This window comes from Grampus griseus (genome assembly GCF_964374135.1).
Source record: "Grampus griseus genome assembly, chromosome: 1".
Lineage (NCBI taxonomy): Eukaryota > Metazoa > Chordata > Mammalia > Artiodactyla > Delphinidae > Grampus > Grampus griseus.
In genome coordinates, this window is record NC_139017.1 from 157,330,610 (window position 1) to 157,435,290 (window position 104,681).

General features: G+C 47.3%; 2 protein-coding genes across 7 annotated transcripts; one reads left to right on the plus strand and one right to left on the minus strand.

Annotated features, from left to right (window-relative positions):
- Window positions 1-1,487: 1,487 nt before the first annotated feature.
- On the minus strand, window positions 1,488-34,728 carry AZIN2 (antizyme inhibitor 2; the record flags this gene model as incomplete). Of its 4 annotated transcripts, none has more annotated exons than XM_082661276.1 (9): window positions 1,488-1,792; window positions 4,899-5,113; window positions 18,777-18,889; window positions 20,049-20,211; window positions 21,434-21,599; window positions 22,393-22,527; window positions 23,521-23,693; window positions 32,941-33,114; window positions 34,594-34,728. In XM_082661276.1, 9 exons carry the CDS (start codon window positions 34,696-34,698, stop codon window positions 1,654-1,656), a joined length of 1,383 nt encoding a protein of 460 aa, XP_082517402.1. In that variant the 3' UTR covers window positions 1,488-1,653. The 4 variants fall into 4 exon arrangements, with proteins under 4 accessions (XP_082517402.1, XP_082517403.1, XP_082517404.1 ...); XM_082661277.1 differs by having other exon boundaries at window positions 18,777-18,942; window positions 20,045-20,211; window positions 34,594-34,704; XM_082661278.1 differs by having other exon boundaries at window positions 32,941-33,108; window positions 34,594-34,698.
- A 29,803-nt stretch (window positions 34,729-64,531) lies between these two features.
- On the plus strand, window positions 64,532-85,742 carry AK2 (adenylate kinase 2). 3 transcript variants are annotated; one of them, XM_082657107.1, is made up of 7 exons: window positions 64,532-64,678; window positions 73,947-74,072; window positions 75,867-75,977; window positions 76,106-76,200; window positions 81,318-81,390; window positions 82,576-82,771; window positions 84,856-85,742. In XM_082657107.1, exons 1-7 carry the CDS (start codon window positions 64,580-64,582, stop codon window positions 84,858-84,860), a joined length of 705 nt encoding a protein of 234 aa, XP_082513233.1. In that variant the 5' UTR covers window positions 64,532-64,579; the 3' UTR covers window positions 84,861-85,742. The 3 variants fall into 3 exon arrangements, with proteins under 3 accessions (XP_082513233.1, XP_082513232.1, XP_082513234.1); XM_082657106.1 differs by lacking the exon at window positions 84,856-85,742 and having other exon boundaries at window positions 82,576-82,931; XM_082657108.1 differs by lacking the exons at window positions 76,106-76,200; window positions 84,856-85,742 and having other exon boundaries at window positions 82,576-82,713.
- Window positions 85,743-104,681: the final 18,939 nt, after the last annotated feature.

Consider the following 104,681-nt stretch of genomic DNA (forward strand, 5'->3'; position numbering starts at 1 on the left):
ATGCTACCACCAGCCCACTAGGTCTTCCTCGGCCCCTTTAGAATACACTTTCAATTATCCTCTCAAAGGCCCTGTCATGCTTCTGTTCCAGAAGCATTTAGGGCTGCCTGCTGCCTGCAGAATTAAGTTCAGACTCGTGCTCTGTTGTTCGATTTGTAGGACTGAGCCCTTAACCTGTGGGATCTGATTCTATCTCTTAGGTAGGTAGTGTCAGAATTGAGTGGAGTTGTAGGACGCCCGGCTGGTGTCTGAGAATTGCTTGGTGGTGTGGGAAAAAAAAACACACATTATACTAGGCTTACCCAGTGAGAAGCTCAAGTGAAAATATAAAAACAATCGCAATGAAATGTCTAGACCAGGCAAGTCCACAGAGATGGAAAATAGATTCGTGGGTGCCAGGGCTGGGGGAGGGGAGAATGGGGAGTGACTGCTAGTGGATATGGGGTTTCTTACTGAGGTAATTAACATGTTCTAGAATTAGGTAGTGGTGATGGTTGCAGAAACTCTGTGAATATACTAAAAACCACCGAATTCTACACTTTGAAAGGGTGAATTTTAAGGCATGTGAATTATATCTCAATTTTTTTTTAATTGCAGAAGAAAAATCTTTAGGGTCACCAGTAGCAGCTGGGGGAACTCTAAAATCTGAACTCCTTTGCTAAGCGGCTCACACACCCCAGTTGCATAGCTTGAGACCCTAGCAATGTGAGGTCCTGAAGAGAACTGCCAGTGTCTGAGGAGACGTGAGCATCAGAGCCGTTGGCACTGGATGTGGCAGTAGTCTGTGGCCAACCATGTTCTAACAATTACTGCCTGAATAAGCAAAACCAACCAGCACATATTTGCATTACTCTGATTGCCTTGCTGACCTGCAAGGAGAGGAAGGGTACGGGGTCTCCTCAGAACCTCCCAGGGACCCACCTCTTTGCTCTTTATCTTTGGTATGAATTTCCAAAAGCGGTGTCAAATATTCAGTTTTCCCCACTTTGGGCCGGGACTTAAGCTGGCTGTTGGGTTCACACAGAAGCCCCTCACCAGCCATGAGCTGCAGCCCTGGTGCCACACAGAGACAACCGTGACCCCGACCCCAGACCCTGACAGCTCCCCCTTCCCCACGAAGCCAGGCATGGAAGCTTGTGAAGACGAGAGAGATGAGTTAGAGAAGCTGGGTGCCAGTGGGAGGTGCCCACACTGCAGCGGGTCGGGACCGAAGCAGAGGGCATGGGGTTATCATAGTAGGGTGGGGAAGTCTCGGCCCTGGCCTCACCCAGGCTGCTTCGTGGACGAACCGCCGGGTCCCACTGGCGTATTAAACAACCTAAATATTTATTCGCTTCACATTTACAAAGGTGGGAAGCAGGCCAAGGGAGACCCCAAGAACCCCCCCATGCCTGGCTGACCAGGCCCCTGGCGCTGCAGAGGAGGCAGACACAACTGGGAGGCACAGGATTTATGTTGCATACTTGAACTACAGGGAGCGCAAGACTGGTCCTATTTACAGGGCAGAAACACTGCAGGGGGAGCGTGGGGCCGGCAGAGCGAGCGCCGGAGTCCTGGCCAGAGGGTGCTCCTGATCGCCACCTTCCCCTCCGCTCCCAGAGGCGTGTCTGCGGCCCCGCTGGGGTTCTCCGGGGGCGGGGGGACGGGCCCCGCTCACATGATGCTCGCCGGGGTGAAGACAGGGCCCATGCACAAGGTGTCTGTGATCTCCCAGCCACAAGACAGAGGCCTGCACGTGCCCTCGGCGTCCTCGTCCTGTTCTGCAGGCAGCAGCTGCCCTCGCAGGGCTTCCCTGCAAGTGAGAGGGGGTCCCTGGAGGCAGCCAGCACGGGGCCCGCAGGCCAGGCACTGCTAGCCGATGCACTGGAAGACCTGGCGCCACTGGGGCCGCAGAACCCAGGGGCAGGGGCAGGGGAAGGCCTGCTGCCCCTTCTTCCTCTGCTGCTCCCTTCTCCCCCATAGTCTACCCCCACAAGGGAGAGGAACCCACGTTCATTGATGTGCCCACTATTGGGCCAGGCACTTCGCTTACAGTATCTAGTATCCTCCCAAAACCCTATAAGGGTGACATTATCGACCCCATTTTACTCTGAGGAAATTGAGACTCAGAAGTTACCTGCCCAAGGTCACATCTTCTACCCTAGAAGGTGGTAGAACTAGGACTCAACCCAATGCTCACTTCAGTGCCCACATTCTTCATATCCCAAGCTTAGTACTTTAAAAGAATCATCTGCCTCCCCTCAAAAACTCTACAAGCTGTTTCTCCTACATCCCCACGTTAATAAACGGCTCGTGCTCTTGCCACACGTTGTCTTCTTCCCACACCCAGTAGATCCCTGCTGAGCCTAGTTCCTGAGCATCCTCAAAGGTACCTGCTTCTCTCCATTCCCGCTGAGACCACCATCTCTAGCCGGGAAAGTGCAGTCTCCCTGATCTGCTCTTGCCCCCTCTGGACAATTCTGACCCAGGTTCATCTTCCCAAAACGCAAACCCCTGCTCTTGAGTCGCCAGCAGTTTCCTTCCACTCTCAGGCCCCACAAGATCTGGCCCCTGCCAGCCTCTCCCATCACACACAACAGTGCTGCCTGGTTGCCAGCCACAGCAGCCATCTTTTGGGCTCACGTCTCATCCTAGGCCTGTGCACATCCGGCCTCTGCCTGCATCATCAACCGTTCGCTGAGTCCCACAGCCCAGTGTACTCCTTCATAGCAACAAGGGTTCAATGCCTGCTTCCCTGACATTCCTCCAACTATAGCAGGGCAGGGGATATGTCTGAGTTACTCACTGCCTAGTGGTCCCAACAGCAGGCTGGTACATGGTAAACACTTGGTGAGGAGGGGTGGACGCTAGGTAGGAGGACAGGGAAAGAGCACTGGGTTCAGTGTCAAGAGGCCTGGGGGTAGGGGCAGCAGGACAGCCTGTCCTTTACTTCTGCCAAGTTCTGCTTCCCCACAAAACCCTCCCTCTTCCACCTACATCTTCCCTTCCCTCCCTTCATACTTCCAGGCTATTCTAGTCCCCCACCTGCAGGAAGGCCTCCCTCTTTGCCGATATGTGCAATTCAGCAGCAAATCAGTAGTCAGTATCTTTGCGGAGTCCAGTCAGGCTGTTCCCTTCCAGGTGGGAGGTCCTCTGGGCCAAGCACCCCCTATCTGAGCCTCTGTCTCCTTATCTTTCAAAATGGGTTTTGAAAGATAAGTTTCTTAGAACCCCTCACTGGCTCCCTACTGCCTTCAAGATCAAGTCCAACCTGGGCCTCCAAGCTTCTTCTTGATCTATTCTTCCCCACAGTCCACTCCAGCCAGCCAGAGCTACTAAAAATTCTTTGGATGGACTAGACTCTGAAGCCCCTACCCCTCCTGGCCCAGACTACCCTCCTGTCAGCTTGCCTGGCCCTCCTTACCCATCAGGCCTCCTGAGAAGCAGCCCTGACCACCCTCCCCAGCCTGCTGGCCCTCCCTCCCTAGTGACCTTGGCACTCTCTATGCCAGGGTCTATGTATGCAGGTCTGCGCCTTGGCTCACCACGTTCTCAGATGCTCTTTACCCCCCAGGACCCAGCACAGAGCCAGACTCTAAAGTAGGACATTTTGATGAGGCCCCTTTAATATGGGGAATTTTTTGACATGGCCATTTTAATACATCAAAATTTTGTGTTCCTAAGTAATGAGTGCATCTGACTCCCTGCAGCCTCATCCAACTGTGCTTGCTGGTGACGGTGCCAGGATGGGATAAGGAAGTCTGTGTGATTATTGTTTTTTTACTTTTGTTTTTTAGGCCTTGTCAAAACAGACCCCTGATGTCAAAACGGTGGCATCAGCCTATCCTGTGCCCCTGCAGGGAGTAGAAACAACAGGTTTGTTGACTGGATAAATGACATGCAACTTTGATACTGAGCCCCGTCAGGCCTGGCATTTGGTAGCACTGTTCCGGTGGGGGTGGGCGGGGGTGGGGGGTCCAGGGAAGAGGCTCAGGAACCCAGCATGTCCCTGGGGACGCAGGCTGCACTCATTCCTGAGGGCCTATTATAAAAGCCCCTCCCAACTACCCCAGCCCCCAAAGAGGGGGCCTCTTCATCACTGACCAGCTGTGTGACCTCAAGCAAGTGACCTCTGTTTGTGTGGGTAAAAGGAAATCGTCAAAAGGTGCCTGATGTAGGGCCTGACAGAAAGTTTCAACGGGTTAGGGTTAGGGTTAGGGTTAGGGTTAGGGTTAGGGTTAGAGTTAGTTTTCTTTCCATCTGGCCTCACTGGATCCCACTGCTGGCCTGCCGTGGGCGAGCTCAGTGAGCAGGCGAGTCTTTGACTTTCCCGGGTCACAAAGCAGCCACCCAAGTGATCAGCCCTATCTACATCTGCCCTCATCTTCTCTTAATCCACCCAGTAGTCAGAGCGGTCTTTCAGGCTTCAAACCAGCTCTCAACTTCCTTCAAGTCCCTTCCCAGATCCAACCCTGCTCCTTCTCCAGCCCCGACCAACCTCGTGTAGTTTCCTGAAGTTATGCTCGCTCCCTGTTCCTTCTGCCTGGAACCCGCTTCCCACCCCTCCTGCCACCTAACTCCCACTCGTCCACCAGGCTTTGGCTTCATCCTTCCTTCCTCAGGGAGGGAGATCTGGGCCTTGGGTTGGGAGCTGGGCTCTAAGCCTCCCTCCAGCACTGCATTATCAGGAGTGTCTGTCTGCTTCTGTGTCTCTCACGGGACTCTGAGCTCCTCAAGGGAAGCTCAGTCTCATTCATGGCCACAGCCAAGCACAGGCCTCACTTGGAATCAGCAGCCAACAGCTACTTGTCACATTGGGTTACCCAGGAGCAGGGACCCAGACCTGGGGTTCCTCTTATTGCTTCTGCCCAGGCTGCTCCCTTCTCCCCCCACTCCATTTCCCAGCAGGGCCCCCTTACCAGGCCACCCGGGACATGGCATAGGTGATGCGGCAGGTCTGGGTGCCCCCGAGGAGGGAACCCATGCCCACGGTGTAGGCGCCCATGTTCTCAAAGACCAGCCAGTCCCCTACATGTAGTTGCGGCAGCCACAGGCCCTCAGCTATGCAGTCACAGCCATCGATCACTGGGCCCCATAGGCTGCTGCTGTACAGGGGCTGCTCCGTGGATGGTTTCTGCAGGAGAGAAGGATGACAACGGTCAGCTTTCCCGGGCATACGTGCACAGCCTGAGCACCCCCTCCCTCCGAAGCCTGCATGGCTCCCACAGCCAATAGAATAAAGACTTGATGGGCCTCTAAGCCTGCAGTTAAGGCCCTCCCACTTCTCTGCATTCATTGCTTCCTACACTCTGAAGCCATAGTGCCTGGTCTTACATCCAGACTCCAATACTTGCTAGTTGTGTGACCTTGGGCAAGATACTTTATCCCTCTGTGCCTCAGTTTGCTCATTTGTAAAATGGGAATAATAACAGTACCTACCTCACAGGGCTACTGAAAGGATAAATGAGTACAGGTAGAGCATGTAGAACAGTGTCTGGCACATGGCAAGGGCCCAGTAAGTTAGCACTATCTTTATTATTGTTGGTGTTGCTGTCAGCTCCTGGCTTGGGCCTTCACTGTTGTGTCTGCCACTTTCCAGACCTTGGGTGGGTCCCCCCCTCTGCAGCCCTACCCCCTCCCTCAAATCAGAGATTGTCCTCTGGACCCAGCCCTGGGGCTCCTTCTTCTATGCAGGCCTCCACGATCCCCTCCTTCCATGCTAGGCCTGGTAACAGGAGCTAGAAGCACACCAGTGAGTTAGACCCTCCCTCCCTCCTTCCCTCGGGCTCTCAGTCTGGTGAGGAAGACGGGCCTCCCACAGACAGTCACAGGGTGACCTGCCAGAGGTCACAGAGGACCTCACAGGGTAGATAGAATTACTCCCATTTCAGGGAAACTAAGGTTCTGAGAGGTTAAGTGACTTACCCAAAGACACAACTAACAATGACATAAAATTTTTATTTTTTTTTAAGTGACTTCCAAATCCAGGAAAGAAATCTGTAACATAGGCCATTTGTGGACAACCAAGATATCACTGCAGTTTGTCACAGTGTAGGGATCCTGCCAGGCAGGTCCTAGAGGAGGAGTCACGACTGAAAGAGGGACAGAAGCGAATCCTGGCTGAATCATGCCCTTGAAAGCCCCTCGTTCCAGTTAGTCCAGCTGCTCTGGGCTCCCCAGGTAAACCCTGCTTCCCTTCCCCCAGCCCCAGCCATCCCCATGCTACTCCCTGAGGCTCCAAACCTACCAATTCCTAATTTTCCTTTAGATCTCAGCTTCCCCATGGAAACTTTGCTAAGGCTCCCCAAGCTTTGTCATCATAGCACGTACTATGATTTATGATTAGATATTTATGAAATGTATCACCCAGGCCTGTCTTCCCTGTCAGACTATAAATTCCATGAGTCCAGAGATCATGACAGTCTTGTTCACCCCCATCTCCTCCAAGCCTAGCAGTCTGGCATACTGTAGGTGCTTTTGTCAATAATATTTCTTAAGTGAATGAATGAATAAATGAATAGGGAATACATGAGTGATGAGAAAGAGGAAGAGCCAAAAAGAAAGAAAAAGAAGGTACGAATGGAAGCCATCAAAGAGTCTAGAAGGAGGCAGCGGAGGAAACGAATGCAGGATGAAGGAAAGGTGTTTCAGTACCTCAGCCAGGAGCAGGAATGAGTCAGACTGAGAAGAGTCATGGGTGCCATAAGCAGAAATAATACTCATAGTTGACAAAAGGGTAATGCATAAGCCACTGTCTCATTAATAAAGAAAAACATGCACATTATTAAAATCAAACATGAGAACCATCCTATACTCATTAATTCATTCAGTAGGTACTTATTAAGCACCTACTATATGCCAGGCTCTGATCTAGGAGCTGCAGACGCATCAGTGAACACACACACAAAAAAACAAAGTTCCTGTGCTCATGAAGCTCACATTCTAGGAAAGCGAGATAAACCAATACATCCTTGTTCATATAACTTAACAAGCTTGTTCACAAGCTTCTTGTTAATGAGTAAAATTCATCTTAGTTGCTCTGAATTATTTCCCTTAGCTCTAGTTCTTAAAAAACGATAAGCTAGGGACTTCCCTGGTGGTGCAGTGGTTAAGAATCCACCTGCCAATGCAGGGGACACGGGTTTGAGCCGTGGTCCGGGAAGATCCCACATGCCGCAGAGCAACTAAGCCCGCGAGCCACAACTACTGAGCCCGCATGCCACAGCTACTGAAGCCCGCGCGCCTAGAGCCTGTGCTCCGCAACAAGAGAAGCCACCGCAATGAGAAGCCCACGCACCACAACAAAGAGTAGCCCCTGCTCGCCCACACGCAGCAACGAAGACCAAACGCAGCCAAATAAATAAATAATTTTAAAAAAACTTAAAAAAAACAAAAAAAACAATAAGCTAAACTTTAAAGAATTGTGAGAGGAAATGCTATATAATTGTATCCATGAGGATCCTTAAGGAAATAGGTTCCAAAGATTCTTCCACAATAAGATAAAAAGGAACCCTTGAGTTATAATCAGAGTTCTCTCACTTTTTAGTAGTGGTATAAATTAAAAATGGGTGGAAAAGAAAGATTTTAAAACTTCACAGGAAATAATGCAATTATCATTTAAAACCTTTAAAAAAAAAAAGGAAACAAAAAAGGAATATGCAAAATAAATGTTCCAAAAGCATGTGGGGACAGGCTTGTAAGTCTCAGCTCTGTTTATGAGTCGGAAAACTGAATGGAAATGGACAGGCACCTGTAAAAATGTAAGATGCCCAGTCTGCTACTAGGGTCCCCTCTGAGAGAGAGGGCAGGGGGTTCCTACTTTACCAAGCATGCCCACCACTACTTCACACCTCATCTGGGAGGCAGTTGCAATTCCCATGTTACAGATGAGAAAACTCAGAAGAAATGACCTGCTTCAGGTTCTGGAGGGGGTTAGCAGCAGAACTCCAGGTGGTCCCAGACAAGGTGCCTCCTAGCTGCACCTGAATGGCTGCTTTCCTCAAAGAGACCCAGTAGGTGAGCAGACCCACAGATGAAACAAGGTGAAACATTTAGAATGGCCATGGCTTTGATGGAATCCCTAAATAGTTCCCCAACTTTTAAACAATAAATCAATTAACTCCTATACTGCATAAAGTATACAGAAATATTTTCAAAGGGAAAAAAATGGCATGAGCAAGGGCTGCACACAAAAAGGAAAAAGAGGAAACAGAATAAAAGCCTATGATCAAAATCTCACTCGTGAACATATAGGCAAAAATCCAAAATGAATCCCTAGCTAATCAAATCCACACTCATATTCAAAGAATCACTTTCAATGATCAGATAATTTGTCTCTAAATGGAAGGCAGGGATGATATGAGCAAGGCAATCACTGGCTTCATCATAATATGGAAAATATAGATCTACAATTCAAATTAAATTTTCCCAATACATGTCAACATGGCATTCAATAGCCTATAGCATCTCTTCTTGATTAAAACTACAGACAAAACTAAACCCCACAACGAAGAGAAACTATTTAAAATAAGGAGCCAACTCTAACTTAATGGAGATACACTAGAATGGCTTCATTTCAGAACTAGAAGCAACCTTAGTAATTAAAGTTAAGCCCCCTCATTTTCCAGATGAAGAAACGAGAGAAACAGGGCCCAGAGAGGTTAAGTAATTTGCCTAATGTTACTCAGCTACTATATGGCAGAGCCAGGACTCAGACCCACATCTTCTGACTCCAAGTCTGAAGCTTTCTGTCATGAGAAATGCTGGCAATAGCTAGCAGGGAAAAAATAAACAATATAGAGAAAGTGAAGAAATAAAATATCACGTTGCAGATAACACTTGCCCACCTGGCAAACAAAGGGGAGAGAGGTAGTTACTAGAAGAGCTCAGTGAGTTTCAGCATGCAAGCCAGTGTCTCAGCTCAAACACACAGTCTTCACTCACAACAGTAATGAAAGCATTACTAAACTCAGGGATGTACTTGGGCCACAATAATACTTATTCAAAGAAAATAATAAAACCTTAAAAGGAGAGATAAAATACAAGAGCTCTACCCTCTCCTAGCTAGAAAAGCTGAGTAAAGCAAAAAAGAATTCTCTCCAGTTTAATAGATTAAATATGCTACGACTAATTAAAACTCCCAGGATATCTTTCTAAACATTAGAAACAATATGATAAAAAATAAACATGAGCCTATCACAGAATATTAATAAGTAGCAGTGACAGACTCAATTTTTTGTTAAATGTTTAATTCATACAAAAGGACATTTGTATCATGTGTAAAATAAAAAGAATAATGATAAAATTAATATCTGTGTACCCACTGCCCAGCTAAAGAAATAGAACATTTCCTCTATCTTTGAAATCCCCATCCCAATGACATGTCCCTTCCCAAACTCCTCCAGAGGTAACCATTATCCAGAATTTTGTTTTCATTATTCTTTTGCTTTACTTTTTTCCATGAGTATACCTAACCCTAAACAATTTAGAATTTGATTTTGCACTTTTTAAAATGTATATGATTGGAAATATAGGGTATGTAATCTCTGCAACTTGCTTTTTTGTTTATTTGAAACTTACATTCCCAAGATTCATCCAACTGATGCATGTAGATATAATTCACAATAAGCTGCATAGAATTCATTGTATGGAATACACTGTAATTTATTTGATTATTGCCCAGCATCAAGACAACATTAAGGTTGTTTCCAACGTTTTGTATTATAGAAATTGCTCCTGTGAACATTCTGACATCTCTTCAAATACACATACCCAGAGTTTCTATGCAATATATACCTAGGAACTTGCTGGGAGAGTGTACACATGTCTAACTTTACCTAAATAATGCCAACTTGTTTCCCAAAGTAGAAATACCAACTCCACCTAGCAGTATCTAAGAGATCCAACTCTCTATATGCCACCAACACTTGATATTGTCATGCTTTACATTTTTTTCTAACCTAGTTGGTAGAAGATGTATCTTGTTTTCCTTTTACTTTGCATTTTCTTGATTACCAATGAGGTTGAGCACCTTTGCATTTTCTATTTGGCTTTTCCTCTTCTGTGAACTGCCTGTTAAAGTCTTTTGCCCCTATTTCTATTGCTTTCTGCTTCACTTTTTTCCCCTTATTTTCATAAGATTCTTATTTGTCTCTGTTTCCTTTTTAAGAATCCTTCATATATTCTCTCTACTAATCCCTTATCAATTATATGTGTTTCAGTATTTTTCTCCCACTTTATGATTGCCTCCTTCCTTTCACTAACAGATGAGCAGAAGCTCTCCATTTTAATGTAGACAAACATCAGTCTTCCTTTTTGGTTTTAAAGATATTCTTCACTGTTTTTTCCTATTTCAAGGCCAAACAGATACTCTCCTGTATTGGTCTCTGGAATTTATATATATGTATGGTGTAAGATAGGGATCCAGTTTCATTTTTTGCATATGGACAATCAGGTGGTCTAGCATCATATATTAAACAATTCCTAACGATATGCTTTGCAAGTGCTGTCAAATCAAGTTTCCAGATATATGTGGATCTTTTTTGTGCTGTCAACTATGTTTTGCTGGTCTATGTTTTTATGCCACTCTCCAAACCAAACTATTTTAATAAACTTCTATTATTTTAGTGGTTACTGTAGACATTTACATTTTAACATGCATACCTAACATAAAATCTAAAATTAATCGATATCTTTACCTTCTGCTCAAACAATTCAAAATCTTAGAAGACCAGCTTGGTCACTCTACCTCCCAACTTACATTCTATTGCTATCCAGTGTTTTAGTCTATCTTGTTTGTGACAGAGACTGCTAGTTGCCTACCCCCAGCAATTCCAATCTTCAATGTTTGCTGGGCACATGTCCACCCAGAATAAAGACTATATTTCTCAACTTCCCTTGCAGGTAGTTATGGCCATAAGATAAAAGCATAAGTACTTTCAGGAAATTTCCTTGAAAGACAACTGGCAGAGAGACTTCTCTTATTTCCTATAATGGCTGGAGCTTCAAAATGCACCTACCAAGATGGGGGCAACACCTAGAAACAGGTACAGCTGAAAGCCATATGGTTCCATGTGAATATGAAACCACTATACCAGCTCTGAATTGCCTGCATCCAGACAGTTGCATAAGAGTAAAATAAACTTCAGGGTCTTGTTCTAGTCACATAATTGTTGTTGGTGGTGATGCTGGTGCCAGTCAGTGATCCTTTAAATATACCCGCATATTTACCTACCTTTGCTCATCATTCCTTCCTGCAACTCAGACCATCCATCTGGATAATTTTCCTTATGTCTGAAATATATCCTTTAGAATTTCCTTTAGTGAAGATCTATCTCTCAGTATTTGCTTGTCGGAAAATGCCTTTGTTTCATACTCATTCTTGAAAAACAATTTTGCTGGATATAAAATTCTAGGTTGATAGATTAAGCTGCTATTCCACTATCTTCTGCCTTCCATTGTTACAGGAGAAAAATAAGCTGTAAGTCTAATTAACATTCTTCTACAGGTATTCTTCTATCTGTCTCATTTCTCTCACTAGTTTTATGATCTTCTCCTTGTCTTTGGCATTGTTTCACTAATATGTTGTCTAGGTATGGATTTATTTTTAGGTAACATACTTGGAATTTGTTGGATTTCCCAAATCTAAGAATAAGTGTTCCTCTCTTACATTTTATTAACTCTCTGCCAGCTATTAATTTTTTAAATTTTAATTTATTTATTTTGCCTCTCAGCTCCAAATCCACCCTTCTTTGCCCTGGTTTGTGATGCTGGAGTAAGACATTTCTTCTTTACTATCCACCTCTATGTTAGGCTTTGTCAATAGAAGTTGCTGGAAAGACACTGCAAGAACAGATCAGGAAGAAAGGACTTTCCTCCTTTTAGCCTGATGTTTTCTGTGTGGCCACCTCTGGTTCAGGGTATGAGGGTCTGGTTGCATTCACTTCAGTGGCCCCCACAGTTCAACTTTGGCCTGCACAGTCCAACAAGCTTCCCTCCACTCCGCAGCAGGCTGCTTCTGTGATGCAGTTGTGTTGGGAACCCTCTGAAAGTTTCTTTGCCACTGGTAGGCTGCACATCCTTGTAACAGCCACAGTCTCTCTTTAAAGGTTTCAATCTCAGCCTTGGAGGGAGAAGCCCTCCTCTAAGTTTCTTCCTTTTTCACTCTCCCTTACCAGGGGTAGTAACTGCTTTTATCCTTTTTAGTAATTAACCATCTTTAAAGTTAGCAATTCTTTATATTAAAATTCCCCTGTTCAAATTACTTGTCTCATTTCTGTATCCTGATACAACCTCTTCCTGAAACTATGATTAGACATTATGCCTTCTCATTCTATCTACCACTTCCTTTGCCTTTCTTATTTTCTTTCCTATCTCTGTCTCTTTGTGCTACATTTGCACAGTTTCTTCAGCTCTATCTTCCCATTCCCTAATTCTCTCTTCAACTGTCTCTAATATCTTTCTTACCCTGTGCATAAGTTCAATTTTCATATATTTCATTTCTAGAAGTTCTATTTAGTTCTTTTAAAAATCTGCTAGTTCATGTTTTTATATTTGCTTACTTTTGGGTCATATTTTCAATTTTTATTTCTTTAAATATTGTAAATATTTTTATTTTTAGCATCAGATAATTCCAGTACATGTAGTAATTGCAGGTTTGAATCTGCTGTCTATTGCTTCTGCTGGTTCCCCCTCATGGTGACTTGTTTCTTTGTGTTTTGTGATTTTTTATTGTGATCTCATGTACCTTGGAAATTTATCTGTGAGAATTTTTAAAAGCCTAGGTTGAGAACTCCTCCTCCAGAGAGAATTTGTGTTTGCTTCTGCAAGATAAAATGAATTCTAGGCTTGATGTTTTTCAGACCACACAGTTAATATGAATTTGGGCAACAAACCCAAGAAAAGGCCGGCTTGTGGTTTCAAATTCTCATTTTTTTGCTCTCTTCCAACTACTAATAAGATCAAAACAGACAAGTTTTCTTGCTGTCCTCCTCTGTGGGAGTTTTTCCTAATATTCTCTTACACTAATGATTATGTACTTTTTCAGGGTTCCCAGCTTTATGTGAGGGATCCTATCATATTCTCTATCTTGACTAGTCCCTAGGAACACACACAACTATGAAAACTGAAGATCAGTGCTAAAAGGATTCAGTATACACCTCCCAGAGAGAAAGTCAGTTTCAGAGTTAGGTTTTCTCTCTGGATTAATTAATTCACTTAACGCATATTTGAACAGTCACTGTTGTATGTGCTTGGGACACACTAGTGAACAAAATAGACAAAGATCCTTGTCCTCATGGAGTTTATAGTCTAGCAGGAGGGAGGAAAACAAAATAAAGAAGTTATATACTGTGTTACAAAGTAATTAAAAAACAAAAGACCAGGTGGGGGGTACAGGTGTAATATTAAATAAGGTGTAAGGTGTCAGGGTAGGCCTCCTATAGGGCAAGGACCTAAAGGAGGTGAGGAGTGAACCAGTGTGGTACCTAGAAAAGTGATCCAGGCAGAGGGGAAAGCTGGTGCAAAGATGCTGAGGCAGGAACATGCTGGGTGAGTTCAAGGAACTGCAAGGAGGCTGATATGATTAGAGTGGGGTGAGCAAGGCGAAGAGGGTGGGGGAGGTGGTCAGAGAGGAAACAGGGTCAGATCACAAAGGGCTGCGGGAGCTACTGTAAGGGCTCTGGCTTTAATATGGAGTGAGACAGGAGCCAAAGAAGGGTTTTAGGTAGAAAAGAGACATGATTTGACTTACATTTAAAAAGGATCCCTCAGGCTGGTGAGTTGACTGGCATTTACTCTAAGTGAAATGGAGATTCCTACTTTCACTTATTTTTTGACCTCTGAAGATTCCCTGCTATCTCTTAAGTCAGGACACAGTTTTCTTTGTTGTCAGTGGGGAGGCTGTTTGGGGTATCTAGTCTACCACATTGCTGGAGATAGAAGGCACCCTACCAGTTTTCTAAACATAGCACAAAGCTGTTGTCAAAAGAATGGGATAAAAACTAGAGATCATTGAAAAAAAATGAAATTAATGTACAGTATGGCAAAGCAGAAATAAAAAAGGGTTAGAAATCATTACTTAAGAATTGTTAAGGCAAGAACTAACCAGATTCAGACCTGACAAATACTACTGCAATATATTCCATACGGATTCACACTTTTTAAACCATAAATAATTAGAATAAAATACAATGACAAGTAAGAAAGCCCAATCTTTTCAAGGGAGGGGGTGTCTCTGTACAGAGTGGGGCAACTAGAGCTTGTACCCTGAATTTTGCTTCCCAAGATTCTCGTAAAGCTCCCATGGTACTTGCCCCCTCTGGGTACCTCCCTACACCTAACTATACCTTGCATTTATGAAGTGCTAATACCCATTTATTGAATTGCATCTTTATACCCTAAATATATGTCGTTTTAGACCACTCAGTGAACATTTAAAATGTTTATAAATAAAGAGTCCATCTAACATATCAGTAAAGAAAACCATATCTCATAGTATATAATTTTTTTTAAGTTAAAAACAATGTGCACTATGACACTTAAAAAAACAGGAATGAAAGTAAATTTTAACAATAGTTGTCTCTGAATGGTGGGATTAGTGGGTTATTTTATTTTACTGTTTGTGCTAAATTTTTCTCCAATAAATGTTCTATTTGTTATATATATATACACCATATATATGGTAATCTATAAACCGCAGAGCAGTTAGAGACAAATTTCCTTACTATTAATTGCAGCACACTTAGTTAAGATATATGATAGTGTGTTGAAACTTCTATGAAAGAATAACAAAGAATCACAAAACTAAAATAATAAACCATCAGATTAAGAAAAAATATATGTATCAAATATTATATTAAATACATACACACATGCATATGCAGGCTCATCTTCATTTGCAAGAAAAAAAAAATTTAAGACCTCCCAAATTAGGCGAACAGAGAATATAAAAATATATTGATGGGACTTCCCTGGTGGTGCAGTGGTTAAGAATCCGCCTTCCAATGCAGGGGACATAGGTTCAATCCCTGGTCTGGGAAGCTCCCACATGCCGCGGAGCAACTAAGTCCGTGTGCCACAACTACTGAGCCTGCGTTCTAGAGCCTGCAAGCCACAACTACTGAGCCCGTGTGCCACAACTACTGAAGCCTGCGTGCCTAAAGCCCACGCTCTGCAACAAAAGAAGCCACCACAATGAGAAGCTCACACGCCGCAACCAAGAGTACTCCCCGCTCGCCGCAACTAGAGAAAGCCCACGCAGCAAGGAAGACCCAACACAGCCAAAAGTAAATAGATAAACTTATTTATTTTTTAAAAAAAGGATCACTTAAAAAAAAAAAGACATTGACATCAAAGGAAATAAAATAAACCAAAAAAAAAAAGTTTTATCCTTGTCAAAGAAACAAGAATGAAAGAAATATTGAGGTATACCATTTCAGATAAATTAGCCAACAAGAAAAAGGTCATGGACTTCCCTGGTGGCGCAGTGCTTAAGAATCCGCCTGCCAATGCAGGGGACTCGGGTTCGATCCCTGGTCCAGGAAGATCTCACATGCCATGAAGCAACCAAGTCCGTGCACAACAACTACTGAGCCTGCGCTCTAGAGCCCACAAGCCACAGCTACCGAGCCCACGCGCCACAACTACTGAAGCCCGCGTGCCCTAGAGCCCACGCGCTGCAACTACTGAGCCCAAGTGCTGCAACTACTGAAGCCTGCGTGCCTAGAGCCCGTGCTCCACAACAAGAGAAGCCACTGCAATGAGAAGCCTGGGCACCGCAACGAAGAGCAGCCCCCGCTCGCTGCAACTAGAGAAAGCCCGCACGGCAACAAAGACCCAACACAGCCAAAAACTTTTTTAATTTTTTAAATAAAAAGAAAATGGTCACAGCACATAATGCTGGTGAGCTTATTGTGAAATGGTACAAATGGTAACAATAAATATTGGTCCAAGCTTTGAGGAAAACAATCTGACAATATGTATCAAGAGGCATAAAAATGCTCAAATCATTTTACCCGGTAGTCCTATTCCAGAGACGGGGGTGGGGGAGGGGGAAGCTGGGGCAAAGTGAGAGAAGCATAGACATATATACACTACCAAGTGTTAAATGGATGGCTTGTGGGAAGCAGCCGCATAGCACAGGAAGATCAGCTCAGTGCTTTGCAACGACCTAGAGGGGTGGGATAGGGAGAGTGGGAGGGAAGCTCAAGGGGGAGGGGATATGGGGATATATGTATGCATATGGCTGATTCACTTTATTGTACAACAGAAACTAACACAGCATTGTGAAGCAATTATACTCCAATAAAGATGTATAAAAAAAGAAAAGAAAATAGTTTTTAAAAGGGAATATACTTTAAGCATGTGCATTGAGCCAGCATACAAAGAGACTAACAAAGAGCATTCTAGGCAGAGGGAGTACTCATAGAAACATGAATAAGAATAAACAAAAATTAGCAATGCCCAAATGCCCAACAGTGGCGAGATTTTACAAGGAGGCGGTGATTTTATAGAGAGGCCATCATTTTATAGGAAAGTATCAATAGTCAAGAGCTTGTTCTTTGGCAGCAGACAGGTAATCAAAGATGAATAAGACAGGAACTCTGCCCCCAACGGTCTACCGTTTATTCCTTTATCAACTGTGTGAGTTTTGAGTCAGTTGCTTCACCACCCTATGCCTCAGTTTTCTCACCTGTAAAATCAACTATATAAACCATTTATGAGGGGAGATCTGAACACTAACTAGACGACAGGGGATACTATGGAACTGCTCATTTGTTAGTTTGGTGATGTTACTGTGTTCTTTTTTTAAGTCCTTATCTTTTAGTGACAACTACTAAAATATTTTTGAAAAAAGTTCAATAACATTTGTTCTGTAGTTTTTGTACTTTTCTCATGACACTGTTGTAGTTTGTGTACTACTCTCTCTCTCCCTCTCTCTCTCTCTCTCTCTCCCTCTCTCTCTCTCTCTCTCTCTCTCTCTCTCACACACACACACACACACACGTGTTTCTGCCCAGCAGGATTGTATTTCAAAGACACAGGCAATTATTCCTCACCTGCTGTCTTCTGCAGACCTCGGCACAATGCCTTGCATGTGGAGGGTACTCAAATATTTGTTGAATTTTTAAAAAAGAAAAGAAAAGAAACAAAAAGGAGCCATGCATATTCCAATGATGAGAAGAAAACCCTGAACCAAGGATTATGTTTAATATGAGTTTTTCTCCCTGAGGTCCAAAAACAAAGTGCCTGGGCATGAAGAGCAGGGTACAAAGCTGCCATCCTGGCTAGTGAGGGGCACCGTCCTTGGGGAAGAAAGTGCAGATACCCCTGGCCAGGCTGGGTCCCTCTGACACACTCCCAGCACAACTGTAGCTAACTGACTATGTGTGCTGTCACCTACACGGTGTCTGTCTCCACGGCCACACCGCGGGCAACACCGCGGGCCCCACCCTGGGTATGGTCACGTGGCAGGACTCCTAAGCGGTTGACAGCCTGAAGAAGAAACCTCAGCACCCACCAGAGGAGGAGCAGCACAGACCACCGAGAGGGTCAGTACCATCCTGGTGCCCAAGTCAGGAACACCAACTAGAGACTGGTCAGCCAGAGCTCCTGGAGCAGGTATGGGGCTGGGCTGGGACTACAGCCCTGCCTGCTCGTCTGAGGAGCTGATGAAGGGAATGGGGAGTGGGCCAGGGACCGCCTGCAACAGAAAGAAGGGAGCGAACCGGGACTGGGAGGGCGACTGGAAGGGAGAGTAACTGGGAAGCAGCTGCTGCCTGCTGTGTAGCCTGGGGCTTGGCTGGCCTAGGCCTGGTGCTTCCTCTGTGTGGTAGGATGTGGGAGACCACAGGAATGCAGGGAATGCTAGTGCATCACCGTAGAAAACTGAATTCCTGAGCACGTCGTCGTCGGGAAGGCTTACTCAGACAAGGCAGCTATGGAATGAATATCCATCAAGTCGTGGGTGAGGTAGGGGCGCCTGGAGGAGAGAGGGGCTCCCTCTGCCAGCCGTAGAGGAGGGGCAGGAAGAGCTACAAAGAGGAGCTAACATCTGATTGCCTCTGGAAAAACTAGTCAGCATGGAAACGAAAAGAAAAACAAAAGCACATTGAAAGCTCACGATGGTCTAGGTACTAGTTAGGCACTTAAGTTTCCTTCCCAAAGCAAGACCACACAAAGGCCTGGAGATGCGAAAATCTTACAAGTGCGTCTGATTTCCTTTCCCCTCTTAACAAGGCCCGCTAAAGCTGCCAGAGGCCCTGGGCTGGATTCTGCAGAGGCTAGAAGGAATGTTCTGTCTATTCCTATTCCCTTGTTAACATGGAAAACTCATTAAAGATGAATTTTTACTTCTAGGAATTTATCCCAGAGCAGTGATCAGAGATGGATGTCAAGATAGACCCACAAAGCTCAAAATCAGGAAACCAAATGGACAATCACTAGAGTTAGATTGGCTAAAATATTATGTAGTCATCAAGAGGCGTGTTGTCAAAGATTGGTTAATGGCATGCAAAGAGCTACACCCCATATTAAGTGGGAAAAAAATCAGGTTACAAATTGATATGATCCCAACTTTATGGGAAAAAAGTATAATACATTTTTTAAAAGATTGAAAAGAAATCTAATGTTCAAAGAGTCTCTGTGGTGGAATTATGGATGATAACGTTCTTTATTCCTATTGTCTGTTTTCCACAATGAATGTTTTAGTGTTTTTAAATTAGATAACAATACACACACACAAATGTTATTTAAATGCACCCACCCAATTGAAAACAGGCCCAGTGGGGTAGGCTCACCTTCTGCAGGATGGGGGTAGGGCAGGTGTTGTCAAACAGGACTGAGTTGAAGATTCCATACTCGCCCTCACTGAGTTGGTACAGGATGGTCTTGGGGGCGGAACCGTTTTCCTCTGCAGGGAGGGGAGGGGGCGGGGCAGCACAAGCAGCACATGAGGGGTTGGAACTGTGGCAGGCTCAGCAAGGGGACAAGCTACTGAAGCAAGAGGGCTGCCCCTTCCTCAGCTATGAGGTGGCCAGCCTCCTCCTGTGAGAGGAGGTTCACTACTGTGTTGGAAACACCTTGCAGCTGAGCAACCCTGCCCAGGACACACTCCCCGACTGCATCTGAGCCCCTCAATGCCCCAGCAAAGGCAGAAGAGCAGCCCACCCAAACTCAAGACCCCAAGAGGTTAAGCCACCTGCTCAGAGGCACACGATGGGGCAGCGCATGAGCTGGAATGAGAAGCCAGGTCTCCCGGCTGGACTAGAAAGTATAATCCCCCAGATGTGTAAAGGAGGCCAGAATTCCATCCCTACACACACACACACAGAAGACCTTCCACCTGGAGCCCACCACCCCTCTCCGAGGAAGAGCACACTGACCTCAGGCTCTCGTGCCTGGGGGTCCCAGAGCAGAGAAAAAAGCCCCAAGATCAGAGTCAGACCTCTCACTCAAGAGGCTGCTGGGACGACTGATCTATCTGGAAGGTCAGGGAAGAGCGCTGATGTTGGCAGTGTGGACAGAGGAGCCTTGAGTCAGCCCAGCCTGTACTTGAATCCTGGCACTGCCCCTTATCAGCTGTGTGACCTTGGGCTAGTGACTCAACCTCTCCATGCCTACATTCTGTTGTCTACAAAGTGGGCTTAGACAAATATAAGTTGTCATTAATTACTTTCAATATGTTGTGAGAAGCAGTAGGGTGAGTAAGAGCCTGTACTTTGGAGAGAAGACAAACAAGGGGTGAAATGCAGGCTTTACCACTTACTAGCAATTAAGCAATTCACTTGTATTCTCTCTGGTTCTCAATTTCTTCATTTGTACAATAGGGTTAATAAAGCATCTATTCTCCCTAAGGTTGCTTTGATCTCATTCTTCATAAAATATAAACATGCATAGGAAAAAAAAGATGCTAAAGAGTGTCTTGGGGTGAGAATACTTGATTGTAAACTTCCCTAAAGCAAGGACCCATTTTCCAGCTTCCCCCACCCCTTAAAAACAGACCCGGCTCAGCCAGCCACTGTCCCTGGCTTTAGGGAAGAATGGGGCTCCGCTGCCCACCTGGCACCTACCCTCCCTGCCAGGCTGTTCCAGAAGAACCTCCTTCTTGGCGATGATGCTGACTGCCAAGGTGAAGGCCGAGGTCACATAGTAGCGCCCCAGCTTGGCAAGGATGTCCACACCACAGCCCTCCGGGAAGTACAGGTCCAAGGCTGAGTTGACCACAGAAGAAATCTGAGAGGATGGGGGACAATTACATGTTTGAAATGTGGGGTTTATGCTGAAGACTTGCTGCAGCTCCAAGTCTATTTCTTGAAAGCTTCTTTGATTTCAGGTTACCCCAGCTGGTAACCACGGACAGCTGGACAAGAAGGTAGGCAGAGACAGAGTTGGGTCAAGACCCTCACACTTGTGTAAATCACCCTTCAATGACCCTACAATGGGAAAAGACACTCTTAATCTAAGACTTGGTACTCAGATTCCAGAAGCCCTGACGTGGATTTTTCTTTCCTAAATAACCAATATGCTAAGTAACACATTTTTTTAATAGAAACTACAGAGAAGGAAAAAGAAGGTCAAAGTCACCCCTAATTCTATTACCCAGATTAACCTAATCAGTGTTAACTTTTTGGAGTAGCTCCTTTAATTCCTTTTTATACAAACCTAAAAACCTGATTTTTTTATTATAAACACAATAGGGCTATAAGTATATATGTTTTTATAAACTGTTTCACTCAATAAGCTGAATGACCTCCCCATGTGTGTAAATGTTTTCACCATAAGAATATACCATAATTTAACCAATCCATGAGTGCTATAGGGACCAAGGAAGTCCACTGGACTTCTGTTATGAAGAATGCTGCAATGCTCATCTTTGAAGCTAATTCTTAGTGTCCATCACGTATTATTTTCTTAAATTCAGTTCCAAGATGTGAATATTCCAGGACCAGGCACTTACTAAGAAAAAGCGACGCCTAGTGGTTCAAGTTGGGATTGCAATGACACGTTTTTCCTGATTTCACCTTCCAGATGGGAAGGAGACAGACGGACTAGGAGTGGACAGAAGGTTGGCTTTTCCTTCCCCTGCCCACTTGACTTCTCATCAGTCCGCCGGAGGGTGAACAGGGCACACCCAGACCCTCAGAAAGCCTTATGACTTATGCAAATATGGCCTGGTTAAGCCTCAAATAGGTGCATGGACGGAGTCAGGCGGAGCTGGGTGCGCAGCCAGCTCTTCCATGGACTCAGGAAGTGAAGTTAACGTCTGCGAGCCTCAGTTTGCTCAGCTGTAACACAGGGTTAATAATAAAATAATCCAGGTAAAGCACTAAGCACAGCACGTAGCACATGGGACCCACTCACAGTGAGCTTCCTGGGATCATTATAACCCTCCCTGCCCCCATCCCCACCCCCACCCCCACCAAGCCCAGTGTGACACTTGCGATCCCAGGGTTACCTCTTCGAATCTCACTTTGGCCCCCTCCACTCCAGGGAAGCCGCCGCCAAGGTCCAGGATGTGCATCCTGTGGCCCAGCTCAGCACCCATTTCAAACACCAGCCGGGCGTCTGCGATGGACCGAGCGTAGGCCTGAGGGTCAGGACAGCCACTGCCAATGTGAAAACTGGGAAGGGAGGAAGAGCCTCGGCTTACACACAGGCGCCCAAGTACCACCACCTCAGTCCCAGCCAGGAGCAACCTTGGCCGAGCACACTGGATGCTGTGCCCATTTTCCAGATGTAGTGACTGTGGGCATAACAGGTTAAATGGGCTGCCAAGGGCCATGTGGCAAGTGAGGAGTGGACAGGAGACTGGATCCAAGGTCCCTTGGCACTTGGCGCCCCCCCCATCCCTCCATGCTGCCCCTGGGGCTGAGCCTTCTGGGGTGAGGGCTAGGGCCCCAGATTCAGCCAGATCTGATGTACATCTCACTCAGCAGTCTGACAAGCTGTGCTTCAGTTTCCCCATCTATAAAGTGGGGATAAGATCCCACAGTTATGGGATAGTGTCCATGAAGCATTTAGCAGAGTGCCTGGCCATCCTAAGTCCAAAACAAAGGAAAGCTATATTGTTAGGTCATAGTTCTTGCTTCTTCCATATCCCCTACCAGAAAAGAGGCACAGCCAAGGTGTGCCAGGATGACCTCTGGCCTCAGGCTGGGAAAACTCCTGCAAAGCCAGGTCCCTCCTGGAACCTCCTGGGACAGGACCTTCTGCAGACTGTGGGGTTGGGGCAGTGGGACACTCCAAAACTTCTTTCCAAAGGGAGGAAGCTCTCAAATGGCAGAATTCTAGGCCCAGGGACAGGCCCTCCTTGGAGACCCTGAGGGAGGTCTCACACAGAGTTGATTAAGTCCTGGGAAAACAGGCAGTGGGCAGTGGGCGTGGGTGGTGATGGCAGGGCTTCTGGGCACTCACCTCACACCCACCACCTCTACGTGGTTCCTCTTGGCATCTTCAAGCAGTTGTCTGCAGGATTTCAGCGACACTCCGAACTTGAGGCTCAGGCGGCTCCGGGAGTGGGAGTCATCGGTGGCAATGCACAGAACCATCCTGAGGAGACACGCGGCACCTCTGCAGGGGGCGCCACGCCTCACCCCCCACCCCGCCCCCGACCGAGCCTTCTCTAAGTCAAGAGGCGTGAACCCTCATGGCTCAGAGCTACCCAACCCCACAAGCCCCTGGACCCCTTCCTCTCCCTGCACAGCCAGTCAGCCTCTGAGTCCTGTCCAATCCATTCCCTCAATGTCCCTGGGCCCTTCCCTGGGGCCCCTGCCCTGGTCCCAACCTCACCAGTTCTCCTCTGGGCAGCCCCACTTCTCCGAATCAGCCTTAACACCAGCCAGGCTTTTCCAACTTCTCTTGTATCGGGGGGGACCATTTTTTAAACACAGTCTTATTGAGAACCCCGATATCCCCAATATGTAAAACAGACAAAATGGAAGCTGCTTTGGGTGAACCAGAGTGGCCCGCCACCTGGTTCCCCAGGGTGTCCAGTGACCAGGTGAGAGGCACAGCCTGAGCAAGATGTCCAGCCCTGACCCCTCCCAAAGCCCACGTGCATTGGGGTCCCTGCCCTGTGACAAGCATCATTCACTTCTCCTTCCCCCCTTGCACATGGTATGTTCCAGCCACATCAAATTTCTGCTTATCCCTCAAATGCCCCATGCTGCTTCTGGCCTCCATGCGTTTGCTCACGCAGTTCACTCTGACACCCTGTTTATGCCCTCCCCAGTTGCTGGTCACCCCTCAAGGCCCTCCTTAAATGCCACCTCCTCTGTGAAACCACCACCCCCTCTTACTTCCTCTGCCGTGACTTTGACCTCCGTAGTACCGTGGGCTTTGCTCTGCCTGGCCTCTAATCCATCATTTCTACCTCTGTCCTACTCAGGCTCTGCATCCTGGGTCCAGTCCAGGAGTGCCTGCCCCAACCTCCTGTGACTCTGGCCGGGTCCAAGGCAGGGTCCTCAGCCCCGGCCCCATTCCTCCCACTCCCTCTGCCCTCACACGCAGCCCAGCCTCCCCCATGAGTGCTTCTCAGCTTACTTGGCACTGGGGTGGCTTTTTGCCACCTTTGCCAGCTCCATCTCGTTGTCAAAGCTCAGCAGTCGGACGCCATGCTTGGCAGCATACTTGATGTGTGCGATTTGCTTACAGGGGTTGGCGTAGATGATCTTACTGGCGGGGACACCAATATGCTGGACCAACTCCATCTCTGCCTGTGGGATCCCAAAGGTGGTGGTGAGGAAGCACCAGAGCCTGCTGGGCCCACGGAGGCCAAGGAAGCACAGATGAGGGGCAAAGTCATAGCTGTGCCTGGGGAGGTCCATAAAAAGTGGGCCTCACTTTTAGACAACAGGTATACAAAAATCAGTACGCACGCTGGTTCACCACTGACAGGCAGGGCTGCCATGTACAGCTGTGTGGGTGGTTTACTGCACAATCCTAGGGAGGGAGGGGTCCCGTTCAGAGAATACATGGTAGATTTGTGTGTTTATTATGACTTCCTAACAGTAAAGCATCTTGCCCTAACAAAATCAGTATATTTATTTACAACAATTAAGTGTCTTAAGGAAGGGATACATTTTCTAATTCACACAAAGGCACTCTACAGATTCATGGTAGCCCTGAAAACAGGTTTCTGACACATTTTCCTGGCAGATTTAAATGTTTAGAAACTATCACTTGATGTATTAGAAAGTTCACCAGACCAATAGTGTTTTTGACACAGGACATCCAACATCCAGACACCTGCTCTGTGCATGGCATGGTGCTGGGTGGCTCCAGCAAGGCCCTCTGCCCACAGGGCCTCCTCTTCCTCACCTTTCCAGAACGGTGCTCCACCTGACTGCTGCATTAATGATCCAGACGATGATGATGATGATGGCGAAAGCAACCGTGCTCACAGAGCACCTACCACAAGCAGGCACTGAATGAGAGGCTTTACATCAGGTGTTGGCAAACTTTTTCCATGAAGGGCCAGAGAGTAAATATTTTAGGCTTTGTGGGCCGTATAGTTTCTGTACAACTACTCAAATGTCTTTGTAGCACCAAAGCAGCCACAGGTAATGCATAAGTGAATGAGCATGGCTGTGGTCCAATAAAACTCTACAAGTCCCACCATCCATTGTTTGCCAACCCTTGCTTTACTTATTTATGTGTGTATGTATGTATTTTTATTTATTTGGCCTCGCCGCGCACCTTGCTGGATCTTAGCTCCCCGACCAGGGATCAAACCTGTGCCCCCTGCAGTGGAAGCACAGGGTCCTAGCCACTGGACCGCCAGGGAAGTCTCCAACCCTTGCTTTAGACTCACTCTTTTATTTACTCCTTACAATACGCCACCAGATGGTATTAGCTCCATTCTATAGAGAAGGAAACACGCTCAGAGAGGCTATGGAGCAAGTAGGAGGCAGAACCAACTTTCAAATTCAAGCCTGACCCTCCATGATTAAGAAGGTGGCAGTTTGGAAGCACGGTAGGAGACACAGGGCCATCTTCAGCCATCCCAAGTTTGTAACAAGACTGTAATTTTAATGTAGCAACTTTTCAGCACGAGGTATTTATGTGCATTATCGCATGCAATGCCTATAACTATCCTATGAAATATTTATCGGCCACATTTTACAGAGGACAAATTGAGTTCAAAGAAACCCACTTGCCTTGGTGACACAGCCAGTGAGTAGCAGAGGGAGACACAAAGGTCCACCTCCAGAGCTGGAACTGCTGTCATCACAGCTTGCTTCCAAAGACCCCACGTCTGAGCAGTTATGAAAATGTGGTTTCGCTCCCTGCTTCACCCAAGAGGTGAGAGGAAGCAGCAATGGTAACACTTTGGGGACCTGTGGTTTAGCTTTGATTAAAATTATTTAAATAATAACCATTGTCATTCATTAAAGGATTACTGTATGCCAGCCATTGCATTAAATATTTTATAGACATTCTCATTTCATCGCCATATTAATCTTATGAGGCAGGAAACAGAGGCTCAGAGGGGCCTTAAGTGACTTGTCCAAAGTCACACGGCTTACAAGTGGCACTGCTATAATTCTAACCCAGGACCGTCCGACTTTAGCACACCAGCTCTTAACCACAGCACTTCAGTGGAGAAGACACCTTGATGTTGAATTGGCAAGTGTATCTCGAGCATCTACTGAGTTGCCAGGCTTTGAGACAGGTGCTAATGAAAACAAGTGGTGAGTAAAGCAGACAGGGTCTCTGACCCTGTGGAGGTTTCAGGCAGATGGGAAAGAAGGGGAGGAATGAATGAACACTGAATAATAATAGGATTACAAATGGATAAGAGCCATGGAGAAAAAGTACGGGATACTAGAGAATGTGGGATGGGGAAACCTGGATGTGAGGGGGTGACAGACAGTTTTCTGAAGGTCAGAAATTTAAGCTGAGGAGGAGGTGTGGAGAAAACGGAACCCTCCTACACTGCTGGTGGGAATGTAAATTGGTGCAGCCACTATGGAAAACAGTATGGAGGTTCCTTAACAAACTGGAAATAGAGTCACCATATGATCTAGCAATCTCACTCCTGGGCATATATCTGGAAAGGACAAAAGCTCTAATTTGAAAAGATACATGTACCCCAATGTTCATAGCAGCACCATTACAATAGCCAAGACATGGAAGCAACCTAAGTGTCTATCAACAGATGAATGGATAAAGAAGATGTGGTGTATATATATATACACAAACACAAACACACAATGGAATATTACTCAGCCATAAAAAAATGAAATTCTTTCATTTGCAGCAACGTGGATGGACCTAGAGATTATCATACTAAGTGAAATAAGTCAGAGAAAGACAAATACCATATGATATCACTTATATGTATAATCTAAAATATGATACAAATGAGTTTATTTACAAAACAGAAACAGACTCACAGAAATAGAAAACAAACTTATGGCTTCCAAAGGGGAAGGAAGGGAGGGAGGAATAAACTGGGAGGATGGGATTGACAGATGCATACTTCTGCATATAAAACAGGTAAACAACAAGGATTTACTGTATAGCACAGGGAACTATATTCAGTATCTTATAATAAACTATAATAGAAAAGAATTGAAAAAAGAATATAATATATACATATATAACTGAACCACTTTGCTGTACACCTGAAACTAACACAGTACTGTAAATCAACTATACTTCAACTTAAAAAAAAAAAAAAGAAATTTAAGCTGAGCCCCATAGGAGGCCTGGGCCAGGCTGAAAGGGAAGGAAAGAATGTTTCTGGTAGGAGAAGTGGCCTGTGCAGAGGTTCTGAGGCAAGAATGTACTCAGCCTGAGGGAGGAACAGAGAACGCTGGGGTGGCCTGGGCAGGGTGCCCACGGTGGGGGACGATGAGCTTGGAGGGATGCAGGCAGAGCCAACAGGGAGACCAAGAAGGCTGATGTGATTTATATCTGACCCTGCCAGTGATGGGAAACAGTTTGAGGGGTCTCAAGAGGGAAAAGGACATGATCAGATGGGCATTTTGAATGCAAGGTCTAAATGCATGTCACTCTGGCTACCGTGTGAAAATGGACCAAGGAAGGGCCTAGGAGAATTCTGGGAGACAGTCACAACCTCCCTGGGAAACAGGACAGGCTGCAGAGAAAGGGGGGTGGTGACATCTGTAGGCATGGCTGGCAAGCTTGGTGAGGGACTGCACCTGGGGATGTGGGGTTAGATGTCTGGGGGGGGACTCCTCGCCCAGCAGACCCAGGGGCCCCTCTCGAGGGGAAGATCACGAGTGCATTTGAACACACTGGGTTCCAGGCATCCTGTGGCAACAAGTCAGCACCTGGATACACAGGGTCTGGGCTGGAGATCAAAACAGGGGAGGTGGTGGCATATTAGGGGTATTTGAAGCCATGGGAGGAGATGAAATCCCCTACGAAGACAGAGAGTTTATAAGAGAAGGGAGCCTGAGCCAGAATCCAGAGGAACTCTCCCAGCTAGAGAGCAGGAAGAGCCGGTACAGGACCGAGGGGAGGAGAGGGCGTCCCCAGAAGAGAGAACAACGCAGAGGTTCTTATGCCATTCCTGTCAAAGCAAACCCTGTCTTGCAATTCACATCTGTGCAGAAGGAGACCTCTCCACTGTCAGAGGCACCCCAGGAGGGTGGAGCAGGCTCCCAGCAGCGTCCACTTTCACTGGATATGTTTCTAAAGTCTTTAAAACCAAGAGCACGTGTTGTTGCGTACAAGCATACCTCATTTTATTTCGCCTCACTCTCTTGTGCTTTGCAGATATTGCGATGTTTACAAATTGAAGGTTTGTGGCAACCCTGCATCAAGCAAGTCTATTGGCACCATTTTTCCAGCAGTGTTTGCTCACTTCATGTCTCTGTGTCACATTTTGGTAATTCTTGTGATATTTCAGATGTTTTCAGTGTTACTGTATTTGTTTTGGTGATCTGTGATGAGTGATCTTTGATGTTACTATTGTCGTTGTTTTGGGGTGCCACGAACCACGCCCATATGCCCATACCGTGAACTTAATGGATAAATGTCTGTTCTGACTGCTCCACCCCTCAGCCATTCCCCATCTCCCTCCCGCTCTTTGGGCCTCCCTATTCCCTGACATACAACAACCCAACCATATCGAAATTAGGCCAGTTAATAACCCTACAATGACCTCTAGGTATTCAAGTGAAAGAAGAGTCTTCTCTTAAGAAACTGCCACCCCACACTTCAGCAACCACCGCCCTGAGCAGTCGGCAGCCATCAACATGGAGGCAAGACCCTCCACCAGCAAAATGATTACGACTCGCTGATGGCTCAGATGATGGTCAGCTTTTTTTAGCAAGAAAATATTTTTTACTTAAGGTATGTACATTTTACTTCAAGTATTTTTTTAGACATAATGCTATTGCACACTTAATAGACTACAGTATAGTGTAAGCATAACTTTTATATGTGCCGGGAAACCAAAAAAATTGTGTGACTCACTTTATTGTGATCTTCACTTTACTGTAGTGGTCTGGAACCCAACCCACAATATCCTAGGCTAGGCCTGTGTTTTTAAAAAGAATGTGTTTCAGGGCTTCCCTGGTGGTGCAGTGGTTGAGAGTCCGCCTGCCGATGCACGGGACATGGGTTCGTGCCCCGGTCCGGGAAGATCCCACATGCCACGGAGCAGCTGGGCCCGTGAGACACAGCCACTGAGCCTGCACGTCCAGAGCCTGTGCTCTGCAACGGGAGAGGCCACAACAGTGAGAGGCCCGCGTACCGAAAAAAAAAAAAAAAAAAAAAGAATGTGTTTCAACGGATGCAACTAGAGATTATCATACCAAGTGAAGTAAGTCAGAAAGAGAACGACAAATGCCATATGATAATCACTTACATGTGGAATCTAAAATATGACACAAATGAACCTATCTATGAAACAGAAATAGAATCAGGGACATAGAGAATAGACTGGTGGTTGCCAAGGGGGAGGGGGGTGGGAGAGGGATGGATTGGGAGTTTGGGATTAGCAGATGGAAACTGGTATATATAGAATGGATAAACAAGATCCTGCTGTATAGCACAGGAACTCTATTCAGTATCTTGTGATAAAACATAATGGAAAAGAATATGAAAAAGAATATATATTATGTATAACTGAGTCACTTTGCTGTTCAACAGTAATTAACACAAAATTGTAATTCAACTATACTTCAATAAAAAATAAATTTAAAAACTAAATTTAGGGCTTCCCTGGTGGCGCAGTGGTTAAGAATCCGCCTGCCAATGCAGGGGACACGGGTTCAAGCCCTGGTCTGGGAAGATCCCACATGCTGCAGAGCAACTAAGCCCGTGCACCACAACTACTGAGCCTGAGTGCCTAGAGCCCGTGCTCCACAACAAGAGAAGCCACCACAATGAGAAGCCCGCACACCGCAACGAAGAGTAGCCCCCGCTCTCTGCAACTGGAGAAAGCCCGTACACAGCAACAAAGATCCAACACAGCCAAAAATAAAATAAATAAAAATTTTTTAAAAATTTAAAAAATACTAAAAAAAAAAGAATGTTTCAAATGGGGAGTCACTACTCAATGGGTATAAAGTGTCAGTTCTGCAAGAGGAATCAGTTCTAGAGATGTGCTGTACAACATGTTGCCTATACTTAACAATTCCTTATTAAACACTTAAAAATTTGTGAGGGTAGATCTCACTTTAAGTGTTCCCACCACACACACACACACACACACACACACACACACACACACACACACATACTTTTTCATGGTGAGATCAAAAGCTAGGAGGACCAAGGAGTGTCCCCTACAAGGTCTAAAAGCATCAACATGGACACATCTCCAAAATCTGCTGAGCTTAAAGCTACTGTAAGGGACTTCCCTGGTGGCGCAGTGGTTAAGAATCCACCTGCCAATACAAGGGACACGGGTTCGAGCCCTGGTCTGGGAAGATCCCACATGCCGTGGAGCAACTAAGCCCATGCAGTGCATCACAACTACTGAGCGTGCGCTCTACAGCCCACGCAACACAACTACTGAAGCCTGTGCTCCTAGAGCTCGTGCTCCGCAACAAGAGAAGCCACCCCAAGGAGAAGCCCGCGCACCGCAACAAAGAGTAGCCCCACTCGCCACAACTAGAGAAAGCCCACGCGCAGCAATGAATACCAAACGCAGCCAATAAATAAATAAATAAATAAATAAATTTATTTTAAAAAATAAAAATAAAGCTATGTGGCACAACACCTACCACATGAACATCTTATATTTTGTTACAAAATCACAAGATATTTTGTAGGTTTCCTATGGATCATATTTGTAAGTATTTTTCAAATACCATGTGGCCACCAAACTCAGAATGTTGATTATCTCTGGAGACATAAAGCTGACATTCTACTTTTTTTTTTGCAGATGAATCAACATATTATTCGAATAATTCAAAATGAATGTCTAGAATAAAGTGCTCACTGGATCCTGGAGATTGCTGGGGACGTTGGCAAGAGGAGATTCCTTGGAATGATGAGTGGAGGTCGGGAAGCAGTGGCTTAAGGACTGGGTGCTAAGGGAAAGAGACAAGTGACTGCAGACAGGCAAGTGTAGACAACTCAGTTTGGCCACGAAGAGGGAGCGAGGGATTGGGCTGGGGGACGATGTGGTGTCCAGAGAAGGCATTTTAAGATGGGAGGATGCTGAGGGAGACAGCCAGAGAGGGCAAGGGATGGGGTAAGAGAGATGACATAAGGTCGTTGGGAAGGTGGGTGGGTGGACCAGAGCCCCGTGTAAGGCGTGGCTGGTGCTCTTGACCCTGGAGCCTGTCTGATGCATATCTGTACACCGAGCCCCAGCTCATGCCTGACCCTAGGTCAGTGGCCGCCAAAGCATGGTGCTGTACAGCGTGGCCACCAGCTCCAACCAACCAGAAGAGGGCAGCCTTGGCCTTCCAAGAAAAGCTGTGCCACCTCTCAGGAAATGCACCCAAGGGCCACATGATCCCACCTACCGGGTGGGGTCTCAGCTCTGCCATCCCCTCCCCAGGGATCTTGGCAAAGACAGCAGTGATAAAGTCAGAGACCCCTTGCCATACTCAAGCGGCCCCTTCCCAGGGCATCCCTCAAACCTCTGTGCCTCCTTGCCTCATACACTAACTGCTTCCTCATGGGGATGTCGTCAAAATCACGGTGATAATAATTACCTCACAGGGTTGTTTCAAGAGTCAAATGAGATCATGTACAGAATACGCTTGGCGAAGCACATGACACAACAGGAGCCCTCAGCAAACGTCCGCCCCCCCGACTTCAAGCCCTACACCCCACAACTCTGCCCTTTGGAGGCCAGTCCTGAGGCTTGAGGGCCAGCACAGGGCCCCACCTCTGGGTTTCCGGAAGCAGAGGACTCTAGTCAGTGAGGTTGGGTCCTGTTCTTCACCCCTAGACCAAGGGTTATGGAAAAGGGTCCCCTTCCTCCTCGGTCAGAGCAGAGACCCGGCATGCTGCAGGGGGCAATCTTGGCTCTGCTACCAGCAAGCTGTGTGAAGCTGACCCCCAGTTCCTCAACTGCAAAATGGCAATCTCTTCTCCTAGGCACTCCATGGGGCTTTATGTGGGGCATGCATGAAACCAGGTGTGCAAAACAAGAGCTGATGCAAAGGGGCTTCACGGGTGACATCAGGGAGACTCACCTACCAATAAGGACACTAACATGCGTCTCTGATAAAGGTGAACCTGCTCGTTCCAACCGTCCACCATGGTGTGCACCTCTCTCCCACCTGGAATCCCTCCAGCCTCCTACCCAGATGAGCTCTCCTCCTGTCTCCTCCAGATCCCTTTCTAGAATCCTCCGCACAACACCCAGCTATATTGCTGACCAGGGTTTAAAAGGGATTCCCCCTCAAAACAATCATTACTAAACATTTTTAAATAACTGTAATAACAATATCACAAACCAATGCCCACAGGCTTGCTCCCACCTCAGGACCTTTGCACTTGCTGGTCCCTCTTCCTGGAATGCTCTTCCCCTGGTTATCCACCTGGCTTGGATCTTTTGCTTCCTTCAGATCTGTGTTCAAATTTCAGTGACGCTTTCCCTGGCCAAACCATCTAAAAGTACAATCCTCTTTCCGACATCCATGTCTCTTCCCTACTTCCCTTTCCCTCTTTAATTTTCTCCACAGCATTTACCATCTAAAATACCATAGACTTTCACTGTTTCACTTGTTTGTTCTTTAGAAAGCAAGCTCCACGAAGGGACTTTTTTTGTTTTGTTCACTTGCTAAATCCCCACCTAGAAAAGTACTTGACCCCCCAGTAGGTGCTCAATAAATGTTGCTGAATGAATAACTATGTCCAAAGCTGTACTCTGAGGAACCTTTATAGCTAAAAGACTTATCAAGTAAGAACAGAATGGAAATAGATAAGCCGTGCATTCAACTCAAGGACAACAGAGTCTGTTTTACTCAACACTGTATTGCCAGCCCTACCTAGAACAGTGTCTAGCACACTGTCTAGTGTCTGCAAGAGTTCAATGAATAGAGAATGACAGTAATAAACAAATCTAAAGAGAGCAGGAGGGAATTAAGACAACAGCATTAATCAAATCAGAAAGGTAGCAGAACTGGGAACAACAAAATTCTATAAGGATTAGTTAAGAAAATGTACAGTCACACGTTATTAATATTATAAAAGAAAAAAATAAAACCAATGATAAAATGGTGTTTTTGTTTTGTTTTAATTAAAAGAATATCACATATAGCTCTATGCCAAGAAGTTTGAAAATCTCCATTAAAAAGGTGACCCACCTACCCAGGGTCACACGTGGTTCCAATGTGGAACTTCAAGGCTGGCAAATTCCACCCTCATCCCTTACACCCCTTGCATGTGGTGGCCCTTCCCAGAGGGCAGGGGCCAATTACAGGTCACTCCTGCTTCCCCAGGTCCACCCACAGCAGCTGCAGCCGGGCCATGTGGGTGTTCAGTAGGTCAGTGTGCAGGTGGGGGGCAGGGGCTCACCTTGTTGGCACAGCTGAAGCCCAGTCCTAGCTCGGCCAGGACCTTCAGCACACCCGGGCTGTTGTTGCACTTGACAGCGTAAAAGGGTCGGACTCGCGGCAGGCACTTCAGAAAGCAGAAGTGCTTTCGCACTACAGCTCCCAGGTCGGCCACAAAGAAGGCAGCGACCTCTTCCTGCACAACAAGAAGGGTGAATATGAGACCCCACCCAGCTTCCTCCTAGTGCGTGCCATTCACGGTCCTCCCAAGTACCCTGCTCTAATATTCTCTGGGGATCCCCAAGCCTACAGGACATTCGAGGCTCTGTGATCCAGCTCCAGTCCCTTCCCTCACTTCAGCTCAAACTCCAGCTCTATCCTAGATCATTTTCCACCTCCCAGCCTTTATTCCCACCATGTCCTCCATACAGAATATCCTTCCCCCACATGTATCTGGCAAGTTCCTAATCCACCTTCAAGTTCCAGCTGAAATGCCACCTTCCCCCAAACCAATAAGGCAACTCCGCCTTTAATGCTCCCACTGCGTTTTGCACATGCTTCCAAAGTATCAGAACTCTGTGTATATAGACAACTGTTTTCTCCAGAAAAAAAGATAAATTCCTTGAAGACCCACAGCCTACAGCCACTGCCTTTCGCATTTAGGTGTTCAAAGAAGACTTGAAGTAGTCCCACTGCTACTGCAACCCATGCCTGAGGACAGCTGTTTACTGAGGGTTGAACACATATGAGGCCATTGGTGAGACCACATTAATTAAACCTTTTCTGGGACTCAGTTTCCCTTTTATGCAACACTTTTTTACTGATGCCCCCCCTGGTGTCTGACCAAGCATACCTATGCAAGTATGCTAAGTATGCTTGGGCCTGCAAAAGAACCCCTTAAGCAATTACAAGCCCATTCAATCAATGCTAAGCAGGAGTTTCTACAAAATGCAGAGGCGGCCATGGAGAAGGAAAGTATAAAACCTGCCTGGGGCAATCAGGAAAAGGTGACACGGATGAGTAATAAGTAATGAGCAGAAATAGGTAAGAGGCAAGAGAGGCTGGGAGAAGGGAAGAGGGAACAGCCTGGGCAAAGGAGTGATAATGGAGCCCATGGAATCCTCGGGAAATACGAGCAGAGTAGCTCAGCTCTGATGGAGCATAATACACACCGTGGGAAAAGCCAGGAAGGGGGCTGTGAAGGCAGAGGGGCCTGGACCCTGTAGGGAGTGGGAAACTGCCCAAGAATTCTGATTTTGAGCAGGGCTGTGATAGAGTTGGAAGGGGTGGGATGAGGCAGGGAAAAGGTTAGGGAGTTTTAGAGAGATGAGGCCTAAACTACACGGTGAGGTCCCAGAAGAACGTACTGAAGGGTAATTCAAGGAGGCTGCATTCACAGAGTTTGGGGGTGCCCAGGTGTGGGAGGGGCAGTGAGGACTCCCAGGTTTCTGACCTAGAGGCCTGCGTAGATGATGGTAGTGTTGTTCATGAAGGCAGGGAACACAGGAGGGGCAGGTATGGGGGCAAGGACCAGGAATTTGGAGAAAAAATGAGACGTCTCTCACAAACAGAAAGGAATGAATACCAAATAAGTGAAAGAATCAGATGTGGGCCCTAGGAGGCAGCTGAGCCTGCTGGGAGAACAGAAGACCCATCCCCACTCCCAGGCCCTCACCGTGGTGGCCTGTGAGGCCCCCAGAGTGAGCTGCTCCAGCAGGTCTCGGGTGCTGAAGCCCTCCTCCACCATCACGAAGTCCGCTTCACTCAGGCAGCCAGCCATGCCGAGGAGGAGCCGATGGGCTGGATGGAGCTGCCGCTGCCTCCGGCGCCTTAGAAAGTATGCAACACACTGCTGGAGGAGAGTGAGGGGGCCACTGGGGGGCTGGCGTCAGCTGCACCCCTCACCTCCCCAGCCCAGGGCGCCCACTCCTGTCACACCCTGCCCCCAGCACAAGCCTGGGGAGCTTAGGTTCACTGGGAGGAGTGAAGGAGAAGGACGATCAGGAATCCTGGACTGGGACAAGGCATTATCTGCCTAGATGTCACTGCCTCTCCGAGCCTCAGTTTCCCCATCTGTAAAATGGATGCATTGTTTTGGAGATCCTTTCCAGTTCTGAAATTAGGGTTTGGGTTTAAAGGGAAAGAATGAGAGAGAAAGAGCAGGAAAGCCGAGTGGGGAAGTTTCCAGGTGACCGCCCCCATCCTGACCACGCCCACCTAAAGTGGCTGCAGGTGGTCCCACCAAGGAGTCTCAGCCTGAGAGCTGAGGTTCGAGTCCGCTCTCTGCTGCGTGACCCTGGGTACGCCCCGTCCCCTCTCGGAGCCTCAGTTTAACCGTTTGTAAAGAGGGGCCGGGCTGGTCCTGACGTGCTAGGACGGTAAGCGTGCGTGGGGGCTCCACGTGGTGGGTGATGGCCGAGGGCTCCCGGGCAAGAACTGAAGGCTGAGGTTCTGTCCGGGTGAGCCCTCCTGAGTGCAGGGCCGAGGTCCCGCCCCCCCCCAAACCCCCTTACCAAGCCCCGTGCTCCTTCGCGGGGCCAGAGTCAGGCACGCTGCTAGGGGGGGTCGCCGGTGACCTCGAAACTTGTGCAGCACCCCGCGGAGGAGTGGCAGCCGCGGAGCTGAGGCCCCTGCTGAGAGGAGACAAGAGGGGCCAGGGAGCAGGTCAGCACTGGAGCCAAGAACGCCCGCTCCCGAGGCTCCCCAAGCCTCTCCCCCGCACTCGCCTTAAAACGCATTTACACGGCTTCGACCCATAGGTCCCCCCAGCGAGTGAAACGGCACCTCCGCGCCTCCGCTCGCTAGCTTCCTCCGGCTTGGGCGCCGCGGCCTGCCGCCCTCCCGCCCAGCAGCCACCGACGCCACGCCCCGCCTTTCGCCCGGCGCTCACTTATATAGGCCCCCCAGACCCCGCCCCTGGCGCTCAGGCCCCTCCTCCGCTCGGCCCCCCCTCCGTAGCCCTGGCAACTGGGTGCCACCATCCCATTGGTCGATTCCGACATAAAGCATTCAACCCTGCTAGCCGGCTCCGCAAACGTGATCCTCAGTCCTACAGAGACCCCTCTGCCGCTACCCTACGCTGGGAAATCTCAACTGCAGGCCTGCTAGCTCAGAACCCCAAGCGTCTACGCGGTGGGACGCTTAGCTCCTGGATATTAGATCTTGGAGAGTGGGCAGGAAGCCAGGAGGTTTTTTATTTGCTCTGGGAAGCCTTTTCTGTGACTACCTCAGCTCGACGGTGCCTCTCCTCTCTGATCTGGTGAATTGCCCACTCATCCCGGGAAGCCCAGGTCAAATGTCATCTCCTTGTTTTACTTTTCTAATAAAATCATTTTTATTTAATTGCCTCTTCCAGCATCCTCCAACTCAAAACCCAGATGAAATGTCTTCAAAGATCCTTCTTGTGGCTTTCCCAGCTCAGGGCAATCCCTCCCTTCATCCCATCTTCTGGATCTGGCAAACTCTTACCTCTCAAATAAAATGTCTCCCTCTCCAAGAAGCGTTCTCTGACTTCCTCAACTCAAAGCGTTTCTTCTCTTTTATACCTATTGAACTCCTGCTCCTGCACATTCATCAAAGTCCAGTATGTCATCTCCCCTGTTGAGCTTCCCATGACTTCCCTAGCCAGAGGAACAATGGAACTCACAGCACTTACATTTGTGTGGACTCCTCACTCTTTTGGCTTTTGTTACCCGTAGCTTGAGATTCCTGTTGTTGCTTTACACGTCTTGTTTGGTTACACTTCCCAGCTAGTCTGTGAGCTCCCAAGGGCAGCAACTGAGTGCCTGGCTCCTCAGAACACCCAGGGCCTGGCATAAACAAGAGTGCTGGGACTTCTCTGGTGGCGCAGTGGTTAAGAATCCACCTGCCAATGCAGGGGACATGGGTTCGAGCCCTGGTCCCGGAAGATCCCATACCGCTGAGCAAGTATGCCCGCATGCCACAACTACTCAGTCCGCATGCCACAACTACTGAAGGCCACGTGCCTAGAGCCCATGCTCTGCAACAAGAGAAGCCACCCAATGAGAAGCCTGTGTACCACAACGAAGAGTAGCCCCTGCTCGCCGCAACTAGAGAAACACCTCACGCAGCAACGAAGACCCAACGCAGCCAAAAATAAATAAATAAATTTTTTTTTTTTTAAAAAGAGTGCTGAGGAAGATTCAATATCTATGCTACTCAAAAGCTAATACAAAAGTTCATCTGAAACAGTAATTGTACAAGAACAGCCAAGACATTCTTGAAAAAGAAGAGGACGTCTTCTACAATACATCAAGATATTTTATAAAGCTATGGTCTTTAAAGCATCATGGTGCTGGTGCAGGAAAAGACAGTGCTAGAACAGAACAGAGTTTAGAACAGTCTTGTGCATATTGGAGAATTTGGTCACAATGAAGGCAGCATTTCAAATCAGTGGGACCAAAGAGCTTTTGGCCTTACATATGTGCTCATATCCCCTGTCAGGCTGTAGGCTTCTTGAAAGCCAGAGGCACTTCTTGTTCTGCATCAGTATCTCCCTAGGGCACCCTGCACAACCTAATCAAAGCATCTTCAGCACACAGATGGTATAGAGCAGTGACCATGGAGTCTGCAAGAGCCATTTTCTGCTCCCCACCCAGCCTGGCCACATAACTGCTGGAAGTCCTTTGTTGGATCATCCTGCGGAGACCAGGGTCACATCTGCCTGGCCTGATTTCCACCTGTGAACTGAGAGGGCTCAGACTGAATGATTTCTCTGGGCTCTTCTGCCTTGAACACTCTTGCTTTCTATGCTAGGAACAGACTTTCAGTAGGCAGTCACCTTCACAGGAGGCATCATTTGAGATCCATTCTTTGAGAGATCTGTAGTCATTTGCACCATAGTGTGAATTAATGACTGAAGTCCTCCTAAGAATAAGCATCTGCTGAATGGGAGGGGGTAGATAAGGATGGCCATGGCAGAAACCTCAAAGGGAGCCCTCAAGAAAAGATGATAGTAAGAGGATGGGAGAGGCACCCAAACAAACTGGCTATACTTTTCTTTAAGTCATTCTTTGAGCTGCCTTTATTTGGATGCCATGGTCTAAGTCTGCCTCACTAGCTCTTTTCATTACCTGGTACATAGTAGGCACATTCAGTATGCTAACTGAATGAATCGCTAAAGGTAAAAAGAAACAAACCATAATCCAATCTGTCCATTTGTAATTTGTCAAGGGTTGGTAGTCAGAGCAGAAAAATCTGTCTCCTGGACTGGATACAAATAAGCTGTTGATTTATCTTTTTCCCTACTGGGTATGTGATGTCACTGAAACTCCATGACAACCCTATGTCATAGGGCTATAATTATCCCCATTTTACAGATAAGGAATCTGAGATTCAGAGAAGTTCAGTACCTTATCCAGAGTCACACAGCAAGTAAGGGTGGAGCTCAGATTTAAACCCATCTGGCCTGACCCTTAACCTTCATGCTTAACTGCCAACCAGTAGCTGAGCATTCAGGCCCCAGCTCAAAAAAAGTCATCCTGTTGGCATCCAGCCCAAAGTCTGGTGGCCCCTCTCCTGCTGGTCTCTCATGCCACTGTTATCGATGGATGCCATGCAGAGCCCTCAAAAACATGTTGCTGAAGCAGGACAAAGAGTCTTTGATCTTTGACCAGGATCATATCTGTCAATTTCAACCTATTCTTTTTTTTTTTTTTGCGTTACGCGGGCCTCTCACTGTTGTGGCCTCTCCCGTTGCGGAGCACAGGCTCCGGACGCACAGACTCAGTGGCCATGGCTCACGGGCCCAGCCGCTCCGCGGCATGTGGGATCTTCCCGGACCGGGGCACGAACCGTGTCCCCTGCATAAGCAGGCAGACTCTCAACCACTGTGCCACCAGGGAAGCCCCAATCTATTCTTAAATTAATCATAAGTCTAGTCACAAACACTGCAATAACAAAAATGCCTTACGTGTGCATAGAACTGGAGAGTTTGTAAAATACTTTCCTGTTCATCATTTATTTGGGCTTCACAGTACTTTGTAAGATTGGATATCTGTTAAATTTAGGTTTGGCTGAGGAAAACAGAAAAGTCAAAAGTAATAGAGCCATAAACAAACAGGTTTACTCTGCTATGTATGTAGTATAACACTGGAGGGAGGCTGTCCAAATCTGGTATGGCAGCTCCACAAGGTCATCAGGAACCAAGGTGCCTCCTCTCTTTCAACTCTGCCATCCTCACTGACTGGCTTCTAGCCTCATGGTCCAAAATGGCTGCAAGAGCTCCAGCCACATTCTTAGGGCTAATATTTAACCAGTACACACAAGTGTGACCAGAAAAATTGTTCACGGCCAGTGTCCTTTCTGATTGATCAGTGCCCATCTTCATACTGATTCCTAAATATTTTAAACACCAACCCTGCACGTTCCAGGGAGGAGAAAGCAGTCACCCCCAGATTCCACACGTGTTAATTTCCCAGGGTTGCCATAACAAAGTACCAAACACTGGGTGGCTTAAAATAATATATTGTCTCACAGTGCTGGAGGCTAGAATTCCAAAATCAAGGTGTTGGCGGTGCCATGCTCTCTCTGATAATTCTAGGGGAGAATCCTTCCTTGCCCCTTCTAGCTTCTGGTGTCCACTGGCAATCCTTGACATTCCTTAGCTTGTATCATTCCGGTCACAGGGCCATCTTCTTCTCCCTGTGTCTTCACATCATCTTCTATGTATACATGTCAGTCTCTGTGACCAAATTACCCCTTTTAATAAGGACTTCAGTCGTATTGGATTAGGGCCCACCCGAATGACCTCATTTTAACTAGATTACTGGCATAAAGACATTATTTCCAAATAGAGTCATATTGTGTGATACTGGGGGTTAGAACTCAACTCATCTTTTGGGGGGACACAATTCACACCATACCAGCACCCAATACTTCCTTTCATATCATTGGCCAAAACATAGATACATGGCGCCACCTAGCTGCAAAGGAGACAGGAAGATGTCTTTAGTCTGGTACATTGTTGCTTCCTCCCACCCCCAATAAAGCCAAAATAGTAAAGAAGAAAGTAAAGAAACCAGTTCAGAAGGATTATGGGATTTACTCCATAGGGAGAGGTGACAGAGAAGTAAACAAACATTTTTTGACCACCCACTGTATGACAGGCATCATGCTGAATGCATGATTGCAATTAATCTTTAGACAACCCTGCAAGATAGGCATCATTAGTCCCATTTTACAGATGAGAAAATTGTGATTAAATCCTTTGTCTAGTGAGTAACAGAGCTGGGACTTAACTTAACGTCTGACTGACATTATGCTTGTGAGATGGGTCCCAGGAAGAGGGCATGACTCCAGAACAAAGAATGCTGAGATTGATCTCAGAGAGGCAGCAGTGAGTGGTGGCATGAAGCAAGATCTTAATTCCCTGCCCAGGAATTGAACCTGGGTAGCCTGGAGGGAAACCAGGAATCCTAGCTACCACACCTCATGGCTCTTGCACCCAGTGAAAAATGCATTTCTCACGGAGGCAAAAACTGTAAAAACAGGTACAAAGTTTATCATTAGACACATAGCGCAACAACAAGTGGGAGAGCACAGTTTGTTTAGTTACGACAGAAGCAAGGCAGAGATGCACACCCGGAGAGCAAGGGTGTGGGCGTCCTCCCTAATGAGGAGGAGTGCAGTAAGGAGGCAGTGAAGTCTTTTATATAGGGCAGATCTTCCGGGTCTTTGTTTACCTTTGGCCAATTATCTGGTTTCGTTTTCCACACCTGACCTGCCTTAGGACCCTCTCTAACATGTGTGCGCAGCTTTTTTCCAAGATGGATTACAGCCCAGAGGCCTATGGGATGGCCTTAGCGTCACATGTTATGGGGTGGTGGCCCCTCCTTTTTGACCCCCAAGGAGCCTTTCTGCGCATGTGCAATGTTTCCCTTGGCCCAAGGGTGGGAAATGTATGACCTATTGATCTTTTAACAGGGTTTAGTCCCACTCTGTCCCTGCCATAAAAATGTCCCGTCTGGTTATTTACCCTATTTCTGTGGCTGGTTTTATATCGAGGTGCAGATCTTGAAATATGGACACGAGTCTGGTCATAAATACGTAGTCCTGGAGCCCGTTTGTCTCTTGCTTCAGGAACTGTAAACAGGGGGCTGGTAATGAATGTCTAGCCTGGAGCCCATCTTCTTCTCATCCCAGGTAGTGTGAACAGGAGGCCAGTTGTAAATGTCTAGCCTGGAGCCCATCTACCTCCTACCTCAAGATCAAGCCAAGTGCAAACAGCAGGAAGACCTGAGAGAGGCTGGAATTCAGAGTCAGACACAAGATGGATTGGCAGAAAAGGCACCAACCCCAAGTCAGCACTGCAAACTCCCTGAAGGCATCAGTGAGATGGAGACCCTGAAGTAACCAGAAACCAGAAGCTGAAAGCAGCATTAGGCACTGTTAGGTCAGACCTGTCTTCACATTAAGATGGAAACTAAGCACTAACAGCAGCCACCATTTACTAAGCATCTACTGTGCTCCGGGCACTGTATTGTGTGCTTAATAATAACAAGAGCAGCTAACATTGCCAGAGTATTTACTATTCTGCAGCCTTGATTTATATAACCTTTAACCTCACAACAACCCTATGAAGTTCGTGCTATTGGTATTACAGAGCAGGAAGCAAGGTAGAGAGACTAACACACCTGCTCAAGGTTACACAGCTAGTGAGTGGCACCATTACGCTACATACATTTCCTCCATCCTCACAGCAAGCCTGCAAGGTGAGAATTATTACTCTCGTCTCACAGTGGAAGAACCTGAGGCCCAGGGAGGCTGAGTGATTTGCCCAAGGTCACACAGCTGGTAGGTGGTAGAGCCTAGACCCAAACTCAGGGCTGTGCGCTGGTGAGGAACTTGAAATGCTGCAGTCCAGAGTCGTGTTGGAGCAGACCCTGAACCACAGCCCTTGGAACCCCCCAATTCTAGTTATTAGTGAGGTGTCTGTGTCCCCTGACACAGAAGCAGGCAGGACAGATGCCCAGTCTGTGCCTCAGGGCCCAGCCCGGGACCGGGCACCAAGAAGGCAAAGCTTGAGTGTGTCGACTGAGTGTGGAATTACAGTTGCAACCCTTCCCTAGACAGACAGGATGCTAAGGTCCTGCATTTGGTACTTGGGATTTCTTTATGTTTATTTTCACTCTCTTTTAGGCTGAACACATATGTGAAAAAACAATAATAAGGTGCGACAATTAAGGAATTCACACACTATCTCTCGCCAACCCTGAGTCATCTCTGACAAATGTGTTGAGAAAACAACAACAACAACAATCGAATAAAAAAATAAAAAATACTCGAATGAAAATTCTCACCTTGGCCAGCTGCTGTCGCCAGAGCCACCTGGGCGTAGAATGGAAAAGCGTGTTGATCTTCTGCATTCTCCAATGATTCTCAAATGAGTGTGCATCAGGAGCACCTGGAAGGCTTGCTAAATGACAGATTTCTGGACCCCACCCTAGAGTTTCTGATTCAGTAAGTCTGGGTGGGCCTGAGAATATGCATTCTGACAAGTTCCCAGGTGATGCTGATGCTCTGGCCCAGGAACCCCACTTTGAGAACCCTTGCCCTAAACGAACTTGAAGCACAGCAGGTAAAGAGGTCAAAGCTGTGTACCCTTGAAAAAGGGCGTCAGGCTCTTACCCCCATCCCCTCTCTGGCAGGGAAGTAGGGCGGGGCAAAAACCAACCTGGGCTAGCCGAATGGCTGTACAGTTTCTAGATAACAAGAGAACAAATTTCATGGGTATATAAGCTTTACTCCATCTTCTGGGGCCACACTCACCGGCTGTGTGACCTTGGCAAAGTTACTTATCTTGTGTGAGCCTCACTTTATTCATCTGTAAAATGGACATAATAAGAGTACCTACTTCCTAGAATTGGTGTAAGGAATTCATGGGCATGTAGAAGCTCTTGCCTAGTGCCTGGCACATAACATTAGTAAATGCATTCTAAGTAGTAGCTGCTAGTATTATGACCCTGAGCTGGGGGTGCAGGGGCCCAGAGGAGAAAATTCAGAAATGTGTCAGAGTGATACTGCTGGGACAGGATGGGAGAAGCAGCCCCACAGGGAGGTTCTGGGACCTGAGCTGAGGAACACCCAGCAGGAGGCAGAGGCTCAGGAAGAGAGTCCATGCAGTATGAGGGGATGGGTGGTGGAATTCCATTCCAACCCCATGGGATTTCACGGGGGCAGAGCCAGTGTGCTGAGCACTGAGTCATGGAAGCCTGCCCCAAGCTGGGCCTCTTTCTAAACTGCTGTAGTGTCATGTTCTCCCTTTGAAAACTGCTCACTCACCCTAGGGTGGAGTAGAGACAGGCAGCCATGTCTGTACCTCAGGGATCCTGCTCCCCTGCCCCACTGCCAATAGAACCACACAGCGTCCATATGCCTCCAGTTAACTGACCAGAGACACAGAGACTGTGGTCAGGTGACAGGTCAGAGCCAGGGTCAGCAGAATCTTCTCCAGAGGGAGGCAGAGAGTGTTTGCCTCTGTCTCTGAGGGTTCCTGCCCTGCCTGGTGTCCGTGAGAGGCCCTGTGTCCTTTGGCTAAACCCCTTCACAGAGACCACATAGCAGAGTCCTCTATAGCATGGACACCAGACCTCCTGCCTTTGAAAGGCACAGTGTCACTTCCTCTGCATTCTACTGGTCAAAGTGGGTCACAGAGCTGTCCCAGATTCAATGTGGGATGAGACTACACAAGGCATGACTATTGGGAGGCACGGTTCATTGGGGGCATCTTTGGGGCCTAGCACTACAAAATCCAACCAATCTCTGTATAGCCATAGCCCCACTCTAAATTGTCATCATCTCTAGCCTGGAGGTCTGCAATAATTTTCTAAGGGATCCCCCTTCATTACTTTTACCTCCTGCCAATCTAGTCCCACACTGCCACCAGTGTTCTTATTAAAATGCAAACAATGTCAAACGCAAGTTAAGTCAATCCCCATTTTAAACTCTGCAATGGCTTCCCATGGCTCTTGGGAGAACATCCCAGATCCTTAACAAAACCTGTGAGACCCTCCATCAGGGACCAAGTTCCAGGTTCCTCACTCTACCTGCCACCACCATCTGGACCTTTCTGCAGCTCCTCAAACCTTCACTGCCCTTTCCTTTCCTGGGGTCTTTGCATTTGCCGGTCCCTCTTCCTGGAATGCTTTCCCTGCCTCTTCATCCGACCAACGGCTGCTCATCCTTCAGGTCTCTGCCTAAATGTCCATTCCTCAGAGAGGCTGACCCTAACACTTGGGATCAGTCAACACGTTTTTTGTTGCGAGTAAGAGAAAATCCAACTTAAACTGGCTCAAGCAAAAAGGGAATTTGTTGCCTCATGTAACTAAGCCACCAAGGGATAAAAGTTCAGACTCTGACTTTGCTTCAGGTCTCAGCTGGGCCTTCCATGGAGTTGGCTTCCTCCTCAGGCGGGCTCTCACCGCATCCGCCAGCCCTGGACCCCGGGACTCTGTCTCCTTGGCCCTGTTGCTTGATGTGCACTTCTCTGATCGGCGGGACCTGCATCTCCAGCCAAGCTGGGAGATGGGATGAGTACGGAAGGAGAGTGGGGAAGGGGAAGTTCCTCAAAGGAAAAGTGGGTGTTGTTACCTGAAGAATGAGGAGGCATTCTAGGCAAGTAATAAACACCGATGCATTCCCTTTACAGCTCTTCCTCAACTTAGGATGTGTTACATTCCAATAAACCCATCATAAGTTGAAAATATCATAAGCTGAAAATGCATTTAATACACCCAACCCACCAAACATCATAGTTTAGCCCAGCCTACTTTAACATGCTCAGAACACTGACATTAGCCTACAGTTGGGCAAAACCATCTAACACAAGTGTTGAATACCTCATGCAATTTATTGAACACTGTACTGACAGTGAAAAACAGAATGATTGTGTGGGTACAGAATGGCTGTAAGTGTATGTATGGTTTACCCTGGGGACCGCGTGGCTGACCTGGAGCTGCAGCTGCCACTGCCCAGCATCACAAGAGAGTATTGTACCGCACATTGAGAGCCTGGGAAAAGATCAAAATTCAAAGTACCGTTGCTACTGAATGTGTATCGCTTTCACACCACCGTAAAGTTGAAAAACTGTAAGTCGAACCATCATAAGCTGGGTTCCATCTGTATCTCCTTTGCCAGTGCCCTGAGTGTCTCCTTCACAAACCGGGCACCCTCTCATCTAAGGGTCTTGTTTGTTTGTTTGTTTGTTTGTTTGTTTTCTTGCTGTACACGGGCCTCTCACTGTTGTGGCCTCTCCCGTTGCGCAGCACAGGCTCCGGACGCGCAGGCTCAGCAGCCATGGCCCACGGGCCCAGCCGCTCCGCGGCATGTGGGATCTTCCTGGACCGGGGCACGAACCCACGTCCCCTGCATCGGCAGGCGGACTCTCAACCACTGCGCCACCAGGGAAGCCCTCATCTAAGGATCTTTGCACAAGCTGCTCCCTCTGCCTGGAATGCTTTTTTTTTCCTCTTTAAATAATATAAATCTTTTTAAAAAAATATTTTATTTTGGAATTTCATACAGAAAATTTCTAAAAATTGTATATCCTCTTCACCCAGATTCCCCAAATGTTAACATTTTAACACTGCTTTATCATTCTTTTTCTCTAAATACAACTATATTTACATATGTAAATACACACATACATATTATATATCTATTTCTATCTATCCATATAATTTATTTTCTTGGAACTGTCTTAAGTTGCAGACATGATTCCCCTTCACTCCAAATACATCAGGGTGTATTCCGCCTGGAACACGTTTCCTCCCAATATCCAAATGGTCCACTCTGGGTGTGGCACACCCTCACCCCCTTCACGTTTTTGAAAGTTCAGATGAAGCCTTCTCAAGGAGGCCTCCCTGATCACCCTTTTAAAGATTTCACCCCACCCCCTCCACACACACTGTTGTCACTCTTGGTCCTCTTACCCCCCTTACTTTTTCTTCTTTTACACACCTTTCACTTTCTAGAATATACTTTAGAATTTATATATTAAATCTGTGTACTTCAAGCTTCATAAGGGCAAGGATCTCGTGTTCACTGAAATATCCCAAGCTCCTAAAACAGAACTTAGCCCAAAGCAGATAGTCGATAAATATTTATTGAATGAGTGAATGAGGCGACTCAGGGTCACAGCAAATGATGTCGCAGTGCTTTTCATCAGGTGCTGCCACGGGCCAGGCCCTGTTCTTGGAGCTTTTCTGTGATGTCCTCAGGGGCTGCCTAGGCTTTCAATGAGTCCATCTGTGATGCTGGTTAATGTAGACCCTAGCCACGGTGGGGATGACCCAAGACAAAATTATGACATCTCCATTTTGTTGTTGTTACCTTGGCTTCTCTTTTTCTCTCCTTCCCCCACCCCAAAGCTACCCTTTACCCCAATGTGCTTCCCCCATGTGGCAACCATTCCCCTCCTGTGTGGCAGGGACAGGGCAGTTTGGTGCAAAGAGCACTGGGCAGCGGGTTTCCCTGGTGGTGCAGTGGTTAAGAATCTGCCTGCCAATGCAGGGGACACGGGTTCAAGCCCTGGTCCGGGAAGATCCCACATGCCGCAGAGCGACTAAGCCTGTGCACCACAACTACTGAGCCTGTGCTCTAGGGCCTGTGTGCCACAACTACTGAGCCCACGTGCTACAACTACTGAAGCCCACGCGCCTAGAGCCCGTGCTCCACAACAAGAGAAGCCACCTCAGTGAGAAGCCCGGGCACCGCAACGAAGACTAGCTCCCACTCGCCACAACTAGAGAAAGCCTGAGGGCAGCAACGAAGACCCATCGCAGCCAAAATAAATAAATAAAATAAATTTATTTTTTTAAAAAAAAGAGCACTGGGCAGGAGCCCTTGGAAAAGTCACTTTCCTCTCTGGGTCTCCATTCCCTCCTCTGTGACTCCCATGACCTCTGAGACTCTTGGTGACTCAGATATCCTCCGCAGTCTCTTGACATCATTGCCCTGGGGAATCTGGGTTGAGATTGTGCCCTTTTGTCTGATGGAAGAATGTGCGGCTTGTTCTTACAGGCAATAGATGAGAAAAGTATTTTCAGGTCGGGGGCTGCTGCTTTCCCGCCTCCCAGTTTGGGAACTAGACAGATCTGGAGTTAAATCTAAAGCTGCCACACCCTAGTAGCTCTATGACCCTGACAATATGACGTTTTCTCCACTGTAAAATAGGTTTAGTAATATCTTCTTCAGATGGTTGTTGGGAAGAGTAAGTTAAAAGATGCACACAAAATGCTTTGCACATCACCTGACACATAGGAAGTGTTCTAAAAATTGTAGCTGTTATTAGCTTCTGAGCCCCGAGTGGATTCCTGCAGGTAGGTGCACATCGGCGGGGTGGGGGGAGCATTTCTGGAGTCCTCTCTGCTCTGCATGTGTGGGCCTGGGCGCTGTGTGCAGCTGGCTCCTGCTGTGGGCATGGGTGGAGGCTGTGGCTATTTCGGAGACGCCAGTTCCTGACGTCTAGACAGAGCTCAGCCCTCTCATTTCCCCATCGTGGAGATGGAGCCCAGAAGTCTGAGTCACAGCAAGCACTTGAAGGTCTCTGGGAAAGCCATCTGGGTCAGGCGCCCTTAGAAGATGTTTTCCCCACGCTTAGTGTATCAAAATATCGTATTTGTCATTTACAGCTGCAAAACAAAAAACTCCCAAAACATAATGGTTTCAAACAACAAGCATTTATTATTTCACACAGTTTCTGAGGGTCAGGAATCAGGAGGCAGCCTAGCTAGGTGGCCTGGCTCAGGGTCTTTCATGAGTTTGTGGTCAGCCAAGGCTGCGGATATCTGAAGGCTTTAACCAAGGCTGAAAGATCCACTCACAGAGCCAGGAAGCTCTGGTTCCTTGCCTTGTGCATTTCTCCACAGGGAAGCTCAACACTTGGCAGATGAAGTGATTATAGGGACAGAGCCCCAAACAGAATCTTAGCATACTTTGTAATCTAATCTCAAAAGTGGCACACCATCATTTCTGCCATATTCTATTCGCCACACAGACCAACCTGCTACAATGTGGCAGGTTGTGTGCATACCCAAGGTGGGGGTCACTGGGAGCTATTTTGAAGGCTGCTCCTCACAGGTATAATTTCCATATAATGAAACTCACAGGTCTTAGGTTTGATCAGTTTTAACAATCGAATATTCTCATGAAACTCACACTCCTATCAAGGTGTAAAACATTTCCATCACCGCACATTGCCCCTCACCCTCATTCCTCGTCCTCAGAACATTCCTCAGAACAGCCATCGCCCCATGCCTCTTCCCAGTCGATCCCCCCTCCTCGCAAGCAACTGCTGATCTTATTTCTATCAACACATAATCCACAGTTGTGTCTGGTCTAGAACTTCATGACATGGAATCGGGCAGTCTGTACTCTGTGTCTGGCTTCTTGTGTTCCACATGATTGTGCGACGCATCCCTGTTGTGTGTATCAATATTTCGTTCCTTTTTATTGCTGAGTGAAGCACTCTCACCTCGGTATGAGTCTTACCCTTTTTCAGTGTGCCCTGCAAACTGTGTGGACAAAGAATGTCACCTGCCATTCCAATAAACAAAGGATGTTGTGGCCATCAAGCCATCGGCCACTACAACTGCCCCAACCACGTACCCTGAGGGGATTCAGGATGGAGAAAAACAGGATCCTGGCCCTAGATAGCTAAGAGGCATATCACGAGGATGATGCCAATAAGCCCAGACTCTTGCCTCTTCTCATGCAGAGAAAAGTGTTAAATTCATTAACTTGAGATGTCTGGTTTTTCTTTAATTAACAGTAATCTTGGGACTTCCCTGGTGGTCCAGGGGCTAAGACTCCATGCTCCCAATGCAGCGTGCCGGGGTTCGATCCCCGGTCAGGTAACTAGATCCCGCATGCTGCAACTAAGACCCGGCACAGCCAAATAAATAAATAGATATTAAAAAAAAAAAAAAAAGAATAGTAATCTTTTGACATTCTGACTACCTGGGTTTTTTTTTTTTTCAAAACTCCTATATATCTTGTCTCCTCCCCTACCTCTTCAAAACAGTCCCTCAGGGCTGTCTGAGAGGCTGTCTCCTGGGCTTTAGTCCTCAGTATGTCCACTGAATAAAACATAATTCTCAATTTTTAGGGTGTGCTTTGTTTTTCAGTTGACACCTGACATCTGCCAGTTAACTCTGCATGTTTCTCCTTCTACTGGACTCTGACCTGCCCAAGGACAGAAGCTGTATCTCATTTATCTTTGGGTCCCCAACATGAGCTCAGTGCCTGGCAGGCAGTAAGTGCGGGGAACTGTCACATCCGGGGACTTGGAAGTGGGGCATAATGGGAAGTAGGGGTCGGCAGGGAGCAAAGTGGCGGGGTAGGGCAGGCTGGACACTGGCGGGAGACCTGTTCACCGAGGCCAGAAATCACTCCAAGACCCAGAATCCACAGGCCCCATGAGCTTAGAAGGATCTCCACCCAGAGGTTCCAGGACAGAGAGGGGCTTCTTGTCCAACAAACACAGAGGGGTCTTAGGCCAGGGCTGTCACCTCTGGCCACTAAAAAGCTCACTGTCTGAGGACAGGCCCAAGAAGAAAGTAAAAGCCGATTCTCCTTCTCTCTTTTCCTCCCTTTTCATCCAAACAGTGCACCTGACAACTAGCCCCCACCCTCAGGCAGGGGTTTGAAGCCAAGTCTCTCTGAACACCTCCCGGCAACCCTTCCGTCTCACACTGCGCACACCTGCCTCATCCTTGGCAGGGCCCTGAGGAGACCAGGGCTAAGGCTCCAACACCCAGTAAGCTTTTTGGAATCCCAGGGTCCCTAGAGCAGGGACTTAGGGGTCAGGGTACTGAGTCCCTGCTCTACCACCCTCCAGCTACATGACCTTGGCCAGATGAATCCCTCCTCTGTAAAATGCGGTCATAGCTAGTAGGATGAGTGTGGGGTAGACTGAGGCAAAATGCTAAGTGCAGGGACTTCCCTGGTGGTCCAGGGACTAAGACTCCATGCTCCCAATGCAGCGGGCCGGGGTTCGATCCCTGGTCAAGGAACTAGATCCCACATGACTCAAGTAAAAAAAAAAAAAAAAAAGATCCTGCATGCCGCAACTAAGACCCTGTGCAGCCAAATAAACAAATAAATGAATATTTTTTTAAAAAATGCTAATTGCAGTGGCTGGCAAAGAAAGGGTAGTGCAACTTGGTGGGACAAGGTGCCGGGTGGGACCTTCTCTGTTTATCCAGAAAGATAGAATTAACACCAGAATCCAGAGATGAGAACAAAAGGCTGGAAGTACTCCACCTTCCAAGCTCAGAGGATTGCTGGCTCCCCTCAGGGCTCGGTAGGAAGCGCCTTTTAAGCAGAGCCAGCACTATTCACAGGACACAGGCTGTGTCTCTCTCTCCCTGAGGGGCAGAGCAGGGATCGATGGATTGTTTCCTCTCAGGCTGCTATGTCCAACTATGGCCACCATAGTATCCGTTGTCCCACTTGGTCTTCTGCAGTGTAATCTGATCACTCCTCCATCAGGAGGGCCAGCCACATCCCCTCCCCTTGAATGTGGGCTGGTCTTGGTGACTCACTTGTAACAACAGAATGCAGCAGAAGGTGACACATGTGACTTCTGAGACGAGGCCAAAAAGAACCTTGCAACTTCTTCCATAGTCTCTTGGAAAGCTCACTCTGTACACTCTCCATCCTGAGACATTCCCTCTCGGAGCCCAGCTACTTTGTTGTGAGAAGCCAAGCCATTTGGACAGACCACAGGTCGGCCCTCCAGGTGACAATGCCAGCTGAGCCTTCAAGTCATCCCAGCTCAGGCACCAGCCCGTGAATGAAGCAGCCTTCACGTGATTCCAGCCCACAGCTATTTGAGTCTTCCCAGCTAAGGGCCCAGACATCATGGAGCAATGTATTAGTTATCTATCACTGTATAACAAATTACCCCCAAAGTGTAACAGCTTAAAACAACAAACATTTATCATCTCACACAGTTTCTGACAGTTAGGAATCCGAGAGCAGCCCCTCTGGCCGGCTCTGACTCAGGGTCTCTCATGAAGTTGCAGTCAAGCGGTCTGCCTAGGACTGCAGTCATCTAAGTCTTCCTCTGGGGCTAGCCGGGGGCCTCAGTTCCTCTCCAGATGGGCCTCTCCATATATGAGTGTCGTTATAACGTGGCAGCTGGCTTCCCCCAGAGTGAGTGATCCAAAAGAGAGGCCGAGCCTCAGAGTGTTTTCAACACTATTACCAGGTTTCCCCAGGGAGAAAAGTGTGCCAAGTTCAAAGTAATTTCTGTTGGCCTTATTGGGATGTGCTGGGAAATGCTCTGTATTATAATTCATTGGGGGAAATAGTATGATTTTTACTTGAGATTTTTAAATCTGGGAAAAGGTCAATCAAAATTTTTTAAAAAGAGAGAGAAAGGGAGGGAGGGAGGGGAGGAGGGAGGGGAGGAGGGAGGGAGAGAGAGGGGGGAGGGAGAGAGGGAGAGAGGGAGAGAGGGAGAGAGGGAGAGAGGGAGAGAGGGAGAGAGGGAGAGAGGGAGAGAGGGAGAGAGGGAGAGAGGGAGAGAGGGAGAGAGGGAGAGAGGGAGAGAGGGAGAGACTTCCCTGGCGGTGGCGCAGTGGTTAAGAATCTGCCTGCCAATGCGGGGGACACGGGTTCGAGCCCTGGTCCGGGAAGATTCCACATGCCGCGGAGCAACTAAGCCCATGTGGCACAACTATTGATCCTGAGCTCTAGAGCCGGCAAGCCACAGCTACTGAAGCCTGTGCACCTGGAGCCTGTGCTCCGCAACAAGAGAAGCCACCACAATGAGAAGTCCGCGCACCGCAACGAAGAGTAGCCCCCGCTCGACGCAACTAGAGAAAGCCGGCGCACAGCAACGAAGACCCAACGCGGCTAAAAATAAAAAATAAATTTAATTAATTAATTTAAAAGAGAGAGAGGCAGAAACCACAGTATCTTTTATAACCTAGATTCCAAAGTGACATATATCACTTCTGCCATATGCTATTGGGCACACAGACCAACCTGATGCAAAGTGGGAGGGGACTACACAAGGGTCTGCGGACCCAGAGGCAGGGGTCATTGGGAATCATCTTAGAGGCTGCCTATAGCAAGCAGAGCCCAAGCATTTCCCCCCGCACCCCAGGTGCCCTGTTAAATTCCTGACCCACAGAATCCATGAGCATGATCAAGGGCTGATTGCTTATGCCGTGAAGTTTGGGGTGCTTTATTACACAGTGGTAGATAATGAGAACAGAGCCAAGGGAATTATTCATCCGTTTCGGAGTGCCACCAGAGGGCGTCTCACCGCTCATTCCCCGTAGTTGTCAGCTCAGCCCCGCACCTGCCGACCCGCCCTGGTGCTACCGAGATAAGGGAAAGGGCACTGGAGAGACAAGGCCAAGGAGGTGACCGGGTGGCAACTGGGCAAGAAGAGGAAGAAAGACTGATTCTGCGCATGTCCACGGGCCCCGGGATTGGGGCTTCAGAGGGTAGAAGCTCCGCGGGCAGCAGGCCGGCGGGGGCTACGAGGTGAGCCGTGAGGCGGGAGCCCGAGGCTGCCGGCAGAGAAAGCTGTTTGACACAGAGCCCTTTAGCAGCATGGCTTGGCTATAAGCAGTCACGGAGGGGTCAGCCAGGGCCAGCTGGGGGCACCAAAGGAAACAAGTCTTTTTTTCCTTCTTGTTCCTCCACCGGAGGGCAGGGAGGAAGAGAGAACACAGCACGCCCATCTCCTCTCCCGCCACCAGTCCTGCCTGCTGCGACTTTGAATCCAACAGAGATTGACCTTTGAAAAAGGAAAAACCAAGTTAATGCCCCCAAACAAGAGACTGCACTAAAAACTAGGAAATTCCCTGGCGCTCCAGTGGTTAGGACTGCACGCTTCCACTGCAGGGGGCGCGGGTTCGATCCCTGGTTGGAGGACTGGGATCCCGCATGCCATGAGGGGCGGCCAAAAAAAAGAGGGAAAAAAGAGAGAGAGAGAGAAACTGCACTAAAAACTAAAAATGACTGAAAGTTTTGGAGCCAGCTGGAGACATCACGGTGGGGGGGCGGAGTGCCCATCAGGAAAGGGGGAGTGACAGATTACAACTGGTATGTTATTTTTTAAACTGTTTGATATTTACCTTTAAGTATTGATATTCCTCAAACTAGTTCCTGAAGCCATTATTATTACTGTTGTTCTTGACTCCTCCTATTTCACCTCATTCATTCACTCACTCATTCACTCCCCTTTCACCTCATATATTCATTCACTCATAAGCACTTACTGTGTGCCAGGCACTGTGCTAGGCACAGTACTATCTTAAGTACAGTAAATTAAAAGTATAGTCAACTGGTCACCAGATCCTGTCCATTCAACTTCCAAATATCCCCTAGGCCTTTTTTGTCCACCTCCCACACCCCAGATGTCTGCCTTGGTTCAAGCCTCAGTAGCTACCATTTGGATTATACACTTGCCTCTGACCTCTTACCATCTAGTCCATTCTCCACCCATGAGACACCTTTCCAAATGGCAAATAGGATTAACACTCCCTGTTGAAGACAGCTAGTTTTTCCCCAGCATCCATCCTTCCTTTAGTAACAGAGCCTCTACATTTTAGATAAGCACATGTCTGTCCAGAATAAAAACTATGTTTCCCAGCACCCTGGCTGCCAGTGGTGGCCATGTGACTACATTCTGGATGGAGCAATGTGAATGACAGTGATGTGTGAAAGTTCTAGGTTATGCCTTTCAAGGGAAGGGGTGTGTCTTCCACAGCCCCTTTACTCTTCCCTGCTGGCTGAAATGCAGATGTGATGGTAGGAGCTGGAGCCGCCCTCTTGGACCACTAGAAGGAAGCTGTACATTAAAGGATGCCCGGGCAATGGGCGGGAAGGAGCCAGGGTCCATGAGGATTGTGGAGCCACCATGCCCACTCTGGCTTACCTACCCGGGTTTTTACATAAGTGACAAGCAAACTTCTATCTTGTTTAAGCCATTGTTATTTTGGAGTCTTTGTTATAGTAGCTGAGCCTGTTTCCTAACTAATAAACACTCCAACTCAAAACTCTTCCAGTATCTCCTACTATCTTCAGGCTAAGTCCAAGCAAGTGAACCCAGAACTCAGGACCCTTTGAGATTAAATAGTGCCTGTCAGACTAGCTTCTCACCTTATCTCTTGCCCCTCTTTAGTTTAAACTCTGTGTTTTAGTCATACCAAACTACTTGCACTTACCAAATGCACTAAGCTGATTCATGCTTCGAGGCCTTTGCTTAAACAGTTCCCTCTGCCTGGAACACCCTTCCTGCTTCTTCTTTGCTGCCTCCTTCCTGCTCATCCTTCAGGACTCAGTTCTGGAGTCATGTCCTTTGTAAAGTTATCCCAGAACCCCCATCCCCATCCCAGATTAGTTTATTCACCTCTACTAAATGCTTCCTTAGTACATTTTGTATATCTCTCATGTCTGGTAGACTATAAACTTCAGCAGGGCAGTGAGAATCCCTGCCTGGTCTACACTAAATGCCCAGTCCTTAGCATATCAGGAGAGCGCAATAAGTACGCATCAGATGAATGAATGACTAAATTAGCCAAGCCACCTCATTTATCACACTGTACTACCATCCTGTGCTCGCTCTCTTGTCTGTGTCCACCATCACCTGAGGCCCCTGACACAGGGACCACAGAGTTCTGACCGCCAGAAATAATAGGTGCTCAATAATTGTTGTTCTAGGAGTACTTCTCACCCAGTGCCCTCTGCTCTGTGTCATCATTTTCCAATAGAACTTCTGGCTAATTCCACAAGGGTTTCCTCACAGGCAGTGTCCAATGTGCAGCATTCCCCCCAAAGCATGTATTTGTTGCTGTTAACAACATAAGCCTTTTCTTGGGAGGCTTGCAGCATTTATGGAAATTAGCATTTGGCCACAGTGACCTCAAAACACTGTGAGCTGAAAGGCTTTGCTTGTTTAGGTCTCTTGGGCTTAGCCAGTTCTTTAGACAACCACATCTCAGCATTGTGGTTTGGGTGGCAAAGGGACAGCAAGCATGCTGCAGAGATTGGGAAGTGGTGCCAGGTCAGGAGAGGTTATGGAGACCCAGAAGGGCACAGAAGAAGGGGTGCAGTCTGGCAGGTGGGAGATGTGTGTTTTGTACCAGTTGCTTATACCAGGTAGGCACATAACCAGCTCCTGCCTGAGCAGTCAGGAGGAGCCAGGAGGGAACCAGACTCCTGAGAATGGGAGATGGGAGCTTCTCACACCTAGAAGAACCCTCTTTCTGTGCAGCAACTGCAGCTTACATCTTAATGTGGAACTTTGGGAGTCCTGAGCTACCTGTACCTCTATCTGGGAACATGCAAGTCGTCTCCTGCTTAGTGGACTCCAAACAGATATTTCCAGGGACTTCCCTGGCAGTCCAGTGGTTAAGACTTCACCTTCCAATGCAGGGGGTTCGGGTTCAATCCCTGGTCGGGGAGCTGGAATCCCACATGCCTCTCCGCCAAAAAAACCAAAAACAAAAAACGGAGGCAATATTGTAACAAATTCAGTAAAGACTTAAAACAAAAAACAGATGTTTCCATACCCAGGGCCATTAAAGAAAAGTTGACATTCTTTAGTTCTGCTGGTATTTTTCATTAATCATTTCACTCTCCTGATGGAACACCCCAGCCAGGCCAAAAGTTTGCATTCTAGAGCAGCTCCTCTGAGGGCAATATGGGAGAGAAACTGGAGGTTGTAGGAGGTCAGCCAGGGGGGTAGCTGCAATAATCCTGGTGAGAGGGGAAGGTGGCCTGAGCCAGGAGGTAGAAGGAGAGATGAAAGGAAGGAGACAGACACAAGAGGTGTTAAGGAGATAGGACAGATGCAACTTGCCGACCACTTGGATCTGGGGGAGGGGGAGGAGGGAAAGGAAGGAGTCAGGCCGACTTCCAGGACTGCTCTAGGAAAGACTTTGAAAATTTGGCACCAAAAGTAACTTGACAGCAAAATCTGACCTGAAAGACAGTCTGGTTTGAAGGATATGAGACTCTGTAATCTTTAGGCATCCCATACATTTTACTGAAGAAATATTAACGTATTTCATTACATGGGGCTGCCCCGGACCACACTAACAGTGTTACATCACGCACTGCTGTGCCCCGTGTCACCTTTGTCTAAAGTCCCAAAGAACTCCAAGTTCTGAATCACATCTGGTTTTAGATAAGGGACTGTGAGCCTGTTAAAATAGCAGTGGCGGCAGCTCACCACCACACTAGGCTCCTCCTAAGAGGGCATGCAGGGCTGTCCTTGTCCCCATTTGCTTTCCAGTCATCAGTCCACAGAGGTCCCTACTGCGAGCTCCTTGTAACCCCCTCAAGGCCTCTTCTAGTCCACTGGTCACCCATGCCCACCGCTCCCCAACCCACAATGGGCAACTACACATTCTGATGCCCTGCAGCACACTGGGTCAGGAGGGGGCCCATGAGGGTGTCTCAGGTCCCTGGTCTTGCCCTGAATTGGGGGCAGGGGTGGGACTCTGAGATCCTATGCTTTCTTTGCCCTCCTCTCACCCCACAATCCTGCCCCCAGAAAAGTGATAGATCCTCATCTGCTCTAGGATTTCCCGTACCTGTCTGGGAATCCTATCATTGCCACTCCCCACACCACCTACCCCCAGGGTCCCCCATATTTATGAAAATGCTTGGTCCTGGCAGTGGGGAACGGATTCTGTTTCTTCTGTTTTTCTTTTTCCTTAGGCCAGGACCTCAACTTTTAGCATCCTCAAATGACACTCTTTCTTTCATTCTTTGCCTTACCTAGTGTCATCCCCGGCATGAAGCATAAAGGTAGAAAAACCATAGTTGCAGAAAGAGATTGGTTGATACTAAAAATGACAGGCTGATAAAGAGCCTGCCCCTTTCTAGAAGACACCTTGCCTTCCACTTGGCTACTCCTCAGGTTATCAGCTCCCCACTGCCTCTGTCCTTTCCCTGCCCAGCCTCAAGGATGTGGAATCTCGACTCACACCTCCCCCACCTCAATCTACCCTCCACCCCAAACTCTAACTGAAACTGCTCCCTTGTTAAAGGCAATGGACAAACTCTCTGAGGCCAGTTCCAGGGAGCTTTTCTCAGTCCTCATTCTGACTCCTTCACGAGGCAGGTTATATTATTGTTCATGAATAGTCACTGCTCCTTCTACTGGGGTCCTCCCAGTGGGAGAAGTATATTCCTGTCCTCATTGCCTGCAGTATGGCCATGAGACTTGCTTTGGCAAGTAGAATGTGAGTGCATGTGACCTGTGCCATTTCTGGGCAGAAGCTTTAAGACCCAACATCATTGTCCTTTTTTAGTGCTGGGCTGGTAAATGTTTAACAACAGGCTCTCTAAGGGGAAAAAATATTTGCCAATTTCTATAGTATAAATGCTCCCACTATGACTGATTTCAAGCTAGTGATGTGACATCACTGAGCATGGACTTGGGAAGATATTCACGCTATCAGCTGTCACTAGTACAAGCCATCTCTAACACAGCTGTATACCTTTTGTCCCTCCCCTGAGAACAGCATTGTTCTCGATAGGGACTGCTCAGCCACCATCCCCGACGTATAACAAAACCACAGCTGACCTGCAACTGACATGTACCCTTTTCTGTAAGTTAATATTTTGGGGTTACTTGTCACTGCAGCATGACTGAGCTGAAGCTGACTAATGCACTCCCTGAAACTCTTTCTTTGGCTTTGGTAACACTCCTTCTTATCATTTCAATCAACAAACATTTATCAGTGCCCATGGCATATGGGAGACAATGTGGCATACGGTTAACAGTACAGGCTAGGGAGCCAGGCCACCTGAGTTTGTCGTCCAGCTCAGCTCTGCCATAGACTAGCCATGACTTGGGTAAATTACTTAACCTCTTAGTCCTTCCATTTCTTCATCTGAAGAATGGGACTAATATTAGCACCTACCTTATAAAGTTGTCATGAGGATTAAATTATTAAATATTTGCAAAGCACTTAGCACAGTGCCTGGCACAGGGTAATCAATCATTAAATGTTAGCTTGTATTATTACCCCTGGCCACGAGGCCCCACACTAGGAGCAAAATTTCCAGTCAGGGCACCCCTGCTCTCAGGGAGTTTATTTGCAGTCTGAGGCAGGAATCACAATAAAAGCAGAAAATTACAATAAATCATGACAAGTGCAAGAAAAGGAGGATGTGCTCTGGGAGCCAGAGCATCAGGACAACTAACTCAGAGTGTGAGGCTGTGGGTCAGGTGCCCAGGAAGACTTCACAGAGAAGGGGATAAGTAAACTGGGCTTTAAAGGAAAAGTAGGAGTTTTCCAGATGAAAAAACTTATGGTGGGTAGAATGAAATTTCAAGTTTTCCTCTTAACTCTCTAATCATTCCCCGATTCTTTTGCTGGCTACCTCTTTCCCCTTAAGTTCTGGGTCCCCTTATTTAGGCTTCATTCCCCTTCTCCTCTCTCTACCCTCTCCCGAGACAAATGCATCTGCTCCATGGTTTTGATGCAGGTAGTAATAGTTAAGGCACTGCGCTAAATACTTTATATCCATCAGCTAATTCAATACTCACCATGATCCTATGCGGCAGGTATGATCATCCTCACTCTGCAAAGAGAAACTGAGGCCCAGAGAGGTTAGGTAACTTGCCCAAGTCCCATATGGTGCCTTCAGCAGCAGGTACCAGAGTACCCAAATGAATGTGGTTTGAACACGAGGGATTTATCTCCCATCACAAGAAACTTAGAGGAAGGTGGTGCTACTAGATTGTTTAATTGAGCAGCTAGTAATGTCAGACTCTGGGTCAGCTTCTCTGAGTCTCTTGGTTCCTCCCTCATGGTCCCAGGATGGCTGTTAAACTAAGCATTGCATCCTCCCTCCACATCCAAAAGCAAGCAGGAAGGGATATGTTCCTCCTGGGCATCTCTCTTTTTACTGGAGAAGAAAACCTTCCATAGAAGCCCCTAGGAAAATTCCTGTGAGTCCCTTCCTCCCCACCCTCTTCTTTCTTCTCTTACCCTCTCAAGTTGTAGCTTCAGTCAGGCTGACCCTCTCTCAGCTCTGTACCAATCAGGGTTTTGGTGCCTAACCCAAACAGTGAAGGAATTGATTGAATAACATGGGGTGTTTATGAATTCTAAACGTGGATAGGAACCAAAAGCAGTTAGGCTAAGAACACAGGCAAAGACATGGCACAGGAAAAGCCTGGTTGGACGGCCACTACTGGCCATTGACCACCAGCTGCTGTGGGACTCTCCCCTCCCACCAAGAACAGGCTCTGCCACTTCCTCTCTCTCTCTCAAAGGCCAAAGTCCTGGGCAGGAACATCCCACTGCTCAGGCCTGGTCATGTGCTCATTCCCCAGTTGCCAGGGAGGCAAGCAAGGTTCCACACTTTCAGTTTCTGTAGGTGAGCCGTGGCTCTTTTCTCCCCAAGCCCTTTGCGGCATAGAATTTCCATGGCGTAAGAGAGGCGTTCTTCTGCTGAGTACCACAGTTCCCTCAAATTGCCATAGTCTCTCTTGCCTCCAGACTTTTGCACACACTGTTCCCTTTGTCTCCTCCCTCCTCTCTAGGCAGATCCTCCTCATTCTTGAGATTTCATCTCTCTTAGATGTCACGTCCCCTCAAATCCGGGCTAGGTGCCACTCCATTGTGCTCCTGCTGCAGCCCGTTCTTTCCCCAGCATAGCCTCCGTCACTGTACTGAAATTCACCATCTTGTCTTTTTTCCCCACTTGACTGCAAGTTCTATGAGGGTAGATATCCTACCCTTCTCGTCCACCACTGGATCCCTAGCACGAAGCACAATACTGGGCACATAATATATGCTCACTAAGTGTATATTGAATCAACCAACTGAAGAATGAATGAGATGAATATTAATGGCACCAGCATCCCCCTATTCACCTGGCCCAAGACTGGGACATTCTCATCCCCATCTGGTCTGGTGTCAAGTTGCATTAATTCTACCCCCATAGAATAGTCCAGCTCCTCATTACCTCTCTCCTGGACCTTTGCAATAGCTACCTGTGACTTGACAGCTGTCATGTCCAACAGTTCTTCCTTCTTTATTTTGGAAACTGTCATCATCTGCTTTGGGGGAATTACTTCTCCCTTCTTGAAGTCTTGAGGGGACCGTCAGTCAAGGTACTCTCCACCTTTGCCAAGGGGCGAACATGAGACCCAAGCCAAGCCAGGACTTTCACTGTTGAATGGAATGGCACAGATGCAGAAAACAGTTGAGCTGAGTCATTCCAGTCATAGCATCCATGAGAAATTGTTTGTTTGGGGGTAGCCTCACCCAAGTTTAGAACCAAAAGAGAGATAGCTACAGAAGTAGGGCAGAGGGAGATCAGAATATCAGCTTTATTACTGACAAAGTTGTTGGGGATGTCCCTTTCAGTCCGATTGACAAGCGGGTTTACTAATACTGAACCCCCAAATTAATCTTCTCCACCCAGTCTTAGGCAGTGCTGGAAAATTGTGGTCTTTCCTGTGAAGGCCAGACCCTGGTAAGCTTAGAACATTGAGGAAGAGAGCAAAAAACATGGTTCTTGTGGGAGGTGGATCTGAAAGAGAAAGAAGGAGGAAGAGCTGAGTTGAGCTCCATTCCTTCTCCCTAAACTTACCAATCAGATAAGTCACTCTTCCTCCTCCTCCTCTGGGGAGGATAGATGGATGAGGGGGTGCAGCAGGAAGCAAGAGTATTACTCTAAAAGGGGTCCCTCCACATGGAAAAAAGCTGGAGGAAGAAATAAACATTCCCCTCAGTATTGTGCCCTTGTTCCTGAAATCTATTGTAGATTACCCAAAGCAGCTCTGGCTCCTCTCATTCCTGGGGCTGGGAGTTGTACAGCTGTATCCTCCCAATTAACTTCTTTCTTGCTTAATGTAGCCAGAGTCTGTTTCTGTTGCTTGCACCGCAGGAACATGCATTCATTCCTATTGCTGCTGTTAACAAATTTGGTGGCTTAGAACAACACAAATGTATTATTTTCCGATTATGGAGGTCAGAAGTCCAAAATGGGTCTTATGGGGCTAAAATCAAGGTGTCGGCAGAAACTGTGCTCCTTCTGGAGGCTCTAGGGGAGACTGTTTCCTGCCTTTCCAGCTTCAGAGGCTGCCATAATTCCTTGACTTGTGGTCCCCAGCCAGCAATCACACCACTCTGACCTCTGCTTGTGTCATCACATCTTCTCTGGCTCTCTTGCCTCCCTTTTATCCTTATGAGGACCTTTGTGATTATATTGGGCCCATCCAGATAATCCAGGATAATCTTTCCATCTCAAAATCCTTAACTTAATCACATCTGCAAAGTCCGTTTTGCTGAGTATGGTAAAATGATCATAAATTCCAGGATTAGGATGTGAACGTCTTTGGGGAGCATTATTATTATTTTTTTGTGTGTGTGGTTCACGGGCCTCTCACTGCCGCAGCCTCTCCCGTTGCGGAGCATAGGCTGCGGACGCCCAGACTCAGCGGACATGGCTCACGGGCCCAGGCGCTCCGCAGCATGTGGGATCTTCCCGGACCGGGGCACGAACCCGTGTCCCCTGCATCGGCAGGAGGACTCTCAACCACTGCGCCACCAGGGAAGCCCTGGGGGGCATTATTTTGTCTACCACAAAACACTAACAGAAAGATTTCTTAGCTTGTCTTGCGTTCATTTCTTTCCTCTGCAGTCTGTCCTGCAAGTGATCTTTATAAAATGTGAATCTAGTCATGACGATCCTACCTAAGAAACTTCCTGATTCCCCAAAGCCCATTGAATAAACCCCATAACACACCCGACTCTTGCTCCAAACTTCCTCTCAGCCTGAAATGCTCCCCCACCCCAAAGCCAAATCCTCTGTAACCTTCAAGGTCCCTCTCACAGAAACCTCCATGATCCCTCTGGCTGGAAAGCAACTGCACCATGAGTCCCACATCTGCAGAAACTGTCTTGTCACCTGGCAGTACTGGGTACCAGCCAGTCAGACAGACCTAACTTTCTGTGCCTTTGTTTCCTCTATTTAAAAAATGTAGGGACTTCCCTCATGGTCCAGTGGTAAAGAATCCGCCTTACAATGCAGGGAATGCAGGTTTGATCCCTGGTCAGGGTACTAAGATCTCACATGCTGCGGGGCAACTAAGGCCGCATGCCACAACTACTGAGCTCACGCATCTCAACTAGAGAAGAGAAAACCCACACGCCACAATTAGAGACAAGCCCGCACGCCGCAACGAAAATGTCCTGCATGCCACAGCTAAGACCCAACACAGCCAAAAATAAGTAAAATAAATAAATAATAATAAAGAACTCTTTTAAATTTTTTTAATTAAAAAATGCAGATAATAAAGTAGTTACCTCATTTATATTTTGTTGTGAGAATTAAATGAAACAATGCATATAAAGTGCTGAGCACAGTGCTGGCACACAGTACCCAATAACAAGTAGATGATAGCAGTTATTATTAAAATTTAATAGTTGGGGGACTTCCCTGCTGGTCCAGTGGATAAGACTCTGTGCTCCCAATGCAGGGGGCCCAGGTTGGATCCCTGGTCAGGGAACTAGATCCCACATGCATGCCGCAACTAAAGATCCCGCACACCACAACAAAGATCCCGCGTGCTGCAACTAAGACCTGGCGCAGCCAAGTAAATACATAAATAAGTAAATAAAATATATATTTTTTAAATTTAATAGTTGAGTGAATAAATGAATGGAGTACTCTCTCCTTTCCCTGGGCTATCAATATTCCCTTTATGATCCTTAGTATGGCCCCAAACTAGGACATTTAAAAAACTTGAATGAAGGGCTTTCCTGGTGGCGCAGTGGTTGAGAGTCCGCCTGCCGATGCAGGGGACACGGGTTCGTGCCCCGGTCTGGGAAGATCCCACATGCCGCGGAGCGGCTGGGCCCGTGAGCCATGGCCGCTGAGCCTGCGCATCCGGAGCCTCTGCTCCGCAATGGGAGAGGCCACAACAGTGAGAGGCCCGTGAACCCAAAAAAAAAAATTGAATGAATAAACCTGATGTTTTTTGTATTTCTGTGTAATCTTAGCTGCTTTGTCTCCCGGGGGCTCCATGCCTGGTCAGGATCACTGCCGGGAGTGATGGTAGAACGGAAAGGCTGTTCTTATTCCCTCTTGTCTGGTGCCTCGGGCACATGAAACCTTGATAAACTCTGGTCTTCTTGGACTGAGGTGAATTTGGGGCGCATAGAGGCTTCCACCAGAGAAAATATGCTTGCTCCCCACCCTCACGCCCATGAATCTTGTGCTCTCTAGGGTACCAGCTTGCCATTCTCAGTGTTAATTGTGACTCTGCTAACTGTGTGACTTTGGGCTGGTCACTGCATATCTTCCTGAAAAATGGGCATAAAAATCCCTGCATCCTTTAAGGTCAGGAACCTTGTGGAAGTCCAGTGCGGGCATGAGGAATGAATGTTAACTTCTTTTGTGAGGTAAAATAGAAGAGACCACGCTGAAAAGATAGAAAATTTATTTCCAGGATACAGAAAATGAGTTCCGGGACTTCCCTGGCGGTCCAGTAGTTAAGACTCCACACTTCCACTGCAGGGGTCATGGGTTTTGATCCCTGATCGGGGAATTAAGATCCTGCATGCCACGTGGCACGGCAGGAAAAAAAAAAAGAGAGGAAATGAGTTGCAATAAGCCTGTGGGAAAACATAATTGTTTTATAATCACTCTCTGGACTAAAGGTCTTGCCAGGACCTCAGGGGTTGCTTCATGGGGGGTGTGGATGAAACTTTCACACACCAAATCTGTCCAAGAGAAGGTCATCTCTTTTGAGAAAAACTACCTTCTCCTGTTTATTACAGAATGCATTATAGAATTTTTTGAAAATATAAATATGCATAAAGAAGGGGAGAAGCTCCTGTAATCACACTATACATAGATCATCACTTGTAACTATCAAACAAATTGGGATTTTGTTGCAACTGTAGTTTTGTATCCCGTTTGGTGAACATTTTCCCATGCAATTAAATATTTTATGCATTGGGTGGGGGGGATTCCAGTATACAAATTTGTTGCAATTTATTTAACTAAGCTCTTATTGTTGAACATTTAGCATATTGCCTTTGTTTTTGTTTTTTTGTTTACTTGTTTTGGACTTTGGGGCTGTTATAAGTGCTTCAATTAGTATCTTTGTGAGACAGATCTTCACGTATATCGTAGATTATGTCCTTTGAATTCCTGGAAGTGGAATTGCTGGACCAAAGGATATTTGATACATATTTGCCAATTTGTCTTCTAAGACTGATTTCACCCATTTGTACTCCCACGGGCAATTTTCTAGGACTTCACTGGGGTTGCCGGTGTCACTAACTGTCAAAAGCCAACCTAGAACTCCCAGCCGGGCCTCTAGGTTTGCTTCATGTTTTCCCGCCCACTCCGCATACCCGCCGCGCGCTCCACACCCGCGTCCGTGATGGCCCTCCCCTTCCTTACTCCGTTACCGATTCTGTCCAATCAAAAGCAGCCTTCCCCAGTATCGCTGAGTGGTTGGTAAGAGGAAGTTTCCGTCGCTCTCAGGGGTGGGCGGAGTGGGCTGACGGACGTGTCGACGGGCCAGTGTGAACGGCGAGCGGGGCGTGCGTGGCGTGCGTGGCGCGCTGGCCTTGAAGCGGTGGACTTGGGAGGACTGCCGGCTGGTTGAGCAGCGAGAGGTTTCGGCGGCCATGGCTCCCAACGTTCCCATGGCCGAACCGGCTAGAGAGTCTCCTGAAGGCATCCGGGCCGTGCTTCTGGGGCCGCCCGGAGCCGGCAAGGGTACCCAGGTGAGTTGCTGAGCCGGGCTTGTCGGCAGAGCCCGTGGGACTCCAAGGTCAGGGCTGCCAGAGGTCTGGGTCGCCCCTGAGCCGGGCCGCTGGCTGAAGCCTGGAGGGGTACCCTGGCTGGAGTCTGGGGTTCTAGCAGGTGTTTGGGGGAGGGTCCACATTGGAGGTCGAGGGAGTCTGAGTTAGAGTTCTTGAGGGACCCAGGCTTGAGGTGCCGTGTTAGGTGATCCTAAGGACTGATTAGATCCCTTAAGGGTTTAGAAGCTGGGAAGATTTGAAGGATAAGGTGCGCCCTGGGCTGAGGCATGTAGATTACACAACCCGAGTGGACGCAGGGACCCCAGATTGCCTGCGATTTGGTAGTGGGTTGTCGAGGGTTACGTTCCAGGCACTCGGGGTAGGGGGACGTTTCTGGTAATGACTAATGCCTGAAGGTGGAGTAGCGTCTCCCACTCATGGGGGAAAGCGGGAGCTGGCCTGTGCTGGTTAGGAGTACTGCTAAGAGAAATGAGGTATGACCTGCCTGAGACAGTTAAGTTGGGGGGATGGGAGAGAGTACCTCAATATACAGGTGAGAAAACGGGCTCAGAGAGGTCAGGCGGCTTTCTCAGGTTAGCAAAATTGACTTCATGGAGCCTGGAACCTCAGGGCTCTGAGTGATTGGAGTCTGAAGTTACCTTCTGCTGACCGTGGGGCCTCACTTGGCACCTGGGACATAATGGGCCCATAGATCAAGGTTGGGATTTATGATCTCACTTAGGATTTCGAAGCCCATAGGTTGGATTATCAATATCCTCCTCCTGCCTGGGGTCTGGCATTGCCCCCCCCTCAAGTTTTTGCTTGCTGTTAGGGTCTAAAGAGGGAATTCCTGAAAGTCTGATCTGCTAAGGGAATGGGGTTCTGGGTGCTGCTCTATGCCCCCTCTTCTGAGCCCTTGCAAAGATTGCAAAGTCCTGGCAGACAGATCATTTGTCTTACTCATTCTTGGGGCTCCTGTGACACCCAGCACATTATTTGATGAGGTTACTGGAAATGGATGAACACAGATTCATGTGGGTGATGAGGAGAAGGGGAGTCTTAGAGATTCAGTTCATTCCTGTGACTTTGCTTTTTGGCTGTGTCTACTAGGTGAAGAAAGACCACTTCCCCTTTTCTCTCTATAGCCAGAGCCGATTTGCCCTTGAGGGTCATTGTTACCCAACCCCCTTGTCCTCAGTAACATTGAATGCTCCTCTTTCCTGTTGCTACCACCCTCAGTTATTAGGTAACCTGCAGTTTAGGAATGTTTAATCCCAAACTCTACGGACTTTTGCGGAGTGACCGAGATAAACGAGGTAGCTCAAATGCATCAGTTGTTTTCTCTTAGTTCATATTGAAGTTAATAATTTCAGTAGTTGTGAAATGGACAACCCATCCCTGTGCTGAGACAAGGGCTTTATAGTTTAGCAAGCTTTGTAACTTCTGAGCCTCACTGCTCTCACCTGAAAAATGGGGCTAATACTTAACCTTACTCATTCAACATGTCATGAGCACCGAACATTGGAGACAGAGCAGTAAAGAAGACTGATAAGGTCCTTGCCCCCCTAGACCAAAAGTTAACAAGGATACTGGAAAATTATGTTATGTATGTGTGTAAAGCACACCTAGCTGACAACCTGGCACATACTAGATGTTCACTAATTATTGACTCCCTATCTTAGTAACACATCCCCCCACCCCCCAACTCAGCTGTATCTCGGTGTAAAGGGTAATGTTTTCAGGAAGTTTTGAAGAAAATTATCCTATGAGCTGATTTATAAGGGTGTATGTATGATGGGAGTTGGTCAGAGAAGGCCTTGTAGAAGTCGAGGAGATGTGATTAGAGCTGGGACTTAAGGGTAAGATTTACACAAGTCACTTAACCTCTGTACACCTTTCTCTCCATAACTGGAACAATAGGAATACTGGTGGTTGTAGTTTTAATGGAGTTTTAAAGAACAGTGTTCCTAAATCAGAGGTTGCAAAGTGGCAGCCTGCAGCAGAATTTAGCCTGCAGACACACCCCAGCTTTTTATTATGAAGAGTTTGAATACACAAAAGAAGACAGGATTGTGTAATGAGCCCCCATGTACCCATTATCCAGCCCCAGCTACCATCAGCTGGTGGCCATTCTTTCCCCATCCACTCTCCCTTCACAGATTATTTTAGAGCAGCTCCCAGACATTATAACACTTCATTTGTAAATATTTCAGTGTGTATTTCTAAAAGACGAATTCTTTTTTGTAAACAAGCACACTATCCCCTAAAAACAATAATAACAGCAAATGTTTACATTTCCATTCATTTGTCTCACAAATATGATCATTTCAAGTCCCTTTTAATTTACAGGTTTCCCCCCCTTTTTTTTCCTTGCAGCTTTTTTGTGGAAGTTGTTTATTCTGGGAGTATCCCTCTTTCTGAGAATTTTTTTATTGTATCCCCATGCCATACTTAACATCTTCCTCTTTCTTTCCTGTAAAAAAAACAACCAGATCTGGGTTCAATTTTTGACCCACCTACATCACAGGTGGTGGTGTGCTGTCCATTAGGAGGCATACTGTGTCTGCTTATCTCTAGTGTTCAGTGCCCGGGTCCAGGAATTCACTGTGCGTGGCAAAATGGTGATGTTCTACTTATATCATTCCCTTTTCATTTATTAGCTGAAATATTTCTATAAAGAGAAACTTCTCACCTACTATTTGGTATGGTTTGTACAGTAAGGGTAGGTTAAGTGCTTGATTTATTCCTATAATTTGTCAGCTTTCAAAATAATAAGTTGACCACACAGTGGTTTCAGTTGTGAAATTTCACTTAAAAATCCAGAGCTCTCGTTTCTCTTGAGAAGTCAGATCTGGTGGTTCTGGGCCTCCATTCCAGCGTGGCACGCAGTTGAGTGGGGATGCCACTTTGGGTGGTCCATGTGCTCTCCTGTCCCCTGCATAGCCCTCTTCGCTGCCTGTTGCTTTATTTGACCCACTTCATTTGTGTTGCCTGCCTGGTAAATGTTTGTGATCTTTGATGTAAAATCCTAACCTGGGTTAGTGCCTAGTGCCTAATCAGTAATGTTTGTTTTCTTCCCACTAGTGCTTCCTTTTATACCTGCATAACTCAGTATTTTAGGTATTTAATGTTGGCATGACTGAAATAATCTGTTTCCTTTTACAACTTTTTATTTTTAACTAAAATAGTTAAACATTTTTAAACTACCTGCTTTTGCATCAACATAATAATGTCTAAAACACCTGGAACACTGGATTTGTTGTTTTGTTTAAATAACCTTACTTCCCTGTCTCCCTTTTAGGGTTAGATGTTCCTATGGTGTGGCCAAAACGGGTATGTTTTCTGTTTCCTCTGCCAGCCCCTTTCATAGTTTCTTCCATGTGTCCAGCTGACACCAGTTCTTCAAGGCCAGCACACTTAGGCCGTCAGCTGCCATCTTGCAGGTCAGGCTCTGTCAGTTATGTCAGTGCATTGACGCTCACAGTGCAAAAACAACTCTGTGAGACCCATGCTCTTACACCCCCTTTTACAGGTAGAGAAACTAAAGCTCAAAGAGCTTGTGCTCTAGGTTACAGGGCAAGTAATTGGCTGATCTTGCATCTGAATGACTTCAAAGCTCCTGCTCTTTCTGCTGCTATCTGCTGCCCTGGGTTAGATTTGTCTCTTGCCCTATGCATGTTTTGTTGGATAAGTTCCATGCTAGAGATGCAGGGCAGCCCTTGCCCTCAAGAGGGTTTAATATTGCAAAATAGTCACCCTTTGCTGGGTTACGTGACAGACCCTACCCCCCACAGCCAAAGATGTTACAGGTGTCATCTGATTTAATCCTGCAGCCCTAGGAGGAAGGTCCTGTTGTTATCTTTGCCTTTGCCTGGTAAACTGAGGCCCAGTGTGTATCTTGCCCCAGGACATACATAAAGTAGCAAAGATAGGATTTGAATTCGTGACTGATGCTTGAACAGCATTACCATCTTATCTTTGCTATCAGTCTAGGTGTAGGGGCGGAAATGAACATGCATGCAAGCAGTCCTTACTAGTGCAGAGTACCATATGGGAAGTGTGAGATGAATGACTGACAAATGCTAGGACAGTTCAGGGTTAGAAAAGAACTATAATTTGTTGAGAATCTTCCATTCTTCCTCCTACACACCCAGTGATGTTGGTACTAATATATCCAATTTATAGTGATTAAAGGATCTCTGGCCTGAGGTTACATGGTCAGTTAACAGGCAGAGCTGAAATTCAAACACAAGTTTCTGTGCTTTTAAAAAACTTTTTTTTTTTTTTTTTTGTGGTACGTGGGCGTCTCACAGCTGCGGCCTTTCCCGTTGCGGGGCACAGGCTCTGGACGCGCAAGCCCAGCGGCCATGGCTCACGGGCCCAGCCGCTCCGCGGTATGTGGGATCTTCCCAGACCGGGGCACGAACCCACGTCCCCTGCCTCAGCAGGCGGACTCTCAACCACTGCGCCACCAGGGAAGCCTTAAAAAACTTTTTAATTGAAGTATAATATACATAGAGAAAGGTACAGATATCCTAGGTGGGCAGCTTGATGAATTTTCACATGTGAACACACTTGTGTAGCTTATACCCATATGAAGAAACAGAACATTGCCAGCACTGTGAAGGCCTTGTGCTCCCTTCCACACATATACACACACTTCCCCAAGGACAGCCACTAAGGCTCTGGCGGGGGGGTGGGGGTGTTAGTAAAGCCATGTGGTGTCATGGATAAGAGCTGGGGCTCGACAGTCTTGAGGCCAGTTGCCAGATCTGCTGTTACTAGCTTTGTGATCTTGGGCAACTTAGCCTCTGAATTTCATTTGTAAAATGCACATAAAAATAGTTACTACCTAACATATTTGTTATGTATTATACATATTAAATACTGTAAAACAATGCATGGAAAAATTGCTTGGCATCTTGCAAACACCCAGTTAACTGATGTTGATGTGATTCCTTCTTGGAGAAAGAAAGGGTAGTTGGGGAGGGTTTTTGGTGGGAGAGATATGCTCAGAATTTGACTACAGAGGAGGGTAGAGCTTGGACCAGTAGGAGGAAGGGAGAGGGCATTCTTGCATAGAGAGGATCTTGAGCCGAGGTCCATGGAGAGGCTTATGTTATGTAATTGGAAAGCATATATGGAGCAGCTGTTTGCCGTTGTGCAGGGCATCCTGGTAGGGGACTTGTGGAGGCAAATTTGAGTAGATTGGGAGGTATAGGAAGTTGGTTGTGGACGATACTGAGTGCTGGACTAAGGTATGGGGACTTCTCCCCTGTTGCCCTGGGGGAACGTTGAGGCTTCTGAATGTATGTTTGTTGGGGGGTGGGTAGTATGTCCAGCAGTGTTTTAGGAGATGATTGCAGCTGCATGTACAGAAGCATTGGAGGTGGAAGTGGGAAAGACAGCAGTAGAAAGATGATTTCGAGGTAAGAAAACAAGTGAGCTTGATTAAATCAAATCTTAAAGACTGACATTTTCCCTTTATTTCCCTAAATGCCAGGCACTATGCTGGATTCTTTTGCGTATATGATTTTGCCAAATCCCCATAACAGCTCTGAAAGTAGACATTGTTGTCTGTACAGTAAGTCCCCTACATACGAATGAGTTCCATTCCGAGAGCGCGTTGGTAAGTCAAATTTGTTCGTAAGTCCAACAAAGTTAGCCTAGGTACCCAACTAACACAATCAGCTATATAGTACTGTGCTGTAATAGGTTTATAATACTTTTCACACCAGTAATACATAAAAATAAAATAAAGAAGACATTTTTAATCATACAGTACAGTACCTTGAAAAGTACAGTTGTACAGTACAACAGCTGGCATACAGGGGCATAGGGTGAACAGGCAAGAAGCGTTACTGACTGGAGGAGGGAGAGGAGGTGGGAGATGGTAGAGCTGAAGGATCGTCAGCTATAGGAGATGGAGGGCGAGCTGCAGTTTCACTCACGCCTGACGTCGATGGCACAGGTTCTGGTTCCTTGCTGGATTCAACTCTATCTACCCTCTTGAAAAAATGATCCAGTGATGTCTGGGTAGTACCTCTTTTTTTCTCGTCATAGATGGTACAGTACCTCTGGATTGCATTCTGAACGGCTGCTGCAATCTTCGTGTACCATTCTACTTTCAGGTGCTGTGCCTCAAAAACTAACAGTGCCTCCTCAAATAAAGAAAATCCCGTTGCCATTTCCTGCGTCGTGAATCTCTTCGGTTCTGCAGTTACTTCTTCCTCTTGTCTGTCTCCGTCCTTTCTCTGGGCCTCCAGTTCCTGGCGCTTCTTAGCAGTACCAGCTACATCACCGCTGCTTTTACACTTGTTTCAGGACACCCTGGGCTTGAAATAAAGACACTTTACTTCTGTACTCTATACAGTACTGTACGGTAAAGTACACAAAAGCGCAGCCACTTGTAGAGGAGGCACACACGTGACAATGTATGCCAGACACGTAAACTTACATGATTGGACATGTGAACGCACGTTTGCATCTTTGAAAGTTTGCAGCTTGAAGGTTCATATGTAAGGGACTTACTGTACTCTAGAGATGAAGAAACCAAGGCCTTAAGGCTATATATCTTGTTCAAGGTGACACAGTGAGTAAACTGTAAATCCCGGATCTGTACCACTGTAAAACCCAGTCTTACACCCCTGCCCCAGGGCTTCACAATCTGTGTGTGTCAGAATCCCACCATGCTACCCGAAAACCACTCAATCATACATTTCAAGGGCGGGCCTGGCTTTGTATTTTTAGCAAGTGCCCCAGGTGATTGTGATAATACACTGATGTTTGAGAACACTAACCTCACCATGCTGCCTCCCTAGTGGTTTTAGCCATTCTGAACCACACGCCCTTCCCAAACCACAGGTTTCTCCTACAGATGGGGGGCCTATTTCTTGGGCTCAACAGTAGCCCATGGCTAGTGAGACACATGTGTCTCAGGGCCTCAGCAGCAGCTGAGTGTGGTCCAGGGGTCAGCAGCACAGCCAGGCCTGGAAGCTTGTTTAAAATGCAGATGCTCAGGGCCCACCCTGTAGAATCAGAATCTGCATTTTAGCAGTACCCTCAGGTGGTTTGGAGTAGCAGAAGCATTCCTCTAAAAAAAGTATAAGCGTGAAGTGTAAGGGGAATGAAATACAGCTGTTTCATCAGGCTTCTTCTGTAGTTTGCAAGTAAAGAGTAATGCAAAAAAGAAAGACCTTGAAAGGAGGTCTTTTATTTACTGAATGCCTACGGTGTGTCTCATATTTATTTCATTTTATCCTCACAACAGCCCTATGGAGTAGACATTATCCCTATTTGACTGGTAAGGGAACTGAGATTCTGAGAAATTAAGTAACTAGCCAAAGGTCATAAAGCTATTGAGGGCAGCCAGGGGTCATGTGCAAATCTGTCTGACTCCAAATTTCATGCTCTTTGCAGCCCACCCCATTGACTTCCGTGCAGCCAGCAAGAAAAGAAGGAGTTAGTCTTCCGCCATGCCGCGTCTTCCCTCTGGGAGTGTGCTTCCACACAGCTGTAGAATCTAGTCACCTGAAATAGCACAGAAGAGTCCTATGGTTTAGAGTGGTAAAAATTGGAAGGTTAGGTGCTAACAGCTCTTCTCTGGTGTTTTGGTTACTCTTTCCCCTGGAACAAGCCTGACCTCCCAATTTTTCACCCAAGTTAATTTCAGCAACCAAGGAGAAAGATCGGCAGAAAAGCACAGCTCTCTGGGTTTGTGGCCACTGTGCCAGCCTGAAGGACCAGAAGATTTTCCATCACCAGAGCGTCCTGACCTTCACTGGTTTCCCAAGTGCGGTTTTAAATACCTCATCTGGGTTCCATTTTGCTATGAAGTCAGTTCTCTGAGCTGAATCAGTCCATGAGTCACAAACCAGCACTGTTGCCCTGAGCCCTATCTATTTAGCCTTTAACCATGTGCACCTAAGAAAGCTCCCAATGAACTGGTTTGAGCAAGGTTCCCACCCTACTTCTTTTCCAAAACAATTGAACCAGAAAGCAAAGTGTTAAGCTCCTTGAACTGATTCTATTCCTCATGAATTCTGCATTCTTTTTTGCCACTACAAAACCAATGTCGGACTCTCCAGGGTCTCTTCTCTTCTAGTCTTCATTCTGTGGTATAGTCACCAAACTATGAACTCATAGAGGACAGAGTCTGTGTCTCCTATTCATCTGTTTCCCTGGTACCCAGCAAGGTTCTTAGAAGAGGCATCTTCGAAGTATTACTATTTTCTTTCTGTATGAATGAATATGGAATTAAGACAGGGATTACAGTAACAGCTGATGTTCACTGAGCACTTACAAAGTGCCTGGCCCTGCATATGTGGAATTCTATATAATCTCATGAACCCAGTGATATAGGTACTATTACCATCTCCATTATACCTAGAGGAAATTTAAAATTTAGAAAAGTGATATAATTCTTCTCACGTCACATAACCAGCCATTGGTGAACCTGGTGTCTGAAACCCAGGCGTTTGACTCTCAAGCCCATGCTCTTAGCCAAAAGGCTATACTGCTCCCTAAAGCTGCTAAGCACTTACTGTTTGCCAGGTGCTCTTCATGTATATATCTCATCTGATCCTCACAGCTACCTTCTGAGACAGAGACTTTTTGCCTTCATTTTAGACAAATGAGAAAACTGAGCCTCTTGAGAGGTTAAGTGATTTGGCCCAGATAATGCAAGTACCCTAGAGACAGGGAAGGGAAGAACCGAGTCTGCCTGAGGGAGACTTCCGCGCCTGGCTCCAGCTGCCTCCCACACTGGTGACCACAGTACTTGACAGCCACACGTCCATCCCTCTGGCGAATATTCATTCAGCACGTTACATGCCAGGCATTGTGCCGGGTGCTTTATATACATGAACTCTTTTAAACTTCCGAGCAACCGTGTGAAGTGTTGGTACTGCTGTTTCTGTTTTTCCCATTTATAATGGGGAAACTGAGGCTTATGTGTCACTAGTGTGTCTAGTGGAAGTAGTGATAATAGCTGATATTTATGATGGCTTCCTGTGCTAGGTGCACTGTTTTAAGTGCCTATGTATTATCTCATGTAATTCTTAACTACAACCCTATAGTCATATGTTAGAATATAATGTAAGGTACTTTTATCCCAGTTACAGGTAAGGAAATAGGCATTTGTCAGAGTTCACATAGCCAGTAAGTGGCAGGCCCAGGTTCACACCCAGGCAGTCTAACTCCAAGGCCTGCACTGTTAACCATATCTTGTTTTTTGTCTTCCCCTTCATAGGCACCCAAGTTGGCTGAAAACTTCTGTGTCTGCCATTTGGCTACTGGGGACATGCTGAGAGCCATGGTGGCTTCTGGCTCAGAGCTGGGAAAAAAGCTGAAGGCCACTATGGATGCCGGGAAACTGGTAGGTTTGGTGGTACCAGTGAATGTTGATATTCCTCAGAGTCTAGATCTGCCCTGCTTAATAGGGTGAGCACCAGCTACATGTAACTCCTGAAATTAATTTTAATTTAATTTAATTTAAAATTAACTTCCTCAGTTTCACTTGCCACATTCCCAGTTGTTGCTAGCCCGCACAGATATAAAACATTTTAATCATTGTAGAAAGTTCTGTTGGACAGCCCTGTGCTGCGGGGTGTTTTAACAAACTGGCACATTATATGAACTTTTACAGTAGCAAGTTACTTGGTTCATTCTGAATTTATGACACTTATTTTATTCACGGTACTCTTGAAGTTCCTTTGTGCCGGCACATTTTGTAATATACCCAGCTTTTTTTGTTTGTTTGTTTGTTTTTTACTTTTTTTTTTTAAAAAAATACCCAGTTTTAAGACCAAGAATGAAACTGCCATCCCTAGGCCCTAACTCAAGGGTGATTCAAGAGAGGACTCAGGAAGTCTCAGAAGTGTTTTTAATCTACTTTTGTGATTCTGTTCTGTGTCTTTTAACAGAGGGGTTGCTTGGCAGTTGACAAAAGTAATCCTTCTTATTTGGTGAATATAATAGCATTTCCTCTTGTTTTTAGTCCAGTTGATCTGATTGGAGAAGTACAATTTATTACCTACTAAATGTTTTTTGATTAGTGCCAGAGCTTAATAGTAACTGAGTTATTCTGGGACTTGGCCTTGGGAAGAAGTCATTTTGTGCTTGGCTCTCTGGTCTTTACGTATCTTAGAATGTTGGTTGGGGCGGGTGCTGGGCCTCCCGTCAGGCTTTGAGATTCTGGACCTGGGGTAGCCCTGCCTGTGCGCCCAGCTGCCCCTTTACTTCTAGCTTTCCCTTCATGTTAATGAGGCCGTAAGTCAAGCCATAAAGCTAGATATTTTGGACTTTGGGTCTTGGTGGAAGATCCCATACTGAGAAAAAATTGGGTTGTGGCAATGAGATTACTTATCTCCAGCCTTCACTTAGTCGCAGAGCTTATACTTTGTCCCCAAGTTCACAGCTGGTCCCAGGAGATAAGAGCATTAGCTACCAAAATGGGCAGCCTTCACTCTAATACTGGCAGGGAACTTTTCTTGCAGTGAAAGCCCAGGAGGAAAATTGGTTTTTGGAAGCTGGGAAGGATCCTTGTTGGGGTTTTTAGAGGGGCTCAGAGGAGTGTTGGGCTGGCTTCTTGGTTCCTTGGTTCTGAACCAGTCTTGCCAAGGTCAGTGAACTTCTCTGTTGCTTCCTGTCTGAGACCGCCTGGGTTGCTTTACTGCTAGCCCAATCAAAATTGTGAAACAGGTAAAGTTGGTGCCTTTCTACAATTCTGGTCAACCCCCATTCTCTCCTAGAGCCCTCCTCAGGTGGTCTCTCAGCCATATGTCCTCACTTACGTCTTGAAGACAGCTGATTGCTGAGGAGCTGTTATCTGATTGCTAGGACTCTGACTAATGGCCAGAGGGGCCTTCAGGACCTAAGAAATGGGGGTCTCCTGGTGGGGTGATAGGCATTCCTGTTCCCTCACCCAGATTACTGGGACACAGGAGGATCTCAAGGGAAGAGAATGTGTATATGGCAACCACAGAAATAATCATGAAACTGAATCTTCCAAATGCAGCCACTCCATATTTGCTCTGATTTTTGCTTCTTTGGGGTCAAGAACCTGTTTAGTAATCAGGTTATACAGACATAAACTTATGACCCTGGAGTTGGGCTAATGCCACCTAGTTAATGGATTTAACCCCAAGATTGTTTTGTTCTTGACTTCCAGGTGAGCGATGAAATGGTCGTGGAGCTCATTGAGAAGAATTTGGAGACGCCTCCATGCAAAAATGGTTTTCTTTTAGATGGCTTCCCTCGAACTGTGAGGCAGGCAGAAATGGTGAGTGGCTTGGTTTTGTATGACCATTGCATGAAAGCAAATCCTGGCCCTCTATCTCTTTATTCCTTTGAGGGAAATGGGTCTTATCAAGCTCTGGTAGCTTAGGTGGGCCACACGCTTTTTTACAGCTTGATGACCTCATGGAGAAGAGGAAAGAGAAGCTTGATTCTGTGATTGAATTCAGCATCCCAGACTCTCTGCTGATCCGGAGAATCACAGGAAGGTATTTGTCCCCTGAAGGTCCCTTCTTTTCATGCTTCCTCAGAGCTTTGTCAGACGACAGGAACTGCTCCGGCCTAATCCCAGCCATGAAGCTTAGTGCCGTTTCCACATGGATTGACCTTATGTGGTGACATGGGATGGGGATATGGAAGGAAGAGCAAGGGATCTGAAGTCCAGCAGCAACTCAGTCCTGTCATCTTTTAACTCTGACCCTAGGCAAGTTTCTTAACCTCTCTAAGGCTGTTTCCTCATATGTAGAGAGGAAGTAATAGTACCTGCTTCGAGGACCCATTGTGCATGGTAGATAGCATGTTGTGCATATTTCAGAGCCTTGCTTACCTGGGTGCTTAAGAAGTACTAAATTCCTGGGCTTCCCTGGTGGCACAGTGGTTGAGAGTCCGCCTGCCAATGCAGGGGACACGGGTTCGTGCCCCAGTCTGGGAAGATCCCACATGCCGCGGAGTGGCTGAGCCCATGAGCCATGGCCGCTGAGCCTGCACGTCTGGAGCCTGTGCTCCGCAGTGGGAGAGGCCACAGCAGTGAGAGGCCCGCATACCGCAAAAAAAAAAAAAAGAAATACGAAATTTCTTACATCTGTATCTCCATTTTAGTGCTTTTTAAGTCCGATTTCAGTTGAAGTTGCCATACCTTGCTGTAGGCTTTTTATTATAAAAATAATAGGACCATCTATACAGTTTAGAAAATTGAGGAAAAACTTGCTCATGGTACAGCCAGCTTAGCGAATAACTCTATAATTTTTTTGCGTGTTTTGTTTTAAAGTGCTTATTTCACTATAGTAGTTAACGTTGAACACAGAAATGCTTCTGCTTCTGATGAGTTTGCTCCTAAAAAGTGCCACTGCTTTAGGCTACAGTTTCCTCAGCCCTCTTTCACTACCGCGCTACCATCTGCTTTATGCCTTCCAAAAATATGTGGGAAGCTCTCAACCACTAACAGACCCTCCCATTCTTGTCCTTATTATGGGCTATATAGCTTTTTTTTAATCCCTCAGTCACTTTTTAAAAATTTATTTATTTATTTGTTTTTATTTTTGGCTGTGTTGGGTCTTCGTTGCTGTGCGTGGGCTCTCTCTAGTTGTGGTGAGCGGGTGCTACTCTTCGTTGCGGTGTGCGGGCTTCTCATTGCGGTGGCTTCTCTTGTTGCAGAGCACGGGCTCTAGGCACGCGGGCTTCAGTAGTTGTAGCACTGGGACTCAGTAGTTGTGGCTCGTGGGCTCTAGAGCGCAGGCTCAGTAGTTGTGGCCCACGAGCTTAGTTGCTCCGCAGCATGTGGGATCTTCCCAGACCAGGGCTCGAACCCGTGTCCCCTGCATGGGCAGGCGGATTCTTAACCACTGCACCACCAGGGAAGCCCCCTTAGTCACTTTAATGGAGCCTCAGGAAGGTGGTCAGCCTACCATCCTGAACCAGACTTCCATGACCATTATTTTTAATTGCTGCATGATATTTCACAGTACATGAACCATCATTTACTTTATTGTTCCCCGATTGTTGTACATTTGTGTTCTTCCAGTTTTCCATTGTTAAATTCATGCTTTGGCCATCATAGGACATGTAAGTTTTTAAATTAAGGGGGCAGTGTTTTCTGATTATAAATGTTATTACTTTGATTTCCTAATGAGGTTGAACATTTTTCTCCATGTGTCTGCAGTCCATATCTTTAAGGAGAGAGGCAGCAGAGTAAGTGTTAGAGGTGTTCTCCTGGAAGGCTGTGTTAGATACAGTGGGATCCACCTTATATTAATTTTCTTTTCAAATGTCCAGGTTTCATGTTTCCAGCTATTGCATAGGCTTCTTCAGTGCAGGAATTTTGTTTCTTTGCTCTGGCACAGAGTAGGCAAGCAAAGTTGATGTAGTCCAAGAAGCAGTAGGGTTGACAAGAAGGGACATGACCAGGGCTGGGGTCCTGGACATTGCAAAGCAGATGTTAATAGTACTAGGTGACACGAGGGGCCTTTGATCTGATCAGCTCAGCTTCCTAAGTGCCTGCTTTGTGCAGGCACAGCTCTGGGAGCAGGGGACCAGTAGAGAATATAGAACAATATGCTGGTGCCCATGTCTGACCTCAGAGCGTCTACAATCCCTACATGAAACCTGGGCTGTTTAGTGCAGTAGGGGTCCAGGAAGACAGCCTGGGGGCAGGGAGGGAAGCCTGGCTAGGACAGGTGTAAAGTCTGACTTGACCTTCCTGGATAGAGAGGATTTTGCTGAGGCTTTCCCATAAGGGAGTAGAGGCAAGAATGAGTATGCATTGAGGGAGAGGCTCTAGCTAAGGCTTCTGGCAAAATGTCTGTCCAGCGCTGGAGAAATGGCCTGGGAGGCTGGGTGGTAGAATGAGTGCGGTTGGGAAGGTGGAATGGGAGCCTGGCTGGGGACGGTCTGCCAAGGAAGAGACGGTAGACATGACTGAGTCAGGAATCATGGGATGTTCTTAAGCCACTAGGCGTTGTGGCAGATACAGCATTTTGAGAACATTAGCTTGGTCCTGGTATACAGGCTAAATTGAGGGAAATAAGAAACAGACAAGGACCCTACTTGGAGGAGCCTGATGTGATCCACCGGTGAAGTGATGGAGACTGGGGTTGGCTGGTGGGGCACTGAGAGTTTCTGAAGAACAAACTCCAGAATTGTAGAGGGCGAAAGAGGCAAGACTCGGTCTCTGTTTGGAAGTGAGTGGTGTAGTGTGGCCCTCTCCCTTACAGGGGAGGAAACAGAACAGGTCAGACTGTGTAAAGGTGTTTTTCCAAGCCCACTTGCGTATCAGTGGCAGAACTAGCACCAAAAACCTGCTTTCTGCCTCCTCATCCACTATGCTGATTATTGCAAGAAAAAGAGTCAGGAACTAGCCAGTTTAATATGGATCTTATTTAAATCTGACATGATAAGGACCCCACTGTAAATGTCTTCAGAATTGGCTCTGACCTCACTTCTATGGGTTATTATTTTATTTCTTGCCATAAGTACGGCTGGTGGGTTTTGATTTTAACCTATTCATTGTTGGCTTTCTGGTATCATTAGCCTAATGTCTTGTACCATCCCCATTTTGTGGATGAGAAAACAGGTGTCTGAAGTATCACACCCAAGGTAGCAGTGGCTGTAGCATCCCAGCCCGATCCCTCCACATCTTCACCTCCGCATCCAGGCCAGGCTCAGTGGCTTGTAAAGCTGTTTTGGTTGGTACTTAAGACCAGTCCCATTTTAAGAACTTGGAGATTGGTTTCTTTTCCCTTCTAGGGAATGAATCTTGCCTTCTTCTTAAAATGATACTTGGAAGTGGGGAAGGAGCAGTGTTATATGTAACTGGAGGGCTGAGGGAATCTGGGAGTGCGCAAGAGCTGATGTAGAGACATGGAGAGGAGAGAATTGTGTTTGTTGCAGCCTGGCTGCTGTGTGCCCTGTGCTTTCCAGAAGGTGAAGAAACAAGGTCCAGGGACTTCCCTGGTGGTCCAGTGGTTAAGACTCCACACTTCCACCGCAGGGGGCATGGGTTCAGTGCTGGTTGGGGAGCTAAGATCCTGCATGCTGCACAGCGTGGCCAAAAAAATAGAAACTTCATGCCCCCAGCCCTTCCCAAAGGAAAGCTGTAGCTGAGCCCCGCAGCTTCTGCTCTTCCTCTCCTTGGGTCTCCTAGTGGGTGTCATTTCCCAGTGGATGCACCAGAGGAACCCCTCCAGCAACTCAAATAAAGGAGGGCCCAACCTCGTGTTACATGATTGCAGTCACAGGCCCACTCAGTGTAACTTACTCACTCTGCTATCAACTTGTCCCCCATGCTGTAAATGGACCACCTCATTCTATAAATGGACCACTTGGCCCCCCAAAATATGCTGTCATTAAAACACAGTATCACATTTTACAAACTGGCTTCGATAGTCTAACCCAGACTTTCCCAACTGATGTGCTGAGATATTGACCCCCTCAGCCACCAGAGCAAGCACGCTGAGTACTTTCTGTGTATGCCAAGAGGTGGAAAATGTTGGGAAGCTCTGGCCTAACAGACCTTCATGAGGAGAGTAGCCATCAGGTAAATAAGCAGACCTTGGTTGGCATAGAATTGGGAAGCCACGCGAAGCTGTGGGCACCAGCTGCCGAGCAGTGTTTGGCCTGCCTCCTTTCCTTCTTAGGTTTCGGGGCTCCTGTGGTGTGACCACTCCCAGTCAGGAGCGTGGGCTTGTTGCTTAAGGGGACACGGCAGAGATGCAGCTGCCAGCTACATATTCTGTGCCAAGTAAATGCTTCTTCTTGAGCTCTTTATTCTATGACTTAATATGTTGTTTTCCCTGATGCCTTGAATATTTCCCTCTGATGGCTGGGCTTTCTGTGTCTGTGTGGTCGCAGAGCTGTTCAGCATTGTCTGCTGATGTCTGCATCCATAGCACATGTTTTTCCTATAGCACCTTTCTGGTTTTATAACCAAACTAGTTTAGAAAATAAGGTTAGTTTCTCTGTCCTCTGTCCCCCATGGCACTTTGTCCAAATCTCTTAAAGGATTACCAAATTTATTGTAGTTATTTATTTCCACATTTGTCTCCCCCTCTAAATTAATCACTGTTTGTGAGCTGGGATCGTGACTCGTTGCTCTGTAGCCCCTGAATTCAGCTTAAGGCCTGAATCGGAATGGTCTCACACAGTCGAATTAGGCTGTCATTATACCAGCCTCTTCAGCCAGACACGTATTTTAATGTTGGGTCAAAAGAGAAAACAGGGCTTCCCTGGTGGCACAGTGGTTGAGAGTCCGCCTGCCGATGCAGGAGATGCGGGTTCGTGCCCGGGTCCGGGAAGATCCCACATGCCGCGGAGCGGCTGGGCCCGTGAGCCATGGCCGCTGAGCCTGCGCGTCCGGAGCCTGTGCTCTGCAACGGGAGAGGCCATAACAGTGAGAGGCCCGCGTACCACAAAAAAAAAAAAAAGAGAGAAAAAAGAGAGAAAACATACTCCCTCTGGCATATGCCCAGTTATTTTCCTAAGCAAGAGATTCCTATAACGAGGTTCTCTGCTGGATTAAAGTCCTTGCATCCAGCTTCTCTGTCTGTGCTTGTCATCTTGGAGACCCCTGGGGTTCCGGCAGCCTGATTCCTGTTCATTTGCTGTCTTTCAGACTGATTCACCCCGAGAGTGGCCGTTCCTACCACGAGGAGTTCAACCCCCCAAAGGAGCCCATGAAAGATGATGTATGTAAATTCAGGACGGGGAGTTTCCTTTTCTTTCCTTCCTCTCTCTTACTTCGCTTTTTTTTCTTTTTTCTTTCTTCCCTTTGTTCTTCCCATTTTCCCCTTATTCCTACCAATATTACGAACTTAACCATGAGAAATATTGCTGTCACGTAAATCACATGGGCTGTGGCTCATCTTTAGAGTGTCCCTCCAAGTGGTTTATTGCTTGACCTTGAGGTAGCCACCAGTGCCAGCCACTTCCCAGTGCCCAGTTTGTACCTGTCTTTTGTCCAGAGCAGCCCCTTCCTGGCATCATGGCAACCTAAATGGTGAACTAATCGGGAGAAGGCTGCTTGGAAGCCCCGGATTAGAGCCACGGTTGGAAGGACAGTACTGAAGAGATGTTTGTTGACCAGTCCTGCTTCAGAAGAATATCTTCTCTCTCTAGTGACTGTACTGTGCCCTACAGATTCAGAAGAGCTTGGCCAGGTTAACACTGCCAGGTTCCTATGACAGTCTTTAATTGTTTGCAGATGTAAAAGGGGGGTCTCACACTGTAATATTTGCCATAAATAGTTCACCTTGTCTGTTTTAGAACACGCAGGCAACAGTAAGAATTTCCTGGATTTACCTTTGTCATATGAGACAAGTTCATCAGGTCATACAGGTTCCAAAGCTATCTGGCAACTTAGTCACGTTTCACAGAGTTGGCAGTTCTGTCACTCAGTGTTCCCTGTCACTTGCCACTTTCAGAATGTTGAAGGCCGGCACCCCAGTGAAAACACTGAATACTTATGCAGCTAAGATCCTAATTGCTACCGCATCTGTGATTTTGATGTATTCTCCTGGTCTCAGGGGCCTCTGTCTTTCTTGTTTCTCACCCTAGAAGTGTTTGTCTTGGAAGCTGAACAGCCTGAGCACAAGCCATGAGAGAAAGACCTTGTCTGTCCCCCTGTCTCAGCCCTTTCCTCACAGTTGCTGTTTCAGGCTCCCTGATTTCTCTGGACCAAGTGGTCTGCTCCTGGGACCAACTTGCTGGGAATAGTGAAGTTCTTTATAGTTCTTTATTGGAGGGGGTCTAGACTGTCTTGTCTTTCCCTCTGACGGACTTTGGGATCAGACGGCCTCTCAGATCTGCATCCAGCATTGGATTAGGAGAACTTGCTGAGTCCTGGCCTTTCATTACCCTCTTCCTGTTCTCAGATCACCGGGGAACCCTTGGTCCGCCGATCAGATGATAATGAGAAGGCCTTGAAAATCCGCCTGGAGGCCTATCACACTCAGACTGCCCCGCTGGTGGAGTACTACAGTAAACGGGGGATCCACTCTGCCATCGATGCCTCCCAGACCCCTGACGTTGTGTTTGCAAGCATCCTAGCAGCCTTCTCCAAAGCCACATGTAAAGACTTGGTTATGTTTATATAATGTTGGGTCCAGAAAGGAGCTTCTTTCTTCTTCCTATCCCTGTTGAAGGAGTGGGCGGGAATGGCAGAGCAGGCAGAGGGAAGCTGCTTCAGGCCAGCAAGAGTATCGTTTGATGTACTGATTAAAAAAGCACTTACTTCATGTATCTTTGGCGTGTGTGCAACTCTCATCTCATCTGTGTGTGTGGGCGTGTGTGCGTGTGCGCATGAGTGTGTTGGTGTAAGTATGTGTACACTCTCCTACTTTCTAAGTTATAGGCAAGATTGCTTTACTAGCTGTTTATTTCTTTAGCCATACTCTAGGTTTTATTTTTTGACCAAAATAAACTAACTCAGGTATCTACCAGGCATTCCAGTTCCCTAGTATTTTTCCCATCTCCAACAGCTAATCAGAAGTCCTGGGTCACATGAAGTCAGGCAGGGCCACAGTTCCTAGTGGCAGACTGTTGGCCAGAAATTCCATTTGTTTTCTCACCCGTAATGAAAAGCCAAATGAGTCAGTGTGTGGAAAGGGATCATTAATTTTTTCCCCCTAAACAGGAAGGAAAAGGCGCTTACATTATAGATTCCAGAAATTAACTGGGAGAGGGTATCAGCATAGAAAGAGCCAGGCCAAGCTGGAATATTTCTGTGAACTGCACCATGGTTCTGTAAAGTAGGAATCATCCGGGACCTGTGTTGAATACTGAATTGTTGCCAAAGAATTAAACCAGGTGAAAGGTCCTTTTGAATTTAGACAGTCTTCTGAACATCCAGGCTGGGCATCTGAGGGCAGCCAGTCCACTTCCCCAAAGAGAGACCAGGGTAGGTTTGTTTTTATTTTTAATGTTCGCCTCTGTTTCCAAGTATGAACAAAACAGTGATTTGAGGATCATTTTGGGATCGTTTTGATTAGAATTTATTCAAACCCAGTCTCTCTGCAGGATGTGAAACCCAAATCAGATGTATCCCTTTTAAACTCAAACCATCTCCCTTCCAGATCCAATCCTTCACCCCTTACGTCATGATGGTGGTGGCCAGTCTCCCCAAGAAAGGATCACCCCAAAAATAAGATCACCTATGGCAGTAACCAGCTTTTATTCTTAACCTCAGCTCCCAGCTATTAAACATTTCCTGAGGTCCGTGCTGTGCCTTTTGGTCTCTGGTTTGATTTGGGGCAAACAGATGAATTAATAGACTGCTGTGAGGGACCACAAAAACAGCAGCCTCTGGAAAAAAACCATGAAAAAAATCAGTGGCAGGTCCAATAAATAATGCCACCTGCCCAGTGTAATCTGCTGACTCAGTTTAGTGGACTATAAAGTGTCCAGTCCCCATCTGACGTGAGTTCTCCTGCTGTCTGTGGGCCCGCCAGAGGTTTTGTCCTCTGTCCACCTGGAAGCTGGCTATGGGTACAGCTTGCAGGTGGACAGAGTGGCCATCTCGTGTCCCTCTTTGTCTGCTTCAAGTGAGTGTCTGCTGACTCTGCTCTGCCTTGTTTCCCTGGCTGTAAACTAACTCCATCCATTCTCAGCGGAAACCCAATCTGGCATGGGGTGTTTCTGGGAAGCACATGACTTCTGGGAATGGACAAGGAAGGGCAGTGAAACCAAAACTGTCAGCTCTGTCTGTGGGGATCTGGGCTCCTTCTCTGGGTGAGGGTGGCCTCGTGAATCTTGGAGTCGATTCCTCTTCGAGTAGGGACAGTTGCAGGCATTTGGCCTCAAAGGTGAGGTCCTTGAATGTTTGCTGATAGAGTGTGCGTGATCCTTACTCAGATATTTGTCATCCGTCTATATGCATTCACGTGTGCACACACGTGCGTGTGATTTTTGGGCTATCAGTGAAAACTGGAAGATCGTCGGGGTTGCATATGCCCTTTTGGGGGTAGGTACGATTCAATTTTTGCTTCGTTTAATTCCAGAACCTTAACCTCAGCAGGCATGAGAGCTTTCACCTGGCAGAGAAATGTCCGGTGTTTAATGCATTTGGTTGCCGGGGCGTGCATGCCAAGCTTCTCTGATATTTACTTGGTTTTTAAAAACCCATTTTGTTCTCTCTTGTTTCCTCTCTATTTCAGCCTAGTAACAGAAGGCCAGGCGAGACTGCACCACTGCTCATCACCCTGCGGCGTGATCCCTGCTCTTAGGTGCTGGGCAGAGGGGAGGGGTGGTCAGGGTAAGGATGGAGAGGGCGGAGTGGTGAGAGCTCAAGAGGAGAATGGGAAGAGCAGCAGTGCTGTAGTGAAGCAACTTCTTTTCCATGGAGTAGGAGCCTTAAAAAGTATAAGCAAAGGGAAAAATTGATTTTTTAGAACAGTGATTGGAGGGTATAAATAGAAACAGGGAGATGCAGTATTATTTCTAAGGAATCACGTTGTCATTTACTCCAGACTGGTGACAATATTTTTTAAAGCCAGTGCCCTAAGACCTCAGCTTTTATCAGAACCTCATGCCAGCCCAGGAATGCCGGAAATCACACTGTTGTCCTGTCTGTCCTGTAGCTTGGAACAGGGCAGGAGTTGACTACTAACCCTGGTTCCCCATACCATGAGATCAAAAAGTCATCTCCCCATTTGAAAGAGATATAGAGTATGTTCATGGGGGTAGTGGCTCAGCAAATCAGGTTTACTGGAGTCATGAGGCAGGTGGAGCAGGCTGGTCTCACTCCCTTCCCAACTTACCACTGATGTACCAGCCCGCCGGCTCTCGTGGTTAAGCCCTCGACAGCCACCCAGCATATGCCACAGTCCCACACTCTTGCCTTCCTCCATCCATGTCGTGTGAAAGGACCCTTTTTAATAAATGAGCAAGTGTCCTAAGCGACCTTATCCAAAGATTGTCCTTTCCATCCTCAAATCCTGTGACTGGGATCACTCAACAACACTGTGATGTATTATTTTCAATGAGGTGCCTTTCTTAACTGTCCAAATGCTGCCTTGTTCAGCCCCTATATCAATAAAGTGTGTTAAATGTTTGTATCCCCTGTTGTGGCATTTTTTTAAGGGAATGTGGGCCAGTAAAATGACTGAATTCTGGATCTGACAGTGAATTCTGGATCTTGTGGTCACTGGAAGTCGTGAGAAGGCAGGAAGGTCCAAGCGTATGTTCGTCAGAAGAGCCTGCACCCTCTTGACCTTCAGCTGATTTGCAGGATTTTCTTGAGCCCAAGGACAAGGCAGCTAGCTTGGTCTAGTGGAGACCAGAACTGTGCTTGGAGTTCAGGGGATGTACGACAAATCCCAGCCAATCATTTACTCTGCTCCTGTTTCCCATGTGAAAAAGAGACTGGTGATGCCACCTTCTCGGACTCATTGGCAATAAATGAAATTTACAAGAAGAAGCTTTTTGCTTGGTGCCTGGCACACAACAGACACTGGATAAATGCTAGTTGGAACCGAGGATACACAGAAAAAATATCTGCTGCTTGCCAGGCTGGATGATTATTGAGCAGACAGTTGTCCGCAGCCTAGAAAGCCAGTGCTTCTAATCCCTAAGCCAGATTCTTGGCTGCCTTTTCAGCTGCCTCTTTAATATTCTTGGTTGCTTTGTAAATCCATTTCTTCCCCTGCAAAAATGAGCTTAAATCATTTGTCCAAACTGAAGCTCTCATGCTGTTTGGAAGGGCTGCCTTTGCTAGTGAGGTTTCTGAAAAATGACAGCTGTCCTGAAAACAGAGGAAGCTGGGCTGGAAGCGCTGTCCTTCTCCAGGCAGGTGCTCTTGCCCTGGAGAGAGGCAGGGCTGTCCCTGGCATATGAAATCCTGCCCCCTCTTCCAACTCCTCCCTCTTCTGTTCCACCGCTTCCCCCACCTCTACAGAGTCATTTTCAGGTGTCAGCATGACTTATTTGTCCTGACCTTTTCATCCCCTGAGGTATTTAAATGCTCCATGAAAATTTTCTTCCCTTCCGTGATCATCGTGCAACAAATGGGGAAATCTTTGTCAGAGCAACCTGGGAGCATGCATAGTATGGTTGAAAAGGATAAATTGAAAGAAGACCGGGTGAGCTGTTATTCACTCACTTCTTTGGGCTTGGTTTCCTCATCTGGAAACCGAGATAGGCTGAGGTAAGAGTCGCCACCATGCAGGGAGGGCTGACACGCCAGCTACTGCGCAGTGGCCTCACACCTACAACCCCACAAAGCACCCTAGGCAGTTGGAGGTGTCTTCTCCTATCACACTCGAGGAAGCCTAGCCTCGGAGTGGTGGTCACATTCCTGAGGGCACCATAAGAAGCCGAGTCAGAACTCAGTCTCTGACACCGGAGTCTCCCCTTGACCTTGTTGCTGAAGTGATCGAGTGACTTGGCACTGCTGCAGCGGAAAGGGCTCCTCCAGATGGGTTTTTTTTCGCGGACGCCCACACCCCCAGAGCTGATTTGGGGGAAATCATCGCCAGTCTGAGGACCCAAGGTGTGTGCTTGGGATTTTGTGTGCATGAAATGTCACAGACAGGACAGAGCAGGGTGAAGAGCAGCCTTGGTCCTCAGGAAGCCTCGCCAGCCTTTTCTCAGAAAGACAGCTGAATGAGTCAGAAGACAGATTTCAGCAGCAACTCCTCCACCACTAGCCCTCTGGCAAGTTACGGCACCTCATAAGTTGAATGGGAATGATCCCCACCCCTCAGATGTGCTGACAACACTGGTGACCAAGACATTCACGCGGGCCAGGATGCCCGGCACACAGCAGGTGCTCAGTGTATGCTGATGGGGTTCAGAGAGAAGATGTGTGTGTTGGCAAGAGCTGTTGTCTTCCTGACTCAGGAACCAGGCTAGGTTAAGGATTCTTTTTTTTTTTTTTTTTAATTTAGGTATACTTGATTTACATGTTGTGCCAGTCTCTGCTATACAGCAAAGTGACTCAGTTATACACATAGAGACATTCTTGTTTTATATCCTTTTCCATTATGGTTTATCCCAGGAGACTGGATATAGTTCCCTGTGCTCTACAGTAGGACCTTGTTGTTTATCCATTCTAAATGTAATAGCTTGCATCTACCAACCCCAAACTTCCAGTCCATCCCTCTCCCTCTCCCCCCTCCCCCTCCCCCTTGGCAACCACAAGTCTGTTCTCTATGTCTGCAAGTCTGTTTCTGTTTTGTAGATAGGTTTATTTGTGCCGTATTTTATTTTATTTTTATTTTTTATTTTTGCAGTACACGGGCCTCTCACTGTTGTGGCCTCTCCCATTGCGAGCACAGGCTCTGGACACACAGGCTCAGCGGCCATGGCTCACGGGCCCAGCCACTCTACGGCATGTGGGATCCTCCCGGACTGGGGCACGACCCCATGTCCCCTGCATCGGCAGGTGGACTCCCAACCACTGCACCACCAGGGAAGCCCTCTTTATTTTTTTTAATTAATTTATTTACTTATTTATTTTTGGCTGTGTTGGGTCTTTGTTGCCGCATGCAGGCTTTCTTTAGTTGCAGCAAGCGGGGGCTACTCTTCCTTGCGGTGCGCAGGCTTCTCATTGCGGTGGCTTCTCTTGTTGCAGGGCCCGGGCTCTAGGCACCTGGGCTTCAGTAGTTGCGGCATGTGGGGTCAGTAGTTGTGGCTCACAGGCTCTAGAGCACAGGCTCAGTAGTTGTGGCCCATGGGCTTAGTTGCTCCACGGCATGTGGGATCTTCCTGGACCAGGGCTGGAACCCGTGTCCCCTGCATTGGCAGGCAGATTCTTAACCACTGCACCACCAGGGAAGTCCCCTGTGCCATATTTTAGGTTCCATGTATAAGCGATATGATATGGTATTTGTCTTTCTCTTTCTGACTTATTTCACTTAGTATGATAATCTCTGGTTGCATCCATGTTGCTGCAAATGGCATTATTTCATTCTTTTTTTATGGCTGAGTAGTATTCCATTGTACATATGTATACCACATCTTTATCCATTCATCTGTCGTTTGACATTTAGGTTGTAAGGATTCTTTTTTTTTTTTTTTTTTTTTTGCGGTACACGGGCCTCTCACTGTTGTGGCCTCTCCCATTGCAGAGCACAGGCTCCGGACGCACAGGCTCAGCGGCAAATGGCTCACGGGTCTAGCCGCTCCTCGGCATGTGGGATCTTCCCGGACCGGGGCACGAATCCGTGTCCCCTGCATCGGCAGGTGGACTCTCAACCACTGCGCCACCAGGGAAGCCCTGTAAGGATTCTTAACCTGAAAATCTCCTAGAAGTCTGTGGACCTCTGAAATTGTATGCAGAATTCTTGTTTTTGTATTTTCATAATTAGGTTCCACATACATTATCTTATTTATTCTTCTCAATAACCATGTGGAAGTAAGTACTATTATTATCTCCATCTTATGTCTATGCACTTTGAGGCTCATACACCTGTGAATGGCTGAGCCTGGTCCGTGGCTCCACACCTCAGCCTCCTGCCACCGCACCAATTGTTTTGACACTTTGCTGGGAGAAGGGAAAGATTCTCAAGGCACTCGTGCGATATGGAGCAGCCTGAATGAACAGAGCAGAATTCGAGTAGGTTTGCTCTGTCACAGTGAAGGGCCTGGGTCAGGAGTGCTGCCTCAGGGTAAGACCGTTTTCTGTGTCGTTTTTCTTTCTTGCTTCCTTGCTATGGGTGTGAAAGCACCAACGGACTGGATTTGCAAAGCTCGTAGAACCACCCCTGGTCCAGAAGGACGAGTTACTGTGGGAGAGAGGAGTCAGTTCCCCCCCACCCCGGTTCTGGAAAGGGTGGCAACAGGAGGCTCTGCCTCACGGTCGTCCCTCTCAGGCTGCAGCTTCATACGTCTAATGGCTTTGCGTTATTCATAACCCCAGAGGGAGTGCTGCGCTCCTGACATCTTGGGAATGTGGCAGCTCTGTGTTTAGAGTCATCCAGGGCAATGTGATGGTGAGCTGCTCTCACAGAATGGCCTCTTTCAGGTGCCCAGTCTGGATGAGCTGCCCCCAGCAGAGAGCAGAAGGGAGGAGAAAGACAAGGTGTCAGAGGGCAAGGGCAAGACAAGACTTAAGCTCCGATACTGTGCCGGTAACTCAGGCTGAATAGATCTGCACTTTGGGGGTAAAATCTCTGTAGAGCAAATTATTACATTGTACGGTGTCCCTTAAAGACTTTTGAGACAAGTCGCTCTTGAGCTTAGAGCTAGGAGATAATTTTGCTTCCTATTTAGCAGTCTGCATTCTTCTACTAGGTAGGAAATGCTTCATTTTCTACTGTTTCCTTTCTGCCCTGGCTGTGAGGAAGCTCGCCTTATGTTCACTTGCTCTGCTTTCCTCTGCCATGGTTTCTTAACAAAATTCTTACTCCACCTCATCCGAACTCCGCTGTTGTAATTTTAGTGTTTTTGTGCGCGGATGTGTGTTGTAAACTGCCTTGAGTCTATTTTGGAAAAGAAGTGGGGAGTGGAGAAAGGGCTAATTATGTGGCGTAGGAGGTCAGGCTGCAGAGAAGAGGGTAGCTTTGTGGAGGAGGTGGATCAGGGTGGCTTGGTGGAGGGAGGATGGGCGTTCCAGGCAGAGGGCACGGCCCGAGGGAAGGTACAGAGACCACTGGTGCTCACTGGCAGCTTTTACCTAGTGAGTCCCTAGAATTCTTGGGAAATCTACAACTGGTTGGAAATAGTGTTTTTCAAACCAAGCATAGGGACCACAGAAGGGAAGTTTTTCAGCTCAAGAGTAGTGTCGAGGGACTTCCCTGGTGGTCCAGTGGCTAAGACTCCATGCTCCCAATGCAGGGGGCCTGGGTTCGACCCCTGGTCAGGGAACTAGATCCCACATGCCACAACTAAGAGTTGGCATGCCGCAACTAAAGATCCTGCACGCGGCAATGAAGATCCCGCATGCCGCAACTAAGACCCAGCGCAGCCAAATAAATAAATATTAAGAAGAAGAAGAAGAAGAATGTCGAGAACACAGAAGAGCAGGAAACAAGGACATGTACACATAGGGTTGAGAGCCCACCGTAAGCTTAGCCCACATGCCATCCTTCTTCCCTCTTCTCCCAAACTCTCCGCATTGGTGCTTTGACCATGAATTGGGTGATCCTTTTGCTGTGGGACTGAAGTGGAGGAAGTCCCTCAGTTTTACTGTCAGCTCAGTGTTCAGTCATGTGCCTAGTGGTGTGGACATGGGTTTGGGGATGACAAAGATGACCTGTAGTTAGATCTTGGCACTGACTGTAGCTCACTTGTGTACCTTGGGGAGACGCTTAATTGTGAAGCCTCAACGAACCCATCTATAAAATGAGGATCATAGCATCCATCTGTGGGTGGGCAGAGTCAATGTGAATTGAAAAATAGCGGCTGCCCAATAAATGACCCTTTTTTTCCTGCTTTCCCATGGCCGCTTGCTGAGGATAAAAGGACCTTACCGTAGCTACCAGGTGTTTCAGAATGTCTACTTCACCCGTTCCTATTCCCCACTGCTGCCTCCATCCCCCTTGGCTACTGCACCAAACCAGGACAGGCTGCTTTTCACTGCAGTGTTTGCTGAAACCACCTCTTGGGCTGGCCATACCTGTTCTTATTCTACAGACCACTCGATGGCTGCCTGCAGGAACTGCCCTTGAAGGCAAAATGAGAGGGAGTGCAAAAGAGCATGATGGGAGAGATCTGTGTGCTTCCAAGGCAGGGGCACCAGGGAGGTGCCGGACTGGGCTGAAAATTGCCCTAAAGGAATGAGAGCAGTACCTCAGCATCGTGGTTGGCACGATTAAACAGGTTCACGTATATCAGGGGCTTTAGAACATTGAGGGCCTGTGTGCTCAGTATCTGTTCCCTAGCTGGCTCTGGCTCAGCAGTTCCACTTTGTTAAACATCCTAAGGAAATGACTAAATATGTGCAGCGTTTGTATGACAGGGTAAGAATTGGAAACAACCTAAATTTCCAGCAACAGGGGGGATAGGCTATGATTCATTCATGGGATGAAATAGTATGCGATCGTGAAATCATTCCAAGACAGAAAAATTTCATGATAAACTATTGAGTGAATAAACAAAGGTTATTAAACAATAGAGAATGGGTCCATTTTTTTTAAGTAAACATTTTATTTAGGAATAATTTTAAGTTTACAGAAAGGTTCCAACAATAGTACAGAACGTTTGTGCATACACTTCACCTAGCTTCCCGTAATGTTAACATCTTTTTTTTTTTTTAATGTTACCATCTTACATAACTATGGCACATTTGTCAAAGCTAAGAGATTAACATTGGTACATTATTAGACTCTGACTTTATTTGGTTTTCACCAGTTCTTCCACTAGTGTTCTTTTTTTTTCTGCTTCAGGATCCAACCCAATATACCACATTGCATTTAGGTGTTTTTTGTTCTTAAGTTTATACACATAGAAAAAGCATCTGGAAGGTTATAGATGAAAATATTTTAACTGTGATCATAGCTGAGTGTTGGAACTAAGGAGTTTTTCTAAATTTTTTCTTGGGTCTTCTCATATTTCTGTGTTTAATGTATCGCATACTTAACAAAAACTAAAAATGCCTTCAGGCTGAGCTGGTGCCCTCTCCGATTACTCCTAGTATGGCTGTGCTGTGTTGTGATTATTTGTTCATTCGTCCTTCTCTTCAGACTGACCTCAAAAGGAGGGGTCGTGTCTGCTTCATCCCCCTTTCCCCATCTTGAAGCACGGGTAGAGGCACTGAATTACTGAATTCTGGTTGAATGAATGAGTAAAGTCAGAGAAGTTTATTGCTACCAGCTCTCACAACTAGTCTTAGCACTCTCAACTCAAGGAAATCCCAGGCTTATGTTTCTCCAGTTAAGTGACCCCTGGCAGAAGTACTGGACCTTTTTTTAAAGTTTGCAGTCCCAGAGTTGACTCTCGTGCCCATTACTGAATGAATCGCTGTGGCCAGGGGCATGGAATATACCAATCAGCCAGGCCTAGGTCAGTTGATCAGCCCTTTAGATGGTGTCCAAAGAAAAGTCAGAGTTCTACGATCCAAAGGAGTGGGGATGGATGCTAAGCAGGTTAAATACAACATCAGAGTCAGCTCCCAAAGCAGTCATTCAAATCCCTGATTCCTTCCACCAGACTATAAACTTGAGGGTAGGTCCACATCAGTACTGTTCATTGCTAAATCCCTAACAGCTAGCATAGCACTTGGTATGTAGCAGGGACCTAATCAATATGTAAGTGAATAAATACATCTCTCAGTAAACAAAATTGTTCAACTAGATGGTGTTTGAATCAGGATGATTGTAGTTGCAAATAACAGAAAACTGGCTTTAAAAAGGAAATTTGTTTCGTGCAACTGAAAATTCTAGTGGAGCGTGACGGGCATGATTTGATCAGGACTCTATTTCTCTGCTAGTCCCCTAGCTCTGTACTCTCAGTATCATCCTCAGGCTGGCTTCTCTCATGACAGCAAAATGGCTGCAGCACTTCCAGACCTCACATCTATGCTCTATACCATCTGGAGCCAGAGAGAGCATCTGTATCCCAGAATTTCCAGCAAGATTCACTGTGGACTGAATAAGGTAATCGGCCCACTTGTGAATCGGCCATTACAGGCAGGGGTTATTTATTGGCTTAGCTTAGATCGTGTGCCTTACCCTTAGAATGGGGGGCAGGAGGGAGTAGAATCAGCTTCCCTGAAACCATATGTATTCCCAGTGGGTATTGAGACTTTGGAGAAAGGGAAAGCAGTCTAGATCCTGGAGAGGTAACAAACAGGAATCTGACTCAATCGCTGAATTGTGTGGCATAGACAAGGGCTGCAGAAGTTAAGAGAGGGCAGTGAGTGAGGGTTGCAGCAACCAGAGAAGGGAGACTTCACCGAGGAGGAGAAGAGACGGAACTAAACCCTGAGATGAACGATTTAGGCAATGGGGAGTAATGGGGTGGGTGAAGAGGAGGGAAGGACCTCCCATGAAGATGTGATGAGCCTTTCCATGTGCCAGACTTCATGCTAAATCCTCTGTAGGCATTATCTCAATTAATCTCCACAGTGACGTGCAAGGTTATTGTCTTCATCATCTCCATTTTACAGATGAGAAGCTGAAGCCCAGAGGACACACAGTAAGTGTTGAAGTTGGGACTTGGACCCAGCTTGTCTGGCTCTGGAGCTGTGATACAAGTGAGTGAAAAGGACCAAGTCACCTGAGAACCCTGTGCACTAGTGGAGTGGCCTGACCTCAAAGGTAGTGAAGAGTGTAAAGCTAGGCTCCAGAGTCTCGTCTCCCAGCCTGTGTTCATGCTGTCTCCTCTACCTGGAATTCCTTCTCCACCTACCTTTTCAAATCCTACTTCTTCGTGGCCCAGTTCAAGGCCTGAGCCCCATAATATATGATAATGCCTAGCTGTGTGAATTGCATGAGACTGTCTTCCCACTAGCCTTCTGTGAGCTCCTCACAAAAACTGCACTTCATCTTCGTTTTGGGGAGGCTGGACACAGTGAACTGCCCTTTACAGTTGCCATGGTGACCTCCTCTGAGGGCTGGAGAGACATCATAGACACAGAATGATGGAGCTCTCGGATTTGCCTTATCTAATCCTCTCACTTTATAGGGAGAGAAACAGGCCAGAGAGGTTGGGACTTGCCCAAGGAAGCAGTTGAGTATAGAACCCAGGAGTCTGGGATTCCAAAATGATATGACTTGAAGAACATTGTTAGCTCTGGAGCCAGACTGAGCTCAAATCCCAGCTTCTCTGTGCCCAGGCTGTGTGACCTGGGCAGGTCACTTTACCTCTCTGAGCTTCATTTCTCTCAGCTGTGTAGTGGGGTTGTAATGGAGCCTACCTCCCAGGGCTGTTGTGAGAAATAAATTAGACAGCCCTAATAGAGTTTCCAGCACACGATGGCTCTGCAGGAACTGAGGGCTTTTGTTATAGGAGTTATGAGACATGGTGACACCAACCCCACCCAGCAGGGCCTTTGGAGTTCTTTCCTCTTCCACATCCTAGTCCACGCGTCTTCCCTTCAGAGCAGCTGAGAGACAAAAAGGAAGTTGCTCTAACTTTGGGGTGGGGGTGGGCCAGAGTCCCCCGCCTTGGGATGCTGGCTTGGGCTACTATGACTCCCTTGTAGGTCAGAGCCCTCCCCTGCCCCTTGCTGCCTCACTGGCCTGAGGCCACCAAAGCCAGGCCCTGAGCCTCCGCTGCTTTGGCCTCAGGCTGGCACAGGTGTGGGGAAGCTGCAGAGCTGGGCGGGCTTGGGCTGGAGCCGGACCAGAGTCGCAGCCTGCAGCAGCAGCAGTGTGGTCCCTCACATGCTGTGCTCCAGACCAGCAGGACAATAGGAATGACAGCACTGGGCAGACACCCAGAATGCGAGGTCCTTTGTCTCTGGGGTGGAGGTGCTCCCAGGGCCAGAGAGTACAATCCCAGGACTGGACCACCCCCGCTCCCATCCAAAAGACATACCAGGTAATCCCCTTTGAGAGTCCCCACCCAACCCCTGCTCCTGCGCATATGAGCCCCTGACCCCCCAGGTTCTGCTTCTCCCTGACTGGGGGATGGTAGACAAGTCATTTCACTCCTGTGCGCTTCCTCCCCTGTACCACGGGGATAATGATGCCTTCTTCAGAATTAAATAGAATCCCATATGTGAGAGCGTCCCTTGATAGGTCTTCACACAGTGGATGCTCAATATACGTTTCTCTTCTCCTCTCTCAGCTGTGCCATTGCCAGGGCAGCAGGGATCAGAACCAAGGCATGGTTCCTTTGAAAGTTTGCCAAGTTCTGACCATGGCTGTCTGAAGTCATGCCTTCCGTCCCCACCGGATGGACTCCCAACACCTGGGCTTGGTCCTGGTTCTGCCCCTTACTAGGCAGCCTTTATGTATCATTCACATTTTATGAGCCTCAGTTTCCTCATCTGCAAAATAGACACATTCATTGATTCGACAAATTTACTCTTGTCTGTACTGGGCTCTGGGGACCAAGAAACAAAGATGAATGAGACTGCTTGCCTTCAAGGACCTCACAGTCTAGTAGGGGAGACAAATGTAAAATCAGAGACACATGGCGGGAGCAGTAAGAACACAGCAGGGAGCAACCAGCTTAGCTCAGGTGGATTGGGGAAGCCCTCAGAGGAGGGGACATCTGAGTCACACCTTGAAAGGTGAGTAGAAATTTGCCATGCAGCCACTGGGGACAGGTCTTGTGTCAAATGTGTTTTATTATTTGGGCTGCCTTTCCCTACTAGCTCCTACCTCAGCCCACCTTGCTCACAGGGGAAACAAAGAAATGCCCTAGAAACTCATCTCCAGGTCAAGAGTTCCTAGCACAAGGGGCAGGGGAGGCATATCACCTGCAGGGCAGAGTCTAGACTCACCAGCCTGCCACACAGAGGCCCGTGCACCTTCATCTTCCCCTTGTATTTCACGCTCTGGCACAACAGAACCACTTAGAGGTCCCTGAAATCAGCACCACCCTATTTCTCCTCTCTCTCCACACCCACCTGGCAACCTCCAGTTCATCTCCTGGAAACGTGATTGGGCCCAGAAGCCACCTAGGCACCTTTTTATTTATAAATACATGGACGCATCCTACCTCCCCAAATGACTGGGCCCTCTTCAAGGACAAAAAGTAGGTCTCAGTCTCCTCTGCTCCCCCAATGCCTAGCACGGGGATTGATCCAGAGCTGCATTTCTGGATGGATGGTTCAAAGCCACTTTTTCAGCAAACACTGGGCTCCTGCCTCTGGCCTGCTGGTGCTGAGCAAGGCATAGAGGATACAAGAAGCATAGGGTACAGTCCAGGGAGAAACACGTGTCAACAGGTAATTACAGTGTTAGGTGACATGGTGGGAACACAGATGAGAGCAACTGTAGGTTTCCCCAGCTATCCGAAAGCAGAGCATTCCACTGCAACCTTTCATAAGCTACAACGGCATAAGGTAAAGAAGCAATTACCTTAGGACACAAGGATGCACAGAATAAATCAACATAAAGCACAGATGCTCACAGACACAGTTCAAAGCTATGGCGGCTTGATGCTGAGATGCTGAGTGTAGTTCCCAGGGAAGGAGCTTGGCAGCGCCACTTCCACTGCTCTGCTCAGGATGCACGCTGCCTCTACAGCTGGATGCAAAACAAACGCTGGCAGTCTGTATATCTCCTTTGGAGAAATGTCTATTTAGGTCTTCTGCCCATTTTTGGATTGGGTTGTTTGTTTTTTTGTTATTAAGCTGCATGAGCTGCTTATAAATTTTGGAGATTAATCCTTTGTCAGTTGCTTCATTTGCAAATATTTTCTCGCATTCTGAGGGTTGTCTTTTCATCTTGTTTATGGTTTCCTTTGCTGTGCAAAAGCTTTGAAGTTTCATTAGGTCCCATTTGTTTGTTTTTATTTCCATTTCTCTAGGAGGTGGGTCAAAAAGGATCTTGCTGTGGTTTATGTCATAGAGTGTTCTGCCTATGTTTTCCTCTAAGAGTTTGATAGTGTCTGGCCTTACATTTAGGTCTTTAATCCATTTTGAGTTTATTTTTGTGTATGGTGTTAGGGAGTGATCTAACCTCATACTTTTACATGTACATGTCCAGTTTTCCAACATCACTAATCATTAGAGAAATGCAAATCAAAACTACAATGAGATATCATCTCACACCAGTCAGAATGGCCATCATCAAAAAATCTAGAAACAATAAATGCTGGAGAGGGTGTGGAGAAAAGGGAACACTCTTGCACTGCTGGTGGGAATGTAAATTGATACAGCCACTGTGGAGAACAGTATGGAGGTTCCTTAAAAAAACTACAACTAGAACTACCATATGACCCAGCAATCCCACTACTGGGCATATACCCTAAGAAAACCATAATTCAAAAAGAGTCATGTACCAAAATGTTCATTGCAGCTCTATTTACAATAGCCCGGAGATGGAAACAACCTAAGTGCCCATCATCGGATGAATGGATAAAGAAGATGTGGCACACATATACAATGGAATATTACTCAGCCATAAAAAGAAACGAAATTGAGCTATTTGTAATGAGGTGGATAGACCTAGAGTCTATCATACAGAGTGAAGTAAGTCAGAAAGAGAGAGACAAATACCGTATGCTAACACATATATATGGAATTAAAGAAAAAAAATGTCATGAAGAACCTAGGGGTAAGACAGGAATAAAGACACAGACCTACTAGAGAATGGGCTTGAGGATATGGGGAGGGGGAAGGGTAAGCTGTGACAAAGCGAGAGAGTGGCATGGACATATATACACTGCCAAACGTAAGGTAGATAGCTAGTGGGAAGCAGCCGCATAGCACAGGGAGATCAGCTCAGTGCTTTGTGACTGCCTGGAGGGGTGGGATAGGGAGAGTGTGGGGGAGGGGGACACAAGAGGGAAGAGATATGGGAACATATGTATATATATAACTGATTCATTTTGTTGTAAAGCAGAAACTAACACACCATTGTAAAGCAATTATACTCCAATAAAGATGTTAAAAAAAAAACAAACAAAAACGCTGAATGCTATTTTCGCTTTTTGCCTTGTTTTGTAAAAGCAAAAATCCCCTACGGATTTCTCCTGGTTAGCAAAAACAGGTACTAATGTAATGTAGGTCTTTTGTAAAAAGCAAAGTGGTGTAAAGCAGGGGATACCTGTAACTTTGGGTGCACTGGGGAAGGTTTGTGGGAGTCAACTTGGACCTGGGCCTTGGAAGTGGAGAAGGAATTTGCTGGGTGGTGAAAGAAGAAAAAAAATTATACAAGGCACAGAGGCATGAAAACACACAGCATGCTCCAGGGACAGCAAGTATTCGTCATGGCTGGGGCCTGGGAGGAATGGCCGGGGGCTGGGAGATGGGGCAAGGGGAGCAGGCAGGGGCCGAGGAGCAGCACACCTTACCTTCATGCCAGGGAGTTTGGACACATACATGTCCTAGATCCAGTTATTGAAGATTTTCAAACAGGAACGGAATGATGTGGTCAGTTTGAATTTTAATGTAGAGGGGAGAAGCGATAGAGAGGCCAGAGAGGAGGCTGCTCTGTTAGTCCAGGGATTTGGGCCACTTAATAACAATGGTTAACACTCAGTGATCACTCTGTATGGGCCCCATTCTAATTACCTCATACAAGTCAACTGATTTAATTCTCCAAGGACCCTATTTTAAAGATCGAAAAACTGAGGCATAAAGAAGTTAAGTACCTTGCTTTACTTGGTAAGTGGTGAAGCCTGGATCTGCACCCTGGCTGGCACACTTCAGGGCCCGTGCTTTTAGTTTCTGTGCTATATGGGTTCTCACTATCATCATAGTAATAATAATAATGCTATGCTAACGAGTGTTTGTTGAGTGCATATTCAGTGCCAGGCTCTGCTCTGTGCCCTTCGGACTCTTACCTCAGGTTTAATCAAGTTCTAATCAGGTTGGCAAGGAGGACACTGTCCAGCTGGAAGGCCATCCCCAGAGCCCATAGTCCAGGCCTTGCTGTGACTTAGCCACTCAGAGGACCTGGCCACCTCCCCAAATTGCTGACAGTGACCTTTGGCAGAGGCATCCGGAGCCTCGTGCTGCAGTTGGCTGAGAGCCCAGCCAGAAGGGCTGAGCCAGTGTGGAGTGGGCAGCTGCAGGGCCTGGGCCCCAGGGGCCTCCAGGCGCCCTGGCTTAAAGCCAGGACACTGTGCAAGGCTGCTACAACCCATAAATGGGGACCAGGCATCAGGACCCCTGGGTTTGGGCCCAGCTTGGCCACTGATGTGTTGTGGGATCTTGGGCAAATCCCTACCCCTCCATGGGCCTCAGTTTCCTGGAGGGTGAATGAATAAGCTTGCCCCTGTCCTTGACCTTCCTTCCTTATATGGCCTGTGATGGGCAGGGCACTGGGGGTACCGCAAAGTCATCTCTCCTTCCAGGAAAGCCAGGCCCCATGTTATTTAGGATCTCTCCTTGGTGCCGGGCCCTGTGCTGTGTACCTGAGCCACAGAGCAGGGCTGAGCTGATCCCTGCCTCCAAGTAGTTCCCAGTCAGTTGTGGGGTTGGGGCACAGACAGGAAAACCAATCACAGCCCAGTGTGGTAGGTACTGCACTGCATAGAGAGAAGGGTACCCATGGAGGGGTCTGTGGGGCTCCAAGGAGGAAGCAACTGACTCTGCCTGCAATGACCTGGAAGGCCTCCAGGTAGGAAGTCCACGGAGCTGGACTGTGTCTTGCATCTTCCAGGTGGAGAAGCAGGGGTGGTGCGTTCCTGTTGAGGGAACAACCTATGCAAAGACCTGGAGGCAGAAAAGCCTGGGTCTGTTGAGGAAAGGGTGAGAGCCATGTGGCAGGCGGTGGAGAGGGCAGTGTGTATGTGTTCGAGGAATGGGGCTGAACGGGCAGGTGGGAGGCAGCAAGGGGCCGCACTGAGCACCAAATTGCCAAGGCACAGCTGAAGTCTCCTCAGCCAGGAAGAGCAGGGCCCACACACAGGCTTTGTGGGCAGCTGGGAGGGCCAGGAGCCTCTGGAGTCCCAGGTGGCCCATACCACCTCCTCCCTTCCTGAGGCCAAAGGCCATCCTGCCTTCCTGTTCGGGGCACTCCATCCCCTCCAGTCTGAGATAAAGCCCTTCACAGAGCTGCCCATTCATCCCAAACACCTCATCCTTGTGCGCTTCATCCTCTAGCTGCTGAGTTTCTCCAGTAGTCCAGTGAGGTAGCTGAGACTCAAAGAAGCCAGCCTCCAGGCGATGCAGAAACAGTTACTGAGCACCTGTGGGTCAGTCACCATGTTGACCTCTAGAGAACAGGCCAGACAGGATGCCTGCAAGGAGCCTACAGTCTGGCTGGGAGGACAAATGCTAAACAGGTGAGCATGCCACTAATTAATGATTTACCGTTGTTTGGGTTGTTTAGAAAAATATACGTAGCTGGAGAACTTTATAGGGAGCTGACCTCTCTGGGAGACAGAGAAGGCATTCCTGAGGAAGTGATGTCGCAATCCGAGCCTGAGGATGCAGAGTTGCTGGTTTACTCAGTGAAGCATCAGGGGAAGAATGTTACCAAGTCCCAGATGACTTGTCCCAGGTCGTCTGGCCACAAGGGGGATCTGACTCCAGGCCCAGCGTCTCACAGTCCCCTCCCATCAGTATTTTTCTCACATTATTCAAATGTCAGCAGCAAAGAATTTCCATATCTTTGATCTTGCTGGATCCTCCCTGAGGTAGGGCCCACCTGCCCATTTAGAGGCAAACTGAAACCTAGGAAGTCCAAATGACTCACCCACTTCCACACAGCGAGTCAGAGCTAGGACAAGAACCCACATGTCTGGGCTCTGAGATACCCGGTGAGATCATGGAGGAAAATCACTGCTGTCTTTCCCAGCATTGCCTTGGACCAGACCATCCCCGGGATGACAGACACCCAAGGAACTTTCCTGGGAAACAACTTCCCTGAGGGACATGAGAGCTGCCCAAGAGGATGCCCAGGAACCCCTTACTGGTAGCCCAGAGCTCAGAGCAAACACTCAGACCATGGTTCTTTCTGCCCTTGATGTTGCAAACAGACTGCTTTTGAATGAAATGGAGCATAAGCAAGGGCTGGACAGGCCTCTAGGGGATGTGGACACCACCCTCAGAAAGACCTGTGACCTGTAGGAAGCTCTAAGCCCTTGAGCACTGGGCCCTCAAGCCCTGAAGTGGGATGGGTATCTTTGGACCCCAAGGGGGTCTCATTCCCATTCAGGGGACTCTGGGTCCCAGTGTGAAGACCTGTAGGTCATTACGGAGAATATCTTTTGGGGGTTCTAATGAGGGGTCCTTGGATACTGTGGACCCCGGGGAGGGGGTTCAAACAATAACAGATCACTTGTCAGAAACATGGGAACAGTTGAGGGTTTGAATATATTTGTGTGTATATATTTGCTGTGTATCTATGGAGTTGCTTCAATCCCTTTCATTCCCAGAGCACTCGCTCGTTGATTATCTTATGTGTTCCACATTGGCCCTAAGAGCTTCATCTTATGGAGCAAAAGAGATTGAAGATGGAGAAATAAAAAGAGCTGACGAAATCCCCACAGAGAGGGACACATCGAGAATCAGACCTGACCCTCTCCTGTGGCCTCAATCTGCCCTTGCACCCTCTGCCCATCCTCCGCCCACCCTCCCCCAAGCCAGCTGGCCTTGCCTTTCCAGCCTCTGCTGAGCTGCAGGCCTTAGAAGCCAAAGAACCAATCCCCACTCCCCACCTGAGTTCTCCTCTCTGAAAAAGCCTTGTCTGGGGAGATAGGATGAACCGGAGACCTTAATCCTGGCTCTGCCTCCTTCCCTGCATTGCGGTGAGTTTAAGTGAAATCATGGATCTGAAAGTGCTTCGTAAACTGAAAAATGTTGAACCAACACAAAGAAGGGGAAATCACCACTCTGCTCCGTACAGAGATGGGTGGTTTGGAGTCGTGCCTCTGAGGGGCTCACGGTCTGGCTACACAGACACACAGGCCCACAACCTCAACATGGCATGACTAGTGTGCCGGCCAAGGGATGTGCCGGGCACTGTGAGGGCACGGACAACTCCTAAGGAAGAAGGGGAAGGCCCTGAGCGGAGGACACCTTGGAGATGGGCCCTGAGGGATGTGTGAGAGTTTACCAAGTAGACAAAAGGGAAGACATGCATTGCAAAGACAGGAACAGCTGGTGCAAAGGCAGGGGGGCCTGGAGAGGGAACGACGGTGTCCAGCTAGAGCCGGAGAGTGCAGTCAGCGATGGGGCAAAGGAGCCTTGGCAAGGCCGGCCAGGGTGGGGCAAAAAAGAGCACTGCAGTGCTTACCAAGAAGATTTGGAGTCCTTTCCAGTAAATAATGGGACTTCTAAAGCAGGCAAGTGGTACTAATGCAAGAAACGGTTATTCGGTTTTTTTTTACAAATTTCAAAATAGAGGCTCAGCGTGAGCAAGCAAATTGCCCAAAGCCCCTGTATTCGTCAGGAAAACAGAACTAATAGGAGGGATGTATATCTCCATACTTATATGTATGTATGCACTTATATTTTATATATATTTATATTATACCTATAAAAGATTTATTATACATATATGTATAATAAATATACATATATAATATATACACACATGTATATAAAAGAGATTTTTTTATAAAGAATTGGCTTATGCGTTATGGAGGCCAGCGAGCCCCAGGATCTGCAGGGTGAGTCGGCAAACTGGAGGCCCAGGAGAGTGGATGGTTTAGTTCCAGTCCGAGTCTGAAGCTATCTGGACACTCTGTGAGCAGTCAATTTGACACACAAAATTATCACAGCCTCACAGCTAAATAGTGGTAGAGCTGGGGTTCCATCCCAGGACTATCTGACTCGAGAACCCGTGGCTGCGGCAGCCTCTGGGCAGAGATCCAGGGCTCTGCTTCCCCAGCCTGGTCTCCAGCCCCACGCCAGCTGGAAGGAAGCAGCCAGTCACCAGCCAGGTTAGGCCGTGGGCCAGTCAGATAACCCAGCAGGACTTGGGGAAGGAAGGACTAAACAACAGCCTCTCTGTTTCAGGCAAGGCTTTACAAAGGGTTTTACACCCTCTTGGGAGGCAAGGTGAGGACAAGGGGGTTGGGGCTTCAGAGAAACTGCCCAGCTGGAGCAGAACCTGCTCCGCCCTAGTCAGGCATCTGAGCAGCTATGCCTCCTCGGTCTCCCGTCCCCAGCACCCCCACCCCCCGCCCCGCTCCCTGGCCTGGAGAGCCATTGTTTTCAAGATTGCTGGAACTGGAAAAGCCCCCAAACTTCCCTTCTTCAAATCAATTCCACACCATTATGAAGATGGCAAAACAGAGGTCCAAAGGGCTTTCCTACTCAGCGAACCCAGTTCTTGTCAACCCATGTTTATACGTCTCACTGTTTTCTATTGTGCAGGGGCTTAAATGGTAAAGGGATTGGATAGGCAAGTCCAGGAGTGTGCTTACGTGACACTTTCCCCACCAGCCTGGAGCCTCTAAGGAATAAAAATGGATCCACCTCTGGGCCTCCAGTGTGAGTACAGGGCCTAGCATAGAGAAGGTGTGGGGCTATTCAGTAGTGTCCCCACATGTTCCACAAGGTCCTGAGGTACCTGTGAGAGACACAGAGAACAGAAGCTACATGAGGCTAGTATAAATGTGGGTGGTAAGAGTCAAGGGGTTGAGGATAATACATCGCAGGTTCCAGGCTTCAGCTTCTGGGTACATGGGGGTATCCTTCTCTAATTTTAAGGACAGTTGGAAGAAGTGCAGATCTAGAGGGAAGATGACAAGAACAGTTGGGACCTTGAACTCATGAGTAAAGTTCTGGAGAAGGAAAAGTAAGAGGCTTGTTTGGGGAAGGCTGTTGGTGTGTCTTGGAGAGCGGCAAGAATTAGGTATGAGTGGTAGAGGGTTTTGAATGGAGGATGAGGTTAGTCCTTGATTCCCTCGGGGCAGTGGAGGGCCACTGAAGGTCGGTAAGCAGATCCTCGGAGAGATGATTCCAAAGGGCACTTCCAGCAAGAACCATGGGAATAGCACCCTCAGATTCCTCAGGGAGTAGGGGGAGATGAAGCCAGGCTGTGCCCACATCAGCATCCACTTTCTTCCCCATTCACCTCATTTGAGCTCCGCAACCCTGAGAGTGGGGAGGGGTAAATGCACATTGGGCAGATGAGAAACTAAGACACTGAGAGGTGACGTGTGTGCCCAGGGTCACAGCTGGGAAGAGAATCACTTGGAGCCCATCCCCCTCCTACTTTACAGAGAAAGAACGAGAGGCCCAGAGGGGAATATCCCCATTTTGCCCATGAAGAAGTAGAAACACAGGAAGGTTGGGTCTTCTCCAAGCTGTTCAGTAAATAGTGGTCAAGCCCTCCAACTGTCCTAGGTATTTTCTCATCTCTCCACAGAACTGGGCCTTTCTACGGTCCCCAAGCCCAGAGTTTACAAAATATTTGTCTTGGCCACTATATCTTCGGTTCTAGATAATGCCACTGTGGAGCCAGATGCAATCTTACCCTCCGTACTGAGATCCAGGGAGGAGGAACAACCTCCCATGTCACCC

Coding starts and splice junctions, on each gene's coding strand:
- AK2 (XM_082657106.1), top strand. CDS start 64,580: ATGGCTCCCAACGTTCCCATGGCCGAACCGGCTAGAGAGTCTCCTGAA. Junction 74,073..75,866: donor CTATGGATGCCGGGAAACTG/GTAGGTTTGGTG, acceptor CTTGACTTCCAG/GTGAGCGATGAAATGGTCGT. Junction 75,978..76,105: donor CTGTGAGGCAGGCAGAAATG/GTGAGTGGCTTG, acceptor GCTTTTTTACAG/CTTGATGACCTCATGGAGAA.